Genomic DNA, 140,900 nt, shown 5'->3' with positions numbered 1-140,900 from the left:
TTTAGCCTAATGCAGAGCAGTTAGTCTCAGTCGGTCTCAAACCCAATGCCCCAAAACCTTTGGCCTTTTTCTTTTCAGTTGTATCAACTGAGCTAACTTAAAACTCTTTCCCTGCTCTTTCCTTCTTTTTTTCCTGTGACATCCTGCCCTGCTCAGGATGAGCCACATGTGTTTATAAACTGTTCTTCAAAAGCTATGCGAGTCTGGAAGCATGGTGTGAGAAATGCAGCTGGACACAGAACGACTCTGGGCCCCTCAGTTTAAGAAGGACATCGAGACACTTGAAGGTGTCCAGAGAAGGGCAACGAGGCTGGGGAGAGGCCTTGAGCACAGCCCTGTGAGGAGAGGTTGAGGGAGCTGGGGTTGTTTAGCCTGGAGAAGAGGAGGCTCAGGGGAGACCTCATTGCTCTCTACAACTACCTGAAAGGTGGTTGTAGCCAGGAAGGGGTTGGTCTCTTCTCCCAGGCAGCCAGCACCAGAACAAGAGGACACAGTCTCAAGCTGTACCAGGGGAAGTTTAGGCTGGAGGTGAGGAGGAAGTTCTACACAGAGAGAGAGATTGCCCATTGGAATGGGCTGCCCAGGGAGGTAGTGGAGTCCCCATCCCTGGAGGTGTTCAAGAGGGGATTGGATGTGGCATTTGGTGCCAAGGTCTAGTCCTGAGGTCTGTGGTGACAGGTTGGACTGGATGATCTTTGAGGTCTCTTCCAACCTTGGTGATACTGTGATACTCCTGTGACTCCACATGCTATATCCTCCAGGGAAAGGAGCTGCCACTGGCACAGGCAGCAGCTCATTTCCTACCTTTTAACAAGCAGGTTCTTAAAGAACTTCCACCTTAAGTAGCAGTTGCCAAGGACGGTGGGTGGTGAAGGACGAGAGGAAAGACTGCATGAAGGAAACGACTTCCAGAACCTTCGCTTGCCAGGCACACTGCTAACAACAGTAATTACAGCACAGCGACCTGCTGCTTGGGGAGCCGGGAGGCCTGAAGCTAACCACCCTGGCTCAGTTAGCCCCACCTGCTGTACCGGTATCCGCCAGATTTAAGCGAGAGGAAGCCCGACAGTGGGGGGTCTGCAGAGAAACGGAGTGTTTCCACGAGGCGGTTTGGCTGGGCTCTGCTTGTAGGTGGTGTCTTGCCAAAGGCTGCCAGCCAGGCTGTTGGGAGCAGCACTGCTGCCTGCCAGCCGAGAGAGAAGTGGCAGAGCGAAGCTGTTGATGCTGCGTTTACCTCACCGAAGAAGGGGCTTGTGATACAGCTTCTGCGTGGTTTGTGCTTGGAATTAAGGTTTTGAAGTACATCACAAAGTACTGAGATGCTTTCTGAGAGCCCCTAGGTTGCCAAGCTTGCAGGGTGCTGTGGGGGCTCCTGCTCTCACTGTCTTCCTTTCTCACTGCTCTGGAGCATGCAAAAATCCTTCTGAAAGTGCTGACTGTTGCTGCTCTCAGCTGTAAAGCAAGACTTACTTTACAGTCTTCCACGGTTGGAAGCAGCTGAAGTGTTTGATCAATGGGATGAATCAATCAATGTGTGAATGAATCAATGTGTGTAGCTAGAAACTTTTCCTTCTTCCACATTTGCATAATTGCTAACAGCAGTCCATTCAAGTGTGGCAATTAAACTCCCAAATCTTGCAGAGTTAACTAACTGAGTAGCTGTACCTACTGTTAGAGAAAAACGGGGTGTAAGTTTAAAGCCTGCATTTGCCAGGGAGAAGAGTGTGTCTCAGGTTGGGAGAGAGGTCCCTGAGTGGCAATCAAATGCACTACCTGTGATTAAGTGGTTTCTATTTCCAGATCTCTGTTGTTGCCTCTTCCTTCCTTCTCCTGCCTCTGATATTGTGGCATGACTGCCCAAACCAGGTCCTGACAGACTGACCCAGGTGAAAAGAATTCCTGTGGTTAAAGGTCTTGAAGTCCTTAGGGTTCGTTTTGCCAAGAGAGGAAGTAAGGCTTGCCTGAGCGCTGCCTAGCCTCAGTGTAATGGCTTGTGATGGGATAGGGAGCTGCAGCCTCACAGCTTGCTTTCGGTGAAGCTGGCATATTGTTTTTCTCGTTGTGGCTTAGGGCTTTCTGTGCTGGTTTCATAGACTCTCTTTGGCTTCCACAAGGGATCCTGTTTTTATGATGGAGCCTAGACAAACAGGCGAGAGACTCTGCAACGATCTGCATTGTTGATGCCTCTGCTGTCACAAAGTTTGTGCAGGAAGAAGCTGGATTGTGTTCAGGGGTTTATGCCAATGTATCAGTTTGAAATACAATGGTGTGTGTTTTCTGGTTTGTGGGGGTTTTCCACCTCAGGGGGGTGTGTGGGATGGGGAGGGAAGTTAAACCAAAGCTATTCCTAGCTGCTTGTAATTACATAGACAAAAATATCTGCCTTACACTGTGTTTGGAACAAGATGTGTTGTTCTTTTCTAGGTATCCTCATCAGAGTGTGAAGGAACCTTGTTTGGTGGGTGCAAAGAACAGAGATTGCTGGTGTTGGCTGGTAAGAGCACTGGAAGCAACCATGGTGAGTCTGAAGTGAGGTGACTGCCTGTGCTGTTAGAGCTCTGTGTCTGAATTGTGGCTAGGTGACCTCTGAACATGCAGGCGAGGGAAGGATGATGTGCTGCGTTCTTCTGTGCATGACTAATGGCCAGGATTTGGTACTTCAAGACCAAAAATGACTGGAAAGTGCATGCCATTCCCACCATTACAGAGCAAAGTATGCACTGCCCTCACTGTAGCTCATAGGTAACTAAGCTCTGTGCTAAAGCAGATCTGATTATCCTGCTTTCTAACTGCAGAGGCAACATCTGACCATACTGCTGCCAAGGCTATTAAAACAGAACCCAGCTAGGCTGATCTGAAGTTTCACTGAATGCATGTGCTGGTCACACTATCCTAGGAAGTGGTTTTTGTACAGGGAACTTGTTCAGTGGTTGCCACAGTATCACTAAGGTTGGAAGAGACCTCAAAGATCATCCAGTCCAACCTGTCACCACAGACCTCAGGACTAGACCATGGCACCAAGTGCCACATCCAATCCCCTCTTGAACACCTCCAGGGATGGGGACTCCACCACCTCCCTGGGTAGCACATTACAATGGCTAATGACTCTCTCTGTGAAGAACTTCCTAACCTCCAGCCTAAACTTCCCCTGGCACAGCTTGAGACTGTGTCCTCTTGTTCTGGTGCTGGTTGCCTTGGAGAAGAGACCAACCCCTTCCTGGCTACAACTTCCTTTCAGGTAGTTGTAGAGAGCAATGTGGTCTCCCCTGAGACTCCTCTTCTCCAGGCTAAGCAACCCCAGCTCCCTCAGCCTCTCCTCACAGGGCTGTGCTCCAGGCTCGCCCCCAGCCTCGTTGCCCTTCTCTGGACACCTTCAAGTGTCTCCATTGCAGTAAGCTTTATACTGATGATTTCTCCCTCCAGCTTAGCTGGAACAGCAGGCATTCCTGCAGGTGCATGGAACAGAGACAGGAGAGGGCTCTACTTCCTAGTCCTGCCTAAACCTACATAATTTGTCAGTGATGCTTGTCATCTACAAAACCCTGCATGCTTCTGGCAGGGATAATCAGAAGTGCCTCTTGACCATGAATGTGAGCTTTAGACAAAGCTTCCTGGAGAGGACTTGCTGCTCTGAGCTTTCCCACCCATCATTGTTTCCTTTCTTTCCAAGTATGGGACACAATTACAAACAGAGGAAAGAGGCATCTGCTGTGCAGCTCTGAGACTTGTTCATGTGAATAGATTGAGTATAGATAAAAGCAAGTAGAAAAGATGCAGGCACAGGCCTTTTAAGGGTGAAAAAGTTACTGAACACCTCTCAAATATCTTTGAGTATGCTGACCCCTGAATTACTCAACAAGAGCTGCAGTAAAGATAAGCAGCTCCTCAGCTTTGGGTGGAACAGTTGCAGATGTCTGGTTCCAAGGGACAGTGCCTGAGCAGATCTCAGCTGTGAAGCCTCCTGCAGCCTAGGTGCAGCACCTGAATTCCAGAAGGATATTTCCTGCAGACCTCGATGGCTCTTTGCTCGGGGCACAGTTTGTTCAGCTGTCCTGTAATGAGGCTCCTAAATCTTCCTACTCACAACACAAGGAATGTAGGTGCCTAATGCAGGATTCCCTGCAGGCCATGCACTGGAGCACCGAGTTAGAACTCATCAGACTCTCACCTGGCCAGGCCCAGAAGTTGCTAATCCAAAACCAACCATGGGTTTTTGCTTGGTTTGTTTCCTACCTTTCCTTCAAATGAATCTGATTAGCTACAAGACAGGAGATGCTATGGTAGCATAAGATTTAGAATAGAATAGAACAGAATAAACTAGGTTGGAAGAGACCTTCAAGATCATCGTGTCCAACCCATCAACCAATCCAACACCACCTAAACAACTAACCCGTGGCACCAAGCACCCCATCAAGTCTCCTCCTGAACACCTTCAATGACAGCGACTCCACCACCTCCCCAGGCAGCCCATTCCAATGGGCAATCACTCTCTCTGTATAGAACTTCTTCCTAACATCCAACCTGAACCTCCCCTGGTGCAGCCTGAGACTGTGTGCTCTTCTTCTGGTGCTGGCTGCCTGGGAGAAGAGAATAACCTCTGCCTGGCTACAACCTCCCTTCAGGTAGTTGTAGAGAGCAATGAGGTCTCCCCTGAGCCTCCTCTTCTCCAGGCTAAGCAACCCCAGCTCCCTCAGCCTCTCTTCACAGGGCTGTGCTCCAGACCCCTCCCCAGCTTTGTTGCCCTTCTCTGGACACCTTCCAGCAGCTCAACCTCTTTCCTAAACTGAGGGGCCCAGAACTGGACACAGGACTCAAGGTGTGGCCTAACCAGTGCAGTGTACAGGGGCAGAATGACCTCCCTGCTCCTGCTGGCCACACTGTTCCTGATGCAGGCCAGGATGCCATTGGCCCTCTTGGCCACCTGGGCACACTGCAGGCTCATGTTCAGCCTACCATCGACCAGCACCCCCAGGTCCCTCTCTGCCTGGCTGCTCTCAGCCACTCTGACCCCAGCCTGTAGCACTGCATGGGGTTGTTGTGGCCGATGTGCAGCACCTGGCACTTGGATGTGTTCAGTCTCCTGCCCTTGGACTCTGCCCATCTGTCCAGCCTGTCGAGGTCTGTCTGCAGAACCTCTCCACCCTCCAGCAGATCAACTCCTGCCCCCAGCTTGGTGTCATCTGCAAATTGACTGATGATGGACTCAATCCCTTCATCCAACATCATCAATAAAGATATTAGACAGGAAATATAGATATTGAGCAGGAAATCTGAAGCCTTAGTGAGGTATGCAGGTGGCATGTAGAAAAGTGCTGTATCAGATAAAGATAAAAAGCCTAAGCTCTACTTCTGCTTCAGGTTCTTACTGATTTATTGGCCCCTTAGCAGCAGGGAGCTGGTTTGGGTAACAGCATGAACAAGAAATCAAAGCTGACAGGTTTGCAGACCTAGTGAATGGAAAGACCTCTGATGTCACCTGAGCTATGGCAGAAGGCACTCCAACTGGAGATCCTCCTCATCTTTCTCCTGTGAATTAGCTTGTCTGGACAGGAATAGAGGGGGTTCCATGGAAGTACCCCAGACTGCCCCACGATTCAGAAAGATCATAGAATCACAGAACAGCTTAGGCTGGAAGAGGCCTTACAGATCATCCAATCCAAGCCCAGGTCACCCAAGGCCCCATCCAACCTGGTCTTGAGCGTCTCCAGGGAGGAGGAATCCACAACTTCCCTGCACAATCCATTCCAGAGTCTAGTGAAGAATTTCTTCCTAAGATCCCATCCCAGACGTCTCAATAGCACTGAGGGGAATCACCTTGCCAAAGAGAACACAAAACACACAACAAGAACAACACCCAGCACTTATCTTGGCCCCCACTTACAATGGGATGCCTCTGTGAGGAGGTTTAAGTCATGTCAGGTGCAGATAGAGTCCCTTTGCTTTGTCAGACACCACTGGGAGCTGCTCTGGGAAGGTCAATTTGATCTTGATCTTGAGTAGGCACAAGTCTGCAGAGAGGCAAGTTCCATTTTTCTAGAGCTGGAGGTCTTCACTGACAGCAGACCACAACCCTGGGCTGGTTTCTTCCTTCTTACCCTGATAATTTTTGTTTCTCACAGCACCTCTGGAGACCACCTTTTCCTGACAGACAGCCTCCAAGTCAATATTCAGCCATGAGGAAGCATACAATCAAGAAAGAAAACACTGGCAATCTTCTTTAGGGCAGGAATGTGACTCCAGTGCTGAGGGAGCATTTGCCATCTCATTTCAGCCACTTCTTCCAACCAATAGCAAAATCTTGCAGACAGGCTTGGCTGCCAAACATTGCAGGCTTTGAAGTCTGCTGGCAGGTAAAAAGCTTTATGTCAGTGACCTACAAAAACATCAAAAGATATGTCAGGAAATGCTTTTGCAGGGGCTGGGAGGTGGAAATCTGAGAGAAAATCCTCACAGGTAGCGTGAGGGAATTTCAAAGGTAGGAGATGTGTAGAAACCTAACAGCTCTGGTCAGAACCAGAGACAAACACCTCTGACTTCAGGAGAAGTAGGTCACAAGCTATTCTTGTTAGAGTTACAGCAAAAGGAGCCAGCATGTAGAGCACCAGGCCAGGCAGAGAGGGACCTGGGGGTACTGGTTGATACTAGGCTGAACATGAGCCAGCAGTGTGCCCAGCTGGCCAAGAAGGCCAAGGGCATCCTGGCCTGCATGAGGAACAGTGTGGCCAGCAGGAGCAGGGAGGTCATTGTGCCCTGTACTCTGCACTGGTTAGGCCACACCTTGAGACCCATGTCCAATTCTGGGCCCCTCAGGTTAGGAAGGAGGTTGAGCTGCTGGAAGGTGTCCGGAGAAGGGCAACAAAGCTGAGGAGGGGTCTGGAGCACAGCCCTGTGAGGAGAGGCTGAGGGAGCTGGGGTTGCTTAGCCTGGAGAAGAGGAGGCTCAGAGGAGACCTTCTTGCCCTCTACAACTCCCTGAAGGGAGGTTGGAGCCAGGTGGGAGTTGTTCTCTTCTCCCAGGCAAGCAGCACCAGAACAAGAGGACACAGTCTCAGGCTGTGCCAGGGGAGGTTTAGGCTGGATGTTAGGAAGAAATTCTTCCCAGAAAGAGAGATTGGCCATTGGAATGGGCTGCCTGGGGAGGTGGTGGAGTCACCATCCCTGGAGGTGTTTAGGAAGAGACTGGTTCGAGTGCTTGGTGCCATAGTTTAGTTGCTTAGATGGTGTTGGGTGAGAGGTTGGACTTGATCTCAGAGGTCTTTTCCAACCTGGTTAATTCTATTCTAACACAATTCTAAGTTAGAAAGCAAATAAAAGGGAGGATATACTGCTTTTTATGGTCACACATGGACATGTGCTGGGTGAGCAATAGCTGTGTTGGCTTGAAGGTGTGTATGTCAGTAGAGTCGGGTAAGTACACACAGCTAATGCTCAAAAGGAGACTCATAAATTAGATGCCAGTAAAAAGAAAAATGCTGATATTGAAAGGTGCCATGTGCCTGCCTGCCATCCATCCATCCATCCATCCATCCACACACACACACACACACATATATATACATATATAGAATAGAATAAGCCAGGTTGGAAGAGACCTTTGAGACCAGCCAGTCCAACTTATCACCCAACACTATTTAATCAACCAAAAGGGTCCTGCATCTGGGTGGAGGCAATCCCAGGCACAAATCCAGGCTGGGCAGGGACTGGCTGGAAAGCAGCCCTGAGGAGAGAGACTTGGGGGTGCTGGTGGACAAAAAGCTCAACATGAGCTCTCAGTGTGCACTTGCAGCCCACAAAGCCAATCAGATCCTGGGCTGCATCAGGAGAAGTGTGGCCAGCAGGTCGAGGGAGGTGATCCTCCCCCTCTGCTCAGCCCTGGTGAGACCTCACCTGGAGTACTGCCTCCAGTTCTGGAGGCCCTATTACAAGAGGGCTCTGGAGGTGCTGGAAGGTGTCCAGAGAAGGGCCAGGAGGATGATCAGAGGGCTGGAGCACCTCTCCTATGAGGACAGACTGAAGGAGTTGGGGCTGTTCAGTCTGCAGAAGAGAAGGCTCCGAGGTGACCTCATTGTGGCCTTCCAGTATCTGAAGGGGGCCTACAGGAAGGCTGGGGAAGGACTTCTCAGGATCTCAGGTAGTGGTAGGAGTAGGGGGAATGGAATGAAGCTGGAGGTGGGGAGATTCAGGCTGGATGTGAGGAGGAAGTTCTTCCCCATGAGAGTGGTGAAGCCCTGGAATGGGTTGTCCAGGGAGGTGGTCGAGGCCCCGTCCCTGGGGGTGTTTAAGAGCAGGCTGGATGAGGCTCTGTCCAGCCTGCTCTAGTGTGGGGTGTCCCTGCCCATGGCAGTGGGGTTGGAACTAGCTGATCCTTGTGGTCCCTTCCAACCCTGAATGAAACTATGAAACTATGAAACTATGAAAACCATGGCACCAAGCACCCCATCCAGTCTCTTCCTAAACACCTCCAGGGATGGTGACTCCACCACCTCCCCAGGCAGCACATTCCAATGGCCAATCTCTCTCTCTGAAGAATTTCTTCCTAGCATCCAGCCTAAACCTCCCCTGGCACAGCTTGAGACTGTGTCCTCTTGTTCTGGTGCTGGTTGCCTAGGAGAAGAGACCAACCCCCACCTGGCTACAACCTCCCTTCAGGTAGTTGTAGAGAGCAATATATATACAGACACTTCTAATACCCTAGTTTATCAGGATGTAGCAAGCATCTATTAGTGTCAGGCACCATCATTAAGGATCAGGTTCTTCAGACAACCTGCCAGAATCCAAATGTGGGGCTGAAAAGCCTGCAGGTGAAGGCATGAATGTTGGGAAGTTTACTCACCTATGGATTAATCTCAACACTATAAAGCACTTTATAATTCCAGGAACCTAACAGAAGAGCATAGAATTTATGGGTAAGGAACTTTGGAAGTGGAAATAGGGAATGCTTCAAAATAAGCATGGCCAGGCTGGGTAGGACCAAGAATCCAGTCAGACCAGTGCCTTGTGTCTCATAATAGCTATGGATGGATGCTTAAGCAAGATAGGAAACACTGGACAGGAATATGGAACACTTTCCCTGAGCTTCCAGCTGGTTGTGGCTGAGAAACCTCCTGAGCCAAGCATAATATCTGTATATCTACTAATTCCCTGTGAATTCCTCTCCCATGAACTTGCACAGGCCTCTCCTGAAATGAAACTTTTGGCAAACAGGGTCCTGGGGCAGGGAGTTCTAAGCCTTACAAACAGACACTGAACTTGGTTTGTTTGTTCTGTCCTCCTAGTTTTCACATCTGGGAGGCTCAGCTGCTACACTGAGATTCAGGCTGGGGTTCTGAGTGTGCCTCCTGCCACAAAACCTCTTCTGTGAGGACAGGCTCTATCAGGGCAGGCTGTGGGAATGGGTGCATTAGAATAGAATAGAACAAACCAGGTTGGAATAGACCTTCAAGATCATCGTGTCCAACCTATCATCCAACACCACCTAATCAACTAACCCATGGCACCAAGCACCCTGTCAAGTCTCCTCCTGAACACCTTCAGGGATGGTGACTCCACCACCTCCCCAGGCAGCCCATTCCAATGGGCAATCACTCTCTCTGTATAGAACTTCTTCCTAACATCCAGCCTAAACCTCCCCTGGCACAGCCTGAGACTGTGTCCTCTTGTTCTGGTGCTGGTTGTCTGGGAGAAGAGACCAACCTCTGCCTGTCTACAGCCTCCCTTCAGGGAGTTGTAGAGAGCAATAAGGTCACCCCTGAGTCTCCTCTTCTCCAGGCTAAGCAACCCCAGCTCCCTCAGCCTCTCCTCACAGGGCTGTGTTCCAAACCCCTCCCCAGCTTTGTTGCCCTTCTCTGGACACGCTCCAGCAAGTCAACCTCTTTCCTAAACTGAGGGGCCCAGAACTGGACACAGGACTCGAGGTGTGGCCTAAGCAGTGCAGTGTGTGATGAGCAAAACAAACCCGCAGGGAGGAAACAGCAGAGGCATGCGAACGTCCAGATGACCACATGAAGATGTTCTCGACATGCATTGCAGCACGCTTGTGTGTGCTGTCTCTGCTTCACCACGGTGCCAGAGTGCACACAGGGCTGCAGTGAAATTCATAGTTTCATAGTTTCATTCAGGGTTGGAAGGGACCACAAGGATCAGCTAGTTCCAACCCCCCTGCCATGGGCAGGGACACCCCACACTAGATCAGGCTGGACAGAGCCTCATCCAGCCTGGGCTTAAACACCTCCAGGGACGGGGCCTCAACCACCTCCCTGGACAACCCATTCCAGGGCTTCACCACTCTCATGGTGAAGAACCTCCTCCTCACATCTAGCCTGAATCTCCCCACTTCCAGCTTCATTCCATTCCCCCTAGTCCTAGCACTACCTGACATCCTGAGCAGTCCCTCCCCAGCCTTCCTGTAGGCCCCTTTCAGATACTGGAAGGCCACAATTAGGTCACCTCGGAGCCTTCTCTTCTCCAGACTGAACAGCCCCAACTCCTTCAGTCTGTCCTCATAGGAGAGGTGCTCCAGCCCTCTGATCATCCTTGTGGCCCTTCTCTGGACACGCTCCAGCACCTCCAGATCCCTCTTGTAATAGGGGCTCCAGAACTGGAGGCAGCACTCCAGGTGGGGTCTCACCAGGGCTGAGTAGAGGGGGAGGATCACCTCCCTCGACCTGCTAGCCAGCTGAGTTTTGCTGTTTTCAGTGTAGAGCAGTGTTTCCAAACCCGAGAGAACCTGCTGTGGGCTGGACGTGTGCCACTGCCCCTGCACGGGGGATGCATAGCAGAAAGGGAGTTGTTCTTAATTGTTAAACCCAGTGGTGAACACTAATTCCCTGCAGCCTCCAGTGTGGAGAGAGGAGTTTCCCAGCACATGGTACAGCAGATCAGATTTTTCCTGCTTTGCATCCATACAATGGAGAAAACAGAAAGAAGCTGTGAAAAAGAATGCTGTTGGATATGTCAGGCACAGCAACTGGGTTAAGCTCTTCAGATCACCTACTTCAGATGAAACCTAAAACCTTTTCAACCTTTTTTTCTTTCCCCTCCAGGAGGAAACTAAACAGTTCCCTTGTCCCCAGGGTGAGTAGCAAGCCTTAACAAGGAAAAGCAGGACACATTCCTTCCTCCCTTCCTTTATAGCTAGTCACTGAATGGCTCCCAACACATTCCAGATCTGGTAGGATAGCTTAATTGTCTTCCCCTGGAGGCCACTGCCTGAATTCCTGTCAGCTAATGTAACACCTATGGAGTGAAGCACCCTGACTTCTTCCTGATGGAAGTGGGTTCTGCACCCAGTCCCAGGGTCACAAGCAGTTTCATGGCTTCATTTGCCTGTGATAATTTATGGGATTCCTGGGTGTAATTGTGCCTATAAAAGTTTGAGTACATAAGTGTCAGCAAACACAATTCCTCTCTAAAGGCTTAGACTAGACTAGACTAGACTAGACTAGAATAGAATAGGATAGAACATAACAGGCCAGGTTGGAAGAGATCTTCAAGAGCATCATGTCCAACCCACCAACCAATCCAACACCACCTAAACAACTAACCCATGGCACCAAGCACCCCATCAAGTCTCCTCCTGAACACCTCCAGGGATGGTGACTCCACCACCTCCCCAGGCAGCCCATTCCAATGGGCAATCACTCTCTCTGTATAGAACTTCTTCCTAACCTCCAGCCTAAACCTCCCCTGGTGCAGCCTGAGACTGTGTCCTCTTGTTCTGGTGCTGGCTGCCTGGGAGAAGAGACCAACCTCTGCCTGTCTACAACCTCCCTTCAGGTAGTTGTAGAGAGCAAGAAGGTCTCCCCTGAGCCTCCTCCTCTCCAGGCTAAGCAACCCCAGCTCCCTCAGCCTCTCCTCACAGGGCTGTGTTCCAAACTCCTCCCCAGCTTTGTTGCCCTTCTCTGGACACCTTCCAGCAAGTCAACCTCCTTCCTAAACTGAGGGGCCCAGAACTGGACATAGGACTCAAGGTGTGGCCTAACCAGTGCAGTGTACAGGGGCAGAATGATCTCCCTGCTCTTGCTGGCCACACTGTTCCTCATGCAGGCCAGGATGCCATTGGCCCTCTTGGCTGCCTGGGCACACTGCAGGCTCATGTTCAGCCTACCATCAACCAGTACCCCCAGGTCCCTCTCTGCCTGGCTGCTCTCAGCCACTCTGACCCCAGCCTGTAGCACTGCATGGGGTTGCTGTGGCTAATGTGCAGAACCTGGCACTTGGATGTGTTCAGTCTCCTGCCCTTGGCCTCTGCCCATCTGTCCAGCCTGTCGAGGTCCGTCTGCAGAGCCTCTTTACCCTCCAGCAGATCAACTCCTGCCCCCAGCTTGGTGTCATCTGCAAACTTACTGATGATGGACTCAATGCCCTAATCCAGATCATCAATGAAGATGTCAAAGAGCACAGGGCCCAGCTCTGATCCCTGGGGCACACCACTGGTGCCTGGCTGCCAGCTGGCTGTGGCACCATTCACCACCACTCTCTGGGCTCAGCCTCCAGCCACTTCCTAACCCAGTGCAGTGTGCTCCCATCCAAGCCATGAGGGGAATGGCAAGGCAATTTCTGAATAAGAAAGGTACCTGGTATACTCTTAAGTGTTAATCTAAGCTACACTCCATGAAAAGCTTCTGTAAAAGCAGAGCTTTGAATCCACATGGATAAAGAAACAAATACTGCTCTCTGAAAACTGCAGATGTACTGCATGTGTGCTGCATGTGTGCTGCATGTGTGTGCTGCATGTGTGTGCTGCATGTCATCTGCATAGCACCTGCACAGCACCTGCATATCATCTGCATTTGTGCTGCACATAGTCTGCATGTGTACTGCCTATGAACTGCATATACACAGCACATAATCACGTGTTGCATTCTCATCTTGCATCATCAAATCTGTATTTTGGGTTGTATCCAGAGACACTGACAGCTACAGTCCTGTAGCTGCTTGTGATTAATCTCTCTAATAAAACCAAGGGACAGAGCAGTCATAAATGCATCCAGTGCTCCTACTAGAGTGACATTCTGGTATCCTTTTCTTCCTGAGCTCAAAAGATTGAGTTCTGTAACACACAACAAAAAGCATCTGCCAATGTTATAATAGAATAATAATAGAATGATAAACCATGTTGGAAGAGACCTTCAAGATCATCGTGTCCAACCCATCAACCAATCCAACACCACCTAATCAACTAACCCAGGGCACCAAGCACCCCATCAAGTCTCCTCCTGAACACCTCCAGGGATGGGGACTCCACCACCTCCCCAGGCAGCCCATTCCAATGGACAATCACTCTCTCTGTATAGAACTTCTTCCTAACACCCAGCCTAAACCTCCCCTGGCACAGCTTGAGACTGTGTCCTCTTGTTCTGGTGCTGGCTGCCTGGGAGAAGAGACCAACCCCCACCTGGCTACAACCTCCCTTCAGGTAGTTGTAGAGAGCAAGAAGGTCTCCCCTGAGCCTCCTCCTCTCCAGGCTAAGCAACCCCAGCTCCCTCAGCCTCTCCTCACAGGGCTGTGCTCCAAACCCCTCCCCAGCTTTGTTGCCCTTCTCTGGACTCGTTCCAGCAGCTCAACCTCCTTCCTAAACTGAGGGGCCCAGAACTGGACACAGGACTCGAGGTTTGGCCTAACCAGTGCAGTGCACAGGGGCAGAATGACCTCCCTGCTCCTGCTGGCCACACTGTTCCTCATGCAGGTCAGGATGCCACTGGCCCTCTGGGATGCCTGGGCACACTGCAGGCTCATGTTCAGCCTACCATCGACCAGTACCCCCAGGTCCCTCTCTACCTAATGCTGATACTAACACTGCAGGAAGGACATTGAGGGGCTGGAGCCTGTCCAAAGAAGGGCAATGAGGCTGGAGAAGGGCCTGGAGCACCTGGGCTATGAGGAGGGGCTGAGGGAGCTGGGGGTGTTCAGGCTGGAAAAGAGGAGGCTGAGGGGAGACCTCATTGCTCTCTACAGCTCCCTGAAGGGAGGTTGGAGCAAGGAGAGGACAGCCTCTGCTCCTTGGTGGCAAGGGACAGGAGCAGAGGCAATGGTTCCAAGCTGCAGCAGGGGAGGTTCAGGCTGGATGCTAGGAAATATTTCTTCCCAGAGAGAGGGTTCTCAGACCTTGGAATGTTCTGCCCAGGGCAGCGCTGGAGCCACCATCCCCAGGGGTGTTTAGGCAGCTGTGGAGCTGGTGCTTAGGACCATGGTTTAGTGCTGACCCTTCAGTGCTGGGTCAGGGGTTGGCCTGGATGAGCTTGGAGATCTCTTCCAAATGGATGTTTCCTGTGATTCTATGACAGTCACCTCTAATACATAATCACAGAACCACAGAATCGTTAGGATTGGAAGGGACCTCAAGGATCATCCACTTCCACCCCCCCCCCACACCCCGCCATGGGCAGGGACACCTCACACTAGATCCGGTTTCTTAGAGCCACATCCAGCCTGGGAATGGGATGAAGATGAGGTTAATACAGATCAAGAACATAATAAACCTAGCTGTAGGACTTAAATTATCTGTCCAGGCTGCAGCAAGTGCAGTTGTTGTCCTCCAGTAGAGGTGGAATATTCGCCTGGATTATTTCCTTTCGCATTTGCGCCTTTAAAGCGCTCTGAGTGTCACTGAACGATTTCCACAAGTAACCTTATGGCGCCATCCCGTGGCACAGCCGATAACTGCACGACGCTCAGATGCTCTTTTAGCGGCTGTTACCTGCCAGAGGCTTTCCCATGGTAAGTGGACACGCTGTCCAACAGTGGGGGAGCAAAGGATAGTTTAGAACTTGAGTTTCATCTCCTTCTGTCGAGCAAAGTTCTGCCTTATCCAGGGGAAAGTGGTTTGAAGGGAAGGCAGTTTGCCCTGATATTCTAAAGAGGATTTAAATGCATTCATTACCTCACACTGAGTGTGATTAATACAAATGGAATGGAATGGAATGGAATGGAATGGAATGGAATGGAATGGAATGGAATGGAATGGAATAGACCAGGTTGGAAGAGACCTTCAAGATCATAGTGTCCAGCCCATGAGATCTGCGTTTGAAGAAGAAAAACCTCAGATTGGACAGGCTGAAAATCTTTATCCCCACATCCTGAAACTAAGCAGAGAGAAGACTGTGGGAATGGTGCAGTTAGAGTATTCCAAACAAATATGTAAAGGCAGGGTGGTGTCTGACTGGGGAGCAGGCCATAGAGCATCTGACCATGTGAGGGAGGGAAAGGACAGAAGTGATGCATCTCTGAACAGTCCCCGAATTTGACAGGCATTGTCTGCAACAGCTGAAAGCAAACAGTGAAGCAATGAATAACCAGATGTAGAAGCAGACAAGAGGACACAGTCTCAGGCTGTGCCAGGGGAGGTTTAGGCTGGAGGTTAGGAAGAAGTTCTTCATAGACAGAGTGATTGCCCATTGGGTTGGGCTGCCTGGGGAGGTGGTGGAGTCACTGGAGGTGTTCAAGAGAGGATTGGATGTGGCACTTGGGGCCATGGTCTAGTCATGAGGTCTGTGGTGACAGGTTGGACTCGATGATCTCTGAGGTCTCTTCCAACCTTGGTGATTCTGTGATTCTCTTCCGAAGTTTCAGTTGCTAATCGGTTAAACAATTCAGTTACTGTTCCCTCCTTCACCCAAGGCAGGAGCCAGTGCTCTCCTGGCCCTAATGCCCTGGGCTGTCCAGGCATGTCCTCTTTTCCCCACAGATGTTCACCCTGCAGCAGAGAGCACAGGCTACAATTGTGTGACCTTGCTAGACGTCTGATCTCCATTGCTAGCACAAGCTTCAGACTCTCCTTACTGAGACACATTGGTGAAGATGTGAAGGCCCTTCTGCAGCTGGAACAGTTGCTGTCAGCTGTGTGTGCAGAGGGTGAGCCTGATGAACCTCAGCCTGAGAAAGGGCAATTTCAACACTGCCTGGAATAAGCTACAAAATGTGCCAGCCAAACCTACTCAGTACTTAGTATCATCATAGTATAGTGGCATAGTATCAGTCAGGGACCACAAGGATCAGCTAGTTCCAACCCCCCTGCCATGGGCAGGGACACCCCACACTAGAGCAGCCTGGCCAGAGCCTCATCCAGCCTGGCCTTAAACACCTCCAGGGATGGGGCCCCAACCACCTCCCTGGACAACACATTCCAGGGCTTCACCACTCTCATGGGGAAGAACTTCCTCCTCACCTCCAGCCTGAATCTCCCCACCTCCAGCTTCATTCCATTCCCCCTAGTCCTATCACTACCTGAGATCCTGAGCAGTCCCTCCCCAGCCTTCCTGTAGCCCCCTTCAGATACTGGAAGGCCACAATGAGGTCACCTGGGAGCCTTCTCTTCTCCAGACTGAACAGCCCCAACTCCTTCAGTCTGTCCTCACAGGAGAGGTGCTCCAGTCCCCTGCTCATCCTTGTGGCCCTTCTCTGGACACCTTCCAGCACCTCCAGATCCCTCTTGTCATAGGGGCTTGCATGTCTTGGTATTTTTCCCCTCTTGGTATTTTCCCCTCTTTTAGCAACTTTATTCATCCTCTTCCTCCTCTTCTTGGACTGAAAAGTATCTTGGCAATGCACTCCAGATGATTACCTGCTCTGCATTTCATTCACTCTGGTAGCCTCATGAGTCAAGCCCTAGGGTCTACGATTTCAGACTACAAAAAGAAACATGCAGCAAACTTGAAGGTCAGGGCACAGGTGTTTCTGAAGGTCATGCATATGGCACAGCTAAGCTTCAGAATATAACTGAAGTTTGTGTTTCTTTTGGGTTAGTTACCACACAGAGCCACTAAACCAACTGGACAGATGGGCAGAGTCCAACAGGATGGCATTCAACAAGTCCAAGTGCCAGGTCCTGCACTTTGGCCACGGCAACCCCAGAGATACAGTCTGGGGTCAGGGTGGCTGAGAGCTGCCAAACAGGGACCTGGGGGTGCTGACTGACAGCTGCCTAAACATGAGCCAGCAGTGTGCCCAGGTGGCCAAGAAGGCCAATGGCATCCTGGCCTGCATTAGGAATAGTGTGGCCAACAGGAGCAGGGAGGTCATTCTGCCCCTGTACTATGCGTTGCTTAGGCCACACCTTGAGTCCTGTGTCCAGTTCTGGGCCCCTCAGTTTAAGAAGGACATTGAGACACTTGAAGGTGTCCAGAGAAGGGCAACAAAGCTGGGGAGAGGCCTTGAGCACAGCCCTATGAGGAGAGGCTGAGGGAGCTGGGGTTGTTTAGCCTGGAGAAGAGGAGGCTCAGGGGAGACCTCATTGCTCTCTACAACTACCTGAAGGCAGGCTGTAGCCAGGTGGGGGTTGGTCTCTTCTCTCAGGCAGCCAGCATCAGAACAAGAGGACACAGTCTCAAGCTGCACCAGGGGAGGTTTAGGCTGGAGGTGAGGAGAAAGTTCTATACCAAGAGAGTTGTTTGCTATTGGAATGTGCTGCCCAGGGAGGTGGTGGAGTCCCCATCCCTGGAGGTGTTCAAGAGGGGATTGGACATGGCACTTGGTGCCATGGTTTAGTCATGAGGTCTGTGTTGATAGGTTGGACTTGGTGATCCTCGAGGTCTCTTCCAACCTTAGTGCTACTGTGAGACTGTGATACTGTAAAGGTTTGCTCCACATGTTTGGTTGCTTTTGCTGCCTGTTTATGCTGCTGCAGTCAAGCCAGTGTGAGAGAGAGCCGCGTGTGAACATTCCCCGCATCAAGTGAGTTGTGATAATAACAGAGAAACGAGTCACTACTTGTGACAACTCAGCTGCAGTTTAGATAACAGGGCACTGGCAGATGAGGTTTCACTTGGGGTGATGTAACCTGGGTGATTATTTACTTTCCTACCCATTAAATTCTGCATTAAGATGGAGTGTGTGGGCTCAGTCCTGCTGAGTTGGGGCAGAGGATCCTGCCCTACCTTACAGGCTGCGCCTCAGCTGGCGGGCAGAGAGCACGAGCCTCCGCCGGGGCTTAGGGCGTAGCTCTGTGTAGGAAGGAACAGAATTTTCTCACGTCAATTACAGGCACACAACTTTGTGCCTCAAGGCTGAGGAGTAAATACAGTGGTGTTTCTTTTTTTCCCTTCTGCTACAATGGGAAAAAGCATCACTGTTTATTTTTCCCTGTGAAAGACATTAATTCCTGCACCTACAAAGAAGACTGTCTGCTTACCAGGTAGTGCAATGCACATAACTGTCCAAAGCAGGGTGGCTACCCTCAGCAGGGTGGCTACCCTCAGCAGGGTGCCTACCCTCATGCTGTGCAGGCCAGAATTTTACATGACTTAGAAGAAAATATGGAAGCTGCTGTAGGACTGTAAATGCACAGGTGTGCATGGGCATGCATAAACATCCAGAAAATCTGCTATCCTGTATTTAGAATCATGGACTCAGAGAATCAGCCAGGTTGGAAAAGACCTCAGAGATTATCAAGTCCAACCTGTCACCTAACACCTCATGACTAACTAAACCATGGCACCAAGTGCCATGTCCAATCCCCTCTTGGACACCTCCAGGGATGGTGACTCCACCACCTCCCTGGACAACACATCTCAATGGCCAACAGCTCTCTCGGTGAAGAACTTTCTCCTCACCTCCAGCCTAAACCTCCCCTGGTGCAGCCTGAGACTGTGTCCTCTTGTTCTGGTGCTGGCTGCCTGGGAGAAGAGACCAACCTCTGCCTGTCTACAACCTCCCTTCAGGTAGTTGTAGAGAGCAAGAAGGTCACCCCTGAGCCTCCTCTTCTCCAGGCTAAGCAACCCCAGCTCCCTCAGCCTCTGTGCTCCAGACCCCTCCCCAGCTTTGTTGCCCTTCTCTGGACACCTTCAAGAGTCTCAATGTCCTTTTTACACTGAGGGGCCCAGAACTGGACACACTGTACATCACCTGATGAACTGAGCTTCAATTGTTAATTTCCAGTGGACATAAGCTCTACTGAAAAGCCCTGTAAGCAGAACTTACACATGCTGAACGAGTGAAACAGAATAGAATAGAATAGAATAGAATAGAATAGAATAGAATAGAATAGAATAGAATAGACCAGGTTGGAAGAGACCTTCAAGATCATCGCATCCAACACCACCTGATCAACTAAACCATGAGATGTTTAAAGGATGTTTAAGCACCTGCTTGGGTAATGGCAATCTAATAACTTATCCTAGTGACCTGGTTTTAAATGTACATTTATCAGTAGCATTGTAAAGAACAGTGGCAAGATGCAATAGTAATGAATTACTAGCAAAAATTATTAGTAGCAGGTAGTAGCAGGCGGCCAAGAAAGCCAACGGCATCCTGACCTGGGTTAGAAACAGGGTGGGCAGCAGGGACAAGAAGTGATCATCTACCTCTGCTCAACACTTGGGGAGGCCACACCTAGAGTGTTGTGTTCAGTCTGGGTCCTTCACTGCAGGAAAGACATTGAAGGGTTGGAGCCTGTCCAGAGAAGGGCAATGAGGCTGGAGAAAGGCCTGGAGCACCTGGGCTATGAGGAGGGCCTGAGGGAGCTGGGGGTGTTCAGGCTGGAGAAGAGGAGGCTGAGGGGAGACCTCATTGCTCTCTAGATCTCCCTGAAGGGAAGTTGGAGTGAGGAGGGGGCAGCCTCTGCTCCTTGGTGGCAAGGGACAGGAGCAGAGGCAATGGTTCCAAGCTGCAGCAGGGGAGGTTCTAGCAGGCTGGATGCTAGGAAATATTTCTTCCCAGAGAGGGTTCTCAGCCATTGGAATGCTCTGCCCAGGGCAGCGCTGGAGCCACCATCCCTTGAGCTGTTTAAGCAGCCTGTGCTGAGGAGCTGGTGCTCAGGTGCTTGATATGCTTTCAGGGGAATCAAAAATAAAAAGAAGGAGGCCCAAGGAGCTGAGCAGCCTCCCTCTGCACTCATGGAGAGCAGCTTCCTAGTTCTTTAAGATTTTATTTTTCTTCACATTCTTCAGGAGCCTACGCTCTGCCTTCTCTGCTGTTCTTGATCCTCAGCTAATGACTAAACCATAGCACCAAGTGCCACATTTAATCCCCTCTTGAACACCTCCAGGGATGGGGACTCCACCACCTCCCTGGGCAGCACATTCCAATGGCTAACAACTCTTTCTGGGAAGAACTCTCTCCTCACCTCCAGCCTAAACCTCCCCTGGCACAGCTTGAGACTGTGTCCTCTTGTTCTGGTGCTGGCTGCCTGGGAGAAGAGACCAACCCCTTCCTGGCTACAGCCTGCCTTCAGGTAGTTGTAGAGAGCAAGAAGGTCTCCCCTGAGCCTCCTCTTCTCCAGGCTAAGCAACCCCAGCTCCCTCAGCCTCTCCTCATAGGGCTGTGTTCCAGACCCCTCCCCAGCCTTGTTGCCCTTCTCTGGACTCCTTCAAGTGTCTCAGTGTCCTTCCTAAACTGAGGGGCCCAGAACTGGACACAGGACTCAAGGTGTGGCCTAACCAGTGCTGAGAACAGGGCAGAATGACCTCCCTGCTCCTGCTGGCCACACTGTTCCCGATGCAGGCCAGGATGCCATTGGCCTTCTTGGCTACCTGGGCACACTGCAGGCTCATGTTCAGCCTACTATCAGCCAGTACTCCCAGGTCCCTCTCTGCCTGGCTGCTCTCCAGCCACTCTGACCTCAGCCTGTAGCTCTGCATGAGTTTGCTGTGGCCAATATATGACAGAGGAGGCCTTGAGGCAACAGCCTACTTACCTATACTGCCCTCATCCAGTACAGGCTCATGCTAGATGGGAACAGGTGTTGTTTAACCTGGAAAAACAGGTGCACAAAGGAGCCCTTAGTGCTCTTTACCTGAAGGGACGATGTAGTGAGGACTGTTTTCCCAAGCTGCAAGTGAAATGGCAAAAGGAAATGGCCTCAAGTGGTGGCAGGGGAGGTTTAGATTGGTCATAGGAGAAAATATTCCCTGAAAGGGTTGTCAGGCATTGCAGCAGTCTGCCTAGGGAAGTGGCTGAGTCACCATCCCAGGAGGCATTCAAAAGATGTGTAGATGTGGCACCTGAGGACATGGTGTAGTGGTGAACTTGGCTGTGTTAGGCTTACAGTTGAAGCTGATGACATTAATGGTCGTTTCCAATCTAAATGCTCCTATGATTATAAGAGCTGCCTTGAATTCCCTCTCAAATGTTTCTCCTACCATGTTTCCTCCATTGTCTCCACTAAAAATTCTTAGCCCAGGTGCCACAGGCTCCTGGTCCATCTGGGTTCATCTCAGGGGGTCTCTGGTTAGGCCACACCTTGAGTCCTGTGTCCAGTTCTGGGCCCCTCAGTTTAGGAAGGAAGTTGAGTTGCTGGAAGGTGTCCAGAGAAGGGCAACAAAGCTGGGGAGGGGTCTGGAGCACAGCCCTGTGAGGAGAGGCTGAGGGAGCTGGGGTTGCTTAGCCTGGAGAAGAGGAGGCTCAGGAGTGACCTTATTGCTCTCTACAACTACCTGAAGGGAGGCTGTAGACAGGCAGAGGTTGGTCTCTTCTCCCAGGCAGCCAGCACCAGAACAAGAGGACACAGTCTCAGGCTGCACCAGAGGAGGTTTAGGCTGGATGTGAGGAAGAAGTTCTATACAGAGAGAGTGATTGCCCATTGGAATGGGCTGCCTGGGGAGGTGGTGGAGTCACCATCCCTGGAGGTGTTAAGGAGGAGACTTGATGGGGTGCTTGGTGCCATGGTTGAGTTGATTAGGTGGTGTTGGATTGGTTGATGGGTTGGACATGATGATCTTGAAGGTCTCTTCCAACCTGGTTTATTCATTATATTTAAATTGTTTTCTTTCAACCCATTTCTTCTCCAGCCAGCTCTAAATCTCTCTATTTTGCTCAGCAGCAGACACCCTCCTGTTTTGCAATACTCATCAAGTCTGCTTTTCTTGCCTAATCATTTAATTCCCTCCCAGTACCAAAGTAATTGTTCAGCCCATCTAATCTCCTTGCTCAGCTGGTCTCTAGGTCCTCCTTCCAGGTGGCTCAGCCTTCTTTCCTAAATACTATCTCTTAAGCCACTCCAGTTTCTGTAGCCCTTCTTCACTGATTTATTGGCAGGCATTTTGTTTGACACTCTTAACCTTGCCTCCTACTATTGCATTCTGTTCCTCCCATTGCATTCTGTTCCTCCCTTATCTACTTTTACTCCCTTGCATTCGGATCACTGGGATCATTCTTACAGCCAAAAGTGATTACCTCTGCTCAGTCCCCACGTTTGGCTGTATTTTGGTCTGAACCACCTATTCCAGGACAAGCCTTTGAGTATGCATAGTGCTTATAGAATAGAATAGACCAGATCAGGTTGGAAGAGACCTTCAAGATCATCGTGTCCAACCTATCAACCAATCCAACACCACCTAAACAACTAACCCATGGCACCAAGCACCCCATCAAGTCTCTTCCTGAACACCTCCAGTGATGGTGACTCCACCACCTCCCCAGGCAGCCCATTCCAATGAGCAATCACTCTCCATGTAGAACTTCTTCCTAACCTCCAGCCTAAACCTCCCCTGGTGCAGCCTGAGACTGTGTCCTCTTGTTCTGGTGCTGGCTGCCTGGGAGAAGAGACCAACCTCTGCCTGTCTACAACCTCCCTTCAGGGAGTTGTAGAGAGCAATAAGGTCACCCCTGAGTCTCCTCTTCTCCAGGCTAAGCAACCCCAGCTCCCTCAGCCTCTCCTCACAGGGCTGTGCTCCAATCCCCTCACCAACTTTGTTGCCCTTCTCTGGACACCTTCCAGCAAGTCAACCTCCTTCCTAAACTGAGGGGCCCAGAACTTGACACAGGACTCAAGGTGTGGCCTAACCAGCGCTGAGTACAGGGGCAGAATGACCTCCCTGCTCCTGCTGGGAGGTCAACAGCTCACAGCTCACTGCTCAGTCTGTATGAAGGAAGGCTGCAGCAACTTGGGGAATATGATCCACAAGGAAACTGACGTTGCACAGCTCCTCAGAGGGTGATGCCATTTGTTTAGTAACAGGACCTCTGAGGGACCTGATCAACCCACAGGATGCAATGCTCAGCCCTGCTGGTAGCCCAGAGCCAAGGGTTAGAGAAGGCATGCCAGCCTGGTTTTCAAAAGTCAGTAATCTGGCAGCATGAAGGAACAAGTGAAAAACCTATTCAGTAGTGCCAGGCGGATTCAGTGGACACCTGCTACTAGTGTGTAGGAGCAGACCACTGGGCTCATGGAGTGTTCAGTGTCTCTGACATGGTTCATCAGAAAGGCTGCTACAATAATCACCAACTTGTGAAACAGTGGGTGGAGGGAGGACTGCAGTTTTAAAAACTCACTTCAAATTACCACATTCTCCTCCACCTTCTATCTTTCTTCAGCTGCTGAGCATGTAACACAGTGGTAATTGATTCTGGGTGTTAATGGACACAAGCTATTGCAGACAGAGGAGGAATTAGAATTCTGCTTTGGTTTTACTACTCAGAAAAAACAACAAACTGTGTTGACTCAAAACAATGATTAAGAAATACTGCACTTGCCAAACATGCAAGTTTACTGTGGAAAGAAATCTGAACAGTGAGGAGTTTAGAAGTGGTGAGAGGAAGCAGGACCCAGTGGTGCCCAGGAATACGCCCACCGGGAGAAGAGTTCACAGTCTCACGGGGTCACCAAGGTTGGAAGAGACCTCGAGGATCATTGAGTCCAACCTGTCACCACAGACCTCATGACTAGACCATGGCACCAAGTGCCACGTCCAGTCCCCTCTTGAACACCTCCAGGGATGGTGACTCCACCACCTCCCCAGGCAGCCCATTCCAAAGACTAATGACTCTCTCAGTGAAGAACTTTCTCCTTACCCCCAGCCTAAACCTCCCCTGGCACAGCTTGAGACTGTGTCCTCTTGTTCTGGTGCTGCTTGCCTGGGAGAAGAGACCAACCCCTTCCTGGCTACAACCTCCCTTCAGGTAGTTGTAGAGAGCAATGAGGTCTCCCCTGAGCCTACTCTTCTCCAGGCTAAACAACCCCAGCTCCCTCAGCCTCTCCTCACAGGGCTGTGCTCAAGGCCTCTCCCCAGCCTTGTTGCCCTTCTCTGGACACCTTCAAGTGTCTCAATGTCCTTCCTAAACTGAGGGGCCCAGAACTGGACATAGGACTCAAGGTGTGGCCTAAGCAACGCAGAGTACAGGGGCAGAATGACCTCCCTGCTCCTGCTGGCCGCACTATTCCTGATGCAGGCCAGGATGCCATTGGCCTTCTTGGCCCCCTGGGCACACTGCTGACTCATGTTTAGGTGGCTGTCAATCAGCACCCCCAGGTCCCTCTCTGTTTGGCAGCTCTCAGCCACTCTGACCCCAGCCTGTAGCTCTGCATGGGGTTGCTGTGGCCAAAGTGCAGCACCCAGCACTTGGATTTGTTGAATGCCATCCCATTGGACTCTGCCCATCTGCCCAGTCAGTTGAGGTCCCTCTGCAGATTCTGCAGAGTGTAAAGCTGGACTCTCACTACTGATCTTTCATAGTGATTGACTAGGCAAACAGATCTGCACACAGGGTATTAAACCTCTCATTCTGTCCAATTAGCATCCCTTCTGCATTAGTAGTGTAAAAATGAATGTGCTGAAAGAACACATCATCGTCATTGTTTGTGGCCATAGCTCACAGAAAACAGAAAGAGAGGTCTGATGAAGGTATTTATGGTTCAAACCTGGTGTCAGAAACCTCTTGACCAAATATGAGAGAGCAATGTGATTCCTTTCTGAGTGGTTGTAGTAATTCCAGCTCCATCACATGGAGTAAGAAGGAGCCATAGGCAAAAGAGTGATGATGACTGCGTTTCAGGAGCAGCTTGTATAAGCTGGTCTCAAATGCAGGCTTGCATTGCAAAGCACAGCCGTGAAGCGCAGTGATCTAATGGTCTCCTCTCCCAGGCAGCCAGCACCAGAACAAGAGGACACAGTCTCAGGCTGCGCCAGGGGAAGTTCAGGCTGGAGGTCAGGAGGAAGTTTTACACAGAGAGAGTGATTGCCCATTGGAATGGGCTGCCTGGGGAGGTGGTGGAGTCGCCGTCACTGGAGGTGTTCAGGAGGAGACTTGACAGGGCACTTGGTGCCATGGGTTAGTTGATTGGGTGGTGTTGGGTGATAGGTTGGACGTGATGATCTTGAAGGTCTCTTCCAACCTGGTTTATTCTATTCTATTCTATTCTATTCTATTCTATTCTATTCTATTCTATTCTATTCTATTCTATTCTATTCTATTCTATTCTATTCTATTCTATTCTATTCTATTTTCCTAATACACTCAAAGCAATGTATTTTCCCATTGCTTCATGCTCAGAAATCCTTGGACCACACTGGCATGTCACCTTTTACTGAATAGTTAATCTCAAAGCTGAGGCACAAAAATTTTTGCCAACTTTCAGTTTGCATCATTAGTAATCATCAAAGATATAAATCAGCACAGATAGCATAGTATCACAGTATCAGTCAGGGTTGGAAGGGACCACAAGGATCAGCTAGTTCCAACCCCCCTGCCATGGGCAGGGACACCCCACACTAGATCAGCCTGGCCACAGCCTCATCCAGCCTGGGCTTAAACACCTCCAGGGGCAGGGCCCCAACCACCTCCCTGGACAACCCATTCCAGGGTTTCACCACTCTCATGGGGAAGAACTTCCTCCTCCCCTCCAGCCTGAATCTCCCCACCTCCAGCTTCATTCCATTCCCCCTAGTCCTATCACTACCTGAGATCCTGAGCAGTCCCTCCCCAGCCTTCCTGTAGGCCCTCTTCAGATCCTGGAAGGCCACAATGAGGTCACCTGGGAGCCTTCTCTTCTGCAGACTGAACAGCCCCAACTCCTTCAGTCTGTCCTCATAGCAGAGGTGCTCCAGCCCTCCGATCATCCTCCTGGCCCTTCTCTGGACACCTTCCAGCACATCCATAACCCTCTTGTAATAGGGGCTCCAGAACTGGAGGCAGTACTCCAGGTGGGGTCTCACCAGGGCTGAGTAGAGGGGGAGGATCATCTCCCTTGACCTGCTGGCCACACTTCTCCTGATGCAGCCCAGGATCTGGTTGGCTTTCCAAGGTGCAAGTGTAAGGAGCTGAGAAGCACTCCTTGCAGAGGAATGCTGGGGCAATCTCAAAAGCATTACAGCTCTCCTTAGGAAGTGGGAATTAATTGTAAACTTATTCTAAATGCCTTAGATTAAATGACTAAAATGGGACACTGAACTTGACACCCTGGCTTTGCAAAGGGCCTCTGCACTCTTCAGGAATGCCTTTCAAGTAAACTGCTCCTTAAAAACTTCTTTCACTGCACAGGATAAACAGGAACAATTAGAATTGGAATTAAAGAATTATAGAATTAACCAGGTTGGAAAATACCTCAGAGATCATTGAGTCCAACCTATCCCCCTACACCATCTAAGCAACTACACCATGGCACCAAGCACCCCATCCAGGCTCTTCTTATACACCTCCAGTGATGGTGACTCCACCACCTCCCTGGGCAGCACATTCCAATGGCCAATCTCTCTTTCTGTGAGACATTCCACCTAACATCCAGCCTAAACCTCCCCTGGCACAGCCTGAGACTGTGTTCTGGTGCTGGTTGCCTGGGAGAAGAAACCAACCCCCTCCTGGCTACAACCTCCCTTCAGGTAGTTGTAGAGAGCAATAAGGTCTGCCCTGAGCCTCCTCTTCTCCAGGCTAAGCAACCCCAGCTCCCTCAGCCTCTCCTCATAGAAATTTTCTTCTCCCCACAGTATTCCTCCACCTTACATCCTGCTCTGAAGGATAACCTTTGCACATCCCAGGTTCCTGCAGCATCCCAGCCATCTGAGGGGCATGAGCTGAGGGCAAGAGCAAGGCAAGAGGAGGTGCAAAGAAATGGAAGCATGCCTTTTCTCTCTCTGTTCTGCTGATCAAAGGAACTTTATGTCCATTTGAGTTTCACCCTGTAGGCCCCGTTCCGAAGATCAAACCTGTGTTACAGTCAGCATATGTTTCATGGAGGTGGATTTGAGTGGCTGGTATCATATTTGCATTGCTTCACCCACACTGGAGTTTCAAGCTGTGTGAAGTGACTAAACAAATAGTGATTCCATTGGGTTGATATCATCTGCATTGATGAGGCTGTCACTGGGAACAGTCCCCAGCATTATTCACAGACACAAACTCAGGTATGGACCGACACATAATTAAGTGTAGCTCAGCTCCAGATGTAGAATTCTGTCCTGTTAAAAATCAAGCACCAAACTAGTGCTCTGGTACAGCACTTCAGTGGAATGACAAAAACTTACCACATAACACTGAGGACTGCACTAATAGCACAGTTGGTTAACTTTCCTGCAAGCCGTGCCAGATTCCGCAGCCAAGAGATATGCTGAAGAGATAAGGCAGGTTTCACCAAGGGGACCACATCAACGCCTGGAACTGTCCTGCTGGCTCCACTGGTTACTGAGCTGCCAAGTATCACAGTACTTAACATTAAGAAAGTGAACAACCTCACTGAATTCATAAGGCATCCAAAAAAAAACCCCAAACAAGTGCAAGCCTACAGAAGGCGGAGCAGGGCCACAAGTTGGTGAGGGCTTTGGAGCACAGCCCTGTGAGGAGAGGCTGAGGGGGCTGGGGTTGCTTAGTCTGGAGAGGAGGAGGCTCAGGGGTGACCTTATTGCTCTCTAGAACTACCTGAAGGGAGGCTGTAGACAGGCAGAGGTTGGTCTCTTCTCCCAGGCAGCCAGCACCAGAACAAGAGGACACAGTCTCAGGCTGTGCCAGGGGAGGTTTAGGCTGGATGTTAGGAAGAAGTTCTACACAGAGAGAGTGATTGCCCATTGGAATGGGCTGCCTGGGGAGGGGGTGGAGTCGCTGTCATTGGAGGTGTTCAGGAGGAGACTTGATGGGGTGCTTGGTGCCATGGGTTAGTTGTTTAGGTGGTGTTGGATTGGTTGATAGTTTGGACACGATGATCTTGAAGGTCTCTTCCAACCTGGTCTATTCTGTTCTATTCTACTCTATTCTATTCTATTCTATTCTATTCTATTCTATTCTATTCTATTCTATTCTATTCTATTCTATTCTATTCTACCCTACCCTACTCTACTCTACTCTACTCTACTCTACTCTACTCTACACAAATTACCTTCAGACTTAACTCCCATGGCACGGCACAGTTTCTGTCTCACAGCTTGCCTCAACTTACATAAATGGGTCTCATTCTCCTGCCACCTTTCACAACCCTTGCAAACTGCTCTCCCTGATGTCAGTGTGTGTTACATTGGACCTACAATAAACAACATGGTTTTTCACTTAATTATTGGATGATGCGTTGCTCTCAGACTGTAGCTGGGTGTTGCATGCCAAGTGCCAGCAGCAAAGTATACAGGTTCTTCCTGTTCTGAGAGAAACCAAATCAAAGCATCTTATTTTCTACCCTAGACTCCCTTTAACTCTTAGTGGGACAAAATATTCAACCCAAAACGATTGGATACATTCCTGGCTTTGGACTCACTTCTGGAAACTCAGCTGACTTAAATCAAGCTTGAGCAAGGGCATGGCTTGAGAGTGTGAACTGCTTTGCACTTCCATTACTGGTTTTTAATAAGCAGACTGTTGAAGAGAAGTAAACTGTGAAGCTGAAGAACTGCTCAGGCAGACACTGCTGTTTCAGACATGGAATCATGGCTTAGCACTTGCTAGTGTCCATGGTAGAATAGAATAGAATAGAATAGAATAGAATAGAATAGAATAGAATAGAATAGAATAGAATAGAATAGAATAGAATAGAATAGAATAGAATAGAATAGACCAGACAAGACCAGGTTGGAAGAGACCTTCAAGATCATCGTGTCCAACCTATCAACCAATCCAACCCACCTAATCAACTAAACCATGGCACCAAGCACCCCATCAAGTCTCCTCCTGAACACCTCCAGGGATGGTGACTCCACCACCTCCCCAGGCAGCCCATTCCAATGGACAATCACTCTCTCCATGTAGAACTTCCTCCTCACATTCAGTCTAAACCTCCCCTGGCACAGCCTGAGACTGTGTCCTCTTGTTGTGGTGCTGGCTCCCTGGGAGAAGAGACCAAGCCCCACCTGGCTACAACCTCCCTTCAGGGAGTTGAGGTATGTTTCTTTGAAGGTGATAGCTGTTTGAAATTCTTTAAGGACAATCAGAGGAGAAATTAATAACATAATTGGACATGGTGCTGGCTAGCCTCAAACAGCAGGTTAAGGACACTGCAGAAGACAAACACAGCAGCATACAAGTCATGCAGTTACACAAACACAGGTCAGCGTGGCCCGAACAGGCGGATATGGCATGTAAACAAGGTTAGGCTGTATGAGATAGGCAGTGTGTGGAGGGGGACAGCCAACCTAAGCTTGAGGAGGTGTGGCAGTTTTAGGCTGTACCTTTAAAATTTTGTTCCAGATTTCGAGCAGAAAAGCAGAAGAATGTAAATAAATCACCCCTGGGTGTGAAAAGGAAAGGGAAAGATCATTCCAAACAGTTCCATTGGAGAGGTAGCTACCATGAGGCTGGTGGCACCAGAACAAGCTGGGGGCTTCTCTTCTCACTTCGCTGCTCTGGAGAGGACACTAACCCTGCTTCTGCTTCACAGTCTCACAGTATCACCAAGGCTGGAAGAGACCTCAAAGATCATCAAGTCCAACCTGTCACCACAGACCTCATGACTAGACCATGGCACCAAGTGCCACATCCAATCCCCTCTTGAACACCTCCAGGGATGGTGACTCCACCACCTCCCTGGGCAGCACATTCCAATGGCTAACAACTCTCTCAGTGAAGAACTTTCTCCTCACCTCCAGCCTAAACCTCACCTGGCACAGCTGGACACTGTGTCCTCTTGTTCTGGTGCTGGCTGCCTGGGAGAAGAGACCAACCCCCACCTGGCTACAACCTCCCTTCAGGTAGTTGTAGAGGGCAATGAGGTCTCCCCTGAGCCTCCTCTTCTCCAGGCTAAACAACCCCAGCTCCCTCAGCCTCTCCTCACAGGGCTGTGCTCAAGGCCTCTCCCCAGCCTTGTTGCCCTTCTCTGGGCACCTTCAAGAGTCTCAATGTCCTTCCTAAACTGAGGGGCCCAGAACTGGACACAGGACTCAAGGTGTGGCCTAACCAATGCAGAGTACAGGGGCACAATGACCTCCCTGCTCCTGCTGGCCACACTATTCCTAATGCAGGCCAGGATGCCATTGGCCTTCTTGGCCACCTGGGCACCCTGTTGGCTCATGTTTAGGCAGCTGTCAATCAGCACCCCCAGGTCCCTCTCTGTTTGGCAGCTCTCAGCCACTCTGACCCCAGCCTGTAGCTGCTTGACCTTGGCTGCATTGTTTTGGTTAAGTCTAACAGATACTTTTTTCCTCTGCTACTTTCTCCCTTTTGGACAGGGGGTGGGGGGTGGGGGGGCAGAGAGACAGCTTCCCTGGTCCCTGGCCAGGGAGGGGTTCTTGTGTTACTTGTTAATTGCAAATGTCTGTAAATACTGCAAGTACTGTGCATGTTGTACCCATTCATTGCATTCCAGTGTAGAGTGTGGTTTTGCCTGTAAACATAGCTTCCATTTGCTTCCACCTGAGCTGGTCTGGCAAAGGTACTGTTGGGGGGAAATTTCATCCTGCCACAGGAGGGAAGAGGACTTGTCAAGAGAGGTGTAGCAAAACCTCTTGATTTCTGCACAGACAGCAAGATTAAAAGTAGCAGCAAAACTGTGCTTTACTCAGTAAACCTGGAAACTGGCAGATATTGTAATGTAGGTAACAACCTGAATAGAGGAAATTTGCTCTGATGAAGAAATGCCCTCTCTCTCCTGGGCTGCAGCAAGAGAAGTGTGGCCAGCAGGGCAAGGGAGGTGATTCTCCCCCTCTGCTCAGCTCTGCTGAGACCCCACCTGGAGTACTGCCTCCAGTTCTGGAGCCCCTATTACAAGAGGGATCTGGAGGTGCTGGAAGGTGTCCAAAGAAGGGCCAGGAGGATGAGCAGAGGGCTGGAGCACCTCTCCTGTGAGGACAGACTGAAGGAGTTGGGGCTGTTCAGTCTGCAGAAGAGAAGGCTCCGAGGTGACCTCATTGTGGCCTTCCAGGATCTGAAGGGGGCTACAAGAAGGCTGGGGAGGGACTGCTCAGGATCTCAGGTAGTGCTAGGACTAGGGGGAATGGAATGAAGCTGGAGGTGGGGAGATTCAGGCTGGAGGTGAGGAGGAAGTTCTTCCCCATGAGAGCGGTGAAGCCCTGGAATGGGTTGTGCAGGGAGGTGGTTGGGGCCCTGCCCCTGGAGGTGTTTAAGCCCAGGCTGGATGAGGCTGTGGCCAGGCTGATCTAGTGTGGGGTGTCCCTGCCCATGGCAGGGGGGCTGGAACTAGCTGATCCTTGTGGTCCCTTCCAACCCTGACTGATACTGTGATACTACTATGACACTGTTCTCACATTTAGCTACTGCCAACCTAACCAAGACATATGGGCAATTATTCAACCAAGGTTAACTTTCTAATGCTGTGTGATTCTGATGCATATTTTCCCAGTATCAGAAGCATCTTAAAAAGTTTCTGATTTCTTTTTCCTTAAATGCCAGTGTACAGTAAGCATTTTAAAGCAAGGAGATTACTGATTTGTCCAAGGTCACAGAACAAGTGCCAGAGAGCTAGATGCCGTAGTCCTAACTCCAGTGCTTCGGGAATGTGAACAATTTAATGTTTTGAGACCTCATCTTTTACAGCAAAGCATAAACTTGCCCTAAAGTGCCTGATGAAACCAAGTATCATCCAGGAACAGGACATAAGAATGTGTGTGGTGATCCCCAGAATCACAGAAGGCATCCATTTGGAAGAGAGCTCCAAGGTCATCCAGGCCAACCCTCCACCCAGCACTGCAAGGTCAGCACTGAACCATGTCCCTAAGCACCAGCTCCACACTGCTTAAACACCTCCAGGGATGGTGACTCCAGCATTGCCCTGGGCAGAGCATTCCAATGGCTGAGAACCCTCTCTGGGAAGAAATATTTCCTAGCATCCAGCCTGAACCTCCCCTGGCAAAGCTTGGAACCATTTCCTCTGCTCGTCTCTTGCCACCAAGGAGCAGAGGCCACCAGGGAGTTGTAGAGCAATGAGGTCTCCCCTCAGCCTCCCCTTCTCCAGCCTGAACACCCCCAGCTCCCTCAGGCCCTCCTCATAGCCCAGGTGCTCCAGGCCCTTCTCCAGCCTTGTTGCCCTTCTCTGGACAGGCTCCAGCCCCTCAATGTCCTTCCTGCAGTGAGTGGCCCAGAACTGAACACAGCACTTGAAGTGTGGCTTCCCCAGTGCTGGGAAGGATAATCACCTCCTGTCTAACCCAAGCCAGGAGGCCAATGACTTTCTTGGCCACCTGGGCACTGCTGGCTCATATTCAGTCAACTGTCAACCAGAACCCCCAGGTCCCTCTCCAAGCTGCAGCTTTCCAACCACACGTCTCCAAGTCTGTACCTTACTATGGGGTGGTTGTGACCCAGGTGGAGGGCCTGGCAGAGAGCAGCACTCATTAAACTCCACCTTCAGCCCTGCTAATCCAGGCAGACATATTTGAAAGAAATAGGGATACTTGATAAATGGATGGATGCAGACTCTTCTAGGACAGGAACAAAAGCATAACATTCAAAGGTTTTTAAGAGTCTGTGTGAAATCCTTCCTCAGACTGAAAAGAGGTATTTATTCTCAGCACGTTTTGACGTGCATTCAAGTCTGGCCAGAGAAATCATTGTGTCACTGTTAACAGTTGTATCAGTAACTAACTGGGAATGGCCTTAGTGACAGCTGCAACAGGCTGGGTTTAGACTGGACAGCAGGAAGAATTCTTTTTCACAGCAAGAGTGGACAGGCATTGGAATGCGCTGCCCAGGATGTATTTAAAGATCGTTTAGGCGTGGTACTTGGGGATATGGGTTAGGGGTGAACTCTGTCGAGTAGGGTTAAGGGTTGGACTCGGTGCTCTCGAGGATCTTTTCCAACCTGAATGATTCTGTGATTCCATGTGACTGGTTCTTTAAAAGGTACAGTGGGGCAGTTTCAGGCTGTGCCTTTAAAATTCAGCTGCTGTGTGTTATATGGGAGTCCTTCAAGGCTGAGTCAGATGGGGCTTTCGGCAACCTAATCTAGTGGAACGTGCCCTTGCCCCCTTTGCAGGGGGGCTGGAACTAGATACTTGTCAGTGTCTGAAGAACATGACCACAGGGGGAGGTTCCATGTAAATCCGGTGGCACGGACATGAGTGTTTCAGCCGGCATAGCTTGACTTTCAAGTTGTTATTAACTCTGCTGGGAAAAGCACCTGTGCGAGTGCAACTGGTTCTGTAGACGGCTGGCTGGTATCTCCAGCTGGACCTGCTGTGGCTCTGCTCACCGCGGGCATTGCTTTCCCGGACGTACGCAGGGGACAGCTCATTCCCCCGTCTGTCTGAACGTCAAGCTCGGCAGCTCTTCTCATGACCCTAACGAAAGACGTTGTCTCCACGCTTACATCTTCCGTGAATGTTTATATCACACTGCTACGGCATCCCCGTGTGCGCTGGCGACCGCACCGCACGGCTGCACAAGGGCCCCCGTGGAAGGGAGCGCCCGGAGTCCGGCAGGGCAGGAGGTGCCAAGCCGCGGGTGACAAACTGGAAACGCAGGCTGCGGCCGAGGCGCCGGGGGGGGCAGGTGCGGCCGCGGCGCTGCTTAGCCTGACCTGCAGGCGCGGACAGCGGCGGCAGCCCCGGCCCCGCCGGCGCAGGCGGAACCGCCCCTTCCCTTTCACCCGCTCCCCGCCGGCGTGAGAGGGGGAAGTGGCGTTTATTACCATTGCCCCCGTTGCACAACCCGTCCACGTCGTGGCTCCCCGGGCAAAGTCCTGCCCGGCTGCCGGCAGCCCTCCCAGGCGGCGGCGTGGAGGCCGGGCGGGCCCGCCTCCTCCCGGCATTCCCCGCGCCTGGCCTCTGCTCGGCTCGGCTCGGCTCGGCTGGGCTCCGCGGCGCTCCCCCGCCATGGCCGCCTACAGCAAGTACCTCACCGCGCGCCACTCCGCCATCGCCGGCGCCGCCGCCGCCGCCTGCGCGCTCCTCTGCCTGCTCAACAAGCGTCGGGCGGCAGCCCAGTACGGGTGAGCGGAGCGGGCCGCGGGAGGCCAGCGGGGCTGAGGGCCCGGCCTTGGGCTGCGCGGGGCGGGAGGGGCGGCGGGAGGCCGCGGCGGGCGGCAGGCGGCAGGGGAGGTGGCACCCGCAGCGGCCCCCGCCGGCTCTCGGCCTGGCGGAGGGGCGACCCAGCCCCTGCCGCTGCCGCCGGGGGGTGGCTTCTGCTTCCCCCTCCCGCCTCTCTGAGGCGCGGTCGGTGCCGCTCCTGCGAGCGTCCGGACACCGCTGCCTTGTTGCTCAAGCTTCGTATTCATTTTCTCCGTTTGCCTATGAACTGAGGTCCAAGAGCTGTTGTCCGAGGGCGCCCTGGCTGCGCAGGGAGGTGATGGAGCCCAGGTGTTGTTGTAGCGCTGCCGCACGCAGCCGGGGGCACACGGCTGGCTCGGGCTGTCAGCGAGGATGCCTTACTGCCTGCTAGGATGAGTTTATCTCTTCTGAGGCAGCTGGGTGCCATAAAGCGCGGCAGGTGCAGAGCACACCTCAGGAGCAGTCCCTCTGCCCTTTTAACGTGTCTGTGGTTGTAGGTCATTGACCTGGTCACGTCAGGGCAGCACAGTTAGCCGGTACGGAGTCCTCAGAGGCTTAGCCTGGTGCTGCATCCTGACTGTCAACCTAACTGAGTAACAGCACAGCCTGCGATTAAGCAACGATCCAGGTTTATTTTGCCTAATTCCTTTTATACGTGTAAGACCTTAGGAGCTTTATGTGCACTTCCTACCTTTGCCTGAGAGGTAGACCTCGCCCTAAAGTCTCGTTGAGATGTGCCCTTCTGTCCGGCTGGTAGGCAGGGGTGAGGTTTTTCAGGCACCTCTGCTTGGGCTTAGCGAAATACCGTTGCAGAAGAGGGGGGAGGCTGTGTGGAAGGGTACAAAACCGGAGAGCAGGGAGGTTACTGACAGGGCAGTGCAGGATTTTCACACGGTGTTATGGTGGTGTTTGTGGGAGAGGCTGGGCCTTGCAGCTGCTGTGGGAGCATCTGTGTTTTAACTGAGGGCAAGAGTATTCTTTTGGAGTGAATTGCCCAGCTGTCCACACATCTCTCTCTGCTTGCATGGAGAAGTGATCCTAGAGCACACAGAGCAGGTGACCCTCGGATCAGAGCGCATCGCCAGGTGTGGGTGCAGATCGAGCGCAGTCAGTGCCTTTGGTGCGTGCTGCTGGTGCCATTCAGGAGGCTGGAGCAAGCCAAAGCTTGTCCAGAGTAATCTCCCTATCCCTGCAATGAGTGTAATGTGGCTTCTGGGTTGTCCCCATGAGCTGTTTTGCTTACAGGTTTCCCGATGCTGGTCTGCAAGACTTAACAGTCTGTTACCTTGAGAGCCAGCATCTGGAAGCGAGCGTGGACACTGTGGCAGTGTCCCTCCCTTATCAGTCTCCAGTGTGGTAGGCTCAGTGCTCGAAATCTGAGGCATTCTCAAGTATGAGGTGGTCTGAACACTGTAACAAGATTAGTGAGATTTGGAGGCTGGAGCTAACTTGTGAACTGTGTTCCAGCTGATTCAGCAGTTGAAGCTGAGAGCCTGGCCTGAGCCTTCCCTTTTCTCCTCTCTGTACTGCAGTCCCATAACCTTGTTCTGTACCTCTGTCACCATCCTCTCTTATGCCATTTCAGGTTCTCAGGTCTACTAGAAGTTGCTACAACAAGTAGCATGCTTGCAGGCTTGGTTGTTCCACTTGTGTTTGCCTGGGTTCTTAGGCTTTTGAGTTCCTCCATGGCTTGGATCTTGCTTCCTACTGGCAGTGTCCTGTGGCCACAGATTCCAAACCTCTAACGTGCCACATGAACTCGATGACCTTTGAGGTCTCTTCCAAACTTAGTGATACTGTGAAATGGTTTTGATAACAGCTGTGCTGCTGCTGCTGCTGCTGCTTTGAAGGCTATTTGTGAGGGTGGTTTTTGCCCACTTGTCTTCGTTCCACTCTCCATGTTTCCCTGTGAGGCAAGCCTTGCCAGGAGCCTTACAGAATGCTACCTGTCAAGGCTAGGCAGTAGGTAAGCAATGTTGCCTATACCACCAGCCAAGACAGAAGCATCCACTGATTACCATTGCCTCATCCTCCTGTAATCTCGTTAGTTCATGTATCATTCATTTCTTAATGCTTTGTAGCTGATGTAAATCACAGCTTGCTTCTGGGGAGGATTGTCATCCTGCCAGAGCTGTAGCTCCTCCATGCTCATGCTAGTGTGTGGTGCTGACATACCATAACAAGTGGTAAACCTTTATGCAGCAGTGATGGTAACTCCCAGGGCCTAGCCTGCCCTCTGATTTCTGTGCTTCATTTCTCTCTGCACCCCTGGGAAGAGGGAGAAATTGGAAGGGTGTGATTATCCTGAATCCTTTTCCTTACTCCTCTGTAGGAGAGGTTCACTTGGCAGGCTAGGTAGGCTGGAAGAATTCCTGTGTTGACCTTGGTGTGTAACACTTGGAGATTGTGTGTCAGATCTGTGTGGGATGCATTTTACCTTGCTGGCTTTTGGGAGATGACATTCTGGTTTGGGGGCTTCCTGAGGGGAAAGAGGAATGTTGCAGACTTGGAGTATAAACAGCAGGATGCTGGGGCTGAACCTTCAAGTGGACCATGAAACTGTTCCAGTGCAGATGTGAATCACCTGCACAACTTCTTCCTTCCTTGCACAGTTTAAGGAGGCACACTTAACTATTTATACTTACATATATACACTTTATGTTCTACATGAGATACTCCAGTGAAACAAGACAGAATAGTGTAACTGTTTCCTGGCTTATTTTGTGTGCTGCTTTGAAGTTTTTGAGTCCTGTGTCCAGTTCGGGGCCCCTCAGTTTAGGAAGGACATCGAGACACTTGAAGGTGTCCAGAGAAGGGCAACAGAGAGGCAATCCCAGGCACAAATCCAGGCTGGGCAGTGACTGGCTGGAAAGTAGCCCTGAGGAGAGAGACTTGGGGGTGCTGGGGGAGGAGAAGCTCAACATGAGCTCTCAGTGTGCACTTGCAGCCCGCATGGGCTGCATCAGAAGTGTGGCTAGCAGGTCGAGGGAGGTGATCCTCCCCCTCTACTCAGCCCTGGTGAGACCCCACCTGCAGTACTGTGTCCAGTTCTGGAGCCCCTATGACAAGAGAGATGTGGAGGTGCTGGAAGGTGTCCAGAGCAGGGCCATGAGGATGATCAGAGGGCTGGAGCACCTCTCCTATGAGGACAGACTGAAGGAGTTGGGGCTGTTCAGTCTGCAGAAGAGAAGGCTCCCAGGTGACCTCATTGTGGCCTTCCAGGATCTGAAGGGGGCCTACAGGAAGGCTGGGGAAGGACTTCTCAAGATCTCAGGTAGTGATAGGACTAGGGAGAATGGAATGAAGCTGGAGGTGGGGAGATTCAGGCTGGATGTGAGGAGGAGGTTCTTCCCCATGAGAGTGGTGAAACCCTGGAATGGGTTGTCCAGGGAGGTGGTCAAGGCCCCGTCCCTGGAGGTGTTTAAGAGCAGGCTGGATGAGGCTCTGGGCAGCCTGATCTAGTGTGGGGTGTCCCTGCCCATGGCAGGGGGGTTGGAACTAGATGATGCTTGTGGTCCCTTCCAACCCTGAATGAAACTATGAAACAAGGCTGGGGAGAGGCCTTGAGCACAGCCCTGTGAGGAGAGGCTGAGGGAGCTGGGGTTGTTTAGCCTGGAGAAGAGGAGGCTCAGGGGAGATCTCACTGCTCTCTACAACTCCCTGAAAGGTGGTTGTAGCCAGGTGGGGGTTGGTCTCTTCTCCCAGGCAGCCAGCACCAGAACAAGAGGACACAGTCTCAAGCTGTGCCAGGGGAAGTTCAGGCTGGAGGTGAGGAGGAAGTTCTTCCCAGAGAGAGTTGTTAGCCATTGGAATGTGCTGCCCAGGGAGGTGGTGGAGTCACCATCCCTGGAGGTGTTCAGGAAGGGATTGGATGTGGCACTTGGTGCCATGGTCTAGTCCTGAGGTCTGTGGTGACAGGTTGGACTCGATGATCTTTGAGGTCTCTTCCAACCTTGGTGGTTCTGTGACACTGTGAAGTTCTCCTGGAACACCAGCAGCAGTTCGGTGTCCCTGCTGACCAAAGTTGAAAAGCAAAGCAAAGCAGCAGACACCTTTGCCTTCTCTTGGCAAACCAGGTGTGTTTAAACATGAAGCAAAAAATGTATCATACACAGACTTCTGGTGCTGTATCTGAGGTCTGTGGTGATGGTTGGACTCGGTGATCTTTGAGTTCTCTTCCAACCTTGGTGATTCTGTGACACTGTGAGACTGTGATTCTGATAGAGGACAATCAGTTCTGGCAAGGGTAGTGGGGAGGAGAGGCAACTTTCACCTACATTTCTGCTGTCAGACAATAGGGGCAAGGTCCAGGACAACTCCTATCAGGTAGTAATGTATGAATAATTAAGCTGTATATGTTATGCTAACCTACCTTAGTAGGTCAAAGATCAGTTAATTAGTGCCGCCTGGGTTAGTCATCGATGTTCTGTAAGAGCCATTACATCCCTCATCAGGTTTTGCAGCGCTGAGAGGTATCATCACTTGCATTATCACTTCACAGTGGTATTATCACAGTGTATTTCAGCCTCAGTTTTCTGTGGTACTCCCCCAAACAGAAGGGCACAGAAGTGTTTGCTTACAGTAACTTAGAGCTACAAACAGAGCTGTTTGCTCACAGCCTTCCCTGCTACCTCAACGGGAGTGAAGGCTGTTGGCTGGGGAAGGCTTTGTTTCTTCGTGGGGTGGTGAAAGCTGTTAGTGTAAATGCAGTTAGGACTTCAGTTGTGCTTTTCAGGGTCATAAGAAGTTGCCTGAGAGACAACATTGTCTTGGGTGAGCAGAGAGGAGCAAACCATCCTGACTCAGGCCATCGTGGGCAGTCCCTGCAATCAGCAGGGCCTCCAGCGCTGCTTGGCAGTGTCCTGGCAGTCTGGGGCAGTCCCCACAGACTGGGACAGTGGAAACACTACCCCCATCTGCAAAAAGGGTAAGCAGGAGGAACCAGGGAACTCCAGGCCAGGCAGTCTCACCTCTGTGCCTGGAAAGATCATGGAGCAGATCCTCCTGGAGGCACTACTGGCTCAGAAGAATAGTGAAGAGGTGATTGGGAGCAGTCAGCCAAGGGCAAATCCTGCCTGACCAACCTGGTGGCCTTCTCTGCACAGGTGACAACATCAATAGCTGAGGGGAGAGCAACTGATGTTGCTTCCCCAGCCCTGTGCAAAGCCTTCAACACTGTCCCCACCACATCCTGGTCTCCAAACTGGTGACACATGGGTGTGATGGGTGGACCACTAGATGGATAAGGAACTGGCTTGATGGCCGCACCCAAAGAGTGGCTGTCAATGGCTCCATGTCCCAGTGGAGGCCAGGGACAAGCAGAGTCCCTCAGGGATCAGTCCTGGGACCTGTCGTGTTCAACATCTTTGTGGGTGCCATGGACAGTGGCATTGAGTGCACCCTCAGCAAGTTTGCTGATGACACCAAGCTGTGTGGTGCAGCAGACAGCTGGAGGGAAGGGAGGCCATCCAGAGGGACCTGGACAGGCTGGAGAGGTGGGCACAAGCCAACCTCATGAGGTTCAACAAGACCAAGGGCAGGGTCCTGCATCTGGGTTGAGGCAATCCCAGGCACAAATCCAGGCCGGGCAGTGACTGGCTGGAAAGCAGCCCTGAGGAGAGAGACTTGGGGGTGCTGGTGGAGGAGAAGCTCACCAGGAGCTCTCAGTGTGCACTTGCAGCCCGCAAAGCCAATCAGATCCTGGGCTGCAGCAGGAGAAGTGTGGCCAGCAGGGCAAGGGAGGTGATTCTCCCCCTCTGCTCAGCTCTGCTGAGACCCCACCTGGAGTACTGCCTCCAGTTCTGGAGCCCCTATGACAAGAGGGATCTGGAGGTGCTGGAAGGTGTCCAAAGAAGGGCCAGGAGGATGAGCAGAGGGCTGGAGCACCTCTCCTGTGAGGACAGACTGAAGGAGTTGGGGCTGTTCAGTCTGGAGAAGAGAAGGCTCCCAGGTGACCTCATTGTGGCCTTCCAGTATCTGAAGGGGGCCTACAGGAAGGCTGGGGAGGGACTGCTCAGGATCTCAGGTAGTGCTAGGAGTAGGGGGCATGGAATGAAGCTGGAGGTGGGGAGATTGAGGCTGGAGGTGAGGAGGAAGTTCTTCCCCATGAGAGTGGTGAAACCCTGGAATGGGTTGTGCAGGGAGGTGGTTGAGGCCCCGTCCCTGGAGGTGTTTAAGCCCAGGCTGGATGAGGCTCTGGGCAGCCTGATCTAGTGTGGGGTGTCCCTGCCCATGGCAGGGGGGTTGGAACTTCACAGAAACTTCACAGTATCACCAAGGTTGGAAGAGACCTCGAGGATCATCGAGTCCAACCTGTCACCACAGACCCCATGACTAGACCATGGCACCAAGTGCCACATCCAATCCCCTCCTGAACACCTCCAGGGATGGCGACTCCACCACCTCCCTGGGCAGCACATCCCAATGACGAATGACTCTCGGTGAAGAACTTTCTCCTCACCTCCAGCCTAAACTTCCCCTGGCACAGCTTGAGACTGTGTCCTCTTGTCCTGGTGCTGGTTGCCTGGGAGAAGAGACCAACCCCCACCTGGGCACAACCACCCTTCAGGTAGTTGTAGAGAGCAATGAGGTCTCCCCTGAGCCTCCTCTTCTCCAGGCCAAACAACCCCAGCTCCCTCAGCCTCTCTGTGTGTCCCTCCTGTGGAGAGAAAGAAATGCAGGAAGGAAGGGCAGTGTGCTCCTGGGTCTCTTAGAGGTTAGACACACCTCAGCAAGGGGGAAGTCACCTTTGGTTAAGGGAAGTCAACAGAGTTGTTGACACTGTGGGTCAAAGAGGGTTTTTGCACAGGTCATCCTAGGTTACAGATGACCTAATGCATTCATCTGCCTGTCCCTGGGCTTCTCAGCAGTTTTCTTCTGCCAGTGGTGGTAGCTGTTCTGCTGATGCTGTGGATGGGACTGCTGTGGACCTGCAGGTTGGCTGTGATGGATACAAGTGTGATCAAAGACTTCCTGCCTTTGGAGGAGCTTCCAAGGGTAACACAGGAGCTTGAACTCCATCACACGTGGCAGCTGTACCTTGAAGCAGCTTTGTGTATCTGTGATATTCTTCCTTATTTGCCTCCTGTCCCTTGGCTTCTGAAGATGTTTGGGTGAGCCTTGAGTGCCCCTCACGTGAAGAGACCTGCTCTGGTTAAGTGCCCCGTGACTGTTTGAGGAGGGTGACATTGTGTTGCTGCAGATGAAGAGGCTGCTTCCATGTGTGCAGAAGCTCTGAAGTGAACTTGTGCTGCCTGGTGAAAAGTGTCAGGTGTCCAAAGACATCTCCATGCAACTACATTAAGGTAGCTTCATCCAGAATGTTCTTGTGGCTGTTCACAGAGTCATGGAATCAGTGAGGTTGGAAGAGACCTCAAAGGTCATCAAGTCCAAGCTGTCACCCAACACCTCCTGACAACTAAACCATGGCACCAAGTGCCACATCCAATCCCTTCTTGGACACCTCCAGGGATGGTGACTCCAGCACCCCCCTGGGCAGCACATCCCAATGGCTAACAGCTCTCTCTGTGGAGTCCACTGCTTGCTCTGTGTGTATAACATTCAAACAAACACACACACCAAACAACAACCCCAACCAAATGAAACAACCAACCCCAACCCAAACCTCCAACCCAACCAAAACCCTGAGAAACACAAACAGGATCACTAGAGAATGCTCCTAAAGTCTAATCCTGCGCAGAAACCTGCCTGGGGCTCAGAAAATCTGCCTTGAGCTGGAAGATGCAGGAGAAACCAGCTGACTCAGCTGACTCAGCTCTACTCCTTAGATGAAGACTGCCTTTGTTTTAAGCCTGGGTGGTTAATGAGTGGTTTCTTACTAAGTTGCCTAAATTGCTTGTTGTCCAAGCCAGGCTCTGGAGGCAGTGTGACAGTGTGAAACTCTCTTGTTTTCCATTTTGCAGGAAAGCAGCTAGAGGTCCTTGTTTCTCTGTGGCCTGTGAGGGAGAGCCAGAGCCACAGCCCGGGCCAGAGCACAAGCCTGTGGTAAAAGGTTTAGTTTCTGTCCCTGTGACTTTGGTGATGAGAAGCAGACTCCTGTGAGAACCCAGAATTTCTTCTACAACAGTTCTGCTTTGTTGCCTTCTCAAATTTGATGAGCTCTATCAGTGCAGAGCAATGCAGAGTGACATGGCTGGCTGTGACCTTCTCAGAGATCCCTTCTTGCTCCCCTGAGTGCATTCCCCTCACAGTATTTTTGCTTGTGCTGTAACTGGCCCCCGGCCCAGGGCCAAGACCTTGTGCTCTTGGCTTCTGTGTGTGCTCAGGTTGTGTTGCATAAATGGACATGCCTCTGGACCGTGCCCAGGCTGCTGGGAAAGGTTACTGCCCTTGACCTGAAGTAGGATAGGATAGAATAGAATTGAATAGAATAGAATAGACCAGGTTGGAAGAGACCTTCAAGATCATCATGTCCAACCTATCAAGCAATCCAACACCACCTAAACAACTAACCCATGGCACCAAGCACCCCATCAAGTCTCCTCCTGAACACCTCCAGTGATGGTGACTCCACCACCTCCCCAGGCAGCCCATTCCAATGGGCAATCACTCTCTCTGTGTAGAACTTCTTCCTCACCTCCAGCCTAAACCTCCCCTGGCGCAGCCTGAGACTGTGTCCTCTTGTTCTGGTGCTGGCTGCCTGGGAGAAGAGACCAACCTCTGCCTGTCTACAACCTCCCTTCAGGTAGTTGTTGAGGGCAATAAGGTCACCCCTGAGCCTCCTCTTCTCCAGGCTAAGCAACCCCAGCTCCCTCAGCCTCTCCTCACAGGGCTGTGCTCCAGACCCTTCGCCAACTTTGTTGCCCTTCTCTGGCCATGCTCCAGCAAGTCAACCTCCTTCCTAAACTGAGAGGCCCAGCACTGGACACAGGACTCGAGGTGTGGCCTAACCAATGCAGTGTACAGGGGCAGAATGAGCTCCCTGCTGTAGCTGTGCTTCTGCTCTCTGTTGCTCTGTGCAGGGAATGCAGTGTGGAGCTGTGTCTACCTGCGAGTGTGCTTTGAGGGACAAGAGGACACAGTCTCAGGCTGTGCCAGGGGAGGTTTAGGCTGGAGGTGAGGAGAAAATTCTTCACTGAGAGAGTTGTTAGCCATTGAAATGTGCTGCCCAGGGAGGTGGTGGAGTCCTCATCCCTGGAGGTGTTCAAGGGGGGATTGGATGTGGCACTTGGTGCCATGGTCTAGTCCTGAGGCCTGTGGAGACAGGTTGGACTGGATGATCCTCGAGGTCTCTTCCAACCTTGGTGATACTGTGAGACTGTGATACTGTACTTCTTAAAGGCAGGAAACTGCCCAGTGCCCTTCTGGAATGCAAGGTGTGTGCACACTAAGGTTGCTTGGAAAACTCCATGTAACCCTCAACCAGATATTCTTCCTTTCCACTGGGTTGAACAAAATCCACTTCTCCTCCTGTGCAGAGGGAAGGCAGCATGAGCTCAAGTGTGCAGTGTTCTTGTTGCTCTTAAACACGTTGTCAAACTCTTACCTCCCCTGCCTCTGTCATTAAGCTACAGGTCCTGCTTAGCTCTCTTCACCTGCAGCTTCTTATTCCTAGCTCTGAACCTTGTTCAGCAAGACTGTAAACTTTAGCTCTGTCCAGTTTGCTAGTAAGTAACACAGAACTAGTGCTCCCGAGACATGGCAGCAGCTCGACTCAGTGGCCTCTTGAAGACTTGTCTGAGTTTCTTCAGGAGTGTTGAGAGTGATACTTCCTGAGTAGCCATCCTTGTCACATCCTCTTTGAAGAGGGTCGCTTCACTGGGATAAAGAAGGCTAAACCCAAAGACCTGAGTGCTGTGACTAGCATTTACTTGCAGACTGAAATGGTGTGGAATTGTCCTCAAGTTGGGATGCCATGGGTTAGTTGTTTAGGTGGTGTTGGATTGGTTGATGGGTTGGACGCGATGATCTTGAAGGTCTCTTCCAACCTGGCCTATTATTATTATTAAGGCAGGTTTGGGTGCATTTTCCATGGGATTCTGATAGAAGAGAAAGACCTCAGTAAAGAGAAAGAAGTGTTTGTCAAAACTGTGAAAGGTATGTGCACGGAAAGGAGTGGCTTGGTCTCCACTTGTTGGGTTGCTGAGTGTCAAAGCTGTCTGGAAAAATAACTCCCTGCTCTAAGCACATGGCTAAGGTTTGAAAAGCAAAGGCAGTTTGAGTGCTGCTCACAGCCCAGGAGAAGGAGGATGTTATGTGGAAGAAAAGTGTGTGTTATCCACCAGTGCCTTCAGTTATTGCATCTTGAATACTTTGGCTTATAGAATAGAAGAGAATAGACCAGGTTGGAAGAGACCTTCAAGATCATTGTGTCCAACCCATCAACCATCCAGAGGGACCTGGACAGGCTGGAGAGATGGGCACAAGCCAACCTCCTGAGGTTCAACAAGACCAAGGGCAGGGTCCTGCATCTGGGTGGAGGCAGTCCCAGGCACAAATCCAGGCTGGGCAGTGACTGGCTGGAAAGCAGCCCTGAGGAGAGAGACTTCGGGGTGCTGGGGGAGGAGAAGCTCACCAGGAGCTCTCAGTGTGCACTTGCAGCCCGCAAAGCCAATCAGATCCTGGGCTGCATCAGGAGAAGTGTGGCCAGCAGGGCAAGGGAGGAGATCCTCACCCTCTGCTCAGCTCTGGGGAGACCTCACCTGGAGTACTGCCTCCAGTTCTGGAGCCCCTATGACAAGAGGGATCTGGAGGTGCTGGAAGGTGTCCAGAGAAGGGCCACGAGGATGATCAGAGGGCTGGAGCACCTCTCCTATGAGGACAGACTGAAGGAGTTGGGGCTGTTCAGTCTGGAGAAGAGAAGGCTCCCAGGTGACCTCATTGTGGCCTTCCAGTATCTGAAGGGGGCTACAGGAAGGCTGGGGAGGGACTGCTCAGGATCTCAGGTAGTGATAGGACTAGGGGGAATGGACTGAAGCTGGAGGTGGGGAGATTGAGGCTGGAGGTGAGGAGGAAGTTCCCCATGAGAGTGGTGAAGCCCTGGAATGGGTTGTGCAGGGAGGTGGTTGGGGCCCTGCCCCTGGAGGTGTTTAAGCCCAGGCTGGATGAGGCTCTGTCCAGGCTGATCTAGTGTGGGGTGTCCCTGCCCATGGCAGGGGGGTTGGAACTAGCTGATTCTTGTGGTCCCTTCCAGCCCTGACTGATACTGTGATACTATGAAGTGAGAGTAGCTACATGCCAAGGGTCATGCCTGAGCTGGCCATCAATTGAAGCTGCTCTCTATTAGCATTTCTCCCTTCCCCAAGGGGAAGAGAGAGGGAACAAGGGAGGGAGAGATGTGCACTGGAAAAGAAGACTAGAGCTACACTGATGAAAATAACAAAACATTTGCAAACCCCAATATCAAACCCAGCCCCCTCCATGGCACTCAGGCTCTGTTTCCACTGTTGCTGTGGCAGAAGTCACAGGCTGGACTCGGGGCAGATGAGGTCTGGATTCAGGAGCTGGAGTCTAGAAAGAGATTGAAGTGCTCAAGTGTTGGGATTGGAGGCAGACCAGAGAGAGTCCTTCCTGGACACTGGCCATTGCATAAGGGAAGAGGGCTTGACCCTTGTGATCCCCCAGCTTTATGTGGAGTATGACATCACAGTGTCACAGTCTCACCAAGGTTGGAAGAGACCTCAAGGATCATCCAGTCCAACCTGTCACCACAGACCTCATGACTAGACCATGGCACCAAGTGCCACATCCAATCCCCTCTTGAACACCTCCAGGGATGGTGACTCCACCACCTCCCTGGGCAGCACATTCCAATGGCAAATGACTCTCTCAGTGAAGAACTTTCTCCTCACCTCCAGCCTGAACTTCCCCTGGTGCAGCTTGAGACTGTGTCCTCTTGTTCTGGTGCTGGTTGCTAGAGAGAAGAGACCAACCCCTTCCTGTCTACAACCTCCCTTCAGGTAGTAGAGAGCAATGAGGTCTCCCCTGAGCCTCCTCTTCTCCAGGCTAAACAACCCCAGCTCCCTCAGCCTCTCCTCACAGGGCTGTGCTCGAGGCCTCTCCCCAGCCTTGTTGCCCTCCTCTGGACACCTTCAAGTGTCTCAGTGTCCTTCTTACACTGAGGAGCCCAGAACTGGACACAGGACTCTATAACATGGAGTATGGAGTACCTTTCTGGTCAGTGTAGGGTCTCTGCTCTGTGGAGATGCTGCCTTTTACTCTGCACCCCCACATTAGCTGGCAGCATGGAGCACTGTCCCTGCTGGAAGCAGCCTGTGAGCACATGCTGTCCATTTCAGGGGGTGCAGCTGCTTAGAGGCTGAGCTGAAAAGTGAAATCACTGAACAGTTAGCTCTGGTCTAACTCACACCAGGACTGTATGCTGAAGGGTAAAAGCAGAGCTCTTGCAGTTCAGTTGTAGCTTCTACAGGTGCAGCAGGCATGTTGAATAAGCACTGAGTATTGACCTGAGCTGTGTCAGAGCTGTTACCCTACTGCCTCACCAGGTCAGGCATGCCTATGGGAATAAACCCCACTGTTTAATTCAAACAGGATGAGGGGACAGGGCAATCACTACAGTAAGAGATGGCCTTATGTTTCTGTTCCAGGCAGTCCTTACACTGTGCTGCTCAGAGATGGCCATACACCAGGGGATTTGCTTGCAGTACCAAGTGAGGACATCAAGGAGGTGATTCAGACCAGACTGGAGGAGGCTCTGGCCAGCCTGATCTAGTGTGGGGTGTCCCTGCCCATGGCAGGGGGGTTGGAACTAGATGATCCTTGTGGTCCCTTCCAACCATACAGTACTACAGGCTGGGGTCAGAGTGGCTGAGAGCAGCCAGGCAGAGAGGGACCTGGGGGTGCTGGTTGATGGTAGGCTGAACATGAGCCTGCAGTGTGCCCAGGCAGCCAGGAGGGCCAATGGCATCCTGGCCTGCATCAGGAACAGTGTGGCCAGCAGGCACAGGGAGGTCATTCTGCCCCTGTACACTGCACTGGTTAGGCCACACCTTGAGTCCTGTGTCAAGTTCTGGGCCCCTCAGTTTAGGAAGGAGGTTGACTTGCTGGAGCGTGTCCAGAGAAGGGCAACAAAGCTGGGGAGGGGTCTGGAGCACAGCCCTGTGAGGGGAGGCTGAGGGAGCTGGGGTTGATTAGCCTAGAGAAGAGGAGGCTCAGGGGAGACCTTATCACTCTCTACAACTACCTGATGGGAGGCTGTAGACAGGCAGAGGTTGATCTCTTCTCCCAGGCAGCCAGCACCAGAACAAGAGGACACAGTCTCAAGCTGTGCCAGGGGAGGTTTAGGCTGGATGTGAGGAAGAAGTTCTATACAGAGAGAGTGATTGGCCATTGGAATGGGCTGCCTGGGGAGGTGGTGGAGTCACCATCCCTGGAGGTGTTCAGGAGGAGACTTGATGGGGTGCTTGGTGCCATGGGTTAGTTGTTTAGGTGGTGTTGGATGATAGGTTGGACATGATGATCTTGAAGGTCTCTTCCAACCTGGTCCATTCCATCCCATTCCATCCCATTCCATCCCTGACTGATCCTGTGAAGCACTTCCCCTCCTTCCCCAGTATGGCTTAGGAAGCTAAAGCATGAAGTAAATGAGAGGTCTGGAACAGTAAGAGAGCTTCCCAGTGCTAGAGGTGTCTGCTGGAAGCAGAGAGTCTTGTTGTGCTCTTGCTGACTAATTGAGAGTCCAGATTCTGTGAGAACACCACCAGGATTCCAACACAAAACTTCCACAGCAGGAGAATTGAGCCTGGAGCAGTGCCAGCAGCTGTCAGACTGGCAGAACAGGCTCTTGAGGAGGAAAATGTCTGCAGGAAGCAGAAGCTTTTCTTCCAGCTAGAGGTACAACACAGCACAGTCTTCCACTGCAAGCAAAATTATTTCACTTAAAGAAAGTAACAACAGTTTGAGGGGGTTGGTTTGGTTGGAGTTTGTAGGTAACCCACACTTGCATAGAGCATTGATCCATTATTGAAGTGTTAGTTGGAGCTCTTTGGGGCTGTTAGAACAAAGCACTTAAAGCTTCTTATTAGGGTTTGAATTGACAAATAATCCTCATTTTAACTCTCTAAAATCAAATGGAATGGAATGGAATAGAATAAACCAGGTTGGAAGAGACCTTCAAGATCATTGTGTCCAACCTATCATCCAACACCACCTAATCAACTAAACCAGGGCACCAAGCACCCCATCAAGTCTCCTCCTGAACAGCTCCAGTGATGGTGACTCCACCACCTCCCCAGGCAGCCCATTCCAATGGCTAATGACTCTCTTGGTGAAGAACTTTCTCACCTCTAGCCTAGACCTCCCCTGGTGCAGCCTGAGACTGTGTCCTCTTGTTCTGGTGCTGGTTGCCTGGGAGAAGAGACCAACCTCTGCCTGTCTACAACCTCCTTTCAGGGAGTTGTAGAGAGCAATAAAGTCTCCCCTGAGTCTCCTCTTCTCCAGGCTAAGCAACCCCAGCTCCCTCAGCCTCTCCTCACAGGGCTGTGCTCCAAACCCCTCCCCAGCATTGTTGCCCTTCTCTGGACACGCTCCAGCCTCTCAACATCTTTCCTAAACTGGGGAGCCCAGAACTGGACACAGGACTCAAGGTGTGGCCTAACCAGTGCAGTGTACAGGGGCAGAATGACCTCCCTGCTCCTGCTGGCTATACTGTTCCTGATGCAGGCCAGGATGCCATTGGCCCTCTTGGCTGCCTGGGCACACTGCAGGCTCATGTTCAGCCTACCGTCAACCAGCACCCCCAGGTCCCTCTCTGCCTGGCTGCTCTCAGCCACTCTGACCCCAGCCTGTAGCACTGCATGGGGTTGTTGTGGCCAATGTGCAGCACCTGGCACTTGGATGTGTTCAATCTCCTGCCCATCTGTCCAGCCTGTCGAGGTCCTTTTGCAGAGCCTCTCTACCCTCCAGCAGATCAACTCCTGCCCCCAGCTTGGTGTCATCTGCAAAGAAAACAAAACACTGGGGGCAGACAGGAGGCAGTGATGTGAGACCCTGCTCACACACAAAGTCACTCTTTCTTCAAGACTCTTTTTAGTGCATACTCAGTTTCAGGTCTGACCAGCAGCTTCAGCTGCTGAATTTCTCTCAGCAGTTACTGCAGGGGGAAAAAGCAGCTTGTAAATAAATGCATCCGAGGTGTTCAGCTGCCAGGATCCTTGTGGGCCTCATCTTCTTAATGCATTAGTGTTTAATGTGTTCACTTCTGGTGCCTTTAAAGCTGGACTAGTTGTGTGTTGTAAGTGTTGGGGCTTCAGACGTTGCCCAGCCTTGAAGCAGCAAGGCTTGGAGTTCCTGTAGCATAGCTGGAAGAGCAGCATGCTTCCCCCTTCTGCAGCAGCCAGCCCTGAGCCGTCTGGGGAATGCCCACACAGTTTGATTACAGCTTACTGGCACCAAGAGTGCTGCCCTTCCCCCTGATTTCACACCAGGCATGCCTGGGCTGATCCACACTCAAGGACCCCTGTTAAAAACAGGCCAGGCTTTAGTAGTCTGAGACATCACACAGGATGTGTTGAGAGCTGTTTGTGCCAGTCACAGTTGCCTCTCTGACATGGGGATGTGGTCCCTAAGGAGACTCTTACTTAGGCTCTGCACATGGTTGCCATTTCCACACACATGCTTTTGTCATGACTTGATGAAGTCTTAGTGTCATAGTATCAGTCAGGGTTGGAAGGGACCACAAGGATCATCTAGTTCCAACCCCCCTGCCATGGGCAGGGACACCCCACACTAGATCAGGCTGCCCAGAGCCTCATCCAGCCTGGGCTTAAACACCTCCAGGGACGGGGCCTCAACCACCTCCCTGGACAACCCATTCCAGGGCTTCACCACTCTCATGGGGAAGAGCTTCCTCCTCACCTCCAGCCTGAATCTCCCCACCTCCAGCTTCATTCCATTCCCCCTACTCCTAGCACTACCTGAGATCCTGAGCAGTCCCTCCCCAGCCTTCTTGTAGCCCCCTTCAGATCCTGGAAGGCCACAATGAGGTCACCTCGGAGCCTTCTCTTCTGCAGACTGAACAGCCCCAACTCCTTCAGTCTGTCCTCATAGGAGAGGTGCTCCAGCCCTCTGATCATCCTTGTGGCCCTTCTCTGGACACCTTCCAGCACCTCCAGATCCCTCTTGTAATAGGGGCTGTGTCTGTTCTGATCTTTTATGAAGTTGTTTCTCCCCTGGGCTGTGCTCAGATGCCCTTCAGGCTCTCAGTTCTGTCTCTTGCACAAGTAGTCTTGCAGGATTTCTCTCTTCTCTCAGGCTTCCCTCCCACCATTACCTTTAATTAAGTTCTTGTTAAACTGGCATTTCTCCCTTCTTCTCTCATGTTCCCCTTCTGCCTTGCTTCTTCCTTCCATGCTGATTGTTTCTCTTCATTGGACAGTGGCACTCACACATCTTTCTGATCATCATAACCAGAATGGGCCTGGCCTCATCCTTGGCACTTTGTTTGCAGCTCTGTGAAGCACATTTCCCTTTACAGTGATGCAGGATCCCTGGTCGTGGGGCAGTCTGCAGCTGTTCTGATGAGGCAGGCAGGGGCAGTGCCTTTCCCAGTTTCTGTTTCCCTGGCATTTCCTGGCTGCTGCCTCCAAAGTGTCTCAGTGTTGTGGCTTTCAGCCAGCCTGCTCTCCACGTTTTAATAAGAGGGTTCAGAGAGTAAGTTACAATTCCATGTGGTTAGCTGTTGCTTCTGAAGTCTGTAAACATGCAAGCCCTGCCAACAGCTGTGTGAGCTCACCTGACACAGGAATGCTCAGAAAACAAGTGAGCTGCTGTGTCAGCTTGCCTGTCTGGAAAGGGGAGGAAGAGGAGCAGTGTTGTGCTTTAGAGTGTCTTCAGCACTAGCTGATAAATGCTTTAATTGCTTCATAGGGATGCAGAGGAAATGAGAAGGACAGAGTTAAAGCTAGCTCCCCTTCCAATGCACAGCTTTGCAGGAGCTTCTTTTCATGGCATCTGAAGTAATCTTTCTATGTAGTAAGGTGTGTTATCTGAAAGTCAGCCACAAGCCAAACTGATTTGGTTTGCAGAATAGAATAGAATAGACCAGTTTGGAAGAGACCTTCAAGATCATCAAGTCCAACCTATCACCCAACACCACCTAATCAACTAACCCATGGCACCAAGCACCCCATCAAGTCTCCTTCTGAACACCTCCAGTTATGGTGACTCCACCACCTCCCCAGGCAGCCCATTCCAATGTAATTAGGGTGAAAGATGATGGAAGTTGGGTTGCTTGGATTGCTGAAACTCCAGGACTGCAGACTCAAGTTTTGGTTGGTGGAACTATGTAGCCAGGCTTGCAAAGTGTGTGTGAGAAACACAAACCCACCAGAGTTTGTGATACAGGTGCCCAGGTAAAGCACAACTGGGGGATGAAAGACTTCTCAGGCTGCACCAGGGGAGGTTTAGGCTGGAGGTCAGGAGGAAGTTTTACACAGAGAGAGTGATTGGCCATTGGAATGGGCTGCCTGGGGAGGTGGTGGAGTCATCATCACTGGAGGTGTTCAGGAGGAGACTTGATGGGGTGCTTGGTGCCATGGGTTAGTTGATTAGGTGGTGTTGGATGATAGGTTGGAAGCGATGATCTTGAAGGTCTATCCCATCCTATGCTATCCCATCCCATCCTATCCTATCCCATCCTATGCTATCCCATCCCATCCCATCCTCTCCATCTCCATCTCCATCTCCATCTCCATCTCCATCTCCATCTCCATCTCCATCTCCATCTCCATCTCCATCTCCATCTCCATCTCCATCTCCATCTCCATCTCCATCTCCATCTCCCTGTGTGAAACTGAATGCTGAAGAGAGGGAAGGTTTCTTCACATTGTATACAAGCAGCAGCCAAGTTGGATGTCCTAGGTGGCCCTGCTGGGGAGACCCTACACTGCTGTGCCAGAAATAGGTAGAGCTGCTGTACCAAGCTTGCCTTTGTGTGGCTTCAGTGTGGATCTTCAAGACAGAAACAGGCATTAATAACAAGCAAAACACTTTCTTTTCTCTCCTACAGCAGAAGAAGTGGAAAGCAAACCCTGCAGAGCAATGAGGTAATCTGTTTTTCCCTGTGATGTGTTTTTAGTAACTTTCATGTGCTTTTTTAACACTTCAGTTTCATAGTTGTGGTTTCCTTTGGGGCAGAATGATGGCCATGGGGCCACTGTGGTTTGACTTAGGCTTTCAGGCTTGCATTGGTCAAAGGAATGGAGGAATCAGGTTCATCCTGTGGCTGTTTTAATGCATACAGATAGGTACCAGGTGTGTAGGTCTGCAATAAATACTCCTGTGGGTCCTGGCAAGTTCTTCTCAGTGCAGTTTGTTCTGGTTGCTTGGTTCTTTGCCTTGGGGTGTCTGTTAGCTGTGGGGGCACGCTTTCCCAGTCCTTCTGGTTCCTTTCACTTCTCTGAGCAAGCCTTACACTGCAGGAACAGGCTGCAGAGGCTGTAGAGAGGTAGCTGTAGGTAACTTGGGTAAGGAAGATAGCACATCAGCATTTGAGTGACACAGTGTCTCACCCCTCTTCCTGTCCTGTGTGCAGCAGAAGGAGGGAAAGAAGGAGCGGGCGGCGGTGGACAGAGTGTTTGTGGCACGAATATGTCGCATCCTGAAGATAATGGTCCCTAGGACGCTCTGTAAAGAGGTGAGCATGGCCTGCAGTGACCACTGAAAGTAAACAGTGGGGGAGTTACATTTTCCTTTGCCATTACATCAGAATCTAACTGAAAGCAGAGACCTGAACAGGACAAGAGCATGCTGGAGGTTTTACTATGGCAGCATAGTAATGTGAAGATACAGAACACTGAATTAACCAGGTTAGAAAAGACCTTTGAGATCATCCAGTCTCAACCTATCACCCAACACCATCTAAACCATGGCACATGAAGCATCTGTTGCTGCTTTAGTCATAAAGGATACTTGTAACAGATTGAACAGCACCAGAACAAGAGGACACAGTCTCAAGCTGCACCAGGGGAAGTTTAGGCTGGAGGTGAGGAGAAAGTTCTTCACTGAGAGAGTCATTCATCATTGGGATGTGCTGCCCAGGGAGGTGGTGGAGTTACCATCCCTGGAGGTGTTCTAGAGGGGATAGGATGTGGCACTTGGTGCCATGGTTTAGTAGTCATGAGGTGTTGGGTGGCAGGTTGGCCTTGCTGAGGTCTGTGGTGACAGGTTGGACTCGATGATCCTCGAGGTCTCTTCCAACCTTGGTGATACTGTGAGACTGTGATACTTGGTGCCATGGTCTAGTCATGAGGTCTGTGGTGACAGCTTGGACTCAATGATCTTTGAGGTCTCTTCCAATCTTGGTGATTCTGTGTGATCAGAGGGCTGAAGTCTACAATGTTTTCTCACAGGAACAGAAGTCTGTAATTAACTTTATTGTGTTAAAAGGTCTGAGAATGGCCATTTCATATCTGTGGCCTGTGCAGTGCCTGCCTTGAAAGCACTCCCCTATGAGCAGCTTCAACAGCTCTTTCTTAATTCAACAGTTAGTATGGAAAGAGATTTTTATCCCACAGCAGCTTCTGTCTGGAGACATTTGCTTGGAATACATCTGGGGTTGGTTGGGTTGGTTGGGAATACATCTGGTGGTGGTTGGGTTGGTTGGGAATACATCTGGGGTTGGGTGGGAATACATCTGGGGTTGGTTGGGTTGGTTGGGAATGCATCTGGTGTTGGGTGGGAATACATCTGGGGTTGGCTGGGTTGGTTGGAATACATCTGGGGTTGGTTGGGAATACATCTGGTGGTGGTTGGGTTGGTTGGGAATACATCTGGTGTTGGGTGGGAATACATCTGGGGTTGGTTGGGAATACATCTGGTGGTGGTTGGGTTGGTTGGGAATACATCTGGTGTTGGGTGGGAATACATCTGGGGTTGGTTGGGAATACATCTGGTGTTGGTTGGGAATACATCTGGGGTTGGTTGGGTTGGTTGGGAATACATCTGGGGTTGGTTGGGAATACATCTGGGGTTGGTTGGGTTGGTTGGGAATACATCTGGTGTTGGGTGGGAATACATCTGGGGTTGGTTGGGTTGGTTGGGAATGCATCTGGGGTTGGTTGGGAATACATCTGGGGTTGGTTGGGTTGGTTGGGAATACATCTGGGGTTGGTTGGGAATACATCTGGGGTTGGTTGGGTTGGTTGGGAATGCATCTGGTGTTGGTTGGGAATACATCTGGGGTTGGTTGGGTTGGTTGGAATACATCTGGGGTTGGTTGGGTTGGTTGGGAATACATCTGGTGTTGGGTGGGAATACATCTGGGGTTGGTTGGGTTGGTTGGGAATACATCTGGTGTTGGTTGGGAATACATCTGGGGCTGGTTGGGTTGGTTGGGAATACATCTGGGGTTGGTTGGGTTGGTTGGGAATACATCTGGTGTTGGGTGGGAATACATCTGGGGTTGGTTGGGTTGGTTGGAATACATCTGGGGTTGGTTGGGTTGGTTGGGAATACATCTGGTGTTGGTTGGGAATACATCTGGGGTTGGTTGGGTTGGTTGGGAATACATCTGGTGTTGGGTGGGAATACATCTGGTGTTGGTTGGAGAATACATCTGGTGTTGGTTGGAGAATACATCTGGTGTTGGTTGGGTGGGTGGGTTTTCTTTAAAGGACAATATTCCCATTAGATCAATTTCTTCATGCATAACTCTGCTGATAGGTTGTGTATTCTCTGTTACTCTTTGATGAATACAGAAGTTGGGCATCCAGTTCCCTCAGGGGTTGTCATGGGCCAGCAGGCATCATTCTGAGCAGGGGCAGGCAGACCAGAGATTGCCATGTCACCAGTACAGCATCCTCACTCCCCAGGCTCTGTGTTCTCTGTTGCTATCACCAAAGTAATGTATGTGTGTGTTTGGTCCTTAGCTCACTCAAAAGCTGTGTTCTGGTTTCAGCTGCAAGAGAAGCCAATACCTACTGGCTGTGGCATGTCTTTTCAAAGGCTTTTGCTTGATTCAGTGCAAGGCAAGGCACATCTTGGCGCTGATGCTTCCTTCCTTCCCACAGCACGCTGCTCCCCCCTGCTTTTGTTTCATGACTCCTATCTAGGACAGCCCTCTTGGAAAGTCAATGTGTCAGAAAGTCTGTGAGCATCATTTTGGGAAAGCTGTGCAGACTAGGATTTAGTGCAGTGAAATGGTCTGGGCCCCTCAGTTTAGGAAGGACATTGAGACACTTGAAGGTGTTGAAGGTGTCCAGAGAAGGGCAACAATGCTGGGGAGAGGCCTTGAGCACAGCCCTGTGAGGAGAGGCTGAGGGAGCTGGGGTTGCTTAGCCTGGAGAAGAGGAGGCTCAGGGGAGACCTCATTGCTCTCTACAACTAACTGAAGGGAGGTTGTAGCCAGGAAGGGGTTGGTCTCTCTAGCAACCAGCACCAGAATAAGAGGACTCAGTCTCAAGCTGTGCCAGGGGAAGTTTAGGCTGGAGGTGAGGAGAAAGTTCTTCACTGAGAGAGTAATTTGTCATTGTAATGTGCTGCCCAGGGAGGTGGTGGAGTCCCCATCCCTGGAGGTGTTCAAGAGGGGATTGGATGTGGCACTTGGTGCCATGGTCTAGTCCTGAGGTCTGTGGTGACAGGTTGGACTGGATGATCTTTGAGGTCTCTTCCAACCCTGGTGATACTGTGATCACATCCTCCTTGTGCTTTCCAGAACACTCCAGCTGTTTTTAAAAGAGCATTAGTTGAGCTCAGAACTGATGAGCTGCAGGGTATGAGAATGTCAGCATACATCAGGCACAAGAGCCACGAGTTGCACTGTACAGAATCATGGTGGTTTTGAGCCTTCACTGGAGTTTAAGAGCTCAGATGATAGCAAATTGGGAAGTCCTCCCCCAGCCTCCCCTCCCTTCCCCTGATAAGGAAAGGGAAAGGGAAAAAAAAACCAGGGGGGTAGGGGAAAAGAGAAGGAGGTGAAGCTACAAAAAAGAAGCAATCTGGAGTTGGTTTGGAAGGAGGAGAAGTGAGTATTTTACCAATATATATACACAGCAGTAACAGGGAGGGTCTACAAGGGTTAGGGATCAGGATAAATAGGAAGATACACAAACCCAAGCCTGCATGGCCTTGTATTTCCCTGGATGCACATGGAGTCAGCCCTTTAGAGAATCATGGATGCAGCCTGGAGAGGGAAAGCCAGGCCCGACCACGTGGTCAGTGCAGGAAACCAGCAGCAGCTGAGGTCTTGTGGAGCAGGTGAGGCAGAATGGAATAGAGTAGAGTAGAATAGAATAGAATAGAATAGACCAGACCAGGTTGGAAGAGACCTTCAAGATCATCGTGTCCAACCTATCATCCAACACCACCTAATCAACTAACCCATGGCACCAAGCACCCCATCAAGTCTCCTCCTGAGCACCTCCAGTGATGGTGACTCCACCACCTCCCTGGGCAGCCCATTCCAATGGGCAATCACTCTCTCTGCATAGAACTTCTTCCTAACATCCAACCTAAACCTCCCCTGGCACAGCCTGAGACTGTGTCCTCTTGTTCTGGTACTGGTTGCCTGGGAGAAGAGACCAACCTCTGCCTGCCTACAACCTCCCTTCAGGTAGTTGTAGAGAGCAGTAAGGTCACCCCTGAGCCTCCTCTTCTCCAGGCTAAACAACCCCAGCTCCCTCAGCCTCTCCTCCCAGGGCTGTGCTCCAGACCCCTCCCCAGCCTTGTTGCCCTTCCCTGGACTCCTTCCAGCAAGTCAACCTCCTTCCTAACCTGAGGAGCCCAGAACTGGACACAGGACTCAAGGTGTGGCCTGACCAGTGCAGTGTACAGGGGCAGAATGAGCTATGGCAGCAAATGTCTTCCTTTTTCTCGGCTTGCTGGACAGGAAGGGAGAGTGGAATAGACCACCTTTGACCCAGGGGACTGCTCCTCCTGGGAAGGGGAAACCAAGTCCCCCTCTGTTCTCCTGGATGAGGTTTCTTTTATCCTCCAGGGGCAGGGCCAGGCTCCCCCAGCCCTCCCCCCAGGATGGTGTAACCCATCAGGGGAATATTGAGCAGGCATGGCAGCCCCCTGGCCTGGGTGCACAGGGCTTGGGACAGCTCAGTGACAAAAAGGAAGCAGGTGGAAGCTGAATGCCGCAGAGTGCTGATGGAGCTGGCTTCCATCAACATCAAAAGGCCATGGCCATGAGAAGAGGTTACTGACAATCCCCAGAAACCCAAGCATTACTGCCACCTTTGGAAAGCCAAGCAGAGTGGAAGCTACAGGCTGGTCAGCCCCCCCGTGTGCCTGCTAAGACTGTGAGCACATCCTCCGGAAGCTGACTCTGGCTGCACGGAGGACAGAAAGGGGATGGTAACACCAGCCTGGATTAGCAATGGCAGATCAGCCTTTACTAAGCCAATTGCCTGCAGGGGTGACCTGACTGACAGTGTGGATGAGGGAGGAACAGAGGGTGTTGAATGCTTTGATTATAGTGAATCCTTGAGACTGAGGTCTCCCCTGCTAGCCAAACGGGATTGGCTAGCTAGGAAAGCTGTCTGGACTGTTAGATTCAGAGGATTTTGGTCTGACTGGTTACTGTTACTGGCCCTGTTTTAAATGTGAATTTGGAGCAGGTGGCCTTCAGAGGTCCCTTGCAACCTGTATCACTCTGTGGCAGAAAGGTGTCTCAGAATAGCAGTGTCTTCTTTGTGCCTGCAATTGAGTCCTGTGTCCAGTTCTGGGCCCCTCAGTTTAGGAAGGAGGTTGACTTGCTGGAACGAGTCCAGAGAAGAGCAACAAAGTTGGTGTGAGGGGTTTGGAGCACAGACCTGTGAGGAGAGGCTGAGGGAGCTGGGGTTGCTTAGCCTGCAGAGGAGAAGGCTCAGGGGTGACCTCATTGCTCTCTACAACTACCTGAAGGGAGGTTGTAGACAGGCAGAGGTTGGTCTCTTCTCCCAGGCAGCCAGCACCAGAACAAGAGGACACAGTCTCAGGCTGCACCAGGGGAGGTTTAGGCTGGATGTTAGGAGGAAGTTCTATACAGAGAGAGTGATTGCCCATTGGAATGGGCTGCCTGGGGAGGTGGTGGAGTCACCATCACTGGAGGTGTTCAGGAGGAGACTTGATGGGGTGCTTGGTGCCATGGGTTAGTTGTTTAGGTGGTGTTGGATTGGTTGATGGGTTGGATGTGATGATCTTGAAGGTCTCTTCCAACCTGGTCTGGTCTATTCTATTCTGTTCTGTTCTGTTCAATTCTCCATCCATGGGACGTGGCCAGCACAACCAAGTACCAGCCAAGTTAAGCTTTGTAAGGACAAGCTTTCTCCATGAAAATACTGGCAGGGTTTTATGAAACATTTTGTGTGCTGGTGTGTTTCCTGTGAAGTAAGCAAATATAACCTTAGCTGGGAGCAGCAGGGTAATGCTTCTCTGCTAGGTATGATTGCAGCACTTCACAGAATTGTCAGGATTGGAAGGGACCTCAAGGATCACCCAGTTTCAGCCCCACTGCCATGGGCAGGGACACTTTCCACTAGATCAGGTTGCCCTGAGTCACATCCAGCCTGGCTTAAAAACTTTCAGGGATGAGGCTTCCACCAGCTCCATGGGCAGCCTGTGCCAGTGTCTCACCACCCTCATGGGGAGCAACTTCTTCCTGATGTCTAATCTCAATCTCTCCTCCGCTAGCTTGGATCCATGCCTCCCAGTTCTGTCACTACCTGACACCCTAAACGGTCCCTTGCCAGCTTTCTTGTAGACCCCCTTCAGACACTGGAAGGCCACAATAAGGTCTCACAGTCTCACAGTATCGCTAAGGTTGGAGGAGACCTCGAGGATCAGAGTCCAACCTGTCACCACAGACCTCATGACTAGACCATGGCACCAAGTGCCACATCCAATCCCCCCTTGAACACCTCCAGGGATGGGGACTCCACCACCTACCTGGGCAGCACATTCCAATGACAAATGACTCTCTTGGTGAAGAACTTTCTCCTCACCTCCAGCCTAAACTTCCCCTGGCACAGCTTGAGACTGTGTCCTCTTGTTCTGGTGCTGGTTGCTAGAGAGAAGAGCCCAACCCTTTCCTGGCTACAACCACCTTTCAGGTAGTTGTAGAGGGCAATGAGGTGACCCCTGAGCCTCCTCTTCTCCAGGCTAAACAATCCTCAGAGCCCTCCCCTGCTGTGGGCTGTGTCCATTGTGTAATGGTTGCCCTTCTGCTTGTGCTCCAGACAGGTTACCTGATGCTCATCGCTGTGATGCTGGTCCTCCGCACATACTGCGACATCTGGATGATTCAGAACGGAACAGTCATTGAAAGGTATCTCTACACCTGCTGGGTGTGAACACTCCTCCCTGTCATTCACAGGGAAAGCAGTGTGGCACAACACACTGCACAGCACTTGATAGCTGCTTTGTTCCTGTGAAGCCGCTGGGGAGCTGATACCTTTGCAGTTTTTGGATGAGATTCTCTCTCTCTGTTTCACTTCAAACCAACCCCCTCATTTTTACTCAGCTCTCAGTCCCCTGCTGAACACAATTTGATGTTGCTCCTTTCTTTTTCTTTACCCAAAATTTATTGCCTCAGTGATTTTCATTTCTTCCTGTCACGTTTTGTACACTGAAGTCTCTCAAACCCACTTTGATTTCAGTGGTTTCAGCATAGCACCATAGTGGTTCCATGCCACAGTCTTGGATGTGCTGGTTGGAAATCAGGGCTGTTCCTTCTTCTTACTGAACCATGGAATCATAAAACTCTTTTGGTTGGAAAAGACCTCTAAGACCAGCACCACCATGGCCATTAAACCAGGTCCTGATCCTCCTGAACTTCTCTGTCTCTCCTTGGCCTGCCAAGGTCACCGTCCTCAATGTTCACGCTGTGAGCAAGGCAATTGTCTCTTGGCCTTTGCTCTCCTGCATCAAAGCCTCCCACTCCTAGGTATCAGGCTCCTCATCTGCAGTCATGGGCTTATTTCTCTGCCAGGACAGCAGTGGCAGCACAGCCCTTCTCCAAGAGGTCACTACATTCCTGCTAGTCCCAAATCCACCAGCCAGAAGTGCCACTCTGGTGCTGAGAACAGGGGCAGGGAAACCTGGGAGCATCCTCCGTGTGAGCTGTTTGCTCTTTAGCTTGGTAAACACAAATTGTTCAATCTCACTGCATTAGAAAGGCTCTTCTAGATCTCTGGTTGTTGCTGATTGAAGCATTCAGGACATGTCTTGAAGTGGCAATTCAAAATAATGCTGTATTTCAGGAGAGACTTGCAGAGCTTTGTAGAATGGAGGAACTGCATTGTTGCCTTCCAGTGTCTGAAGGGGGCTACAGGAAGGCTGGGGAGGGACTGCTCAGGATCTCAGGTAGTGCTAGGAGTAGGGGGAATGGAATGAAGCTGGAGGTGGGGAGATTCAGGCTGGAGGGGAGGAGGAAGTTCTTCCCCATGAGAGTGGTGAAGCCCTGGAATGGGTTGTCCAGGGAGGTGGTTGAGGCCCCGTCCCTGGAGGTGTTTAAGCCCAGGCTGGCTGAGGCTCTGGCCAGGCTGATCTAGTGTGGGGTGTCCCTGCCCATGGCAGGGGGGTTGGAACTAGCTGATCCTTGTGGTCCCTTCCAACCCTGACTGATACTATGACACTATGACTATAACTACTTTGTTTCTGTCTTGTGGGAATCTGTAAGAGCAGAGGAGGAAAGGAACTTGTGTTTGGAGCGCATGGATTTCTGAGCCCTAAGGCAGGTCATGGCTGCAGGAGCATGAGGGATGTAATTGCTTACCTGCCATGGCTCACTTTGCACAAGTCTGTCGTGCTTGGTCTTGTAGCTGATACTACAGACTTCCCCCAGGAGGTTTGGTCTTCCTGGGAGATGCTAGCTGGTGCTGTCTTGCTTCTCATGTAACTAACTCCTACCTGGTGGTCCTTTGCAGTTCGATCATCGGCCGCAGCAGGAAGGATTTCAAGAAGTACCTGTTCAGCTTCATCGCTGCCATGCCTGCTGTGAGTGCTCTAGCAGCTCTTTTCCTTACTGATTGCAGCCTTTTCTGGCAGATGTTTAGGTTTCCAGGTGGGTTTTGGTGACAGCAGTTTTGATAGCTTCATGTGCCATCATCTCTAGCACTGCATAACAACACTGGATGGATCGGATGGCACTTCAGCATTGTAGGTTTGGAATTCCTCTGACACTGCTGAAGATTTCTTTTTAGTCTCTATTGTTGGGTGGTTTGTTTTCAATCCCTTTTGGGTTCTTCTGGGGCTTGTTATGGTTTTATCCATCCTTAACTTTCCTTCAGCTTGTCAACAGCTGTGACCTGCACTGAATAGGTTTTTATCCGAAGAGCTGAAGATATGTATGAGGGAGGGAGAGGAGGGAGCCCTCTGCAGAGGGAGGGAGAGGAGGGAGCCCTCTGCAGAGGGAGGGAGAGGAGGGAGCCCTCTGCAGAGGAGGGGAGAGGAGGGAGTCCTCTGCAGAGGAGGGGAGAGCAAGGAGCCCTCTGCAGAGGGGGGGGAGAGGAGGGAGCCCTCCGCAGAGGGAGGGAGAGGAGGGAGCCCTCTGCAGAGGGAGGGAGAGGAGGGAGCCCTCTGCAGAGGGAGGGAGAGGAGGGAGCACTCTGCAGAGGGAGGGAGAGGAGGGAGCCCTCTGCAGAGGAGGGGAGAGGAGGGAGTCCTCTGCAGAGGAGGGGAGAGCAAGGAGCCCTCTGCAGAGGGAGGGAGAGGAGGGAGCCCTCCGCAGAGGGAGGGAGAGGAGGGAGCCCTCTGCAGAGGGAGGGAGAGGAGGGAGCCCTCTGCAGAGGGAGGGAGAGGAGGGAGCCCTCTGCAGAGGAGGGGAGAGGAGGGAGTCCTCTGCAGAGGAGGGGAGAGGAGGGAGCCCTCCGCAGAGGGAGGGAGAGGAGGGAGCCCTCTGCAGAGGGAGAGGAATCTTGTATAAACCCCCCCATTTTAGTATAAAATTCCCTGGGATCTGGAGCTTTTAAAGGCCAATCGGTGGTCCTGCAGACAGTCTGGTCGTTTTTGGGTTAATGCTGTAACTGCCTTAAAGGAGGGGAGTCCCCTGTTGTGAAGTGCTTGCACAGTGTATGCTGCAAACTGATCAAAGTGTGTTAAACCTTGTTAGCTGAATACTGCCAAATTGTCTTGCTTTAGATCTCCTTAGTGAATAACTTCCTGAAGTATGGTCTGAATGAACTGAAACTCTGCTTCCGAGTACGACTTACCAAGTACCTCTATGAAGAATACCTGAAGTAAGTAACACTTTGTTAGTGTTTAAAGCTTTAAAACCTTCAGGACAGAATAGACTAGAATAGAACAGAACAGAATAGCACTTACCAGATGGCCAAGGGATCAGGCCCAGCCAGCATGGATTTAGGAGGGGCAGGTCCTGCCTGACCAACCTGATCTCCTTCTATGCCCAGGTGACTGCCTGGTGGATGTGGGGCAGGACGTGGATGTAGTCTGCCTGGACCTCAGCAAGGCCTTTCACACTCTCCCCCATAGCAAACTCCTGGCCAAGCTGTCAGCCCCTGGCTTGGATGGGAGCACACTGCACTGGGTTAGGAACTGGCTGGAGGCTGAGCCCAGAGAGTGGTGGTGAATGGTGCCACAGCCAGCTGGCAGCCAGGCACCAGTGGTGTGCCCCAGGGATCAGTGCTGGGCCCCATGCTCTTTAATATATTTATCCATGACCTGAATGAGGGCATTGAGTCCATCATCAGTAAGTTTGCAGATGACACCAAGCTGGGGGCAGGAGTTGATCTGCTGGAGGGTAGAGAGGCTCTGCAGAGGGACCTTGACAGGCTGGACAGATGGGCAGAGGCCAAGGGCAGGAGACTGAACACATCCAAGTGCCAGGGGCTGCACATTGGCCACAGCAACCCCAGGCAGTGCTACAGGCTGAGGTCAGAGTGGCTGAGAGCAGCCAGGCAGAGGGGGACCTGGGGGTGCTGGTTGATGGTAGGCTGAACATGAGCCAGCAGTGTGCCCAGGCAGCCAAGAGGGCCAATGGCATCCTGGCCTGCATTAAGAACAGTGTGGCCAGCAGGAGCAGGGAGGTCATTCTGCCCCTGTACACTGCACTGGTTAGGCCGCACCTCGAGTATTGTGTCCAGTTCTGGGCCCCTCAGTTTAGGAAGGAGGTTGACTTGCTGGAAGGTGTCCAGAGAAGGGCAACAAGGCTGGGGAGGGGTTTGGAGCACAGCCCTGTGAGGAGAGGCTGAGGGAGCTGGGGTTGCTTAGCCTGGAGAAGAGGAGACTCAGGGGAGACCTTCTTGCTCTCTACAACTCCCTGAAGGGAGGTTGTAGACAGGTGGGGGTTGGTCTCTTCTCCCAGGCAGCCAGCACCAGAACAAGAGGACACAGTCTCAGGCTGCACCAGGGGAGGTTTAGGCTGGAGGTTAGGAAGAAGTTCTATACAGAGAGAGTGATTGCCCATTGGAATGTGCTGCCTGGGGAGGTGGTGGAGTCACCATCCCTGGAGGTGTTCAGGAGGAGACTTGATGGGGTGCTTGGTGCCATTGGTTAGTTGTTTAGGTGGTGTTGGATTGGTTGATGGGTTGGACACAATGATTTTGAAGGTCTCTTCCAACCTGGTTTATTCTATTCTATTCTAAGAAAACAGAATAGAACAGAACAGAACAGACCAGGTTGGAAGAGAGCAAGGTGCTTTAGTAGATTAGGTCTGCTGTTCAGAAAAGACTTGTGGTTGCAGTTATCTTGCACTTGAGTGCCTCATCCATGTCATATGTGGCACAGACACAAACCAGCAAAGCTGGCTGGATTGTGGGCTAAAACAAATATGTTCTTAGATCCCTGGGTTAGCTTCCAGAGTGCTCCAGTTGTTTGAATATAGTTCTGCTAATCCTGCAGACTGAATGGGATGTGTGAAGTGAGTAGCTGTGCATGTCCTCCTGCACTGAGTTTTGGCTGTTAGGTGTGCCAGGTTTCAAGGGGTTTCTGAGTCTAGATGCAGCAGCAGTGTGTGTAGAGGAGCACAGGCTTGAGCTTCAAACGAGACATCCTGGAGCATAAGCACTTCTGTGGATCTGGTCAGGCAGAAGCACAAGCTGTGGTGACTCCATGTGGTCATTTAACACTTGCACTACTTCTACAGTTGTATGAAGTGTGGGGTTCCAGGTGCTTGAGAGCCCAGGTAATGAGTTCTTTCCTGTCACTCAGTTGTTGTTTTGTTGCAGAGCTTACACGTACTACAAGATGGGAAATCTGGACAACCGGATAGCTAATCCAGACCAACTCCTTACACAGGATGTAGAGAAGTTCTGCAACAGTGTAGTGGACCTGTACTCAAACCTTATCAAGGTAAGTCTTTCCAGAGAGAATCTGAGTGGGAGCTGTGGTATGGGAGCTCCAAAGCATTGCTTGCGTTTCTCTGTGCGCTGCTTGGAGTGTGGCACTCGCAAGAAGTGTTCATGGTGACACGTCGTTTCGCTGCCTGTGCTTGCCATCACCTCTGCTAAACTACTCCTGTTGTTGATCTGTGAGAGGGTAGGAGAGCTCTGCAGAGGGACCTTGACAGGCTGGACAGATGAGCATAGCCCAAGGGCATGAGATTGAACACATCCAAGTGCCGGGTTCTTCACATTGGCCACAACAACCCCATGCAGTGCTACAGGCTGGGGTCAGAGTGGCTGAGCACCAGGCCAGGTAGAGAGGGACCTGGGGGTGCTGGTTGATGGAAGGCTGAACATGAGCCTGCAGTGTGCCCAGGCAGCCAAGAAGGCCAATGGCATCCTGGCCTGCATGAGGAACAGTGTGGCCAGCAGGAGCAGGGAGGTCATTCTGCTCCTGTATACTGCACTGGTTAGGCCACACCTTGAGTCCTGTGTCCAGTTCTGGGCTCCTCAGTTTAGGAAGGAGGTTGAGTTGCTGGAAGGTGTCCAGAGAAGGGCAAGAAAGCTGGGGAGGGATTTGGAGCACAGCCCTGTGAGGAGAGGCTGAGGGAGCTGGGGTTGCTTAGCCTGGAGAAGAGGAGGCTCAGAGGAGACCTTCTTGCTCTCTACAACTCCCTGAAGGGAGGTTGTAGACAGGCAGAGGTTGGTCTCTTCTCCCAGGCACCCAGCACCAGAACAAGAGGACACAGTCTCAAGCTGTGCCAGGGGAGGTTTAGGGGGAGGTTAGGAAGAAGTTCTATACAGAGAGAGTGATTGCCCATTGGAATGGGCTGCCTGGGGTGGTGGTGGAGTCACCATCACTGGAGGTGTTCAGGAGGAGACTGGATAGGGTGCTTGGTGCCATGGGTTAGTTGATTGGGTGGTGTTGGGTGACAGGTTGGACTCGATGATCTCAAAGGTCTTTTCCAACCTATTCTGTTCTATTCTGTTCTTTTCTGTTCTGTTCTCTATTTTTTCAGTGCTGTGTTGCTCATACCAGCAGAAGTATGTAGCTAAAGTACAAATTCACATGTTTTAAAGCTTCTGGCTACAAACCCTGTAGTTCTGTTGCTGTAGCTTTGAGTGCATGAAACAGGATGCTCCCAAACTGGGATACTGCTTCCATCAGGTACTTGGCCAGCTGTATGGCATTAACCTTCTGCTCAGGACTTCTTACACTTCAGTTTAGCAATCAAGGGGTCTGGTACAGTGTTGCTTGGTGAGCAGAGTGTTACTGCAGGCCTAACCCAGTGCAGTACTTCTGTCACATGGTATGTGCTTTGGCTGCAGATGCTGCTGCTTTTGTGTTCAGTTCTTGAGTGAAGGTTGTCAGGAGACTGTCATGGCTGAGATTCCTTTTCTTACAGCATTCAGCCTCTGCAGCAGGTCAACCAGTGCTGTGCTTCAGTGAAGTACTGTGACTGTTCCCTGGGGGGATGGTGGCTCCTGGGCCATTTTGTAGCATTTCACACTCAGGTTCTTATCTTGGTTTTCTTTCCTATGCTTCTCTTACAGCCCCTTTTGGATATAGTTCTGTACATCTTCAAGCTGACCAGTGCAATAGGAGCACAGGTAAGTGGAGTGGGTTCTTCATCCTTGAAAGTAAATCTTTCCTTCTTCAGCCTTGTTCCTGTTTGGAGAACCACAGCCCCTCTCACCTCGGACAGCCCAGAGGGCTGCTTGCAGCCTCCTGCCAACCAACCCCCTTTCACTTCCTGGTGCCTCACATACACTATATGAGCCAACAGGAGATCAGGAGAGCCACAGAGAGAAGAGGAGAAAAGGAGACAGAATAGTTTGCACAGCAAACTATATCCTAGCCAGCAAGCAAATGGGATGATACAGACATACCTGTATTACTGTGTTGTGTCCAATCCCCTACTTTATTTACCTTTTTACTCACAGATGTCCAGAAAGTTCCTATTCTTGTTTGTAACTAACATGCTAGGCTAAAGCATCAGCCTTAAACCCTAACAACCAAAAATACACTTCTACCCACAATGCTCAAGTGCTCTCTGCTTTGAGGCAAGCAAAATAAACCCCAGAGTGTGCAGGCACTCCATCAACAGTTTGAAGGAGCAGCAAAGCTTTTGGGAATCCCATTTAGTGCAGTACCTGTCTGGCTGCTTGTGTTCTGCATCACTTCCATTTAAGGGAGGACGTCAGTGCCCTGCTTGTTTGCAGCCTCCAGTCAGGGCAGCCGTACCTTGCTTGGAGCTGCATGACTGCTGTGTTCCACACCCTGTTGGCTGAGGAATTTCAGAAAGAATTCTCCATCTTAGTGCAGTGATGCATCATTAAAAATGTGGAGGGTTTGACAAGAAGTAGGTCTGGAACTCCATGTAGATTCTGTCAAGATAGCCTGCAGTAAGGCTTAGCTGAGCCTAGGAGTTCTTCCCAGCCTTGGGTGTCTTTGCCTTGCTGGGTGTAGTGCTGTTAGTGCAGGCAGTCTATGCCAGAGTCAAGCTGTGGCTTTGGTTTTCTGTTGTGTCACACCTCCTGCTGTTTGGGAGCCCTCTTATGTTGGAGATTAGGATCCAGAAGAATAAGAGAGAGCTACCAGGACTTCTTGAGAGAGGCAGGGAATGTGGAGTCCCCATCCCTGGAGGTGTTCAAGAGGGGATTGGATGTGGCACTTGGTGCCATGGTTTAGTCATGAGGTCTGTGGTGACAGGTTGGACTTGCTGATCTTTGAGGTCTCTTCCAGCCTTGGTGATTCTGTGATTTAAGAATCAAAGAAGGGAAGGGGCTTGAAATATTGTCTGTTAGGGCAATATAGCAAATACAGAAGAAAAGTAAGGCATGAAAAAGAGGAAGTGAGAAGGGACCAGGACACTGTTAGTTAAATAAGATAGGACACTAAAACACAGAGATTGCACTGGGTGATGGTAAAAACTTGTGTAGAGGAATGGGATGGGAAGGGCATCTAAGGACAGAGAATCAGTAGAATTAATCATAGTATTGTGTGTGTTGGAAATGACCTCCAATGTCATCAGGTGCAACCTTGAACCCAGCCCCACCATGGCCCCAGGTGTCATGGCCACACAGTTCTTGAACACCTCCAGGGCTGGTGACTCCACCACCTCCCTGGGCATCCTGTTCCAATCCCTGACCACTCTTGCAGCAAAGAAATTTTCCCTAATCTCCAATTTAAACCTCCCCTGGTGCAGCCTGAGGCCATTTCCTTTATTCTATCTCCTGATACAGGGGAGAAGGGACCCACCCCCTCCTGACCGCAACCTCCTCTCAGGGAGCTGTAGAAAGCAATGAGGTCTCCCCTGAGCCTCCTCTCCTCCACACTAAACAACCCTAGTTGCCTTAGCTGCTCCCTCCCAGCCCTGTTCTGCTGACCCTTCCCCAAGCTTTGCTGTCACCACCACAGGTGCCCTCTACTAACTACCAGTAGCTGCAGCACAATGGAGAGCAAGGTGATAGGATTTGCTGGGGTGGTTGAGCTGATGGCAACAGTATCATAGTATAGTATCATGGTATCAGTCAGGGTTGGAAGGGACCACAAGGATCAGCTAGTTCCAACCCCCCTGCCATGGGCAGGGACACCCCACACCAGAGCAGGCTGCCCAGAGCCTCATCCAGCCTGGGCTTAAACACCTCCAGGGGCAAGGCCTCAACCACCTCCCTGGACAACCCATTCCAGGGCTTCACCACTCTCATGGGGAAGAACTTCCTCCTCACCTCCAGCCTGAATCTCCCCACCTCCAGCTTCATTCCATTCCCCCTACTCCTATCACTACCTGAGATCCTGAGCAGTCCCTCCCCAGCCTTCCTGTAGGCCCCCTTCAGATACTGGAAGGCCACAATGAGGTCACCTGGGAGCCTTCTCTTCTGCAGACTGAACAGCCCCAACTCCTTCAGTCTGTCCTCACAGGAGAGGTGCTCCAGCCCTCTGCTCATCCTCCTGGCCCTTAATAGACCCCTGGGAGGCAAGGCTCAAGGAGCTCCTTCTTTCTGGGTGTTTTGGATACAAATGTTGCTGCTTGCTAGCATCTAAAAGGTAAACTTCTGCTCTTGTTTGAACTTTGCAGGGCCCAGCTACCATGATGGCCTACTTGATTGTTTCAGGGTTTTTCCTGACCCGTTTAAGGAGACCAATTGGCAAGATGACCATTACAGAGCAGAAGTACGAAGGGGAGTACAGATACGTCAACTCACGGCTGATCACAAACAGGTACAGAGCTGCCTGGCTGGCAGTGCACCAGTGGCAGAGTGGTACTGTAGTGGAAGCTGTGTGTTAAAATTCACTTGGAAAGCCTGATGATTTGGTTCTGAACAAAGTGTTCAGGGCTTGTACAGGTGATTATGAAATAATTATGTCCTGATTCCAGAGACAAACTGCAGCTGGGGTATAGAACAGCTTAGGCTGGAGGAGACCTAAGAGATCATCTAATCCAGTCTTCCTGCCATGGGCATGGACACCTCTCAACTAGCCCTCAAGGTTACTCAAGGCCCCATCCAACCTGTCCTTGAGCGTCTCCAGGGAGGGGCATTCCCTGACCAATCCATTCCAGAGCCTTGCCACCCTCAGAGTGAAGAATTTCTTCCTCAGATCCAGTCTAAACCTCTTCTCCTTCAATTTCAATCCATTCTCCTTGTCCTGTTGGCAGACACTCTTGTACAAAGTCCCTCTCCAGCCTTCCTGTAGGATCCCTTCAGGTATTGGAAGGCAGCTCTAATGTCCCCCCACCAGAGTCTTCTCCAGGTTGAACAACCCCAGTTCCCTCAGCTTATCATAGCAGAGGTGTTCCAGCCCCTAGGTCATCTTTGTGGCCTTTTCCAACAGATTTATGTCCCTCTTGGGGTGGGGACACCAGAACTGGACGCAGTATTTGAGGTGGGGTCTTGCCAGAGCAGAGTCAAGGGGCAGAATCCCCACTCTTGCCCTGCTGGCCACACTCCTCCTGATGCATCCCAGCACACAGCTGCCTGCTGGGCTGCTTGAGGGCACTACCAGCTCATGGTGCCCTTCTCCTCTATCAACACCCCCAAGACCTTCCCTTCAGGGCTGTTCTCAACCCACTCTGTACCCAGTTTGTATTTGTGCCTTGGATGGGCCCAACCCAGGTGTAGGACCTTGCCCTGTGACTTGTTGAACCTGATGCTGTTGGCACTGGCCCCTTTCTCAAGCCTGTCACAGTCTCACAGTATCACCAAGGTTGGAAGAGACCTCGAGGATCATCAAGTCCAACCTGTCTCCACAGGCCTCATGACTAGACCATGGCACCAAGTGCCACATCCAATCCCCTCTTGAACACCTCCAGGGATGGGGACTCCACCACCTCCCTGGACAGCACATTCCAATGACGAATGACTCTCTTGGTGAAGAACTTTCTCCTCACCTCCAGCCTAAACCTCCCCTGGCACAGCTTGAGACTGTGTCCTCTTGTTGTGGTGCTGGTTGCCTGGGAGAAGAGACCAACCCCTTCCTAGCTACAACCACCTTTCAGGTAGTTGTAGAGGGCAATGAGGTCACCCCTGAGCCTCCTGTCAAGGTTCCTTTGGATGCCATCCCTGCCCTCCAGTGAGTCCAGCACACTGCACAGCTTGGTGTCATCAGCAAACGTGCTGAGGGTGCACTCAGTGCCGTTGTGTGCGTTGCTGACAAAGATCTTGAACAGCACCACTGTGGAAAATAACAAACTCTTATTTCATTCAGTAACTGAAAGAGCTGTACACTGCACTGGTTAGGCCACACCTTTGAGTCCTGTGTCCAGTGCTGGGCCCCTCAGTTTAGGAAGGAGGCTGACTTGCTGGAAGGTGTCCAGAGAAGAGCAACAAAACTGAGGAGGGGCTTGGAACACAGCCCTATGAGGAGAGGCTGAGGGAGCTGGGGTTGCTTAGCCTGGAGAGGAGGAGGCTCAGGGGAGACCTTCTTGCTCTCTACAACAACCTGAAGGGAGGTTGTAGACAGGCAGAGGTTGGTCTCTTCTCTCAGGCAACCAGCACCAGGACAAGAGGGCACAGTCTCAGGCTGCACCAGGGGAGGTTTAGGCTGGAGGTTAGGAAGAAGTTCTACACAGAGAGAGTGATTGCCCATTGGAATGGGCTGCCTGGGGAGGTGGTGGAGTCCCCATCCCTGGAGGTGTTCAGGAAGAGACTTGATGGGGTGCTTGGTGCCATGGGTTAGTTGTTTAGGTGGTGTTGGTTGATGGGTTGGACTCGATGATCTTGAAGGTCTCTTCCAACCTGGTTTATTCTATTCTGTGTTCCTGTGGCTCATGGCTGACTCTTTCAGTGGCAAAATGAAGTGGGATTGTCTGTCCTTTGGTTATGTTTTGCCTTTCTTTCTTTTTTTTTTTTCTTTTTAGTGAAGAAATTGCTTTTTACAATGGAAACTTGAGGGAAAAGCAGACTATTCACAAAACCTTCCATAAACTGGTAAGACAGCTTTTAAAACACTGTAAGGAAAACCTGGATCCCATCGTGGTGGCTCTTGACATCTATCAATATTAGGCTGAATTGGATTTTATGCTGATACAGCCATTAAACATAAATTAGTAAGCTTTCAGCAAAATACAGGCTTCTAATAGGATGGTTTTTTTCCTCTTGCCATTTCTTTCTCCTCTTCTTCTGCCATTTCTTCTCCTCTTTTCAACCACCACAACTATTGTCCTCTCGCTGCTTAGTTTCAAGCATAGGCTGCTTTGAATCTCGAGTGCAAGTCTTTGCCAGCAGGGACATGGGTGTGTAGTGCTTGTCTCAGTCACAGGTGTGTTGAGCTAGCTGTGCCTTACTGAAAAATAACTGTTTGGAAGAAATGTCTGTAAAATAATAAAAGCTGGTACAACAGGCACCAAGGCAGTCTGACCTTTCTTCTTCTTCTCCAGGTGGAACACTTGCACAACTTCATCCTGTTCCGATTCTCTATGGGTTTCACGGATACTATTATTGCCAAATGTAAGTGTGTGTCTAGAGCTGGTGGCTTGTTGTTCATAACAAAGTGGCATTCTCTTTACATGAGAATCATCTTTTTTTCCTTATTCCTTCAGTTAGTGCTGAGCTTAACATTTGCTCTTAACCTGCAGACTTTGCCACTGTGGTCGGTTACCTGGTGGTTAGTCGACCGTTTCTGAACCTGGATGATCCTCGTCATCAGAACAGCACTCATGCAGAAATTATGGAGGTAAGTGCAGCAGAACTAAAACACTGGGGTTTCATTTTTTGTTTTGGTCTACATAAATAAAAGCAAATGAACTTTGTTCTGCTCTAGGATTACTATCAAAGTGGGAGAATGCTACTGAGAATGTCTCAAGCTCTGGGCAGGATAGTCCTAGCTGGCCGCGAGATGACAAGATTGGCTGGGTAAGCTCAATAGTAGCTGGTGTGAAATAATCCTCCTTAAAGTTAGGTGGTTGCCATTTCTCATCTCATTATAAGGAGCTGACTTGAGAATCAGAATGAGCTTCTGCACCCTAAACATTAAAAGCATTTGGTGCTGAGAGCATCTGAAGTCGTGCTCATTATGTCTGCTTGCACTCTCCTGTCTGGCTAGTAGCAGTGTGCAGGTTGGTTGTGTAGTTGAAAGGCCATGGTTAAATGCTCATAAATCAATCACATGTTTATTAGTTACCAAACTCACTTTAAGAAGATTTACTGACTGTTTGCCTGTTAGAGGAAAAGATTCTTGTAAGTATTGTGAGTATTGGGAAAGATCAGCACAACTGAGTGGTGGTGAATGGTGCTGCATCCAGCTGGCATCCAGGCACCAGTGGTGTGCCCCAAGGATCAGTGCTGGGCCCTGTGCTCTTTAACATCTTTATTGATGATCTGGAGGAGGGCATTGAGTCCAGCATCAGTAAATTTGCTGACGACACCAAGCTGGGGGCAGGAGTTGATCTGCTGGAGGGTAGAGAGGCTCTGCAGAGGGACCTCGACAGGCTGGACAGATGGGCAGAATCCAAGGGCATGAGATTGAACACATCCAAGTGCCAGGTTCTGCACATTGGCCACAGCAACCCCAGCCAGTGCTACAGGCTGGGGTCAGAGTGGCTGGAGAGCAGCCAGGCAGAGAGGGACCTGGGGGTACTGGTCGATGGTAGACTGAACATGAGCCTGCAGTGTGCCCAGGCAGCCAAGAAGGCCAATGGCATCCTGGCCTGCATCAAGAACAGTGTGGCCAGCAGGAGCAGGGAGGTCATTCTGCCCCTGTACTCAGCACTGGTTAGGCCACACCTTGAGTCCTGTGTCCAGTTCTGTGCCCCTCAGTTTAAGAAGGACATTGAGAGACTTGAACATGTCCAGAGAAGGGCAACAAGGCTGGGGAGGGGTTTGGAGCACAGCCCTGTGAGGAGAGGCTGAGGGAGCTGGGGTTACTTAGCCTGGAGAAGAGGAGGCTCAGGGCAGACCTTCTTGCTCTCTGCAACTACCTGAAAGGAGACTGCAGCCAGGTGGGGGTTGGTCACTTCTCCCAGGCAACCAGCACCAGAACAAGAGGACACAGTCTCAAGCTGCACCAGGGGAGGTTCAGACTGGATGTTAGGAGAAAGTTCTTCACAGAGAGAGTGACTGCCCATTGGAATGGGCTGCCTGGGGTGGTGGTGGAGTCACCATCACTGGAGGTGTTTAGGAGGAGACTTGATGGGGTGCTTGATGCCATGGTTATTTGATGAGGTGGTGTTGGTTGATGGGTTGGATGTGATGATCTTGAAGGTCTCTTCCAGCCTGGTCTATTCTGCTCTGTTCTAACTCTAATATGTAACTGTTCTGGTTCTGTGTAAGGCTGGTTTTTTGGCACCTTAGCAGGCTGCTCAGCAGAGCTTCTTTTGGATTTCTAAGACTTCTGAAGATTACCTACAGCTTACTGTTTTTTTTTGGCTCTGTTTTCAGTTTCACAGCTCGCATTACAGAGCTGATGCAGGTTCTGAAGGACTTGAACAGCGGCCAATACCAGCGTACCATGGTGTCGCAGGAGAAAGGTCGGTGTGGCACCACCTGCAGGGTGGGCTTCTCTCTCTGCTGCTCCACTCTCTAATCTGTTTTGGTTTTTTTTTTTCCCTTCTTAATTTAAGATGCAGATAAAAAGCAAGTTTTGCCTTTGGTACCTGGATCTGGAGAAATTATCCACACTGATAACCTCATCAAGTATGTTTACACAGTGTCCACAGCTTCAGTTGTGTGGTGTTGAAGTCTCCTCCACCGCTGTTGGTGGAGGCTTTAATCCCCCTGCTTGCAGCCTGCAATTCCTGCCTACTGTAGGTTATGTACAAATAATGCCACTTCACTCCCACTCCACATTTCTGCTCTGGAAGTCACTGTCCTTTCATGTTAACAGAAGTCATAATATGCTGTCTGCACTTAGCCTTTTTAATCACATTTCCTCTGTCTGTTGGAATATGATTTCACAGACCTTTTTGTTAACCTCTTACCAAATTTCTTCTTAGAAAGATGTGGGTTATAGATTTTATTCCATAGTACAGGTCAGGTGTAAAAACCAGGGACAGGTACTCACTTTCCAAATACTTACTCCTATTGCTGTATGATGGGAGAGTTCCTCAGATGTTAGGCCGCACCTTGAGTCCTGTGTCCAGTTCTGGGCCCCTCAGCTTAGGAAGGAGGTTGACTTGTGGAACGAGTCCAGAGAAAGGCAACAAAGCTGGGGAGGGCTTTGGAGCACAGCCCTGTGAGGAGAGGCTGAGGGAGCTGGGGTTGCTTAGCCTGGAGAAGAGGAGGCTCAGGGGTGACCTTCTTGCTCTCTACAACTCCCTGAAGGGAGGTTGTAGACAGGCAGAGGTTGGTCTCTTCTCCCAGGCAGCCAGCACCAGAACAAGAGGACACAGTCTCAGGCTGCACCAGGGGAGGTTCAGGTTGGATATTAGGAAGAAGTTCTATACAGAGAGAGTGATTGCCCATTGGAATGGGCTGCCTGGGGAGGTGGTGGAGTCCCCATCCCTGGAGGTGTTCAGGAGGAGACTTGATGGGGTGCTTGGTGCCATGGGTTAGTTGTTTAGGTGGTGTTGGATTGGTTGATGGGTTGGATGCGATGATTTTGAAGGTCTCTTCCAACCTGGTTTATTCTATTCTATTCTACTCAGGCAGCAATCAGTTCCTCAGTTCTTTGTGCTCTTGAGGACTTAGTAGTAAAGGCATAAAGTCAAGTCAGCAGAGATTAGGCTCAATCCAGTCCATGGAGAAGGCAGACATTGGAGGGGAAAAGTAAGGGTAGGCATAAGAGGAAAAGGAGCCAGGAAAAGGCAGGGGGCGGGTGTGCAAAGAACTCATTAGTTGTGTGCCCTAGAACTAATGGAATACACTGCCACTAACAGATTTAAAATGAGGTGGAGGTTAATATCCACAAGATGTTCTGGAGACAAATATAGGAAGGTAAAAAATTAATCTCTAGATCTTTAAGTGCCAAGGTATCACTTTTGGTTCAGGAGTTCCCTTAACTGTTAATAGCTGGAAATGGAGGCGCTGTACTGACTGAAGTGCTGCTGAAGCCTTGCCCTGCCCCTAAACTCTCAGAGCCAGCCTGCAGTAGTAGCCACTTGTAGGCAAATGCTCTCTTTGAAATGCATTTGATTTTAACGTTGCAATACAAACAGGTTTGATCACGTTCCACTGGTGACACCTAACGGAGATGTTTTGATTCAAGACCTTAACTTTGAGGTAAGCTGGGCTGGTTGCTTTCCATTTCATAGCATTGATAGGAAATTCTGAAGTGATGATTTCTGAGTTAGCAAACAATAGGCAAGGAAAAACAGGGAGGTGCTTATATGGTGTGCTTTCATCTGAACAAAGTGAAGTTAGCAGCATCACAGTTCTGTAAAGAGAAATTTGCCATCTGTGCAAAGCATGGTCTGGAATGGTGTCTAGTATCAGTTACTTAGACTAGATATTAGGAAGAAACTCATGATGGTTAGGATGGTGAGACACTGGAATCCCCCTGCCTCCTTGAGGTATTCAAGGGCTGGCTGGCTGAGACAGCCTGGGCTAGTAGAAGGTGTCCCCGCCTGTGGCAGGAGGATTTGAACTAGATGATCTTTAAGGTCCCTTTCAACCTAAGCCCTTCTGTGAATCTGGGAACCTCAATGTCGGTGTGAAAAAGAGGAAATGAAAGGCAGTGAGCTATTTGCCAAGAACCATTTGCACTGTAGGAAGCACATTTTCTTCCAACTGCCATTTGTGCTAAACTCATTTTGGGGGAAAAAATATCTCAAGTATTGGTGGAAATTATTCATTGTAATGTCAGAAAGTACTGCATACAAGTCTGTGAGGATAGAAGTCTCTGAGGATTCAGGTGTTCAAGAGGGGATTGGACGTGGCACTCGGTGCCATGGTCTAGTCATGAGGTCCGTAGTGACAGGTTGGACTCGATGATCTTTGAGGTCTCTTCCAGCTTTGGTGATTCTGTGTGTGATACCAGCTTGCCCTGTTGTTTGCAGAAGCTTCCAGCCATGCTTTCTTACTGCCCTTTCCATGTTTTGGCTCTGCGTGTCTAGGTTCGCTCTGGTGCAAACGTTCTGATCTGTGGGCCGAATGGCTGCGGCAAGAGCTCACTGTTCCGTGTTCTTGGAGAGGTAAAGCAACTTCTCTGACTAAACAGTGGAGGACCCAAAGTGCTGTTGTAATTGGGCTCTCGGTCACGCTTCAACCTTTTTCTTGTTGCAGTTGTGGCCTTTGTTTGGTGGGCGTTTAACAAAGCCTGTAAGAGGAAAGTTGTTCTACGTTCCCCAGGTGAGGCAGAGTGCTTGGAATTGACAATAGTGATCTCTCTCTTCTTGTTTTGGCCCTGTTTAGAAACATTTGACATACCTTTTTGTTTTTAACTGTGTCTCAGAGACCATACATGACTCTTGGAACACTCAGAGATCAAGTTATATATCCAGATACTTTAGAAGATCAGAGGAAGAAAGGTATTTCTGACCAGGTAATGATAATGAGTTCGTTAACCCTTTGTCTTGCTGAACATGAGCCTGCAGTGTGCCCAGGCAGCCAGGAGGGCCAATGGCATCCTGGCCTGCATCAGGAACAGTGTGGCCAGCAGGAGCAGGGAGGTCATTCTGCCCCTGTACACTGCACTGGTTAGGCCGCACCTCAAGTACTGTGTCCAGTTCTGGGGCCCTCAGTTTAGGAAGGAGGTTGACTTGCTGGAAGGTGTCCAGAGAAGGGCAATGAAGTTGGTGAGGGGTTTGGAACACAGCCCTGTGAGGAGAGGCTGAGGGAGCTGGGGTTGCTTATCCTGGAGAAGAGGAGACTCAGGGGCAACCTTCTTGCTCTCTACAACTCCCTGAAGGGAGGTTGTAGACAGGTGGGGATTGGTCTCTTCTCCCAGGCAACCAGCACCAGAACAAGAGGACACAGTCTCAGGCTGCACCAGGGGAGGTTTAGGCTGGAGGTGAGGAGGAAGTTTTACATGGAGAGAGTGACTGCCCATTGGAATGGGCTGCCTGGGGAGGTGGTGGAGTCACCATTGCTGGAGGTATTCAGGAGGAGACTTGATGGGGTGCTTGGTGCCATGGTTGAGTTGGTTGGGTGGTGTTGGATGATAGGTTGGACACGATGATCTTGAAGGTCTCTTCCAACCTGGTTTGTTCTGTTCTGTTCTGTTCTGTTCTATTCTATTCTATTCTATTCCATCCTATTCTATTCTATTCTAGCAATGTTTCAGGTTCAAGACTGCTGAGACTGCCACGGAAACACTGCATTTGGTTTGCTGTTAGTGTTTATCCGAGTCCATAGTACACTAGGGTAGTAGTATAACCCTTGGTAACTCTTTTCAGTTGTTTCTTTGCTAAGTGTGCTTAAGCTCTGTCATTCCTGTTTCATTAAAAGGTGCTGAAGGACTACTTGGATAACGTCCAGCTGGGTCACATCTTGGAGCGTGAAGGAGGCTGGGACAGTGTTCAGGACTGGATGGATGTCCTCAGCGGGGGAGAAAAGCAGAGAATGGCAGTATGTCTCAAAAGCTTATCCCTCACAGAGACAGGGCAGAAATTGAAAATGTAATCTGAACTGTAAGCTGCTTTGCTTTCCTAAGTACTGATGCTTAGAAGAAACTCCAGAACTGTGAGGGACCTGCATACTGAGAAAGCCACCTAAAATAGTCTCTGTTGTACTCAAAATAGTATCACAGTATCAGTCAGGGTTGGAAGGGACCACAAGGATAATCTAGGTCCAGCCCCCCTGCCATGGGCAGGGACACCCCACACTAGATCAGCCTGGCCAGAGCCTCGTCCATTCTGGGCTTAAACACCTCCAGGGACGGGGCCTCAACCACCTCCCTGCACAACCCATTCCAGGGCTTCACCACTCTCATGGGGAAGAGCTTCCTCCTCACCTCCAGCCTGAATCTCCCCACCTCCAGCTTCATTCCATTCCCCCTAGTCCTATCTCTACCTGAGATCCTGAGCAGTCCCTCCCCAGCCTTCTTGTAGGCCCCCTTCAGATCCTGGAAGGCCACAATGAGGTCACCTGGGAGCCTTCTCTTCTCCAGACTGAAATCTAATAGGAAACATTGAGGTTTTGTCTCGCCTTACACGGAGATTGTACAAACATGTCCTGAGGAAGCTGTTGCTAAAAACCCCATCAATGAAAGCTGATGCCCTGCTCTCAGCTCCTCAGGCTTCACTGAGGGCTAAGCTAACAGAAACTGTCACCCTGCAGCACGTTTTGTGACGCTGATTCTCAGCTCAATGTCTAACCGCGCGCGTGAGCGGCTGCCGTTCTGTGTCTCCAGCAGCTCTCTGTTTGCCTTCTAGATGGCCAGGTTGTTCTACCACAAGCCCCAGTTCGCGATTCTTGACGAGTGCACCAGCGCTGTCAGCGTCGACGTGGAAGGCTACATTTACAGCCACTGCCGAAAGGTGAGCTCTCTTTCCTAGAATTGGATCTCTGTCTCTTAAGAAGAGGGCACCCTCTGTCGTTTTATGCCCTCTGCAGATGACAGTGGCAGCAAAAAGCTTAGAAGGGACGCTAGAATTCAGTAATTGTTTTGCAGTCTTTGGATCGTTTAGGTGTCCCTATGGCCTCTGTGTATCAGAGAACTCTTAGTAACTGCTAAGTAGCCTTGTTTTGCCAGATGAACTCTTAGAAGATCAGATCAGTGGCTGAGGGAGCTGGGGTTGCTTAGCACGGAAAGAAGGAGACTCAGGGGTGACCTTATTGCTCTCTACAACTACCTGAAGGGAGGTTGTAGACAGGCAGAGGTTGGTCTCTTCTCCCAGACAGCCAGTACCAGAACAAGAGGACACAGTCTCAAACTGTGCCAGGGGAGGTTTAGGCTGGAGGTTAGGAAGAAGTTCTACAGAGAGAGTGATTGGCCATTGGAATGGGCTGCCTGGGGAGGTGGTGGAGTCACCATCATTGGAGATGTTCAGGAGACTTGATGGGGTGCTTGGTGCCATGGTTTAGTTGTTTAGGTGGTGTTGGATGATAGGTTGGACTCGATGCTCTTGAAGGTCTCTTCCAACCTGGTCTGGTCTGGTCTATTCTATTCTATTCTATTTGAGATAATTGGATCTCTACTTAAAGTTTCATCATCTGAGGTGGGCGAAGCAACAGGTTGGAAATCAACACTTGTGTCTGGTTTGTGCCGTGAAGAGCCAAAGGCTCTTCCCTCTTGCACTCACACTGCAGATTCTCCCTAGTGGCCATGGGAAATGTCAGTAAGTTTCAAGTTGACACCCTTAGCCTGGGAAAGAGTGGGCTTGAAAGGACATTATTGAGGGGCAGCATTCTCAGAATGGTAATGAGGCCAAGCTGTGCACCCACTGAAATAGTGAGTGGAGCCTTTGGCGGCGGTAAACTGACACTAGATGTGGTCTCTGTGGAAAAGTGGCTACTATGTCTTGAAATAACTTTGGGAAATGGCCAGGGCATCCATATTGATTGTTGTGCATATACCTGTTGTTCTGTGAACTGGACATGTTCATTTGTATGTTTGCTTTAGAGTTACTGTTGCCAAGTGGGTAACGTGTGTTACTGGAAAGTAGAGTGCCTGGTTCAGCTGTCTCTGTGGACAGGAGAAAAACATTACCTTGTTTTATCTTCAGAGCCATTTTGTCTTTTAATTGGTGCTGCCATTAAGGATGCATAGTTAACTGAGTTGCAAGGAGACAAAGAAAGTTTATTCACCTTCAGCTGTTGTCCCCTTCAGTTTATAATTCATTAATAGCTTTTGCAGTTTTGTATTTAGCTGTTAAAGTAGACTGATGTTCATCACCAGGTTTGTTACTTTGCCTGCTTCCTGCCTTGCCTCCTTTGCACAGTTCCTTTTGCATTTTGCCAAATCATGAGAAGCAAAAGAATGGTGAAACTGATTAGAAAGGATAAATCCATCCTGCTTTTATGTACTGCAGTCTTGCATTAAGCCTGCATATGTACACTGTTAATAACAGAGTCTGGAAGGTTGTGTTCCTGAACTGAAGTTTTTCAGATGCTGTTGTGCTGGAAAAGGAAGCACCTAACCCATGAGAAAAAATAACTTCTTGTACTCATTTTCTTCATGCAGGTTGGCATCACTCTCTTCACTGTCTCCCACAGAAAGTCGCTCTGGAAGCATCATGATGTACGTAGCCAATGCTTTTTACTAGGGATACCTGTAGGTGGTCACTGTCCCTCACAGCAAACTGCTGGCTAAGCTGTCAGCTCGTGGCTTGGACCATAAGACTCTGTGCTGGGTTAGGAACTGGCTGGAGGCTGAGCCCAGAGAGTGGTGGTGAATGGTGCCACAGCCAGCTGGTGGCCAGACACCAGTGGTGTGCCCCAGGGATCAGTGCTGGGCCCCATGCTCTTTAACATCATCACTGATGATCTGGATGAGGGCATTGAGTCAGTCAGATGACACCACGTTAGGAGCAGATGTTGGTCAGTTAGAGGGCAGAAGGGCTCTGCAGAGGGACCTTGACCGACTGGACAGATGGGCAGAGTCCAATGGGATGGCATTCAACAAGTCCAAGTGCCGAGTGCTGCACTTTCGCCACAACAACCCCATGCAGAGCTACAGGCTGGGGTCAGAGTGGCTGAGAACTGCCAAACAGAGAAGGACCTGGGGGTGCTGATTGACAGCCACCCAAACATGAGCCAGCAGTGTGCCCAGGTGGCCAAGAAGGCAAATGGCATCCTGGCCTGCATTAGGAATAGTGTGGCCAGCAGGAGCAGGGAAGTCATTGTGCCCCTGTACTCTACATTGCTTAGGCCACACCTTGAGTCCTGTGTCCAGTTCTGGGCCCCTCAGCTTAAGAAGGACATTGAGAGACTTGAAGGTGTCCAGAGAAGGGCAACAAGGCTGGGGAGAGGCCTTGAGCACAGCCCTGTGAGGAGAGGCTGAGGGAGCTGGGGTTGTTTAACCTGGAGAAGAGGAGACTCAGGAGTCATCTCATTGCCCTCCACAACTACCTGAAACATGGTTGTAGCCAGGAAGGGTTTGGTCTCTTCTCCCAGGCAACCAGCACCAGAACAAGAGGACACAGTCTCAAGCTGTGCCAGGGGAGGTTTAGGCTGGAGGTGAGGAGAAAGTTCTTCACTGAGAGAGCTGTTGGTCATTGGAATGTGCTGCCCAGGGAGGTGGTGGAGTCACCATCCCTGGAGATGTTCAAGAGGAGACTGGATGTGGCAGTTGGTGCCATGGTCTAGTCATGAGGTCTGTGGTGACAGATTGGACTCAATGATCTTTGAGGTCTCTTCCAACCTTAGTGATACTGTGAGACTGGTAGGGGGTTTGTTGTTTGACTTTCTGTCAAATGGACCTTCTGAGTCAAGGTATTCTCCTCCTGGTAGGTCATGTTCTGTTGGTTTTCTGGGGTGCTGTGGGTTTTGGTTTGGGTTATTTTTCTTAGCTTTTTGTTCTTAAATCATAACCTAGTTGCACTATCTAAAATATTCTTATGCTTCTAGTTATGAAGGGACAAGGAACCAGGAATCCTTAAATGGATCTGCAAAAGTAGCTTCAGAAATATGAAAGGCTGCTCACTAGATATCCAAGGGGTCTTTCTTAGCCCCCCAAAACCCCCCTGTGAACCAGAATCCAGTAAGCAGGTATCTTGAAAGCAAAATCTCTGTCCTGATACAGCTATACATTAAACCCCTTTCTCTCTAGTACATGCAGTTCCCTTCTCCCAACGGAAGGTTTTACTGCTGCTCTTACCCTTTATGCAGAAAGGTCACACACATGGGAACAATACTGATTACTTAATATGCAGAGATGAATGTGTAGCATAAGTTAATTGTCACAGACCCAAGATGGCAGAGTTAGGGGTGCCCATTGGTGCACTGATGGATGATAAAACAGAAACAAAACAAAGCCATGCCAGCAGCCAGTGCAACCTTAGACTCAATGAGGTTGGAAAAGACCTCAAAGATCAAGTCCAACCTGTCACCCAACACCTCATGACTACTAAACTGTGGCTTCAAGTGCCACATCCAATCCCTTTTTGAACACCTCCAGGGATGGTGACTCCACCACCTCCCTAGGCAGCACATCCCAAGGGCCAATTGCTCTTTCTGGGAAGAACTTTCTCCTCACCTCCAGCCTAAACTTTCCCTGGCACAGCTTGAGACTGTGTCCTCTTGTTCTGGTGCTGGTTGCCTGGGAGAAGAGACCAACCCCCTCCTGGCTACAACCTCCCTTCAGGGAGTTGTAGAGAGCAATGAGGTCTCCCCTGAGCCTCCTCTTCTCCAGGCTAAGCAACCCCAGCTCCCTCAGCCTCTCCTCACAGGGCTGTGCTCAAGCCTCATTGCTCTTCTCTGGACACCTTCAAGTGTCTCGATGTCCTTCTTAAACTGAGAGGCCCAGAACTGGACACAGGACTCAAGGTGTGGCCTAACCATTGCTGAGCACAGGGCACAGTGACTTCCCTGCTCCTGTTGGCCACACTATGTCTGATGCAGGCCAGGATGCCATTGGCCTTCTTAGCTACCTGGGCACACTGCTAAAGATTTTAAAACCCCACAACTGAAAAGCTTTATAACCCTGTTACAGCTCAGTGTATCAAGCACAGCAGTTACCAGCTGCACTTTCCTTTCAAGTAGCAGCTTCTAATTTGATTTTACTGGGAATTTGTTAGTGAGCATTCCCCCATCTCACCTTCACAGAGTTTTAAACAAATCTGATAAAAGAGGAACTGGGAGAAACTTTTTTCCCTGGCCCAGCTGAGTTTAAGGTTTTGCATTAAAACAGCTTTGGAATGGTATGTGTTTAGGCACTTGGAGAGCTGGTGGTTTTGAGGTGGTCAACACCAGACATTCTTTTATTTCAGTATTACTTGCAAATGGATGGCAGAGGAAACTACGAGTTCAAGAAAATAACTGAAGACACAGTGGAATTTGGATCTTGAAGTCAGGAGCTGCACTGCTACCGAGACTGCTGGTGACAGGAAGCGTGTAGAAGGCAGACACCATACAGTAAAACTACTCAGCTTGTTCTTTAAACAAACTAACTAGGGTAACTCAGAACAAGCTGTTAAGCATTTACTATTATGTAGGATATTGCTAATTGTGTATATGTTGGTTTAATTATTGATATGTACTAAGAATGTCCTTATTCTTGTGGTTTAAAAACCTGCCTAAATTAAATTGGGCTTAAATCGGTGTAACCTGATTCATCCTGGGATGCAAACCATTTGAAATCAGCTGATTTGACTTTTGTAGACCTCCCTTCCCTTCAGTGAAAAGCCCTTTTAAAATTAGGGTTGCTACCTCTCTTGCTCCTGCAAAGCTGTCTTGGAGTTTTGCTCTCTTCTATGCACATTTCTGAGTTCTCTCACACGGTGCAGGACATTCTCCCATTTTCAGATCTGTGCCCTGTCAAACGAGAAAGAGCCTTTTCCTTGTCTAAGCCTTGTCCTGTAGCCCATACACCCTTGTGGATAAAGGATGGACAGGACCTAAAAGATAAAACTAACTCTTCCTGCTAAAAGAATTAAGCTTCTTATCTGGGTTTTGGATTCCCTTTAACATCTTTCAGTCCATGTAGTTTTCTCTGCTGCTCAGCAGTCCCCTTGTCTCTCCAGGTAGCAAGAGCTCCATCTGTCCCCCTACCCCAGCTGCCAGAGTTGAGAAGAAATGGAGGGAGGGAAGGACTGACTGAAAAACGTAAAGGGGAGGAAAGAAAAGCGTTCCTTACATCAAACCATCCTGTGCGTAGTCTCAGCTCTGCGGAAGTGCATGGCTCCCACAGCTAGAGGCAGGAATTGTGGGTCAAGCCATTCTTGAAGTCAGTAGGGGGTAGAATGAACTAAAAAATGTTAACCTGTGAAGCAGCACACTCTCTGCCCTCCCCCCACACGCTCAGTCCTGTAACACAGCAGTTGCTGGTTCCAAGTTGCTTCTTTTCTCCCCCTTCAAAAACTCAGATCTCCTCATGGGTTTAGCTGCCATTATCACTGTTAGCTGAAAGTGAGGATGGTATTTCCTAATGGCTCTTCTAGGCTGTAGAGAGCCTGAAATGATGCTCTCTTCCTTCACCTTTATTCTTCTATTCATCATGAGGTTTCTTGATTTCTGATAGAAGTTACTTGCCAGTGATTCTCACTGTTGTTTACGGATCTCTAATCCCTGCTGGTTTTCTTGTTCTGGCTGCCAAATCTTGAGGAAACCCAACTCTTTAAATAGTTTGCTGTAACTGTTTGGGTTTTTTTCCTCCATACAAATGATTACTGTGGTTGCTGTCTCACTTTGACAAGCATAAATGCAGCCAGGTGATTTCTGTGATCAGGGAACAGGAAGGCAGAACTCAACCAAATCACTGTTTAGGCTTGAAAACACAAATCTACAATCCCTACAGTCCAGTGAAGGTCTAGCAGTTTTTCAGTGTTCCATTCAAGATATAATAGAGGAATGCACTACATGAAGGCATGCATAAGATACGCAATAAATCTGTTCTTTGTGCGTCTTTTATCAAGGGTTTGGATCAAAAGCAAACCACCTTTTTCATGGAATGGATGTGTAGTTGGATGTGCTGTTGTCTGTTAATTTTCACCCAGTTTGGTCAGTCGTCATCATTCACCAGGAAGCTGCTGCCTGTTTATGTTTTGCCTTTCATTCTGGCCCCTGTGTGTCAGTTCTCATGACTCTTTCATAGCACTCAAAGGCAAACAGCTATCTCGGTATGAAAATCTCATGGCTCCAGTACATCAGTGCATCAAGGAAAATCAAAAAAGCACAAAAGGGAATTAAGGAGCTCAGTACATGTTTGTGCTTGGGCCACAAGGAGGCAAACAGGCATCTCATGTGACAAGTCGTTTTCCCTGTTGGCTCAGATTCTCACATCAGCCCTGAGGCAACATGTAGCAGCATGCTGTGTGTGAGGCGGTAGTCCTCTTCTAAGTGGCAACCATGGCCATAGGGATGTCAGAGGTTTTTTGTGGGTTTGGCTTGGATTTTTCTTTTTTCCTTTTCTTGAAGTTCTCAGCACAATTGCAACTTCCATTGGAAGGGATGTTTTAGTAGTCTTTTAGAGAGACAAAGGAAAAATAACCTCTAAAATGAGACAGTTGCTATGGTTCTTGTGACTAGGGCAGGCTTGGCAGCAGAGTAGTGAACCTGAGATACTTTAACATGTTTTTAGCACTGACAAGCAAAGCCACATGCAGCACACCTGTATAGCACCCCAGCAGCCAGTCCAAAGGTACTTTACAATTCAGCTGGTTGGTAACAATTTTTTGCATAATCTCAGACTGAGTTTTAAAAGCTAAAACCGAAACAGAACACAAAATGCAGCTCCGTCGTCGAGGAGGAACAGGCTTGCCTTTAGATGCCATGAGTCCATTGGAGCTAAGGATGCCAGTATCTCCTTAGGGCCAGGACTTAAGAGTTTCTAACTATAGTGGAAGGAAAGAAAACTCTTCTTCTGCACTTGATTGCAAGAGGGACTTATAAGGAAGGTATGAAAAAAAAGCACAGTGATTTGGAAAGATCTTCTTTAAAGGCCTTACATGAAAGGATTATGAGACAGACTTGGCCTAATGAAATATTGTCAGAGACTCTAATGACAAGGGCCCAGGTCTCAGCTCTCTTGCAGAATTGCACTGTGGTTCTGTATTTTAGTTACTAGGTCTTTGTAGTAGCACAGGTTGGAGGTTTTAAAGTTGGGCTTCTGAGACAGAGTTCCTGATGAATATTTTCAGTCTCAGACTGTCGGTGCTTTGAAGATGGTACTGGTAATAGTCAGCTGGCTGCATTTCAGCAGTGGTGGGAAACATTCCTGTCTGTACATACTGTAAAGTGCTTTGGAGGGGGAAATGGCGCTAGATAAATGTAAGACATTAAGTGCCTCTGAAATAATAAATCTAAAGAGAAAATGAACCTGGATGTGTTCTGCTTCTTGATGGTGTGATTAGGAGAGAAAAGAGCTGTGTTGTGAAGGGGATGCTTAATACTTCATGACTAGAGCAGCATCAAGTCTGTCGCTTGCTCAGCTCCAGGCTCTCAGCTACACAGTTAATTACCGCAGCTTGGTTTGCATGACTCAGCACCAATGCACACCACCTGAATTCTTCCTGTAGAGGGAAAACATGGCCTTCTGGAGCAGCAGAACCGAAACCTTGGAGCACCAAATCCAAACCCCTGTTCAAGGATCGATCCAGCATCTTCTGAGGATGTTCAGCAGCCTTGGACCAGTATTTCTGAATGCTTACTAAAGCTCCAGGCAGCTCTCCCTTCCCTGCAAAATGCAGTCTTTCTTGTCTGGGAGGTGAGGATGCTTACTACTGGACTGGGACAAGCCACAAAGTGAACAGACCATCCCTTGTCATCTTCCATCCCAAGTGCAAAGGGTGCTTCACTGCATAATGAAGAGATTTTTCTTAAAACAACCACCAAGCAAACCAAACCAAAAGAGCAACAACAAAAACCATCAGGAAGTTGGCAGCGTAAGCTCCATCCTAGCCAGTACAGGTGGCAGGGAGGTTTCTTGTCCAGATGTGGCACAGAGTGCAGTGCACACACCTGGATGGACAGTCCAAATGCAAGATCAGTTTAGCACCATTTGGATGCGCATTGTACCACAAGAAAATTCTGGCTGTGTTACCACTTCATTAGCTCTCTGCTGCACCTGTGAGAAACACAGCAGCGCAGAAGCCACCACGACACTGACTTGGCAGGCACTGGCAACTGAAATGACTTCTGGTGCTTCTGCAGAGCAGAGAATTCAACCTTTGTGGTTCCTAGTTCGGTAAAGAAGAAATATCCTGCGGCATAGGACTGGAGAGAAAACTAATGTACTGATTCCTCCACAGGGTCCAGCTCTGCACGCTCAACTGGTAACCAGTGCATCACCTAAGCCCTTGGTGTTCTGGAGTGGTCTAGAAATGTGAAAGAAAACAAAACAAAGCAACACACCATTAAAATTGCCAATCACTGAGTCAGGTGTTGAAAATCCCTTCTTAAAAGTATAGAAAGGTTGTCATGGATACTATGAGATGTCTGTGGGAACATCCCTGATCATGACCTGAAATCCAGCTGTAAAAAATAGTAGAAGGAAAAGGTTCCTTTGATTTTATAGCAAAAAAAGAACCCCAAACCCCAACAACCCACAACTTCTACCTGTCCAAAAAAATCAGCAGTGTGCAAGTTAAAATTGCTGCATGTTCTTGGTTGTCTGAATGGGTGCTGTGCAGCTGGCTTGGGAGGAGGTTGGTTGGTTGGGTTTTCCATTCCCATGTTGTGATTCCAGGTTCTTGCTGATGCTCTGGATCTGGTCATGTTTCTATTGATGCCGTAAAGTTCATCTGGGAGAGTAGAATGGCTCTGCACAGCACAGGCTCCTGTGATGTGTTTGTTCACACGTTCTGATGAAACCGATCCTGCTGTGTGTGTTCAAACATAAGCTGAAACCGGTTTGATCTTGAAACAGGAATATAGCCAGGCTGGAAACAACTTTGGGTTCTATGCTAGAACCTTAGAAAAATGTGACCATGAAAGCTGCTCAGCCACCTTGAACTGCTGCATCTTTTTCACTCCTTGTAAGCAAAAGCAGAACCAGGTGAGAAGCAGCCCAGGACTTCACAGACAGAAGCTGTCTTAAGTGAGTGATTTGAAAAACCATGACAGATTCAAAGTTTAAATAGAAATAATGTGCCTAAACATCTGGTGAAAATCCTTGGGGACTGACTTTGGAAATTACAGCCACTTTGCCAGTAATCCTGCAATAAAGGCCACAGTGCAAGAATAATCCTCCAGCTGGCATTTCAGAAGAGGAGAACTTGGACATTCCACTTCTTTGGAATGCATCTTTCCACAAACAGGCTTGAAAAACTCACACTCTCCCTTGCACTGCTTGGAAACTTCACTTGTGGAGACTTTTGCCATGTCCCAGCCATAAAGATTCAATACAGTTGATTTTACTGGCAAAGCTCTTCACAGACCTCGATACAGACCTCTGGAGCCTCTATAGAGGCCTATGGAGCCTCTATATTGACTTTTGAAGCCTATATAGAGACTGTGGTAGTGTCTACAGAAGCCTGAGAAGCCTCTATAAAGGCCACTGTAGGATCTATATAGACCGTGGTAGCCTCTATGGAGGCCTATGGTGCCTCTATATTGACCGTGGTAGCCTCTATAGAGGCCTATGGAATCTCTGTATAGACCATGGGACCCTCTATATAGACCTTGGGAGACACTATAGTGGACTATGGAGCTGCTATTGAGCCAGTGGGAGGCTCTCTGGAGGCCTATGGAGCCCCTAGAGTGTCCAATGCAGCCCCTATAGTACTTCTGTAGAGCCCCATGGAGTGTCTGCACATCCCTATTGAGCCTCTTTAGGGCCTCTATAGAGCCTAACTCAGCCTCTATAACAACCTATGGAGCCTCTATAGAGCCTTATGAAACCTCTGTAGAGACCCTGTGGATCCTCTCTAGATGTCTATGTAGCCATGTAGAACCTACCCCACCCAACCCCGTCCTTGCCTACCCCACCCTAGCCTAGCCTAGTCCACCCAAGCCTAGCCCTTGGGAGCCTCAATAGACCCCTGTGGAGCACTAGGAGCCTCTAAAAAGCCCTATGGACCCGCTATAGAGCCCTGAGGAGCCTCTATAGATGCTATATAGAGCCCCAAACAACCTCCATGGAGCCCTAATGTGTCTCAATAGAGCACTATGAAGCCCTAGCATGCCCTGTGGTGCCTCTATAGAGCCCAATGCAGCCTCTATATAGAGCATCTATAGAGCCCACTGCAACTTCTATAGAGCCCTAAGATGCCTTAAAGTGCCCTGAGATGCCCTATGGAGCCTCTACTGAGCCTCTATATAGCCCCATGCAGCCTCTATAGAGCCCTACATAGGCTCCATAGAGGCTATAGAGAGCACAACACAGTCTATAGAATGCCCTAGGGAGACTCTATACAGCCTCTATAGAGCCTAATGCAGCCACTATAGAGCCCAATAGGGCCCTATGGAGCCTGATAGCAGCCTATGAAGCCCTACGGAGCCTCTATAGAGAGCCCAAAGCAGCCTCTCTGGTGCCCTAAGGAGCTTCCATAGAGCCTCTCTAGAGCCCAATGCAGCCTCTCTAGTGCCCTAAGGAGCCTCTAGAGAGCCTCTCTAGAGCCCAATGCAGCCTCTCTAGTGCCCTAAGGAGCTTCCATAGAGCCCTTATAGAGCCCAAAGCAGCATCTATAATATCCTATGGAGCCCCATGGAGCCTCTCTAGAGCCACTGGAGAGCCCTATTGAGCCTATATAGAGGCCTAAGGATCCTCTCTAGAGCCCAGTGGAGCCCTACAGAGCCTCTAGAGGACCACTCTAGAGCCCTAAGGAGCCACTATAGAGCCTTATGTAGTCATATGGAGCCTCTACTGTGCCCTAAAGAGCCCTACAGAACCTCTATAGATCCCTAGGGAGCCACTTTAGAGTATCTATAGAGCCATAAGGAGCCTCTCTAGAGCACTATGCAGCTCTATGGAGCACTACGAAGCTTCTATAGAACCCTAAGTAGCCCTGTAGAGCCTCTATAGTGCCTTAAGGAGCCCCTATATTGCCACATGGAGCCTCTATAGAGCCTCTATAGAGACCAATGCAGCCTCTATAGTGCCCTAAGGAGCCTCTATAAAGCCTCTATAGAGCCCAGTGCAGCCTCTATAGAGCACTGTGGAGCTCTATGGAGCTTCTATAGTACCCTATGTAGCCCTGAGGAGTCTCTATAGTGCTCTAAGGAGCCCTAAGAAGCTTCTAGAGAGCCTGTATAGAGCCTCTAGAGATACCTATGTTGCCAGATAGAGCCTACCCCACCCTAGCATAGCCCTCAGGAGCCTGTAGAGAGCCTCTGTAGAGCCCAAAGCAGCCTCTATAATGCCCTATGAAGCCTCTATGGAGCCTCTATAGAGACTCTAATGCCCTTTAGAGTCTCAATGGAGCCTCTATAGAGTCCAACGCAGCCTCTATAATACCCTATGGAGCCTCTATATAGCCCTATGGAGTACTATGGAGCTCTATAGAGCCACTATAGAGCCCTAATGAGCCTCTATAGAGTCCTCTGTATCCTCTATATTGCCCCATGGAGCCTCTATAAATCCCTAAGAATCCTCTATATAGTGCAGTGGAGCCCTATGGAGCCTGTAGAGAGCCTCTAGAGAGCCACTATAGAACCCTATGTAGCCCTAAGGAGCCCCTACAGTGCCCTAAAGAGCCCTACAGAACCTCTATAGATCCCTATGGAGCCCTCTGGAGCTTCTGTAGCATCCTATAGAGCCTCTATAGGGCCCAAAGCAGCCTCTATAGAACCATATGGATCCATATGGACACAGTCTCAGGCTGCGCCAGGGGAAGTTCAGGCTGGAGGTCAGGAGGAAGTTTTACACAGAGAGAGTGATTGCCCATTGGAATGGGCTGCCTGGGGAGGTGGTGGAGTCACCGTCACTGGAGGTGTTCAGGAGGAGACTTGACAGGGTGCTTGGTTACATGAGTTAGTTGATTAGGTGGTGTTGGATGATGGGTTGGACGCGATGATCTTGAAGGTCTCTTCCAACCTGGTCTATTCTTTCTATTCTATTCTATTCTATTCTATTCTATTCTATTCTATTCTATTCTATTCTATAGAGCCCATGGGAGCCTCTACAGAAGCCTACAGAGCCTTTGTAGAGCCCGTAGGAGCCTCTCTAGAGGCCTATGGAGCCTCTCTAGAGCCTTATGGAGACTCTAAATCCATGGGAGCCTCTATAGAGGCTTAAGGAGCCTCTATATAAACCATGGGAGCCTCTATATAGACCATGGGAGCCTCTGTTGTGGCCTATGGAACCCATATTGAGCCAATGGAAGCGTCCATAGAGACTGTGGGAGGCTCTATAGAGGCCTATGGAGCCTCTGAAGAGTCCTTGGGATTCTCTAAGGAGGCCTAAGGAACCTCTATATTGACCATTGGAGCCTCTATAGAGGCCTACGGAGCCTCTATATAGACAGTGGGAGCCTCTATAGTGGCCTACGGAGCCCATATTGAGCCAATGGGAGTGTCTATAGAGACCGTGGGAGGCTCTATAGAGGCCTATGGATGACACACTGAATTTAGGGAGTAGAACCTCAAGCAATGCTCAGCTGATAGAAGGAAATGTTTAGCTCTTGTGGGCCACAAACCCTGTGAACAAACTGCAGCTATGTATAGAGAAAAAAGCATTTAGCTGATTACCAATGGCCATTGTGACTCAGGGAAGCCACTCAACCAGCTGAGAATAAGAGCTGGTAAACATTGCAAGAGAGTCTTTTGTCTTCTCTCTGAACTTAGATAAGAGATGCTTGATCGTTTGCCTTTTGTCTAACACCTCTCTGGGCCTTGCCCGGCGATGTGTGTTCCCTGGCATTTTCTTGGCAGCCAATCATGAGTCTGTAACTGTCGCACGGACACATCTAATTGCCAGTCACGGGTTGCTTTTGATTATGTTACCCTATATAAAGAAAAGACTTTGTACAATAAAGTAGACACTTTGCTTGCATCAAGCTTTGTCTCCATCTCTCAATTGCGGTATATGGAGCCTCTGAAGAGCCTGTGGGAGTATATGGACATCTATGGAACCTCTATATTGACCGTTGGAGCCTCCATGTAGACCATGGTTGCCAATATAGAGGCTTATACAGCCTCTAGAGAGGCTGATGGAGCCACTAGAGAGACCGTGGTTGCCTCTATAGAGGTCTAAGAAGCCTCTGTAGAGCCCTTGAGAGTCTCTAAGGAGGCCTAAGGAACTTCTAAATTGATCTTTGCAGGATGTATAGATGTCTATGCAGACTCTATACTGGGAGCCTCCACAGAGGCCTATGGAGCCTCTAAAGAAGCCTGTGGCGCCTCTGAAGATCCCGTGGGAGCTTCCATTGAGGCGTATGGAACTTCTATATTGACCATTGGAGCCTCTCTAGAGGCCAATGAAGCCTCTATATAGACAATGGGAGCCTCTATTGAAGTCTATGAAGCCTCCATATTGACCATTGGAGCCTCTATGTAGACCATGGTAGCCTCTATAGAGGCCTATGGAGCCTCTACTGAAGCCTATGGCACCTCTGTAGAGCCCGTGGGAGGCTCTATAGAGTCCTAAGTGGCCTGTATAAAACCATGGGAGCCCCTACATAGACCTTGGGTGCATCTATAGTGGACTATGGAGCCCATATTGACCCAATGGGAGAGTCTATAGGTCCCTTGGAAGCCACTGTAGAGGCCTATGCAGCCTCTATAGAGGCTGATGGAGCCTCTATATAGACTGTGGTTCCCTCTGTAGAAGCCTACGGTGCCTCTGTAGAGCCTGTGGGAGCCTCTATAGGGACCTATGGAGCCTCTGCAGAGCCTTATGGAGACTCTATAGACCCATGGGAGCCTCTATAGAGGCCTACAGAGTCTCTATATAAACCATGGGAGATGCTATATAGACCTTAGGAGCCTCTATAGTGGTCTATGGAGCTGTGGTGGTGACAGAAAGTTCGGTTCTCCCCCCCCCAAGGAAACCATGGCTATCTCAGTCGGAGAAGCAGAAATGAATATCAGCTGTATTTACAAGCAGGATGAAATGCAGTGAATATATACACAATATACAGTATTTACAATAGGTACAGAAATATACAGCAAAGGACGTAATACAGAACAAAACTCCCTCCTCCAGCCAGGAGGGTCCCCCCCCATACCCCCTCTCTCCCCCTACCTCCCTTTTTTCCCAAAAAGGCTTAGAGAGAGAGAAAAGGTAATTATTAAGGAGGAAATTCTGTTAGCTCAAAGCGTATGCAAGAATTAGTTTCTTATCTGTTAGTTCAAGGTCAACTCCGTCCTGCACAGCTGCTGCTCAGAGAGAGACTGAAACAGACAGGCTGAAAAAGACAGACAGACTGAACTGACTGAGATTCAAACTGAACTAAAACTTAAAGTTGCATTCTACCAATCTACCAATGAAATTCATTTAGAATATCTTGTTTTCATTTTAATACCAAAGCATTCACCCAGAGTGTTCCAGCAACTGTCCCTTTCTCAAAGGCACAGCCTCAAACGGTCACAATCCACCCCTTCTAAACAATTTCATGGGCTGTTTGTACTGTCCATCCAATCTAAAACAATATCTACAGTTCGTAAGTAAAGTTCATAGTCCATTCCGGCTATGCTCAGATGTAGATGATTCAGAAGTCCAAGAAAATCAGGAAACAAGAAAATGAAAAACAGTTTGTCTCTTTGCAGACCAAGCAAAGAAAGGGAAACAGGGATTCTCAGGGTCTCTTAGTTGACTCAGGGCTCTCAGGGTTCTCAGGGTTTGTGCACCGTAGATTTCCTTGTTGATTCTTCCTTTGGACGCAATGTAGCTGCACAACAGTCTGAAATTAAACTCTTTCAGCTAAAGTTAAATTTCTTTGTGGAATACACTGAATTTCACCATTCTCTTGCATTACCCAATAAGTGTGACCCGGACCTTCAGCTGAAACCACCCCTCGGACAGGTTTAGCCTCTCCTGAGGGAGAAAATACCCAAACAGTTTTACTTAACAGATTCTTTTCTCTAACAACAGGAACTCTATCACCTCCTACTTTCTGTAGCAGATCTGAATGTGCAGGTCCAGCTCGATTCACTGAACCTCTACTATTTACCAGCCAGGTTGCTTGTGCTAAATGCTTTTCCCAGTTTTTCAAAGATCCACCCCCCATGACTTTAAGAGTGGTCTTCAACAAACTGTTGTAGCGTTCAATCTTTCCTGAAGCTGGTGCATAGTAGGGGATATAGAATATCCACTCAATGCCTGCTCTTTGGCCCAGTTCTTTACAAGGTTGTTTTTGAACAACCCCTAGTTATGGGGAACATGCCCACATGTGCAATGAGCACACTGTGCAGTGCTAGAACTGGAGCCACTGTTGGAGCTATTAGAGTTGCCCTGGGGAACTGCTGGGGAACAGCCACCCTTCTGGTATTGCTACCTTGGGTTCTGCCACTTTGCAGTTCCCTCAGTCTCCTGAAAAGATTAGAAGTTGGTTGGCCATCCCACCTGTTCATGGTCTCACCAAACTGATAACAGAGAGTTATCCAAATACTCCCACGTGATTGCCTTGGTGGTCTGTTTTGGTTTGATCTGTTTTGGAATGGCCTCCTTGGAGGACATCTGTTCCTCACAGATGAAACTTGTATCCACCTGGAGGAAGAATTGGAATTATCTTTTTGTGCCAGTTGGGATATGGTGTTTTTAAATTCATCCTTCAGCTCTTTCATGCAATTCTTTATTTCACCAGACAGAGTTTCAATGGCTGAAACCAGAGACACGTGTCATGCTATCCTCCAATTGTCTCATTTGATCAGTGAACTGGCCAACCGTAGGAGGAGCTCCACCATAATTTCTTGCCACAATTCTGCTTGCCAGAATGGTTGCATAATTAGAAGGAGCAAGCTTGATGATTTTTTTAGCAAGACCAGTTCCTACAGGAATTTAATCAGGATTCAGAGTTCCATGGCCACCATAGAGTCTCTCTCTAACAGCAAATTCTCTCAGATGCTTAATCCCCTCATCTATGGTAGTCCAGGGCTTAGGATTCCATGGAAGATCATCTCGGGAAGGGTATCTCATGAGAGCTGCCATGCTACTCCACAGAGTGACCTTACCGAGAGACCTGCCTAGATGTCTATCTATTCCATTATCCTTTGAGACAGTTCCTAGCTGAGCTGCTGACTTGTCTTCAACCATTAGAGCTGGAGCACCTGTATCAAAACATCTACCAAGCCAAGCTAGAACTGGCTCATTCTCTGCTCTGATGTAATCCTTCCACACATGTCTAAGTTCTTCCCTCGGTGCTGAGGAACGCTGATATCATCTTCCTCCTCCTCTGCCTCCTCTTCCTGAACTTGTTGTCCCCATAATCCTTCTGACACTCTCCTAAGGATCTCTTTAAGCTCAGAAGCACCTCCACTAGCTGCTGTCCTACCAGGACCTACAATTTGCCCTGCATCTCCATCCAGTGATGATCTCAATAACTCAGCTATATCTTTAAGACAAATCTTCTCTTCCCCCCCAGCAGGCTCTTTTTTAGCAGAAGTTCCCTCAGTAGCAGCAGTACCTTGCTGTTCTCCCCCATCAGCTCCTGGATCAGTTTTGCGCCTTCCAACTCTCTTAACTAAAACTTCTACTTGCTTAATTGGAGCTGTCTTTGAATTCACAGGCACCTTAACAGAAGCTGACAGGTTTTGAGATGGATCAGCTGCTGTGGAGGACACTTCTGGTCCTGCCAAAGAAGAAGGAAATGGCTTTGCCTCTCTAATGGCTGCTGAGGACGTTGGAGCCGCCATGTTAGGAGCTGCTGCTGCCTCTGGCTGCTTGCCAGTATCACCAACAGCACCCTTCAAAGCAGCTTTCCTGATAGCCTTTTTACCTCTATCTTTAACTGATAGACACTCCACTCTCCTCATCACTAGAAGTCTCTGGGGTCGAGTTAGAACTATGCTTCCTTCTCTTTGGTCTACGCTTGAAAACTAAACAAGTCTTAGATACCTTCTTCTCCCATATCAGAGCTACTAACAAGAATACATTAATCACCACCAGCAGCCCAATTACACACATCAAATAAATCACCTTTGGATCTCAGCCATCACTTAAAATTACTCTTTCACCTACTGGAATCTTAAACTCCCTTATCTCAATGGGGAGAGTGCTTGCTGTTACATTTCTGTATCTATTAAGCCAAAGGGTCCCAGACACCGGTCACAGGGAAGCTGAATCTTATACTTAAACCATAAATGTAATTTATACATTAAGTACCTGCCTAAACACTCACAGGTCAGTCCTAGCAAATACTTATAGATCAGGACACTACAAATTGAAAAGAGTAATTGTTTAAAAACCCAAATTACTTTCATATTTGCAACTCCAACTCGAGCAGACAATGAATCAAACAAATTTTGCCCTGCTTCTGGACAGCAATTATCCACAAGCTCCACATTGGGCTGCCAATAATTTATGTGGTAGTGAGAGGTTCCCTTCTCCAACCCCCTCCCCCAAAGAAACCACAGCTAACTCAGTTGGAGAAGCAAAAATGGATAAGCTATATTTACAAGCAGGATGAACTGCAGATGAATCTATACACAATATACAATATTTACAACATATACAGAAATATACAGCAAAGAACGTTACACAGAAAACCTTCCCTCCTCCAGCGAGGAGGGTCCCCCCCAAAAAAAGCCTTCTGCCCCTTCCTCCCTTTTTCTCCAAAAAGGGTTAGAGAGAGAGAAGAAATTATTGAGAAGGAAATTCTGTTAGCTCAAAGCATATGCAAGAATTAGTTTCTTATCTGGTTAGCTCAGTTATTTCAAGGTCAGCTCCATCCAGCACAGAGGAGAGACAGCAGCTGCTCAAAGAGACTGGAACAGAGAGACTGAACTGACTGAGACTCAAACTGAACTAAAGCAAAAACTTAAAGTTGCATTCTACCAATCTACCAATGAAATTCATTTAGACTTATCTTTGTTTTCATTCTTACACCAAAACATTCAGCCATGAGTGTTCCAGTAACTGTCCCTTTCTTAAAGGCACAGCCTAAAACTGTCACACAGTTTGAGAGTTTCCCAGTCCCACCTGCAGTTGCACTTCCTTAGCTGCTTCCCAGTTCCTTGCCCAAGTGCCCTTCTGGGGTTCTCTGCATGTTGGATAGCTCCAAACTATGCCTGTGCCAGTTATTTGTGGGGAGAGGTCTCTTCACCTGCAGACCATGACATTTGCACAGGCAGTTTCAGCTCCCAATGCAGCATCTTGAGCATGGAACTTGTGGATTTGTGCAGCAGCTGAGCCAGCTCCAGCTTGCATAGCAACAGCTCACAGTTCTGCCAGGCACAATGCTTAGAGCTGCAGAGCTAATTTCAGAGCCAAGTGTAAGACAGATGTCCTGGGGGAGCATTTCTGGGCACTGTGCCGAGGCACAGCATCCTTTCTTGCAGTGATTTCACTCTTTACACTCTTAAAGCTCCTGAAAACTATTCAACACTCAAAGAAATCTCTTCCCACTTCTGGGTGGGGGAAAGGCTGAGGGAAGCCCAGAGTCAGCAGGAATACATCAGGAACATTACTGAGCTAGGGAGAAGGCTTTTGGAGGCCCCTGGCCTCCTGGAAAGCAGCAGAGTCCCTTAGTGGAAAGCTGACAGAAGCTTTTCAAGGGCTCCCAAAGACCATCCTGAGATCCCCTCTACACCCTCTAAAGAGCCCAGAAATCACGCCTCAAAACCTCCAGGCCCCTCAAAACACCCAACATCTCTTAACACAATGAAAAAAACCACTATGAGATGTTCCTGAGACTGCTCCCAGCGAGACACTCTCAAGACTCTTCTGACAACTTCACTTTTACCTCCCTGAACTGGGCACAGAACTTCAGCCCCATTCCTAGGGAACAAATGCCCTCAGGATTTGGGCATTGTTGGCAGGGATATGTGAAATTAAAGCAGACAGGATTTGGGTAAATTTGGTTTTGTATTGACACAGCTGGGCAATGGACAGAGTTTTTTTTACCCCAGGGAGACACTAATTGTGGAAGAACCAGACAAACCCTGGCAAAGTTCAGCCCAGCTCTAACAGCATCTCTGGCTGTGCCGACTCAGCACTGTAATTATTCTCATCAGCACCAATTGGTGTTCAGAAGGGCAGGAGGTGTTTTTCCCTGCCAGATCCCCCAGCCCCTGAGAAATGCAGAGGAAAAAGGAGATTTTGGTTCATTCTGCTGGAAACAATCTCTCAGGCAGGTTAGGATTACCCCAATACATGCTGAGTGGATCTATTTGCTCCTCCTCTGCACTGTGGCCTGCTGACTGGTGTGGCTGCAGCAGTGATTGGTGAGGTGTCCCTTCTGGGTGAATCCCTTCCCACAGTCAGCACAGGTGAAAGGCTTCTCTCCTGTGTGCACACGACGGTGCTGGGTGAGGTTGGAGATGGATCTAAATGTCTTGCCGCAGTCAACACAGCAGTACGGTTTGTCACCGCTGTGGATCAGTTGGTGATGGATCAATAAAGTGCTTGTGGTGAAACTCTTGCTGCACTCGGCACAGGTGAAAGGCCTCTCCCCGGTGTGGATGCGGCGGTGGATGGTGAGGGTGCACTTTCGTTTGAAACTCTTGCCACAGTCCTTGCAGGTGAAGGACTTTTCATTGCTGTGCACACTGCGGTGCTGCCAGAGGGCAGACTTGCAAGTGAAACTCTTGCCGCAGTCATCACAGCTGTAAGGTCTCTCACCGCTGTGGGTACGGCGGTGGATAGTGAAGGTAGAACTATGTCTGAAGCGCTGGCCGCAATCAGCACAGCTGTAAGGTTTCTCACCGGTGTGGATGCGGCGGTGGATTGTACGTTCAGCGCTCTGGCTAAAGCTGTGGCCGCAGTCAGCACAGGTGAACGGTTTCTCTCCAGTGTGGGTCAGGCAGTGCCGGATGAGGTCAGAGCTCTGTCTGAACCTCTTGCCACAGTCACCACAGATGAAGGGCCGGATGCAAGGGCGGGGACAGTGGTGCTTCACCGGCTCTGAGCCAGGTGGGAAGCTCTGCCCACACTCAGGGCACTGATTCAGCTGTTTGGGTGGCACCGAGGGGCCTGTTCTGGCTTCATCCTCCTCTGCACATTCCTCCTCCTCCACATCCTGGTCACCTTCATCCTCACGGTTATCTTCCTCTTCATAGTCATAATTCTCATCTTCATCATCCTCTATGTTGCCCTCTTCCTCCTCTCCATCATCATCCTCCATGATGCCCTCATCATCATCCATACTGCCCTTCTCCTCCTCCTCCTCCTCCTGTCCTTTGGGGCTGCAATTTTGCTGCTCCAACTTGTTCTCTGGGAGCTTCTTCTCCCAACTCTTGTCTGGGTCCTTCTGGGAGGCCATGCTGGTGGGAGAAGAGGCCACAGCTGTGACATAAGGAACATAGAAGCACCTGAGCCTAGGACCTTAAACCCTGAGATCCCGCCTGGGTCATGATAGCCTCTGACACCTCCCAACACCCAATACCCAGCTGGGCCAAGCAATGGAGAGATGCTCTCAAAAACTCCCAGTTATTGCCATGCTGGGGGAGTCAGATCTCTAATACCTGTGCTGAGACCCTGGCTTCCTCTGCTGGGGATGCTGAGACACCTTGGGACTTATGGAGCACTCTCACCCACCCTGTGCCCAAGCCCTGCAGCACCGGCAGGGTGATTCCCAACCCAGGCCCTTTCTTTCAGTCTCTCCTGGCTCAGACAACAAGGGCAGCAGCACTGACCCACACAACCAATCCTCACCTGCCTGGAGGGGCCCAGACTCCAACCACAGTTGATGTCACATAGAGCTCCCAGAGGGCTGAAATGTGCTGGGTAGGAGGCTCTGGATGAGGTTGGGTGGCCCCAAAGGAGTCAGTGTGGGGTTGTGGTCCCAACTGCTGTCCCAGTCAGTGTTCTTCACCTGCTGGGCTGTCCCAAGGAGCAGATCTGCAAACTCTGCAGTTGCCCAGCCCAGAAGTGGAGATATAATGGAGAGAGAACCACTTGAAGCATTCAACACCCTTAAAAAATGTTTCACAAGGCTCACAACCACCTGAAAAATCATCCAAATCTCTTCGCAAACTGCTCAAAGCTCTTCAGAAGTCATTCAAATCTGTTCAGAACTCTTCCAACTCCTTTCAAAGAGATTTTGGGGAGTCTCTGGGCTCCTTTCATGCTTCAAAAATATTGAAAAATGTTTAAAACTGCCTAGAAAAATCTCTTCAGAGATTTTCATCAGTTCCTTCCCTGCTTTAGAATAAACTTTATTTTATTTAGAATAAACCAAACCAGGTTGGAAGAGACCTTCAAGATCATCGTGTCCAACCCATCAACCAATCCAACACCACCTAAACAACTAACCCATGGCACCAAGCACCCCATCAAGTCTCCTCTGGAAAACCTCCAACGATGGCGACTCCACCACCTCCCCAGGCAGCCCATTCCAATGGGCAATCACTCTTTCTGTATAGAACTTTTTCCTAACATCCAACCTAAACCTCCCCTGGTGCAGCCTGAGACTGTGTGCTCCTGTTCTGGTGCTGGCTGCCTGGGAGAAGAGACCAACATCTGCCTGTCTACAACCTCCCTTGAGGTAGTTGTAGAGAGCAATAAGGTCACCCCTGAGTCTCCTTCTCTCCAGGCTAAGCAACCCCATCTCCCTCAGTCTTTCCTCATAGGGCTTGTTTTCCAAACCCCTCACCAACTTTGTTGCCCTTCTCTGGACATGCTCCAGCAAGTCAACCTCCTTCCTAAACTGAGAGGCCCAGAAATGGACACAGGACTCAAGGTGTGGCCTAACCAGTGCAGTGTACAGGGGCAGAATGATCTCCCTGCTCCTGCTGGCCACACTGTTCTTGATGCAGGCCAGGATGCCATTGGGCCTCTTGGCTGCCTGGGCACACTGCAGGCTCATGTTCAGCCTACCATCGACCAGCACCCCCAGGTCCCTCTCTACCTGGCTGCTCTCCAGCCACTCTGACCCCAGCCTGTAGCTCTGAATGAGGTTGTTGTGCCCAATGTGCAGAACCTGGCTCTTGGATATGTTCAATCTCATGCCCTTGGATTCTGCCCATCTGTCCAGCCTGTCGAGGTCCCTCTGCAGAGCCTCTCTACCCTCCAGCAGATCAACTCCTGCCCCCAGCTTGGTGTTGTCTGCAAATTTACTGATAATGGACTCAATGCCCTCATCCAGATCATCAATAAAGATGTTAAAGAGCACAGGGCCCAGCACTGATCCTTGGTGCACACCACTGCTGACTGGCCGCCAGCTGGCTGTGGCACCATTCACCACCACTCTCTGGGCTTGGCCCTCCAGCCAGTTCCTAACCCAGTGCACAGCATCGTTCTAGGGCTGTGTTGTTATTTTTTTTTCTTTTGCAGCAGCAGTTGATAACACAGCAGTGTTTTGGCTACAGCTGAATTCGGTATCCGAGCTGTGTCCTTTCAACATTTCCCTGCCCCAGGAGTACATTGAGGGGTGGGCAGGATCTTGGGAGGGGACACAACTGAGCCAGCTGACTCAGACTGGCCAAAGAGGTATTCCATACCATATGACATCAGCTCAGGTATAAGGAGGACGTGAAAGAAGGAAGTTTGGGGATTTGTCCATGCCGTTTATCCTCCCAAGGAATCACCAAGCTTAGAGAGCCCTGCTTCCCGAGACCGACCACCGTCCTGCTGATGGGGAGTAGAGACTACCATCTCTCTCTCTGCTTTCTTCGCTTCCGCGCGGTCTATTTGCTGTTTGCTTATTAGTGTTATTAAATTGCTCCTATCTTATCCCCGGCTTCTGTTATATTTTCTTTCCCTTCTTCCCCTGTTCACTTAAGAGGGGGAGTGGCAGAGTGGCTTGGTGGGTATCTGGCCTCCCGGCCAGAGCCAAACCACCACAAGTGTGCTCCCGTCCAAGCCATGGGCTGACAGCTTGGCCAGGAGTTTGCTATGGGGGACAGCGTCAAAGGCCTTGCTGAGGTCCAGGCAGACTACATCAACAGGCCTCCCCACATCCACCAGGCAGTCACCTGATCATAGAAGGAGATCAGGTTGGTCAGGCAGGACCTGCCCTTCCTAAATCCATGCGGCTAGGCCTGATCCCTTGGCCATCCTGTAAGTGCTGTGTGATTGCACTCAGGATGACCTGTTCCATAATCTTGCCTGGCACTGAGGTCAGGCTGACAGGCCTATCATTCCCTGGCTCATGCAACTGGCCCTTCTTGTGGATGGGCAGAACGTTGGCCAGCTTCCAGTCCTCTGGGACCTCTCCAGTGAGCCAGGACTGCTGGAAAATGATGGATAGTGGCTTGGCCAGCTCATCTGCCTGCTCCCTCAGCACCCTAGGATGGATCCCATCTGGTCCCATGGACTTGTGGGGATCCAAGCTGCTGACGAGAGTTCCAACCACCTCCTCATGGAACATAGGGAAGCAGCTCCCTGGCTCCTTCTGCCAGCTCTGCAGGCCAGCTGTCAGGAAGACGTTCTGTCCTTCTAGTAAAAATTGAGGCAAAGAAGGTGTTAAGTATCTCTGCCTTTTCCTCATCCTTTGATACAACATTTCCCTCCATGTCAACCAAGGAGTGGAGGTTGTCCTTTCCCTTCCTCTTGCTATTAATGTATTTATAGAAGGACTTTTTGTTGTCTTTCACAGCAGAGGCCAGTTTAAGTTCCAAATGTGGTTTTGCCTCCCTAATTTTCTTCCTACATGATTTGGCAACATCCTTAAACATTCTGTGGGTTACCTCCCCTGTCTTCCAAAGATGACACACCCTCTTTTTTTCCCTTAGTTCTATTAGAAGTTCATTAACCATCCAGGCTGGCCGTCTGCCCCGGCGGCTCATCTTCCGGCACATTGGCACAGCCTGTCCCTGCGCCTTCAACAATTCTTCCTTGAAGCAGGTCCAGCCCTCCTGGACCCCTTTATTATTAAGGGCTTCATCCCAAGGAACCCTCTGAATTAGTTCCTTGAGTAACCTGAAGTCTGCCCTCCAGAAGTCCAGAGTGGAGGTCTTCTTGCTGCCCCTCTTAGCTTGACCAAAACCCGAGAATTCAATTATCTCGTGGTCACTGGACCCCAAACACCCTCCAACCACCACATCGCCCACCAGCCCTTCCCTGTTGGTGAAGAGGAGGTCAAGCATAGCCTTGCCCCTGGTAGGCTCTCGCAGCACCTGGGATAAGAAGCTGTCCTCCATGCATTCTAAGAACCTCCTAGACTGTCTCCTCTCTGCTGTGTTGAGATCCCAGCAGATGTCAGGCAGGTTGAAGTCGCCCATGAGAACAAGGTCCAGAGATCTTGAGACAGCCTTAAGCTGCCTATAGAATGACTCATCAACATCTTCCTCCTGGTTGGGTGGTCTATAAGAGACTCCAACCAGGATGTCTGCCCCGCCGGCCTTCCCTCTAATTCTTACCCACAAGCACTCAACCCAGTCATCCCTAATCTCCAGCTCAATGGCATCTAGTGCCTCCCTGATGTACAGGGCCACCCCTCCACCCCTTCTTCCTTGCCTGTCTCTCCTGAAGAGCTTGTAGCTGTTAATTGCAGCACTCCAGTCGTGTGAGTCGTCCCACCACATCTCTGTGATGGCAACTACATCATAACTTTCCTGCTGCAACAAGGCTTCCAGCTCCTCCTGTTTGTTACCCATGCTTCGTGCATTAGTGTACATGCACTTCAGCTGGGCTGCTGGTTTCACCTCTGACTCTAGCTTATTGCCCCCAGACTCTTGCCTGAGGGGAATAGTTTCAGCCCCTTCCCCCTTCGAAACTAGTTTAAAGCCCTGTCGATGAGACCTGCCAATTCCCTTCCCAGGATCGTTTTACCTTTGGGGGACAGGCCGTTCTCATATACTGTGACCTTTCCCCTTCTCTGGGACAGATGTACTCCATCTGTTGCCAGCTGGCCTGGTGCAGTAGAAAGTTTCCCAAGATCAAAAAACCCAAAATTCTTTTGACTGCACCAGCCTCTAAGCCACTTGTTAACTATAGCTGCTGACCTGTTTCCTATAGTATTCCCTCCTGCAACTAAGGGTATTGATGAAAAAATTATTTGTGCACCTGACCCCTCAACCAGGTCTCCCAGGGCCCTGAAGTAATTTTTGATAGCCCTGGGAGTTCTGGTTGCAACATCATCATTCCCTAACTGCATAACTAGTAAAGGATACTAGTCAGAGGGCTGCACCAGGCTAGGCAGCCTACTGGTAACATCATTAACTTGGGCTCCTGGCAGACAACAGAGTTCCCTATGAGATGGATCAAGCCTTCAAGACCCTAGAAAAAGGCTTCAACAGGATTCAAACTGCATTAAATATCATCAGCATCTCTCTGAGCTTCTTAAAGGCAGCTAAAAATCATTAAAATCTTTTCCTACCTCCTAGAAGTTCCCAATGCCACCAGGAGAAGCTCCCAAATCTCTCTTTCAAGATCATTAAATGCATTTTGAGGTCTCAGAACTCCTCAAATATGCCTGATGAAATAATTCAAATGTCTTTAAAACTCCCCCAAACATCTTCAGAAGTCAATAAATCCCTTTAGGACTGCTCAACACCTCTGGAAATATCATGGAAACCTCTGACAAACTCTTAACAACTGAGAAGTTTTGATATTGATCTGTTTGTGTTCATCCATTTAGAACCATAGAACTGTTGGTGTTTGGAAGGGACCTCGAGGATTCTCTAGTTCCAAACACCCTGACATGGGCAGGGACCCCAGAGTGATTGGAGAGTTACCCACAGTAAAACAAGGGAAGGAAGGGGCACCGCAGGCGCTGAACCGAGGGCCGGAAGGGGCGCCGCGGGAGCTGGACCGAGGGTGGGAAGGGGCACCGCGGGAACTAAGGAAGTAAAATGAAGAGGCTCTGGTGGAGTTGGAAGAGAAATGCAGAGTTGGATCCAAACATGTACAGGAAAATACAGAGCAGAGGAATCCTTCACACCCAACACACACAGAGGATAGAGGATACATGAACAAACCCCAGAAACCTTCCCCCAACCAGACTAAAGCACAGGCCCCAGGGCTCCTTTCCTCCCCCCACACTGCCTCCCTCCCATCAGGCCTAAGCAGGCTGAGACTGCACAGTACAAACTGGTCAGGCCTCTGTAGGCCACAAAGAGGCCACCCCCCCCCCATGGGGACCAGGGAAGGACTCCCTCCAGAGAGCCAAAGGAGGGACACAAGAGACCAAGGTGGCCTTGCTGCCAACTTACAAAGAGACAGCAGAGTTCTGGAGACTGAGTCACAAAGTTACAACTCCCTGGATGCACCTCCTGCCCTGCCCAGCCCCTGCAGGACTGCAGCTTTGTGGCTTTCCTTAAAGGCCTCAGACTAGCACAAAATTCAGAGGAGTAGCAGCAGTGTGGAGCAGCTCAGTGTGCAGGAACTGTGGACAAGCTGTGTGCAGGCACAGAACGCAGCAGGAAATCTTCCCCCTGTGCCCAGCACTGCTCATAAAGGAGTCCAGAATGCAGCGGAGCAGTCTGGGCTGCTGAGCTTGGCTATTTCTCTGTAGCACTCAAAAGTCAAGAACTCCCTTCAGAGCTGCTCAAAACCTCTGGGAATCTCACAAAAACCTCTGACAAACTCTTCACAACTCACAGCAACTAACTCTGGAGAGATCTCAGGCAGGCTCGAGGCTGATTGCTCTGCTTGGCAGTCTCCAAAACCACTTCAGGAGGTTTCAAACTGCCTGCAAAATCATCAACAGGTCTTGAAAACACTCCCAGCCCCCTACAAACTCATTAAAAGCTTTCACAACTCTCAGAGCTTCCTCAAGCTGCATTCAAATCTCTTCCCTAAGGTTGCTGCAGAGGCTTTAATCACTTTTGAGCTTCTCAAAGCTCCTCCAATATCCCTGAAAAATCACAGTATCACAGTATCACTTAGGTTGGAAAGGACCTCGAGGATCATCGAGTCCAACCTATCAACACAGACCCCATGACTAGACCATGGCACCAAGTGCCACGTCCAATCTCCCCTTGAACGCCTCCAGGGTCGATGACTCAACCACCTCCCTGGGCAACCCATTCCAATGACGAATGACTCGCTCGGTGAAGAACTTCCTCCTCACCTCGAGTCTAAACCTCCCCTGGCGCAGCTTGAGACTGTGTCCCCTTGTTCTGGTGCTGGTTGCCTGGGAGAAGAGGCCAACCCCTTCCTGGCTACAACCACCCTTCAGGTAGTTGTAGAGGGCAATGAGGTCACCCCTGAGCCTCCTCTTCCCCAGGCTAAACAATCCCAGCTCCCTCAGCCTCTCCTCATAGGGCTTGTGCTCAAGGCCTCTCCCCAGCCTTGTTGCCCTTCTCTGGACACCTTCAACTGTCTCAACGTCCTTCTTAAACTGAGGGGCCCAGAACTGGACACAGTACTCAAGGTGCGGCCTAACCACAGCAGAGTACAGGGGCAGAATGACCTCCCTGCTCCTGCTGGCCACACTATTCCTAATGCAGGCCAGGATGCCATTGGCCCTCCTGGCCACCTGGGCATACTGCTGGCTCATATTCAGGTGGCTGTCGATCAGCACACCTAGGTCCCTCTCTGCCTGGGAGCTCTCCAGCCACTCCGACCCCAGCCTGTAGCTCTGCATGGGATTGCCGTAGCCAAAGTGCAGCACTCGGCACTTGGACTTGTTGAATGCCATCCCATTGGACTCTGCCCATCTGTCCAGTCGGTCGAGGTCCCTCTGCAGAGCCTTTCTACCCTCTAACTGACCAACATCTGCCCCTAACTTTGTGTCATCTGCAAACTTGCTGATGACTGACTCTACCCCTTCATCCAGATCATCAACGAATATGTTGAAGAGGACAGGGCCCAGCACTGATCCCTGGGGCACACCACTGGTGACTGGCCTCCAGCTGGATGTGGCACCGTTCACTACCACTCTCTGGGCCCAGCCCTCCAGCCAGTTCCTAACCCAGCACAGAGTGTAATGGTCCAATCCACGGGCTGACAGCTTAGTCAGCAGTTTGCTGTGGGGGACGGTGTCAAAGGCCTTGCTGAAGTCCAGGTAGACCACACCCACAGGCCTCCCCACATCCACCAGGCGGGTCACCTGATCATAGAAAGAGATCAGGTTGGAGAGGCAGGATCTGCCCTTCCTGAATCCATGTTGGCTGGACCTGAGCCCTTGGCTGTCCTTCAGGTGCGCAGTTATTGCCGCCAGAATAATCTGCTCCATCACTTTCCCTGGCACTGAGGTCAGGCTGACTGGCCTGGAGTTTCCAGGAATCATCCAAACCTCTTCACATTTCCTCAAAGCCTCTGCTAAACTTTGCAAAACTCCTCCAAATCTCTTAGAAACTCTCAAACCCTCCCTGGGAAGAGATTTGGAGGAGCTCTTTGCCCCAGCCCTGCCCTGCAGCTGGAGCCAAGCCAGCACTGCCTTGGCTGAGAACTCCACCTCCCGGCAGTGCCCTGCACAGCCCTGGAGCCCAGCAGGGAAAGGCTCTCAGCATGCCCCAGGGCCTGCCCAGACACTGCCCTGCTCTGCTCCCGAGCCTGGGGGGGCTCTGGGGGCTGAGGGTTGCAATCAGGATCCTTTGGGGCGCATGGGGGGAAACCTGTGGCTTGGATTGGAATCCACTGGGGCTGGGGAGGGGTCTAGGGAGTTCTGGGGCTCTGGAGTACTTGTGGCTTTGATGGGGCCTGGCTGACCCTGGCACACTGGGTAGGGCAGGAGCCACCTGGGCACCACAGGCCCTGATGTGTCCCCAGCTGTGCTCCCACCCAACAGCAGCTGCAGGACAACCCCTCCAGCCAGGACAACAAAAGGCTCAAGTCTAAGGGGGAAAAGCTGAAGCAGAAGCTGGCAGCCAGCAAACACAATCTGGGGGGTCTGGAAGAGTTCTTCTGGGGGGGAACTGTGGGTTTGGGGTGATTCTGACACCTCCTTAACCTCTCTGCCCAGCTCTGCAGGAGGCTCAGCACGAGGGGCAGGCACTGTGCTGCCAGCCCAAGGGCTGAGGTGGGAGCACCCCTGGCTGCTGGCCCAGCACAGCCAGCTGTAGGAACTGGCAATGTGCTACTGGGTACTGAGTCTCCCCATACAAGGCCCAAATGGTACAGCAGCAAACAACCTACTTGGGATACCAGCTGAGTGTGGGACAGTGAGTACTGGGCCCTGAAAGAAAGGAGGCCATATGCTGCATCCCACTGCCAAGTACAGGAAAGGAACTCTGAACCTTCCTGGGAACGACAGGGTGGTGCCATTTGTGGATTCACAATCATGGTCTCTTTGTTAAGCCTCTCCATGAGTTACTGAAAGAGACTGGTCAGGACTTGCAAGGGAGCAGAGAATCTGAACCTTAAAGAAGGAATTGCTGAGGGCACCACACCAGGCCTACCTGATGTCATTAAACCCTTTCTATTATACTCCCATGAAAGCCAAGGGAAAGCACTCAGGGTTCTAGCACAAAGCTTAGGACCCTACTGAAGAGCTGTAACACACCTCTCTGAACAACAGGATGAGGGAGGCAAGGGATGGCCAAGAAGCCTGAGGGCTGTGGCTACAGTTGCAATTCACAATGGGACAGAAGATCACAGTCCCAGCATCACACACTGTCTCTGCTGCTCTGGAAGCCAAGGGGGGACACTGGTTGTCCCCACAAGGATTCCTCCAATCCCAAGCCATCCTAGTGGAACAGGAGGAAGTGGAAATCAGTCACTAATGTTGTCAATCCAGCCTCTTTCCTCCAGGGAGGAGATGGAGAACCAGTTATCCAGGACTGTTTAGAAACAACTGAGGCCACTTACTGCAGCAGACATGACTTGGGACTGCAGGGACTGGCTCCCTGGTGTTATATTGAGGCTGTGTCCCAGAGTGCCAGGCCTGGGTGTTCCTGACATACTCAGCAAGTAACCACTACATAGAACCTTGAAAACACCTGAACATGTCTGTGTGGAGTCAGTCAGGAGCCTTGTGAAGTGTCTGCTGGAAGCCAGGATGAAGGCAAGCAGCCAAGTGAGTCACCAGCTCAGAGACCATCTGTGCGCCTCACATATGGGCACCACTGTCAGGTAAGAGAAACCCAGGATGGTTTGAGGAACACCTCAGAGCCCTGAGGTGACTCAGTAGCCTACAGACATGATGTGGGAAAGGGGAGGTCTCCCCAGGTGACCACCGTGGGCCTCGCAGGGGTGCAGCACTGCTCTGCTGACGCAGCACAAGGGAAGCAAGGCTGAGCTCCACTCCACAGTGCTGCCCTGGGGGCATGGGGCAGGCAGGAGAAATCGCTGTGTTCTCAGCCCCTGCTTTGTAAAGCTGCTGGGTAACCAACTACAGGAAACCCCCCAGGTTGTGCTGGCTTTGTTTGGAAACAATTGAAGCCACTTACCCCAGCAGACCTGACTTGAAGGAGGAACCCCTGGAAATGGCAGACCATAGCTGGTAGACCATGGAAGCAGCTTTGTGATCCAGGGAGGAGGACAGGCTGGGTGTGCTGGAGCTACAGGAGAGGAGGTGACCAAGGCAGAAGCCCTACCAAGGAACACCTCCACCCAAAGGCAGAAACAACAGCCCTAAGCAGAGCCTTTGAGCTTTCCCAAGTCCATAGGCAGACTCCAAGTATGCCTTTGGGGTGGTACATGGAGCCCTGTGGGAAGAACCAGGACTGCTGTCAACTCAAGGAACAGGTATTAAACATGGGGAAGAGATGCTGAGGCTGCTGGCAGCAGTGCAAGAGACAAGCAAGGCAGCCACAATGCACTGCAAAGAGCACCAGGAAGGGAACACCAGTTAAGAAAGAGGCAATGGCCTGGCAAACAGCTCAAAGGGTGCCCAGGGAGGGGAGGAAGGTGGCAGACTTTGATCCTGGATGGTAAACTGTCAGTTGAGCAGCAGAAATGAATCAAAGACCTCTTAGAGACCAGGGTAGGAAAGGGCTGAGCCAGAACACCGGGTGGGAAGTTGATCACACCTACTAACTTCCTCTGGGCTTTTGTTCAGGTGCAACAGGCAAAGACTCATTGGGGAATGGAAGCTCTGTGTGGAAAATTGGTTCAGGAGTGTCTAGCAGGAGAATTATCCACCCCAGGAGAGCAGATAACCAACAGTGTGAGGAGTGCCTGAAAGCTAACCCCAGGGGAAGGAGAGGAGTCAGGCTGGCACAGATTAGCAAAGGAAATGAGCCAGGACAACAATGCAAATGGATTTCACTGAGCTCCCAAGAAAGGGGAATCCAGGTACCTGTTGGGACTCACTGACACCTCCCCTGGCTGGCCAGAAGCATTTCCCTGTGCACAAACAAAGCTCCAGAGGCTACTAAAACAGAGTTACAAGAGGCAATACCTTGCTCTGGGGCACCTGCTGCTGTTTCCCCAGAGGACCTCATTTGTGGCCAAGGTGGTACAGCAAGTAAGTAGAATCTTAGGGACGGGTTGGCAACTCTACACCCCCTATAATCCACATTCCAGTGGGCAAGTGGAGGAAATGAACCAATTCATCAAAACCCACACAGACAAAACTGGGCAGGAAGCAAACCTCCCTTGGCCACAAGCATCACCAAGTGCCCTGCTGCAAATTCAAACCAAGCAAAGGACAAAGGAGGGGTTGAGCCCATTTGAAATCTTGCTTGGAAGACCTCATGCAGTAGGAGCTATGGACCCCTCTGAACCAGGGCCATTCAGAGAGGCAATATTGAACAAGGAAGTTCAGCAGATTGATAAGAGCCTGAGCATTGTTACCAACCAGGTGACTGCAACCCATGTGAGAGGGTTAGACAGAGCAGGCCCTGATGGGGAACCCCGAGACTATGTCCATATCAGATCTCTTTCAGAGAACCCTCTGGAGCCCAAGTGGCCAGGACCATATCAGGTGTTGCTGACATCCTTCACAGCCATTGAAACCAAGGAACAAGCTGCCTGGATCCACTACACCCCAGGCAAGAAGGCTTCAGTGGGAGAATGGAAACTCCAATCCCAGGGAACCCTGCAGCTCAAGCTGCATCGATAGTTGTGGCCTGTTTGTTGGTGAACACTGCTGAGGGATGGGAAGAAAATAGGTACTGAAATGTTAGTCAAGAATTGGCTTTGCAAACTAATCTTTCTAACTGCTGGAGATGCACCCAGATGCCCCCAGGCCAAATGAGGACCCTGCTACTTGGGGTAGCTTCAAGGAATTGGACTTGGGAGCCACCAGTCTGGGTGACTACATCTGAAAGTGGTTTCCAAAAGAGTCAGCATGGGAAAGATGATTCAGGGAGCCTGGGTCCAAAGTTTGATTTATTAATTGTGGATTCTTCAAAATCCCTCTTTGGGGAAGGTAATGAAAATAACGAAAACAAGACAGGATGGCGAAATCTAGCAGGATGAGGCTGCAATTGGAATTATTCTTCTCCTGGAGAAGCCTCAGGAGACAACCCATGGCCTCAGGCTCAGCACAGCACCCATGCCTGACTCCCCCACGGCACCCAGCACACAGCCTGCCCACAGCTCCCCCCTGCACCTGGCCCTCAGCCCAGCCGCTGCCCTTCAGCACAGCAGCTGCCTGGCAGCTGCCAGCACAAAGCCTCCAAACACCCAGGGCTCCCCGACACCCCCCCCAGCAGCCTCTGCTGCAAGCCACACCCCATGCTCACCACCACCTCTCCTGCACACAGCAGCCCCCACAGCACCGCTGCCAGCTCAGCTCTGCTGCCAGCCCAGCACCCAGCACAGGGACACAGGGACACAGGGCCAGGGCCAGCCCCTGCAGCCCACCAATGGCTCCGCCTGCAGCACAGCAGCAGCCAAAGGGGGCCTGCAGCTGCCCCTGGCAGGGGGATTCAGCAGCACAAGGAACCCCCAAACACACCCACCCCGACCCCCCCCCCCACGCACCCACAACCCTACACATGACACCCACCCACCCCCAACACCCTGCCCTACCCCTCACTCCCCACACAGACACACACAACCCCCGCACACCACACACCCCCACAGCTCCCCACACACTGCCCACAGACACACACAGCTCCCCACAACCGCACCCACCCCCTCGCAGCACCCCAGCACTCCCCACTCCAAGCCTCACCACCCCGACCCACACCACAGCTCCACACAGCCTCCCCCAGCACCAACAGCTCCTACCACCAAACCCACACAGCCCCACGGGACCCCTGCCCAGCCCCACGGGACCCCTGCCCAGCCCCTCAGACGACTCTCTCGGCTCCGAGGCCCCCAGTGTGATAAACTGGTTATGAATTTGGTTTTTGCAAGGGGAATTACTGGGGACTGTGGGGCTCGATAGTTGGCCTGGATCGTTGGGCTGGAATGTTGGGCTGATGGTCTGTATTGTTTGGGGTATTGGGGAAGAAAGGTGAGGTGCCAACATGTCTGAAGACTGGCCAGGTCAAAAGTGTAGGTTTTGTCTCAGTCTTGATGGAGAGGGGTGGGAGTGTGTTGGGGACTATATGAATATGTACATTTTAATATATTAATATGTATGTTTGCTGTCTATTTAAGTTCACCTCGTGTTGTTGGGGTGCGCCTCTAGCAAACTCGCTCTGCGCCCAGCGCTGTGTTGCCTTTATTTTATAATAAACAGGTTATAAATTTTCAGCAGTGAGTTTGTTTCTCACAATTTGGTGACCCTGACGTGATTACCCTGCCTGCGACGACTTCATGGACCCTTCGGAAGGGGGGGGCGCCCCCGCCGATTTCGGCGGCCCAGAAGAAGGATCCTGGAAGCCTCTCAGAACACGGGTAGATTCAGCCAAACATTGTAAGATAAAGGCAAGGGAAGGAGCTCCCAACTGTCGTGACTGCCTGTAATTCTAGTGCACAAAGACCTGGGCAAGAAAAGGGCTGTAAGTATTGTCCGGTTGGGCGGGTATTGAGGTCAGTGAGAGTGTGTGCATGAGACGTGAGCTGGACAGTCCAGTCTCACAAAGTGAGTGTGGAGTCCTTCTAACTGTGTTTCCAAGCTCTCGCGAGGGACTTGGCCAGTGAAGGGATGAAGCGGTTGGGGATGGAGAGCGTGGACCTTGGGAAATGGGGCAGGGGTCGGGTAAACAGACCAGCCCCGGGAAAAATGGGAGCGAAAGGGTACCCAGGGATATACTCCCGGACAGCCCTCTGGGGTTACAATTAGCATATTGGGAAGAGAATCCTAATACGCGGGATAAAGATCAGGGAACAATGATATATTATTGTATGGAGAAATGGGCTAGAGAGAAGATCAGATCAGACAATTTATTTTGGCCCCAATATGGGTCCTGGGAAGGATGGATCTGTCAGGCTCTCAACCTTTATGTTAACAGTAAGGAGCCTTTTAATCAGGAGGAGAGTAAATATGCCGCTTGCCAGAAAGGCAGCGTCTGGTCAGCAGTGGCAGTAACGGTTTTTAAGGTGGAGGAAGAGCCAGAACCTGAAAAGTGGGAACCACTGAATCACTTACCCCCACCTTAAAACCCTGCAGTACCTAAAGCCGCCGTCCTCCCGGCAGCCCCCCTCCCCTCAGCAGCCCCCCTCCCCTCGGCAGCCCCCCTTCCCTCGGCAGCAACAGCCCCCGCCCCCCCTGCAGAGGGACACACTAGCAAATCCACCCGCCAAAGGAGAGGAGGTAGGCAAACTAGAAGACAGGCAAATGTCATGGTTTTAGAGGAAGAGACTACTGACTCAGACAATCCACATGAAGGAGTGCCATTATATCCTTTGAGAGAGGTGCCCCTGGGGGGAGCCAATGAGGGAATTGGATATGTAAATGCCCCTCTCACTTCTACTGAGGTGAGAAACTTTAAGAAGGAATTAAAAGGTCTCCTGGAAGACCCAATTGGAGTAGCAGAACAATTTGATCCATTTTTGGGGCCAAATATTTACACGTGGGAAGAAATGCAATCAATCATGGGAATCCTTTTTACTTCAGAGGAAAGACAGATGATTAGAACATCTGGAATGAGAATTTGGGAAAGGGAAAATCATCAGGACCTCCAGGTGATCAAAAGATGCCCCTAGCTTCTCCTAATTGGAACCATAATGATGATAGGGGCAGACAAAACATGAATGAATATCGAACCTTGGTTATTAGAGGCATAAAGGAAGCAATACCCAGGAGGCAAAATACAAAAAAAGCATTTGATAGTCAACAGGGAAGGGAGGAAACCCCTACTGATTGGCTCGAGAGGTTACGGAAAAAATAGACAGCAATATTCAAGAATAGATCCCAGCAGTCAGGATGGCCAGATATTGTTAAAGGTAAATTTTGTCATTCATTCCTGGCCAGATATTAGAAAAAAAATAGAAGATTGGCAAGATAGAGGACTTCAAGAGTTATTGAGGGAAGCGGAGAAGGTGTGTGTGCATAGAGATGAGGAAAAAGCAAAAGCTAAGGCCAAAATTATGGTAGCCAGCATGAGGGAAGCAGGTCAGGTGGGGAAACCTGAGAAGAAAACACAATTCTCCCACCCTCCACCTCCTCGACCTAAGAGGGATAAAACCCCCAGGCCTCACTGGGACCTGGGGAATGCTCAAACTGGAAGTAAGGGTACTGAATATTATTCTTGTGGGAAAATTGGACATTTTAAACAAGATTGTCAAATGAGGAAGAGAGATCTTAAAGTTTTTGAGGAAGATCAGCAATAGGGGTGTCAGGGGCTCTTTTACCTGGGGCAAAAATACCAACAGGAGCCCTTGATAAAATTAAAAGTAGGACCCCAGGAAGAAATTTTAGAATTTTTAGTGGATACAGGAGCTGAACGTACTTGTGTTACCAAGGTTCCTGAAGGGTGTGTGGAGAGCAAAAATACTGTAAAGGTTTTAGGGGCAAAGGGGGAAGGGTTTAAAGTCCCTGGAGTTAAGGATGTTGAATTAGAAACTGAGGCTAGAATTGGGGTAGGAGAGATTTTGGTAGTGCCAAGCGCAGGATGTAATTTACTAGGGAGAGACTTACAAGTTCAATTGGGCATAGGGGTAGTTCCAGAAGAGGGGCAGATGAGGGTCAGAATATTACAATTAAACACTGAGGATGAGGCAGGGATTAACCCAGAAGTCTGGGCCAGTGAAGAAAATACAGGGAGCTTAGATATTGAACCTATACAAGTAACTATAGAGCAACCAGAACGTCCTATCAGAGTAAAACAGTATCCCATATCTAAAGAAGGGAGAGAGGGATTAAAGCCAGTTATAGACCGCCTCCTTAAAGAGGGGACCTTGGAACCTTGTATGTCCCCGCATAACACCCCTATACTACCAGTAAAGGAAGAGGATGGAACTTACAGGTTGGTGCAAGACCTGCGGGAGGTCAGTAAGAGAACTGTGACTCGGTTTCCTGTAGTTTCTAATCCTTACACATTGTTGAGTCACATACCTCCAAATCATAAATGGTATAGTGTCATAGATCTTAAAGATGCCTTCTGGGCCTGCCCATTAGCTGAAAACAGTAGAGATATCTTTGCCTTTGAATGGGAAGATCCAGTCACCAGGAGAAAGCAACAATTGAGGTGGACCAGATTGCCCCAAGGTTTTACACAATCTCCCAATCTGTTTGGTCAAAACCTGGAAAAATTGTTACTGTCATTTCCACAGGAAAGGGATGTTTTAATCACACAATATGTAGATGATTTATTAATTGCAGGAGAAGGGGCAGTTGAAGTTAGAAGGACCACCATAAACCTCTTGAATTTCCTGGGAAATTCAGGATTAAGGGTATCTAAAAGCAAATTACAATTTGTGGAACCTGAAGTTGAATATTTAGGACTATGGTTAAGTAATGGAGCCAGGAAGATAGATCCTGAAAGAGTAGAAGGGATTATATCTCTCCAAGCCCCTAAAACAAAGAAACAAGTCAGAAGATTATTAGGGTTACTAGGATATTGTAGATTATGGATTGAGAGACATAGCCAGTTAGTCAAGTTTTTATATGAAAAATTAGTAGGAGATGATAACTTTGTTTGGACAGGGGAAGATGAGGAGAAATTTGAAGCAATTAAAAAGGCTTTGACTACTGCTCCAGTTTTGAGCCTCCCTTCCCCGCATATGCCATTCCAACTCTTTGTTAATGTGGAAGGAGGGGTGGCCTATGGAGTTCTGACTCAAGAATGGGGAGGGTCACGCAAACCAGTAGCATACTTATCCAAGTTATTAGATCCTGTAAGCCGAGGTTGGCCGGCATGCATTCAAGCAGTGGCAGCCACAGCACTCATGGTGGAAGAAAGTAGAAAATTAACACTAGGAGGAAAATTGGAAGTACATACTCCCCATTCAGTGAGAAATATACTGAAGCAAAAAGCAGAAAAATGGCTAACTGATTCTAGGATTTTAAAATATGAAGCAATCTTGATTGATGGTCCAGATCTAACAATCTCCACTAGCCAAAGCCTAAATCCAGCTCAATTTTTATATGGGGAGCCTTCTGAAGCTTTAGTACACGACTGTCTGGAGGTTATTCAATACCAGACTAAAACAAGGGAAGATTTATTTGAACAGGAATTACCAGAAGGGGAGAAATATTTGGTGGATGGGTCCTCTCGGTATGTAAATGGGAAACGCTTGTCAGGATAGGCAGTGGTTGATGGGCTAAGATTGGAAACGATTGAAAAAGTGAAATTACCCTCCCATTGGTCAGCTCAGACCTGTGAGTTATATGCACTGAATCAGGCTTTGCACCTTTTAAGGGATAAAGTGGGAACCATTTATACAGACTCTAAGTATGCTTTTGGAATAGTTCATACATTTGGAAAAATTGGGGAAGAAAGGGGGATGTTAAATTCAAAAGGGAAAAATTTGATTCATGAAGCCCTAATCTGGGAAGTCTTGGAGGCACTGAAGCTACCAGAAGAAGCAGCGGTGGTTCATGTAAAAGGGCATCAAAAGGGAACTTCGTTAATCATTAGAGGGAACAACTTAGCTGACAGTGAAGCTAAGCAAGTAGCAGAAGAAGGAGAGGAGCGTGTCCTCCATATACAAGTAACAGCATCAGATGAACAGGAGGAATCACCAGTATTCACTCCTACAGAAGAACAAGCACTTGAAAAGATAGAGGGAAGGAAAGATGAAAAAGGGATCTGGAAATTGGAGGATGGGAGACAACTGATTTCAAAAGCCTTATCCCGAAAAATCCTCGAGCGATTACACCTTAACACCCATTGGGGAACCAGAGCTCTGTGTGATCATTTCCTACGGGATTAGGGCTGTACTGGAGTTTATGAGACAGCTAGGCAGGTAACCACCAAATGCCTCGTATGTCAAAAAGTAAACAAGAAAGTCATGAGGCAGGTTCCATCTGGGGGGTGTACCATATCCTTACGCCCCTTCCAAGCTATTCAAGTAGATTTTACTGAACTACCTCAGATAAACAGATGGAAATACCTCCTACTTCTAGTGGATCATTTGACACATTGGGTAGAAGCTGTGCCGGTCTCCAGAGCAACCGCCAATGTAGTAACTAAAGTGATATTGGAAAACATAATCCCCAGGTATGGGTTGGTACACCGGATAGATTCTGATCGAGGCACTCATTTTACATCAAAGGTGGTCCAACAATTAGTGGACAGTTTGGGCATACATTGGGAACTTCATACCCCCTGGCACCCACAGAGCTCGGGGAGAGTAGAAAGAATGAACCAAACACTGAAACAAACCCTTACCAAATTAATGATTGAGACCCAGATGACATGGGTCAAGTGCCTACCCTTGGCCCTGCTCTGGATCAGGACACAGCCGAGATCTGATGTTGGTGTATCACCTTATGAAATGATGTTTGGGCTACCTTATTTACAAGGTGGGAGGGAAATGGCTAATTATGAATTGGGGGACAAAAACATTAGAAATTATGTGATGGTAATTGGGAGAACATTACAACATTTACGGGCTCAAGGGATGTTATCTCAGTCAGTTCCTTTGGATTTCCAAATCCACGAATTTAAACCAGGAGATTGGGTTATGATAAAAATGTGGAAAGAACAAACACTTACACCTCAGTGGGAAGGACCCTTTCAGGTCTTGCCTACTACAGAGACTGCAGTGCGGACAGCAGAGAGAGGATGGACACACGCAACAAGAGTTAAAGGACCTGTGGATCCACCCACCGAATGGACTGTGGTACCCCAAATGGAGGACCTAAGGATGGTCATCAGACGAGTTCCACTATCAGAGCAGGAGTGGTAATGGTCCTTGCCTGGGAACATAAAACTGCCGTGGACACGGGGATATAATCCAAGCAGAGTATTGATGGGATTGAAGGAGGCAAGACCAGGTGGACCTCTGTAATTGCCACGAAGAAGATCTAGAACCATGGCTGTGGGCAGCAACCCCATAGGCCATGTGAGTGGAGTTACAAGTCAAACCGGACTCCTAATTCCCAGGGTTCTACCGTAGCCACTCCCTGTGTATGGTGCCTAGAGGGAACGTTTTAGGCACGGAACATCAGTTGTTATTCCATTCCCTTTAAGTTGGATTTTGCTTGTTGTAGAATTGTTGCCAAGTTAGGTTATTATGGCTCAAGCCAAATGTAGTAGAAAGAAGGGGAGGGATTGTGATAAACTGGTTATGATATTTGGCTTTTGCAAGGGGAATTACTGGGAACTGTGGGGCCCGATCGTTGGGCCTGGATCGTTGGGCTGATTGGTTGCTTATTGTGTGGGGTATTGGGGAAGAAAGGTGAGGTGCCAACATGTCCGAAGACTGGCCAGGTCAAAAGTGCAGGTTTTGTCTCAGTCTTGATGGAGAGGGGTGGGAGTGTGTTGGGGAATATATGAATATGTACATTTTAATATATTAATATGTGTGTTTGCTGTCTATTAAGGTTCACCTCGTGTTGTTGGAGTGTGCCTCTAGCAAACTCGCTCTGCGCCCAGCGCTGTGTTGCCTTTATTTTATAATAAACTGTGTTATAAATTTTCAGCAGTGAGTTCGTTTCGCACACCAGGGAACCTCACAGACTCCGCTGTAACTGCTCAGGCCCCCCACGAACCACCCCCCACAGCCCCACAGACACCATCCCCAGACCTCACGGACCCCTCCGCAATCCCAGCCCCAGGGCACAGCCCTCAGCCCCAGGGCATCCCAGTGCCAACCCCAGGAGCCGCTCCCCCAAGCCCCAACCGATCCCCACCCCAGGATCCCCCACTCTGTCCCGCGGGTGCCCACACCTACCCCACAAACGCGGCGAAAGGAGCGCAGAACAGGAGAAAAAGGCAGGAGGAAGAGGAAGAGCTCGGAGCAAAGGCAGTCGGCAGCCCCTGGCAATGGAGGCCCCGAACCGGCCACGTTTCGGCCAGCCGGAGGCGGGGTCTGGGTCCGGAGAGGAAGTCCCGCCCACGCCCGGGCAGCCGCAGCCAATCAGAGGCGGCGGGAGCGCGGCAGCTCCTCCCCCTGGCTGCTGCCGAGGCACAGCGAGGAGCTGCCGCTGCCGGCCGCGACCGCCGTTGTTGCTGCCTCGTGGGGAGCGGCAGCGGGGCTGGAGCGCGGGAGGAGTGCCGGAGGGGCTGGCGGGCGAGCGGCAGCTGCCGGCTGGTGAGCTGCGGCGGGGCGGGAGGGGCTGAGGGGCCCGGGGAGCGCTGGGGGCGGCGGCAGCGGAGCGGGGAAGGGTCTGGCTGCGTGGGGCTGCCGGGGGCGTGTGTGGAGTTGGGGGTCGGAGGGGCGTGGGGGGCAGGGGGCTCCGTGGGGCTGGGAGCAGCTTCTGGAGGGGCAGAAGGAGGAGCTGTGGGGGTTGGTGTGGGGGGGCTGTGGGGAGGGATCCGTGGGGTCTGCAGGGCTGGTGTTTGGGGCAGGGGGCAGCGGTAGGGCTGGGGGGGGGTGGGGTTGGGATCCCTGGGGGCTGAGGGTTGTGACCTGGATCCTTTGGGAGCCTCGGGGGAAAGCTGTGGCTGGGATCAGGATCCCCTGGGGCTGAGGGGGGGCTCGGGGCCGGGCTTGGGCTCCTGTGGGGCTGGGTGGGGGTCTGTGGGGGCAGTTCCAGCCCTGAAGCCCCAAACAGCCTCTCCGGACCCCCTGTGCCCCCCCGGGCAGCCCAGGCTGGCCCCTGCCACAAGCAGGACGAGCAAAGGCACAGCCCAAAATGCCTCCTGGAGCCCAGAATGTTCCCCCAGGACACCAAAGTGAGAACCCAGGAGCCTGAACTGGCCCCCAGGGAACCAAACCACCAGCCTGGGACCCCAAAATGCCTGCCTGGGACCCTCGGGTACTGCCCTGGCGCCCCAAAAGTATCCCAAAGGAGCCAGAAATGGCCTCCAAGCCCCAGGGGGCAGGAAAGGATCCCCCCAGAACCCCCAGGGGACCCAGGGCTGGGGGCTCTGGAGGGATTGTGAGCAGCAGGGCCATGGCAGCACCGGTTGGGACTGTGCCTGGCTTGAGGCAAAGAGAACTGCTGGTGGCAGCAACATTTTAGCTCCCTCCTGTTCTTCCCTCTCAGCTCCATCTGGGGACTCCTTTGGGGTCGTCCTTGGTTCCTTTGGGATAGCTTTGGGGTGCAAGGAGGTAACTGAGGGTCCCAGGGAGGCATTTTGAGCTCTCAGGCTGCTGCTGTGGTTTCCCTGGGGGCATTTTAGGCTGGGTTTTGGAGGGTTTTTGTTAGTACCACAACAGATCCATCCCCAAGTCTCTAGAGAGGCAGCACAAGGATCTGTGTCACCGAGTGTGAGCTGCAGACCGAATTTCAGCACAGTATTTGTCACGGGATTATGTATCGACTGTCTGGGGCTTTAAGTGGTGCCACAGCCACTGGTCCCTGGAGTCTGTTTTGAATGGCACAGCAATGCCAAAATCCAGTTCCCTTCCCTGCCTCCTGCCTAGGAACAATTCCCATCAGGGCTCCAGAGGGATGCACTGCATCAGGCCTGATCTAGCTGTGGATGTGCTGCATCAGTTTGTCAGTTCCTCCTTGAACTGTTGGGGGTTTGGGTTTGTTGTTGGTTTGTCTTTGGTGTTCTGGATGAGATTTGGGAGGCAGAGGGTTTGTTTCTTGCTGTGCTGCTGGCAAATGCCAGGTGCTGGGGCTGGTATTCTTTTGGCTCCCGGTGACTGCAGTTGGAGATCCTTTAGCACTGCAGGAGAAGCTGTGCAGCTCCTCACAGCTCCCTTAGCCAGGGGCTTTGCGTTCCTGAGCACAGTGAGTCTCTGGTTGCAGTTCTGATGCCTCAGAGGGTGAGGAGTCCGGGCTGGGTTGCTGGGCAGCAGCAGCAAGGTCATTTCCTGTGCCTTTTGTCCAGGGTCTCGATCTGGACATTGCTGTGACCCACCTCTGCAGAGCTATTTCCTGGCTCCATCTGCAGTGCCCCCGGCTCCGCTCCGCTGCTCCCGTCGCTCCCCGGCCCCCTCAGCCTCTCCTGCCCCGCCACACCTCACGACCCCGCAGCTCTGTCGCGACAGCGCTGTCTGCGCGCGCAGCCGAGGCACCGCTCCCCTCGCCAGGCGGCAGCCGAAAGGGCGCCGGCAGCCGGCAGGGGCGGATCCCCGGTGCGACTTGGAGGCGTGGCTGGGCTACTCCGGCGGCTCTGATTGGTTGTGGCTGCCCGGCCGTGGGCAGCACCAATGGCAGCGGGGAGGGGAGGGGGAGGTGCTGCTGCGCTGCCGGGGCCTCTGATTGGCTGTGGCTGCCCGGGCGTGGGCGGGACTTCCTCTGCGGCCCCAGCCCTGCTGGCGCTGCCGGCGCCACGTGGGTGCCTGAGGCGGAGGGCTCGGGCCGGGGCCTCCCTCGCAGCGCTTTGTGCTCGGCGGGAGCCTGCCGGGGCCGGCGGTCGGCAGCTTGGTGTCCGCTGAGCTCTTGGTCAGCCTGGTACTGTGCGTGGCCTTTGTGCGGGCTGCAGGTGGGGTGAGGGAATGTGTGGGGCTGAGGAGGCGTTGGGGAGGTGGGTGTGGGAAGGGTCGGGGTGTGAGGGTTGTGTGGTGGAGTGGGGAAGGGGAGTGTGGGGTTTTGGGGGGAGGTGTTGGGGGTTGTGGGGTGCGGGAGGGTGGTCGGGGTGTAGCGGGGTGCTTAGGGTTGTTGTAGGGTTTGTGTGTTGGGAGTTGTTGGTGCTGGGGGAGGCTGTGTGTGGCTGTGGTGTGGGTCGGGGTGGTGAGGCTTGGAGTGGGGAGTGCTGGGGTGCTGCGAGGGGGTGGGTGCGGTTGTGGGGAGCTGTGTGTGTCTGGGCAGTGTGTGGGGAGCTGTGGGGGTGTGTGGTGTTGGGGGTGGTGTGGGGAGCTGTGGGGTGTGTGTGTCTGTGGGGGGGGTGTGGGGTAGGGCAGGGTGTTGGGGGTGGGTGGGTGTCGTGTGTGGGGTTGTGGGTGCGTGGGGGGGGTTCGGGGTGGGTGTGTTTGGGGGTTCCTTGTGCTGCTGAATCCCCCTGCCAGGGGCAGCTGCAGGACCCCTTTGGCTGCTGGTGTGCTGCAGGGGCTGGCCCTGTGTCCGTTTCCCTGTCCCCCTCTGCTCCCTGCTGGGCTGGGAGGTGAGGGAGCTGTGGGTGTTTTGTGTGGAGAAGAGGAGGCTGTGGGAAGCCCTCCTTGTTGTCTAGAGCTCCCTGCAAGGAGGCTGCAGTGAGGTGGGGGTTGGGCTCTTCTGCCTAGTCTCAGGTGGTAGGAGAGGAAGTGGCCTGAAATTCTGGCAGGGGAGGCTTAGGTTGGAGAGGAGGAGGAATGAGTTTGGTGCCAGAGTGGTCAGGGCCTGGCAGAGGCTGCCCAGGGAGGCAGTGGAGTGGCCATGCCTGGAGGTGTTGCAGCAAGGTGTGGCCATGGGGCCATGGTTTGGTGTCCCTGGTGGTGTTGGGGCTGCCAGTTGGCCTCGCTGCTCAGAGAGGTCTTTTGCAGGCCAGGCAATTGTGTGGCTGTGTGAGGAAGCTGCCCCAGAGCAAATGCATCTTAGGTGCTGGCAGGGATGGGAAATGGGAGAGAGTGCTGTGGAGAGGGGAGAGGTTTGGGTTTTGCCTCTGGGCTCACAGTCTGCCCTTGGAACTGCCTGGGATTCTTGCAAGCAGTGCTGTCAGCTGGAGCCTTCTGGGGTTAGTTTGTGGTGTCCTGAGAGGGCAGAAGGGAGGTGAGGCTTGGCAAGAGAAGTGGTGAGCAGGAAGCTTCTTGGCTTGTGGGTGGCCAAGGTGTGTGGCTGGGAGCTGTGGAGCGCAGGAGAGCCTTCAAGGCCTTGTGGTGTTGCTGGAGCTGTGGGCTGAGGAAGTGCTGCTGCTAGCCAAGGGCGTGAAGGAGGTTGAAAGTCAAGTGGTGTGCATGGATTGGTGTGGGGAAGTGCTTGGCTTCTTGTGGCCAAGTCAAGCTTTCCTTCTGCAGGAGGAGAGTGAGAGCCTGGGCTTCTCAGTCCCTGGGGCTCTGGAGCCCTTCTGGAGTGGTTTTCTTCCCTAGAGCTTTGCAGCCCAGCTGCAGGTCTGCTGTTGCTTGAGGCTCTTGCTGGTTGTTTTGTGCAGCCTTGGGTGTTGGATCAGTCTCTTGGCTCGGTTTGGTCCTTTCTCTTGTGGCCAGGTTCAGCTCCCTTTGGTTTTGGCAGCTGAGCACAGCTTGAGGCTTTTGCTGCAATGGTTTTTGTGCTGGCAGCATTGTGTGCTGCCAGCTGCAGTGCTGTGTGCAGCTCTGGTGCCCCCAAGAGGGGCAGGAGGTTGAGCAGGGGGTGAGGAGGTTGAGAGGCTGCGTTGGAGGTCATGGGCATGGTGGGAGGGCTGTGTCAGCTCCCCTGTGGGGGTGGTCTGTAAGAGTTGTGTCTGCTGAGGCTGGAGAGGAGAAGGCTGTGGGGAGAGGTTGGAGCAGCCTCATGGTAGCTGTTGGGGGCTGCAGGAGAGCTGGGGAGGGACTTCTGTGAGGGGCTGGGAGTGATGGGCTGAGGGGGACTGGCTTGAAGGTTGAGGAGAGCAGATTTGGAGTGGAGCTTGGGAGGCAATAGTTTGGAGTGGGGGTGGTGAGAGCCTGGAGCAGGCTGCCCAGGGAGGTGCTGGCTGCCCTCTCCCTGGAGGTGCTGAGGGTCAGGTTGGATGAGGGCTTGAGCAGCCTGGTGTGGTGGAAGGTGCCTGTGGCCATGGCAGGGGGTTGGAGCTGTCTGATCTTTGGGGTCCCTTCCAGCCCAAAGCATTCTCTGAATGCTTCAATTTGGACACTCAGCAGAACTGCAATGAAGGGAACTTGAAATAAGCAAAGTTGTGGAACTGGCTCTGAGCCTGGGGGCTGGGTGTGAGCTGATTTGCTGGTTCTTAGCTTGGGAGCTGCATCTGAGCTTGGGATCTGTGTCTGCACTTTTGATCTGGGCCTGAGCTTGGGGGTTGGGCCTGAGCTTGAGGCCTGGTCTGGACTTTGGAGCTGCTTTCTAACAGGCAGCTGAGTCTGAGCTTGAGAGCTGGGTCTGAGCTTGGGATCTGGTTCTGCATTTTGATCTGGGTCTGAGCTTGGGAGCTGGCTCTGCATTTTGATCTGGGTCTGAGCCTGGGAGCCACCTCTGAGCTTAGTGGCTGATTCTTGAGCTTGGTAGATGTATCTGAGCTTTGGATCTGGTTCTGCCCTTTTGAGCTGGCTGTGAGCTTGGAGGCTGCTTCTGGGCTTGGGATGTTGGTGTGAGCCTGGGGGCTGTGTCTGACCCTGGGGGCAGCATCTGAGATTGGGAGTTTCTTCTGCATTTGTGATCTGGGTCTGAGCTTTGGGGCTGCATCTGAGCTTGAGGGCTTGGTCTGAGCTTTGGAGCTGCTTCTGAACATGGGAGCTGGGTCTTATCTTGGGAAATGGTTCTAAACTTATTTGGTGGTTCTTGGGAGCTGGTTCTGCACTTTTGAGCTGGGTCTGAGCTTGCAAAGTGATTCTGAGCTGATTTGCTGGCTCTGACATTGGGAGCTGCTTCTGAGCCTGGGAAGTGGTCCTGAGCTTATTTGTTGGTTCTCGAGCATGGCAGCTGCATCTGAGCTTGGGATCTGCTTCTGCACTTTTGATCTGGGTGTGAGCTTGGGGGCTGGGTGTGAGCTTGGGGGCTGGGTGTGTGCTTGGCCCCTGCCTGGAATTTAAAATGTGAGCGTTCAGGCAGTGGGAAGTTGAAGCTGAGCTGCTTTTCCCTGCACTGCTTCAGAGTTTGTGATGCTCCAAAGGCAGATCTCAAAGAGCTGCTGCAAGAGTTGAGCTGAAGTGGAACAGTGCCCTGCAGAGGAAAAAGCTTTTTCCTCTCAGTCAGCCCTTGGAATCATCTCCCCAGGGCAGTGGTGGATTCCCCTGCAGGGCAGAGTTGGGAGGCTCAGCTTGGCAGGGGCTGGGCCAGCTCCTTTCCAGTCCAGTGTCAGCTGGCAGGGTTGGAGCAGCTGAGCCTTGGGGTCCCTTGCAACCTGGCATTGTGTGCTGGCAGAGCTGTGCTGATGGTTTTGAGGGCACTTGGAAAGCTTCTGGAGCATTTGTGCAGAGTGTGTAACACATCCCTGAGCCTAGAAACTCCCTCAGCTCTCTCCAGAATGAACTCTGCAGAGCTGGAAGAGCTCTCAAGGAATTTGGCAGAGGTTTGGAGGACTTTGGAAGGGATTTTGGTTCTCCTCTTCTTTACCCTCTTCATTGTCCTGCTCTGCCTCATCTTTTTCCTCCTCTCCCTGGAGGCTGCACTTAGACTCCTAGAATCCTAGAGTGGTTTGGGTTGGAACGGGCCTGCAAAGGTGATGCAGTCCTGGCCCCTCTGCAGTCAGCAGGGACATCCTCCACTAGATCAGGGTGCCCAGAGCCCTGTCCAGCCTCACCCTGAACATCTCCAGGGCTGGGACCTCAACCCCCTCCCTGGGCAACCTGTTGCAGTGTTCCAGCAGCCTCCTGGTGCAGAACTTGTTCCTCACCTTCAATCTCAATCTGCTCTGCTCTGGTTTGAAGCCATTGCCTCTGGTGCTGTCCCTGCAGGCTTTGCAAACAGTCCCTCTGCAGCCTTCATGTAGACCCCTTCAGGTAGCAGAAGGTCACTCTTAGGTCTCCCCAGAGTCTTCTCTTCTCCTCTCCAGGCTGAACACCCCCAGCTCCCTCAGCCTGTCCTGGTAGCAGAGCTGCTCCAAGCCCCTGATCATTTCTGTGTCCCTCCTCTGGGCCCTCTCCATCAGGTCCATGTCCTTCCTGTGTTGAGGGCTCCAGAGCTGGCTGCAGTGCTGCAGGTGAAGCCTCAGCAGAGCAGAGCCAAGTGCCAGGATGCCCTCTGTCCATCTCTGGCCCTGCTGCTTTTGGTGCAGCCCAGGCTGCCCTTGGCCTTGTGGGCTGCAGGCTCCCCCTGTCTGTTCCTGTCCAGCTTCTTGTCCAGCAGCACCCCCCAGTCCTTTTCTGCAGGGCTGCTTCCTATCCCCTCCTCCCCCAGCCTGTCCTGATTGTGAGGATTGTCCCAGGCAAGGGACAGGACCCTGCCCTTGCTCTTGTTGGACCTCAGGCGGTTGCCCTGGGCCACCTCTGCAGCTTGTCCCCTTGAGCTCCTCCATCTTGTTCTGCAGGGTATTGCCTTAGGTTTAAGGAGCCAGAGTGGCTCTCTTTGAGCCTTGACAAAGGAGCTGATGCAAAGCTGTGCCCAGAGGGTTGGATAGAATTGGGCAGTTTCCATGGCTGTGCTGTTCAGAGCTGCATCCTGCAGTGCAAAGCATCAAATCCACAACGATCCATAGTGCACCTCGGCCCCGGGACCCAAGCAACCTGCCTAGGCCAAAGCTTCCTCCAAAGCTCCACCAAACCAGGCCAGAACCCCAGGCCCCAAATGCCTTCCCCCTCCCCCATGCCTCTCTGCCCCTGCTGCCCCCATACCCAAGAGATGCAGTAACAGATTCTGGTAGGCAGCTCCCAGGTGAGCCAGACCGCTCCAGACCGCAGTTGGCAGCGTTGCCAAGGCCTCAAAGCTCCTCTGCAGAGAGAGATCCCAGAAGCTGTTCCTGGGAGCAGAGAGGAAGGGAAAAGGAGGCTGGAGAGCCTGTGCTGTTCCTTTGTAAAGAGTGGGTGCAGGCCCTGTGGGAATGAACTAAGAGAGATGACACTTTCTGGTGTCCCTCTGGTCTCTGCTGTCCCTTCTGGAGGTCTCTCCTCTCTGGTGTAAGACATCCCAGTGCCTTCCCCCCACCACAGGGATTCTCCTCCATGCTGTCATCCAGGGGCTTCTGTTGGGCCCTGCTGGGTGTGTAGATCAGCCCTGGGGTCTTGGGGACTCTCAGAGGGCAGCAAGTGAATGGAGATGGAGCAATGGATGTAGAGATGGAGGCTGAAGGCTGCAGGGGGTGGGAGGGCTTAGTTCAGCAGCTGTGAGGCTCTGCCTGGCTCCTACCTACAATGGTGCTGACAGCAGCTGTCCCCAGAAGCTCAAAGCCCCAAACCCTGCCTGGCTCAGGACAGTCCCCTGACCCCTCCTGCCTCCAGCACAGCCCAAGCAGGCACTCAGGGCTCCTAGCCACCCACCCCAGCCATACCCCATGGCAGGAGTCACCTGAGGTCTCACTCCCTCTCTGTCCCCCTTCCTCTCCTCAGGTGTTGCATGAGGTGGCTGCAGGGTCCCTCCCCAGCCCTCATCTGTAACCCCCCCTTGGCTTGGTGCTGTTCTTTCAGCCCTGCAGCTGATCCCAGTCTTTCATCTCAGGCCCCTTCCATTCTTGTGCTCCTGCTTCCAGCCCAGTTCCTTAGATGCTTCCACAGCATTTCCCACTCCACTCTTCCAGCTGCAGGGGCAGTGGAGGTGGGGGATCCAGGGCAATGGGAGAGCCAAGGCAGCAGGGACATGGATGGGCTGTGTGAGAAACGAACTCACTGCTGAAAATTTATAACCAGTTTATTATAAAATAAAGGCAACACAGCGCTGGGCGCAGAGCGAGTTTGCTAGAGGCACACTCCAACAACACGAGGTGAACCTTAATAGACAGCAAACACACATATTAATATATTAAAATGTACATATTCATATATTCCCCAACACACTCCCACCCCTCTCCATCAAGACTGAGACAAAACCTGCACTTTTGACCTGGCCAGTCTTCAGACATGTTGGCACCTCACCTTTCTTCCCCAATACCCCACACAATAAGCAACCAATCAGCCCAACGATCCAGGCCCAACGATCGGGCCCCACAGTTCCCAGTAATTCCCCTTGCAAAAGCCAAATATCATAACCAGTTTATCACAATCCCTCCCCTTCTTTCTACTACACTTGGCTTGAGCCATAATAACCTAACTTGGCAACAATTCTACAACAAGCAAAATCCAACTTAAAGGGAATGGAATAACAACTGATGTTCCGTGCCTAAAATGTTTCCTCTAGGCACCATACACAGGGAGTGGCTACGGTAGAACCCTGGGAATTAGGAGTCCGGTTTGACTTGTAACTCCACTCACATGGCCTATGGGGTTGCTGCCCACAGCCATGGTTCTAGATCTTCTTCGTGGCAATTACAGAGGTCCACCTGGTCTTGCCTCCTTCAATCCCATCAATACTCTGCTTGGACTATATCCCCATGTCCAGGGAGGTTTTATGTTCCCAGGCAAGGACCATTACCACTCCTGCTCTGATACTGGAACTCGTCTGATGACCATCCTTAGGTCCTCCATTTGGGGTACCACAGTCCATTCGGTGGGTGGATCCACAGGTCCTTTAACTCTTGTTGCGTGTGTCCATCCTCTCTCTGCTGTCCGCACTGCAGTCTCTGTAGTAGGCAAGACCTGAAAGGGTCCTTCCCACTGAGGTGTAAGTGTTTGTTCTTTCCACATTTTTATCATAACCCAATCTCCTGGTTTAAATTTGTGGATTTGGAAATCCAAAGGAACTGACTGAGATAACATCCCTTGAGCCTGTAAATGTTGTAATGTTCTCCCAATTACCATCACATAATTTCTAATGTTTTTGTCCCCCAATTCATAATTAGCGATTTCCCTCCCACCTTGTAAATAAGGTAGCCCAAACATCGTTTCATAAGGTGATACACCAACATCAGATCTCGGCTGTGTCCTGATCCGGAACAGGGCCAAGGGTAGGCACTTGACCCATGTCATCTGGGTCTCAATCATTAATTTGGTAAGGGTTTGTTTCAGTGTTTGGTTCATTCTTTCTACTCTCCCCGAGCTCTGTGGGTGCCAGGGGGTATGAAGTTCCCAATGTATGCCCAAACTGTCCATTAATTGTTGGACCACCTTTGATGTAAAATGAGTGCCTCGATCAGAATCTATCCGGTGTACCAACCCATACCTGGGGATTATGTTTTCCAATATCACTTTAGTTACTACATTGGCGGTTGCTCTGGAGACCGGCACAGCTTCTACCCAATGTGTCAAATGATCCACTAGAAGTAGGAGGTATTTCTATCTGTTTATCTGAGGTAGTTCAGTAAAGTCTACTTGAATAGCTTGGAAGGGGCGTAAGGATATGGTACGCCCCCCAGATGGAACCTGCCTCATGACTTTCTTGTTTACTTTTTGACATACGAGGCATTTGGTGGTTACCTGCCTAGCTATCTCATAAACTCCAGTACAGCCATAATCCCGTAGGAAATGATCACACAGAGCTCTGGTTCCCCAATGGGTGTTAAGGTGTAATCGCTCGAGGATTTTTCGGGCTAAGGCTTTTGAAATCAGTTGTCTCCCATCCTCCAATTTCCAGATCCCTTTTTCATCTTTCCTTCCCCCTATCTTTTCAAGTGCTTGTTCCTCTGTAGGAGTGAATACTGGTGATTCCTCCTGTTCATCTGATGCTGTTACTTGTATATGGAGGACACGCTCCTCTCCTTCTTCTGCTACTTGCTTAGCTTCACTGTCAGCTAAGTTGTTCCCTCTAATGATTAACGAAGTTCCCTTTTGATGCCCTTTTACATGAACCACCGCTGCTTCTTCTGGTAGTTTCAATGTCTCCAAGACTTCCCAGATTAGGGCTTCATGAATCAAATTTTTCCCTTTTGAATTTAACATCCCCCTTTCTTCCCAAACTTTTCCAAATGTATGAACTATTCCAAAAGCATACTTAGAGTCTGTATAAATGGTTCCCACTTTATCCCTTAAAAGGTGCAAAGCCCGATTCAGTGCATATAACTCACAGGTCTGAGCTGACCAATGGGAGGGTAATTTCCCTTTTTCAATCGTTTCCAATCTTAGCCCATCAACCACTGCCTATCCTGACAAGCGTTTCCCATTTACATACCGAGAGGACCCATCCACCAAATATTTCTCCCCTTCTGGTAATTCCTGTTCAAATAAATCTTCCCTTGTTTTAGTCTGGTATTGAATAACCTCCAGACAGTCGTGTACTAAAGCTTCAGAAGGCTCCCCATATAAAAATTGAGCTGGATTTAGGCTTTGGCTAGTGGAGATTGTTAGATCTGGACCATCAATCAAGATTGCTTCATATTTTAAAATCCTAGAATCAGTTAGCCATTTTTCTGCTTTTTGGTTCAGTATATTTCTCACTGAATGGGGAGTATGTACTTCCAATTTTCCTCCTAGTGTTAATTTTCTACTTTCTTCCACCATGAGTGCTGTGGCTGCCACTGCTTGAATGCATGCCGGCCAACCTCGGCTTACAGGGTCTAATAACTTGGATAAGTATGCTACTGGTTTGCGTGACCCTCCCCATTCTTGAGTCAGAACTCCATAGGCCACCCCTCCTTCCACATTAACAAAGAGTTGAAATGGCATGTGCGGGGAAGGGAGGCTCAAAACTGGAGCAGTAGTCAAAGCCTTTTTAATTGCTTCAAATTTCTCCTCATCTTCCCCTGTCCAAACAAAGTTATCATCTCCTACTAATTTTTCATATAAAAACTTGACTAACTGGCTATGTCTCTCAATCCATAATCTACAATATCCTAGTAACCCTAATAATCTTCTGACTTGTTTCTTTGTTTTAGGGGCTTGGAGAGATATAATCCCTTCTACTCTTTCAGGATCTATCTTCCTGGCTCCATTACTTAACCATAGTCCTAAATATTCAACTTCAGGTTCCACAAATTGTAATTTGCTTTTAGATACCCTTAATCCCGAATTTCCCAGGAAATTCAAGAGGTTTATGGTGGTCCTTCTAACTTCAACTGCCCCTTCTCCTGCAATTAATAAATCATCTACATATTGTGTGATTAAAACATCCCTTTCCTGTGGAAATGACAGTAACAATTTTTCCAGGTTTTGACCAAACAGATTGGGAGATTGTGTAAAACCTTGGGGCAATCTGGTCCACCTCAATTGTTGCTTTCTCCTGGTGACTGGATCTTCCCATTCAAAGGCAAAGATATCTCTACTGTTTTCAGCTAATGGGCAGGCCCAGAAGGCATCTTTAAGATCTATGACACTATACCATTTATGATTTGGAGGTATGTGACTCAACAATGTGTAAGGATTAGAAACTACAGGAAACCGAGTCACAGTTCTCTTACTGACCTCCCGCAGGTCTTGCACCAACCTGTAAGTTCCATCCTCTTCCTTTACTGGTAGTATGGGGGTGTTATGTGGGGACATACAAGGTTCCAAGGTCCCCTCTTTAAGGAGGCGGTCTATGACTGGCTTTAATCCCTCTCTCCCTTCTTTAGATATGGGATACTGTTTTACTCTGATAGGACGTTCTGGTTGCTCTATAGTTACTTGTATAGGTTCAATATCTAAGCTCCCTGTATTTTCTTCACTGGCCCAGACTTCTGGGTTAATCCCTGCCTCATCCTCAGTGTTTAATTGTAATATTCTGACCCTCATCTGCCCCTCTTCTGGAACTACCCCTATGCCCAATTGAACTTGTAAGTCTCTCCCTAGTAAATTACATCCTGCGCTTGGCACTACCAAAATCTCTCCTACCCCAATTCTAGCCTCAGTTTCTAATTTAACATCCTTAACTCCAGGGACTTTAAACCCTTCCCCCTTTGCCCCTAAAACCTTTACAGTATTTTTGCTCTCCACACACCCTTCAGGAACCTTGGTAACACAAGTACGTTCAGCTCCTGTATCTACTAAAAATTCTAAAATTTCTTCCTGGGGTCCTACTTTTAATTTTATCAAGGGCTCCTGTTGGTATTTTTGCCCCAGGTAAAAGAGCCCCTGACAGCCCTATTGCTGATCTTCCTCAAAAACTTTAAGATCTCTCTTCCTCATTTGACAATCTCGTTTAAAATGTCCAATTTTCCCAGAAGAATAACATTCAGTACCCTTACTTCCAGTTTGAGCATTCTCCAGGTCCCAGTGAGGCCTGGGGGTTTTATCCCTCTTAGGTCGAGGAGGTGGAGGGTGGGAGAATTGTGTTTTCTTCTCAGGTTTCCCCACCTGACCTGCTTCCCTCATGCTGGCTACCATAATTTTGGCCTTAGCTTTTGCTTTTTCCTCATCTCTTTATTAGAATAAACCAAACCAGGTTGGAAGAGACCTTCAAGATCGTCGTGTCCAACCCATCAACCAATCCGACCCACCCAAACAGCTAACCCATGGCACCAAGCACCCCATCAAGTCTCCTTCTGAACACCTTCAATGACGGCGACTCCACCACCTCCCCGGGCAACCCATTCCATAGCGCAACCACTCTTTCTGTATAGAACTTCTTCCTAACATCCAACCTGAACCTCCCCTGGCGCAGCCTGAGACTGTGTCCTCTTGTTCTAGTACTGGGTGCATGGGAGAAGAGACCATCATCTGCCTGTCTACAGCCTCCCTTCAGGTAGTTGTAGAGAGTGATAAGGTCACCCCTGAGTCTCCTCTTCTCCAGGCTGAGCAACCCCAGCTCCCTCAGCCTCTCCTCATAGGGTGTGTGTTCCAAACCCCTCACCAACTTTGTTGCTCTTCTCTGGACTCCTTCCAGCAAGTCAACATCATTCCTAAACTGACGTGCCCAGAACTGGACACAGTACTCGAGGTGCGGCCTAACCAGTGCTGTATACAGGGGCAGAATGACCTCCCTGCTCCTGCTGGCCACACTGTTCCTGATGCAGGCCAGGATGCCATTGGCCCTCTTGGCCACCTGGGCACACTGCAGGCTCATGTTCAGCCTACTATCAACCAGCACCCCCAGGTCCCTCTCTGCCTGGCTGCTCTCCAGCCACTCTGACCCCAGCCTGTAGCACTGCATGGGGTTGTTGTGGCCAATGTGCAGAACCTGGCACTTGGATGTGTTAAATCTCATGCCGTTGGCCTCTGCCCATCTGTCCAGCCTGTCGAGGTCCCTCTGCAGGGCATCTCTACCCTCCATCAGATCAACTCTTGTTCCCAGCTTGGTGTCGTCAGCAAATTTACTGCTGATGGACTCAATGCCCTCATCCAGATCATCAATAAAGATGTTAAAGAGCACAGGGCCCAGCACTGATCCCTGGGGCACACCACTAGTGACTGGCTGCCAGCTGGATGTGGCACCATTCACCACCACTCTCTGGGCTCAGCCATCCAGCCAGTTCCTAACCCATCGCAGTGTGCTCCCGTCCAAGCCATGGACTGACAGCTTGGCCAGCAGTTTGCTATGGGGGACGATGTCAAAGGCCTTGCTGAGGTCCAGGTAGACTACATCAACAGGCCTCCCCACATCCACCAAGCAGGTCACCTGATCATAGAAGGAGATCAGGTTGGTCAGGCAGGACCTGCCCTTCCTAAATCCATGCTGGCTAGGCCTGATCCCTTGGCCATCCTGTAAGTGTTGTGTTATTGCACTTAGGATGACCTGTTCCATGATCTTGCCTGGCACTGAGGTCAGACTGACAGGCCTATAATTCCCTGGCTCATCCAACCGGCCCTTCTTATGCATGGGCACCACGTTGGCCAGCTTCCAGTCCTCTGGGACCTCGCCAGTGAGCCAGGACTGCTGGAAAATTATGGAGAGTGGCTTGGCCAGCTCATCTGCCAGCTCTCTCAGCACACACACCTTCTGCGCTTCCCTCAATAACTCTTGAAGTCCTCTATCTTGCCAATCTTCTATTTTTTCCAAAGGATGTTGCTTCCTTTATGCCTCTAATAACCAAGGTTTGATATTCATTCATGTTTTGTCTGCCCCTATCATCATTATGGTTCCAATTAGGAGAAGCTAGGGGCATCTTTTGATCACCTGGAGGGCCCTGCTGGTTTTCCCTTTCCCAAATTCTCATTCCAGCTGTTCTAATCATCTGTATTTCCTCTGAAGTAAAAAGGATTCCCATGATTGATTGCATTTCTTCCCACGTGTAAATATTTGGCCCCAAAAATTGATCAAATTGTTCTGCTACTCCAATTGGGTCTTCCAGGAGACCTTTCAATTCCTTCTTAAAGTTTCTCACCTCAGTAGAAGTGAGAGGGGCATTTACATATCCAATTCCCCCATTGGCTGCCCCCAGGGGCACCTCTCTCAAAGGATATAATGGCACTCCTTCATGTGGATTGTCTGAGTCAGTAGACTCTTCCTCTAAAACAATGACATTTGCCTGTCTTCTAGTTTGCCTACCTCCTCTCCTTTGGCGGGTGGATTTGCTAGTGTGTCCCTCTGCAGGGGGGCGGGGGCCGTTGCTGCCGAGGGAAGGGGGTGCTGCCGAGGGGAGGGGGGCTGCCGGGAGGAGGGGGGCTTTAGGTACTGCAGGGTTATAAGGTGGGGGTAAGTGATTCAGTGGTTCCCGCTTTTCAGGTTCTGGCTCTTCCTCTTCCTCCACCATAAAAACCGTTACTGCCGCTGCTGACCAGATGCTGCCTTTCCGGCAAGCGGCATATTCACTCTCCTCCTGATTAAAAGGCTCCTTACTGTTAACATAAAGGTTGAGAGCCTGACAGATCCATCCTTCCCAGGACCCATATTGGGGCCAAAATAAATTGTCTGATCTGATCTTCTCTCTAGCCCATTTCTCCATACAATAATATATCATTGTTCCCTGATCTTTATCCCGCGTATTAGGATTCTCTTCCCAATACGCTAATTGTAACCCCAGAGGGCTGTCCGGGAGTATATCCCTGGGTACCCTTTCGCTCCCATTTTTCCCGGGGCTGCTCTGTTTACCCGACCCCTGCCCCATTTCCCAAGGTCCACGCTCTCTGTCCCCAGCCGCTTCATCCCTTCACTGGCCAAGTCCCTCGCGAGAGCTTGGAAACGCAGTTAGAAGGACTCCACACTCACTTTGTGAGACTGGACTGTCCAGCTCACGTCTCATGCACACACTCTCACTGACCTCAATACCTGCCCAACCGGACAATACTTACAGCCCTTTTCTTGCCCGGGTTTTTGTGCACTAGAATTACAGGCAGTCGCGACAGTTGGGAGCTCCTTCCCTTGCCTTTATCTTACAACGTTTGGCTGAATCTACCCGTGTTCTGAGAGGCTTCCAGGATCCTTCTTCTGGGCCGCCGAAATCGGCGGGGGCGCCCCCCCTTCCGAAGGGTCTGTGAAGTCGTCGCAGGCAGGGTAATCACGTCAGGGTCACCAAATTGTGAGAAACAAACTCACTGCTGAAAATTTATAACCAGTTTATTATAAAATAAAGGCAACACAGCGCTGGGCGCAGAGCGAGTTTGCTAGAGGCGCACCCCAACAACACGAGGTGAACTTAAATAGACAGCAAACACACATATTAATATATTAAAATGTACATATTCATATAGTCCCCAACACGCTCCCACCCCTCTCCATCAAGACTGAGACAAAACCTACACTTTTGACCTGGCCAGTCTTCAGACATGTTGGCACCTCACCTTTCTTCCCCAAAACCCCACACAATAACCCACCAATCAGCCCAATGATCCAGGCCCAATGATTGGGCCCCACAGTTCCCAGTAATTCCCCTTGCAAAAGCCAAATATCATAACCAGTTTATCACAGCTGGGAATGAGGGAAGGGACTGGGAATGGCCAGGCAGGAATTAGGCCTTGTCCCCTCATAAAGGGGAGAGGATCCAGGGCCCAGGTGGCAAATGTGTGTGCAGGGAATACAGAATCTGTCAGCATTTGAGGAGCTGAAAGGAGTGAATTGTGCTGCAGCTCTGCATGTGTCAGCTGGGAGATTAACAACAGCCCCTGGGCACTGTGCCCTCCCATCAAACCTCATTTTCTCTTGGGGAAGTGGAGTGGCAGCTCCAGGAGAACTGCAAAGAGAAAGCTGAGCGAAATGGTCAGGGAGAGAAGGAAGCCAAACCCTTTCCACTGAGTCTCTTTGGGCTGCAGGTGTGTGAAGGGTGCTGGAGGGATCAGGTTTGGGCAGGAGACAGAGACTCCTCCAGCATCCCGGTGAGGGCTGAAGAGGTTTAGCAAGAAGCTGAGCAAGTCCCTTCCCCCTGTGCTGCATCTTTAGAGATCATGAACCTCCCTTTGTGTGTGTCCTGAGGGCTGCTCTGATCTTCTCTTGGGGAGTGGCCATCAGAGAGGTGTGTGCAGGGCAGAGCTGAGCACAGAGTGAGTGTGGTGGGGGCAGGGCCAGGGAGGAGAGCTGGGTCCAGAGGAAGATCTGCTGTGAAATGCAGCGGCAGTCAGTGGGAGAAAGCTTTAGGCAAGGCCTGGGAGAGGCTGTGTGGAGGCAGCTGTGTTGTGGTGTTGCCCTGCAGGTGCATGCTGGGGGCTGTGTGCTGGGCAAGGAGCTGAGTCTGCACTTGTTGAAGCCTCCCATCTTGAGTAGCCTTGGCTGTGTGCTGTGCCTGTGCTGCTGTGCTTGGGAGCTGTCTCCAGCAAGGCTGAGCTGTGCTGCCTGGTCCTGGGCAGTGCTGAGCCATCCCTTGCAGGTCAGTGCTCTCCTCTGAGCCCTTTGCTTCTCTCTGTCAGGAGCTGTGTCCCTCTGTCTGGATCATCCCTGCCCCTGTGTGCTAGGGAAGAGCAGAGTTTGCAGATCTACCCCTTGGAGCAAACCAGCAGGTAATGAACCCAGAATATGGTTGCCCCAAGGCACCTCTCAACCTCCTCCACTCCCTCCTGCCCACCACATTTCACATCTCCAGGGCTCTGAGGCATATCAGGTGTCTTGGGAGTCTGGGAACTCCCCAGTCTGGTGGGGGTCAGTTGTGTGCTGGAGGTGATGTTTGGGGTTGGGATGTAGAGGGTGTTGGGAGAAGGTTGGAGATGGTTTGGTATTCCTCAGTCAGTGTTGCTGCCTTCATTTTCTGAGCCAGGAAAGGTCAAAGAGAGATCTTTCCTGCACCTGGGTGTTGGGAGGTATTGGGAGTCAGGGGCTGTTATGACCCAGGCGGGATCTCAGGGTCTGAGGTCCTGGGTTCAGGTGCTTCCATCTCCCCTTCTGCACAGCTGTGACCCCTTCTTCCCACAGTATGGAGAAGCAGCACCCAGAAATCAAGTTGGAGCAGCCGAAGTTCAGCCCCAAGGGAGAGGAGAAGGAGGACAGGATGGAGAATGAGGCTGCTAAGGGGAATGATGGCTATGAGGAGTATGAGTATGAAGAGGAGGATAATGATGAAGGTGAATGTGACCAGGGCAAGGAGAAGGAGGAGAAGGATAAAGCCAGAGCAGGTCCCTCAGTGCCACCGATTTGGCTGAATCAGTGCCCTGAGTGTGGGCAGAGCTTCCCACCTGGCTCAGAGCAGGTGAAGCACCACTGCCCCCACCCTTGCACCCGGCCCTTCATCTGTAGTGACTGTGGCAAGAGGTTCAGACAGAGCTCTGACCTCATCCGGCACTGCCTGATCCACACGGGAGAGAAACCATTCACCTGCACTGACTGCGGCCAGAGCTTCTCCCGGAACACTCACCTCACCAGCCACCGTCGCACACACTCTGGTGAGAAGCCCTTCACTTGTGACACCTGTGGCAAGAGGTTCAGCCAGAACTCTCATCTTAGCCGACACCACCTCATCCACACCAGTGAGAAGCCCTTCACTTGTGAGAACTGTGGCAAGAGGTTCAGCCAGAGCACTCATCTTTGGCGACACCGCCTCACTCACAGCACTGAGACGCCCTTTACCTGCCAGGACTGCGGCAAGAAATTCAAACACAGCTCCACACTCGCCATCCACCGCCGCATCCACACTGGAGAGAAGCTGTTCCCCTGTGCTGCATGTGGCAAGATCTTTATCTTTAGCGCTCATCTCATCCGGCACCAATACATGCACAGCGGTGAGAAACCATACAGCTGTGCTGACTGTGGCCTGAACTTCAGCCACAGCATCACTCTCACTGAACATCGCCGGACCCACACAGGTGAGAGGCCATACAGCTGTGCTGACTGTGGCAAGACATTCACTCGCAGCTCCAGCCTAAGCCAGCACCGCGGTGTGCACAGCACTAAGTCCTTACCCTGCAGTGACTGCGGGAAGAAATTCAAACATAGGTCCAGCCTCAACATCCACCGCCGCATCCACACCAGAGAAAAGCTGTTCCCTTGTGCTGAGTGTGGCAAGAACTTCGCCACAAGCACTGCATACATCCAGCACCAAATCATCCATAGTGGTGACAAACCGTACAGCTGTGCCCGCTGTGGCAAGAGTTTCAGCCGCAGCTCTTATCTCAGCCAGCACCGTCATGTGCACTGCACTGAGAAGTCCTTCACTTGCAAGGACTGTGGCAAAACCTTCAAAACCAGGTCCAACCTCACTATCCACCGCCGCATCCACACTGGAGAGAAGCTGGTCCCCTGTGCTGAGTGCGGCAAGAGCTTCACCAGGATCTCGACATTCACCCAGCATCAACTCGTCCACAGTGGTGAGAAACCATACAGCTGTGATGACTGCGGCAAGCGTTTCACCCAGCGTTCCAACCTGACCATGCACCAGCGTGTGCACACTGGTGAGAAGTCTTTCACCTGTGCCAACTGCGGCAAGACCTTCACCCAGAAGGGACACCTTACCAAGCACCGCTGCAGCCACACCAGAGATCAGACCACACTGGAGGGGAGGCACAAATAGATCCACCCATAATCTGTTGGAATAGTCATCACACCCCCTGAGAGAGCCTTTCCAGCACCAAAATCACCTCTTTTCCCCCTACATTTCTCAGAGGCTGGGTGCTCCGGCAGGAACAAACACCTCTTGGCCTTCTGAACACCAATCAGTGCTGTTGAGAATAATTACAGTGCTGAGTCAGCACATCTGCAGCTGCCATTAGAGCTGGGCTGAGCTTTGCCAGGGTTTGGTCCTTCCCCAGTTTGTGTCTCCCTCAGGTAAAAAAAACTTTTGTCCTTTGCCCAGTTGTGTCGATACAAGGCCAAAGTTACCCAAATCCTGTCAGTTTGCTTTTGTTTCAGACATTTCTGCCCACAGTGCCCAAATGCAGAGGGCATTTGTTCCCTAGGAATGGAGCTGGAGCTGTGTGCCCAGTTCAGGGAGGTGATACTGAGTTTCACAGAAGAGTCTTGAGAGGGTGTTCATGGGAACATCTCAGAGTGTTTTCTTCATTGTGTCAAGGGATGATAGGTGTTTTGGGGACCCTGGAGGGTTCTAGGATTGATTTTCAGAATCATTGGAGGGTATAGAGGGGATCTCAGGGATGTCTTTGGAAGCCCTTGGAAAGCTTCTGTCAGCTTTTCACTATGAGACACTGCTGCTTTCCAGCAAGCCTGGGGCTTCCCTCAGGCTTTCCCCTCTCCCCCCCCGTCCCCCCTGAGGTGGGAAGAGGTTTTTCTGAGTGTTGAATAGTTTTCAGGAGCTTTAAGAGTGTAAAGAGTGGAATCATTTGAAGAAAAGATGCTCTGCCTCAGCACAGTGCCCAGAAATGCTCCCCCAGGACATCTGTCTTACACTTGGCTCTGAAATTAGCTCTGCAGCTCTAAGCAGTGTGCCTGGCAGAACTGTGAGCTGCTGCACAAGATGGAGCTAGCTGAGCTGCTACACAAATCCGCAAGATCTGTGCTCAAGATGCTGCATTGGGAGCTGAAACTGCCTGTGCAAATGTCATGGTCTGCAGGTGAAGAGACCTCTCCCCACAAATAACTGGCACAGGCACAGTTTGGAGCTATCCAACATGCAGAGAACCCCAGAAGGGCACTTGGGCAAGGAACTGGGAAGCAGCTAAGGAAGTGCAACTGCAGGTGGGACTGGGAAAATCTCAAACTGTGAGAGCAACTTGGGGGTGTGGAGCTGCCCCACTGTGGGAAGCCTTTAGAGCTCGTGAGACAACACTGGATGCCAGGTGGTGCTGTTCCCTTGCTTTAGAATTCCCTGCTTCTCCTCCTTTCCTATCCTGCAGCTGCTGTTCTGCAAACAAGGGCAGCTGCTGGGCCATGTTTAGAGCCTCTGATTTTCTGCTGACCAACTCCAAGCTGCAAAGTTGTTTTCCTGTGTGAGCCAAGAACAACATCCTGCATGAGCCAGAGGTGCTGACACTTTGGATTGAAGCATGCTTTAGTTTGTAGACAGGGCTGGATTCTACTGGTGCCATGAATCCCTTGCTTTAGAATTCCCTAATTCTCCTGCTTTCCTGTAATTTTCACTTTTCCCTTGGTAGTCAGAAGCAAAGATAAGATTAAAGTGTGTTTGAAAACAGCTCCTTGGTTCCATCTCAGTTTTGTTTGAGGGGATCCTTAAGGGAACCTTCTCTGCTGTCACAGAATGTTGAGACAGAACACATTTAAGGTTTGAGTCTCATACCTCACACTCCCTAGAATGACTGAAGGGCACTGGTGGGGCAGGAGAATTCCTTTTGGAAGCACAGGGTTCACAGTAAACAGCAAAGCCACTGCTGGGGCAGTGGAAAGACCCTTGGTGTAGTAACACACAAGGTCAATTTAGGGTGGCACAGGGTCACCACATGCACAGCTTCCAAGCCAAGATGTTTCCAAGTGAAGACCTTTATTTTGAAGCCCAGAAAAGGCATTTCTTGTGTTACAGATTCTTCTAAACTTACAGATTCTTCTAAAGCAGTTTTGCCACACTCCGGTTACATTTCTACTGCTATGCATACATTCTATTGCCAAGCAAAGCATACAGTAGGTTAGTGCTAGCAAACAAGGTTCTGAACATATCCAGCCCAATCCTGCCTGGTCTTTCTTTTCAGTTCCTGATAAGGTCTACATCCCTGGACTCATCCTTGGACTCAAGACAAAAATAGCTGTCCCAAAGCTATCTGAAAAAAACCTTTCTCCTGCATCTCCCCTTTTCCTTTTGCTAGTAAGACCACACTGTTGGTTGACCTTTCTCACTTTCTTTGCATCCATAAAAGCAAGCAAGGTAAAATTAATTATACAGCAAAAGCAATCAATAAAATCAACAATTCAGTTTTGATAAGAGGTTGTATCCACCCTGGTAACAACACATCCCATCAAAGTCTTCACACCCATGTCCATGGACAAGGAACAAGGAATCTATAGCTTCCCTCTTCTGTCCCTCAGCATGTCTGACAGACTGATGGTCAGTAGCTAAATCACTGAATGCTGCTGGCGTGAGATTGCTTTGTTTTGCCAACCAGCAACTCACTTGGTTGGACTCCAATATGATAATTGAAGGCATTTATGAGAGCATCTGATGGTCCTCTTATACCTGCCTGAAAATGGGTGATGTAACACATCAAAGATACAAAGCCCAGAGCTGCACCAATTAGGTCATTCTAACACAACTGGCATAATATATGGGTGAAGAGAACAAGCCTTGGAGCTACACTAAAATAACAAGCATGCATTCCTTCCCACTTATCTTACCAGGTGAAGGCACAAACAGGACAGTTGCCTCTTTCAGACAGTAACCAGAAAGGTTTCATCCCACAGTTTTGAACTTATAAGCACAACACTTCTTTGTTTCCTGCCTGATCTCTCAAAGGAGAACCTGGATTTTGCCAGTTTCAATTCTTACATTTCCCTTTTCTTATTAATAAAGAAGATTAACCATACCAGTTCTACCCTGAACACACTGTGCACAGGGATTAAGATACACAGGCCTACAAATGCAGCAAACCCAATCTTCAGCATTGTCCCTTGCAATCTGCTTCAAGGGCATGAATGTCACACCTTTGCCTTTTCTTGAGATGGTCGAAAATCATTGAAGTGTTTAATGTCAGCAAGGTCCTCCCTTGACCCATGAGGGTAGGGCTGGCC

The 140,900-nt window shown here is 50.6% G+C and overlaps 3 protein-coding genes across 13 annotated transcripts; 2 read left to right on the top strand and 1 right to left on the bottom strand.

Moving 5' to 3' along the window:
• The first annotated feature begins 33,829 nt into the window (after nucleotides 1-33,829).
• ABCD3 (ATP binding cassette subfamily D member 3) lies at nucleotides 33,830-85,596 on the top strand. 2 transcript variants are annotated; one of them, XM_068166278.1, is made up of 23 exons: nucleotides 33,830-34,002; nucleotides 52,047-52,083; nucleotides 52,575-52,673; nucleotides 59,200-59,288; nucleotides 60,889-60,958; nucleotides 62,102-62,199; nucleotides 64,147-64,270; nucleotides 65,857-65,913; nucleotides 68,385-68,527; nucleotides 70,665-70,734; nucleotides 71,184-71,253; nucleotides 71,382-71,479; nucleotides 71,567-71,658; nucleotides 73,183-73,271; nucleotides 73,365-73,437; nucleotides 74,898-74,961; nucleotides 75,795-75,872; nucleotides 75,964-76,029; nucleotides 76,133-76,222; nucleotides 77,128-77,247; nucleotides 78,054-78,158; nucleotides 79,805-79,861; nucleotides 82,551-85,596. In XM_068166278.1, the coding sequence occupies exons 1-23, from the start codon at nucleotides 33,887-33,889 to the stop codon at nucleotides 82,626-82,628; spliced, it is 1,983 nt and encodes a 660-aa protein (XP_068022379.1). In that variant the 5' UTR covers nucleotides 33,830-33,886; the 3' UTR covers nucleotides 82,629-85,596. The 2 variants fall into 2 exon arrangements, with proteins under 2 accessions (XP_068022379.1, XP_068022378.1); XM_068166277.1 differs by having other exon boundaries at nucleotides 52,572-52,673.
• A 6,815-nt stretch (nucleotides 85,597-92,411) lies between these two features.
• LOC137455445 (zinc finger protein 565-like) lies at nucleotides 92,412-118,379 on the bottom strand. Its single transcript, XM_068166263.1, has 2 exons — nucleotides 118,265-118,379; nucleotides 92,412-98,577 (listed from the first exon to the last, which is right to left on the bottom strand). Exon 2 carries the CDS (start codon nucleotides 98,574-98,576, stop codon nucleotides 97,482-97,484), a length of 1,095 nt encoding a protein of 364 aa, XP_068022364.1. The 5' UTR covers nucleotide 98,577; nucleotides 118,265-118,379; the 3' UTR covers nucleotides 92,412-97,481.
• Nucleotides 118,380-118,503: 124 nt separating this feature from the next.
• On the top strand, nucleotides 118,504-139,351 carry LOC137455443 (zinc finger protein 135-like). Of its 10 annotated transcripts, none has more exons than XM_068166251.1 (3): nucleotides 118,504-118,624; nucleotides 135,692-135,781; nucleotides 136,191-139,351. In XM_068166251.1, exon 3 carries the CDS (start codon nucleotides 136,192-136,194, stop codon nucleotides 137,779-137,781), a length of 1,590 nt encoding a protein of 529 aa, XP_068022352.1. In that variant the 5' UTR covers nucleotides 118,504-118,624; nucleotides 135,692-135,781; nucleotide 136,191; the 3' UTR covers nucleotides 137,782-139,351. The 10 variants fall into 10 exon arrangements, with proteins under 10 accessions (XP_068022352.1, XP_068022358.1, XP_068022353.1 ...); XM_068166257.1 differs by having other exon boundaries at nucleotides 136,169-139,351; XM_068166252.1 differs by lacking the exon at nucleotides 118,504-118,624 and adding an exon at nucleotides 120,626-120,884.
• The last annotated feature ends 1,549 nt before the right edge of the window (nucleotides 139,352-140,900 follow it).

Source organism: Melanerpes formicivorus, unplaced genomic scaffold (genome assembly GCF_026170545.1).
Source record: "Melanerpes formicivorus ecotype bairdi unplaced genomic scaffold, bMelFor1.0.p_v2 SCAF_99, whole genome shotgun sequence".
Taxonomy (NCBI): Eukaryota; Metazoa; Chordata; class Aves; order Piciformes; family Picidae; genus Melanerpes; species Melanerpes formicivorus.
This window is presented reverse-complemented; position numbering and strand designations above follow the sequence as displayed.

Bases quoted from the DNA above. Each gene is read 5' to 3' on its own strand.
- ABCD3 (XM_068166277.1), top strand. From the start codon at position 33,887: ATGGCCGCCTACAGCAAGTACCTCACCGCGCGCCACTCCGCCATCGCC. The intron at 34,003-52,046 runs GTGAGCGGAGCG...TCTCTCCTACAG, and splicing joins CGGGCGGCAGCCCAGTACGG to CAGAAGAAGTGGAAAGCAAA. The intron at 52,084-52,571 runs GTAATCTGTTTT...TCCTGTGTGCAG, and splicing joins AAACCCTGCAGAGCAATGAG to CAGAAGGAGGGAAAGAAGGA.
- LOC137455445 (XM_068166263.1), bottom strand. From the start codon at position 98,576: ATGGCCTCCCAGAAGGACCCAGACAAGAGTTGGGAGAAGAAGCTCCCA.
- LOC137455443 (XM_068166251.1), top strand. From the start codon at position 136,192: ATGGAGAAGCAGCACCCAGAAATCAAGTTGGAGCAGCCGAAGTTCAGC.